At 43.7% G+C, this 143,127-nt stretch overlaps 10 protein-coding genes, 1 long non-coding RNA gene and 1 pseudogene across 15 annotated transcripts in view; 8 read left to right on the top strand and 4 right to left on the bottom strand.

Annotated features, from left to right (window-relative positions):
* The window catches only part of trmt1l (tRNA methyltransferase 1-like), an 11,768-nt gene extending 7,398 nt beyond the window's left edge, over window positions 1–4,370 (bottom strand). Inside the window, exons 1-7 of one of the 2 annotated variants that reach the window (XM_061077841.1) lie at window positions 4,310–4,370; window positions 2,773–2,856; window positions 2,628–2,690; window positions 1,371–1,484; window positions 888–967; window positions 471–627; window positions 164–284 (exon numbers count right to left, since the gene is read on the bottom strand). In XM_061077841.1, coding sequence (XP_060933824.1) covers window positions 164–284; window positions 471–627; window positions 888–967; window positions 1,371–1,484; window positions 2,628–2,690; window positions 2,773–2,856; window positions 4,310–4,370 — 680 coding nt within the window. The remainder of the gene's footprint in view (window positions 1–163; window positions 285–470; window positions 628–887; window positions 968–1,370; window positions 1,485–2,627; window positions 2,691–2,772; window positions 2,857–4,309) is intronic. The other variant, XM_061077842.1, reaches the window with a different exon arrangement.
* A 2,462-nt stretch (window positions 4,371–6,832) lies between these two features.
* Window positions 6,833–17,534, top strand: LOC133010906 (interferon-induced protein with tetratricopeptide repeats 5-like). Its single transcript, XM_061078564.1, has 3 exons — window positions 6,833–6,869; window positions 9,592–10,845; window positions 17,261–17,534. The coding sequence occupies exons 1-3, from the start codon at window positions 6,865–6,867 to the stop codon at window positions 17,502–17,504; spliced, it is 1,503 nt and encodes a 500-aa protein (XP_060934547.1). The 5' UTR covers window positions 6,833–6,864; the 3' UTR covers window positions 17,505–17,534.
* A 17,142-nt stretch (window positions 17,535–34,676) lies between these two features.
* On the top strand, window positions 34,677–42,064 carry LOC133010481 (uncharacterized). The gene is made up of 8 exons (XM_061078070.1): window positions 34,677–34,728; window positions 35,043–35,144; window positions 35,243–35,410; window positions 35,532–35,648; window positions 37,593–37,783; window positions 38,373–38,392; window positions 38,478–38,707; window positions 41,748–42,064. The coding sequence occupies exons 1-8, from the start codon at window positions 34,677–34,679 to the stop codon at window positions 42,062–42,064; spliced, it is 1,197 nt and encodes a 398-aa protein (XP_060934053.1).
* A 4,645-nt stretch (window positions 42,065–46,709) lies between these two features.
* Window positions 46,710–52,298, top strand: LOC133010480 (interferon-induced protein with tetratricopeptide repeats 1-like). The gene is made up of 2 exons (XM_061078069.1): window positions 46,710–46,714; window positions 50,434–52,298. The coding sequence occupies exons 1-2, from the start codon at window positions 46,710–46,712 to the stop codon at window positions 51,719–51,721; spliced, it is 1,293 nt and encodes a 430-aa protein (XP_060934052.1). The 3' UTR covers window positions 51,722–52,298.
* Window positions 52,299–53,268: 970 nt separating this feature from the next.
* LOC133010901 (uncharacterized) lies at window positions 53,269–53,811 on the bottom strand. The gene is made up of 2 exons (XR_009680701.1): window positions 53,664–53,811; window positions 53,269–53,546 (listed from the first exon to the last, which is right to left on the bottom strand). It is a non-coding gene; the product is annotated as an uncharacterized LOC133010901 (long non-coding RNA).
* A 3,283-nt stretch (window positions 53,812–57,094) lies between these two features.
* Window positions 57,095–59,030, top strand: LOC133010478 (interferon-induced protein with tetratricopeptide repeats 1-like). Its single transcript, XM_061078067.1, is given in 3 exon segments — window positions 57,095–57,099; window positions 57,754–58,890; window positions 58,892–59,030. Coding segments are annotated over 3 exon segments (1,281 nt in total).
* A 1,870-nt stretch (window positions 59,031–60,900) lies between these two features.
* On the top strand, window positions 60,901–62,618 carry LOC133010477 (interferon-induced protein with tetratricopeptide repeats 1-like; annotated as a pseudogene).
* Window positions 62,619–64,492: 1,874 nt separating this feature from the next.
* Window positions 64,493–68,982, top strand: LOC133010476 (uncharacterized). The gene is made up of 3 exons (XM_061078066.1): window positions 64,493–64,508; window positions 64,988–65,025; window positions 68,092–68,982. Exons 1-3 carry the CDS (start codon window positions 64,493–64,495, stop codon window positions 68,980–68,982), a joined length of 945 nt encoding a protein of 314 aa, XP_060934049.1.
* Window positions 68,983–70,066: 1,084 nt separating this feature from the next.
* Window positions 70,067–74,504, bottom strand: prpf38a (pre-mRNA processing factor 38A). 3 transcript variants are annotated; one of them, XM_061077961.1, is made up of 10 exons: window positions 74,323–74,504; window positions 73,177–73,336; window positions 72,085–72,206; window positions 71,886–71,971; window positions 71,678–71,788; window positions 71,392–71,504; window positions 71,259–71,285; window positions 71,042–71,166; window positions 70,842–70,890; window positions 70,067–70,724 (listed from the first exon to the last, which is right to left on the bottom strand). In XM_061077961.1, exons 1-10 carry the CDS (start codon window positions 74,450–74,452, stop codon window positions 70,682–70,684), a joined length of 966 nt encoding a protein of 321 aa, XP_060933944.1. In that variant the 5' UTR covers window positions 74,453–74,504; the 3' UTR covers window positions 70,067–70,681. The 3 variants fall into 3 exon arrangements, with proteins under 3 accessions (XP_060933944.1, XP_060933947.1, XP_060933946.1); XM_061077964.1 differs by having other exon boundaries at window positions 71,072–71,166; XM_061077963.1 differs by having other exon boundaries at window positions 71,392–71,501.
* Window positions 74,505–76,892: 2,388 nt separating this feature from the next.
* On the top strand, window positions 76,893–90,870 carry orc1 (origin recognition complex, subunit 1). Its single transcript, XM_061078549.1, has 18 exons — window positions 76,893–76,987; window positions 77,666–77,793; window positions 79,927–80,099; window positions 80,978–81,428; window positions 81,625–81,904; window positions 82,395–82,502; window positions 83,037–83,099; window positions 83,432–83,539; window positions 83,901–84,168; window positions 85,000–85,106; window positions 85,587–85,688; window positions 85,778–85,949; window positions 86,092–86,199; window positions 86,818–86,967; window positions 89,736–89,855; window positions 89,941–90,098; window positions 90,188–90,275; window positions 90,605–90,870. The coding sequence occupies exons 1-18, from the start codon at window positions 76,893–76,895 to the stop codon at window positions 90,797–90,799; spliced, it is 2,874 nt and encodes a 957-aa protein (XP_060934532.1). The 3' UTR covers window positions 90,800–90,870.
* A 30,192-nt stretch (window positions 90,871–121,062) lies between these two features.
* LOC133010353 (nardilysin-like) lies at window positions 121,063–141,949 on the top strand. 2 transcript variants are annotated; one of them, XM_061077900.1, is made up of 34 exons: window positions 121,063–121,287; window positions 122,693–122,811; window positions 122,994–123,118; window positions 125,106–125,209; window positions 130,609–130,655; window positions 130,825–131,083; window positions 131,374–131,455; window positions 131,888–132,041; window positions 132,434–132,507; window positions 132,668–132,763; window positions 133,279–133,401; window positions 133,538–133,595; window positions 133,820–133,893; window positions 134,387–134,456; window positions 134,616–134,693; window positions 134,813–134,933; window positions 135,404–135,462; window positions 135,689–135,743; window positions 136,049–136,153; window positions 136,308–136,431; window positions 136,549–136,635; window positions 136,784–136,903; window positions 137,086–137,137; window positions 137,233–137,383; window positions 137,748–137,875; window positions 138,216–138,378; window positions 138,522–138,553; window positions 138,825–138,963; window positions 139,404–139,451; window positions 139,813–139,865; window positions 139,955–140,038; window positions 140,124–140,331; window positions 140,464–140,553; window positions 140,743–141,949. In XM_061077900.1, exons 1-34 carry the CDS (start codon window positions 121,063–121,065, stop codon window positions 140,962–140,964), a joined length of 3,729 nt encoding a protein of 1,242 aa, XP_060933883.1. In that variant the 3' UTR covers window positions 140,965–141,949. The 2 variants fall into 2 exon arrangements, with proteins under 2 accessions (XP_060933883.1, XP_060933884.1); XM_061077901.1 differs by lacking the exons at window positions 121,063–121,287; window positions 122,693–122,811; window positions 122,994–123,118; window positions 125,106–125,209 and adding an exon at window positions 128,714–128,753 and having other exon boundaries at window positions 130,442–130,655.
* A 115-nt stretch (window positions 141,950–142,064) lies between these two features.
* frem1b (Fras1 related extracellular matrix 1b) overlaps window positions 142,065–143,127 on the bottom strand; it is a 39,493-nt gene continuing 38,430 nt past the window's right edge. Inside the window, 2 exon segments of the mRNA XM_061078064.1 lie at window positions 142,065–142,305; window positions 142,381–142,466. Of these exon segments, the coding sequence (XP_060934047.1) occupies window positions 142,109–142,305; window positions 142,381–142,466 (283 nt within the window). The 3' untranslated portion in view covers window positions 142,065–142,108.

The raw sequence follows: 143,127 nt of genomic DNA, 5'->3' as shown, positions 1-143,127 counted from the left end.
TTGAGTGTCTGTGTCTTGATGTTGTTGAGTGTCTGTGTGTTGATGATGTTGAGTGTCTGTGTGTTGTGTGTCTGTGTCTTGATGTTGTTGAGTGTCTGTGTGTTGATGATGTTGAGTGTCTGTGTGTTGTGTGTCTGTGTCTTGATGTTGTTGAGTATCTCACCTGTTGGCCTTCATCTTGCGGTTGAAGTAGGTGTCGCTCTTCTGGGGGGTGGTGTGGTTTGGGAGGAGCTGCACGTTTGTTCCAAGTTCTTTCATGATCTCAAAGGGCTGACCAGAGGGAGCTGCGGACACACACACACACACACACACACACAGACACACACACACACACACACACACACACACACACACACACACACACACACACACACACACACACACACACACACACCACTTTACATACAGTCACTGATCATCTCTATAAACAGTGTTTTATAAACGGTCTCGATTTCATTCCTGTGATTTACCGGGCTCTTCGAGCGGCGGGTCGGAGCTGCCGCTGTAGCTGGCCTCCGTCTCTCCCTTGTTGACGTGGCGCTTCAGGTGACTGACCATGTCGGTCTTGCGGGCGATGGTGACGGAGCAGACCACACAGTGATAGTGAGCCACGTGTCGTCCTGACGCCTGGAGGCAGAACACAGGAACTCAAACCAACACCAAATGAACATTCATGTGTTTAAAAGGCTCTTTGGCTGTTTTTACTTTTTGGATTTGTATTTTCTGCTTCGTGCAGACTTGAATTAATCACTGGGTTCTTTCTAAATGTGCAGCTCCAGAATCTCTGTTTTCATGAAAAATCTCTGAATGTTAAGCAGAATAAAAGAAGAAATGAAATGAAGCGTTCACTACAGAACAGAGAGGAAGTCCGATCCTGCAGCTCTAACCTGATCTCCTCTCACCTGGTCTCCAGCGAGGCCGGGCTTCAGGTTCCTGCAGGGCAGGTGGCAGATACACATCCTCTGGCCTGAGGAACAGGTCAGAGGTCAACCATCACACTGACACCCAGAGAGCAACGTGTTATTTTGACTGTTCTGTTTGAGCTTATTATTCTTTCTCTGATGTTCCAGAACTGTTCTGACAAGTCAGCGTTTACTGTCAAATCTATGAAAACAAGAAAAAGGCTAAAAGATCAGACTATCTCATATTAAAACAATTTAAAGCAGAAACTGCTCACACATTTTAAAGCATTTAACAATAAACATTTCCACAGGAACATGTGGGAACCTCCAGGTCCAGAGACACAGACTCAGACATTTGTTCTCACAAACAGAACCTCCAGAAAAAATCCAGACTTCGATGCATGTCTGAAGCGCCTTAGGTTTTGCTTCTGGTCCCATCAGCAGCTTCAGGGTGCTTCTGCTTCCTACCTTCAAACTCAGCGTAGACCTTCCAGTGGAGGTTCTGCAGGTGTCGACGCAGCTTGTGGCTGTAACAAGCTTTAAACTTCTCCTCCGGACACAGAGGACAAGACTTGCGTCCCGCTGACGAGGGAAAACACAAAATCATTCCTGTTTCAGTCGCAGATTATTTTCTGGATTGATCAGAGAGAAGAAGAGTTCCTCACGTTGACTCTTCTCTCTGGAGTCAAACTTTGTAGACGTCATATTTGTCTTTAGGGAACTTCCCTATCTGTACCTGACTAACAATATCGTCAGTTGAATCCCAATCCTCTGTGCAATAAGAAGATTGGAACATGGTTCTTTTTTTAAATAACCCAGTTGCTGACCTCATCTACTATGGAGGACCATACATGACTTAAGTATAAATAAATAAATAAATGTGGAAGACATTTATTTAGACATTTATGTTGTTATTAACGTATTCATTTATTTATGTATTAATTTATTTATTTCCTTTTTTATTTATTTATTTATTTCTGTATTTATTTCTACATTTATTTATTTATTTATTTATACTAATGTCATGTATGGTCCTCCATAGTCTACCAGGCTGGGGCCCAGTCACAGGCCTGGTAGACTATGGAGGACCATACATGACTTAAGTATAAATAAATAAATAAATGTGGAAGACATTTATTTAGACATTTATGTTGTTATTAACGTATTCATTTATTTATGTATTAATTTATTTATTTCCTTTTTTATTTATTTATTTATTTCTGTATTTATTTCTACATTTATTTATTTATACTAATGTCATGTATGGTCCTCCTTAGTCTACCAGGCTGGGGCCCAGTCACAGGCCTGAACTGGTTGAGCTGCAGACCTGGACTCAGGATGAAACTTTATTTCACTTTACTCTCTGTCTTAATGTCACTGTTGCACATGTATGATTTGTTGTTGATGCATGCTAGTTGCATTAGTTCAGAGGCACAACTCAGGTTGTTGACTTTATAACACGACCCTGTGATAACAAGGAACATTTCATTGAATAGTGCTGTTGAACACACAAAACACCGAACTCATCTGCCGAAGGTCTTCGTTCGGTATAAACCTACAACTGCTGTGGTTTCCTTTACATTTGACATATTAAATGTCTTTTTTTGTATAATCAGCTAAACAAAGCTCAGAGATCCTTTGTGGTGTTCGACACTGCGAGCAGCTGATCCTTCAAGCTGCCTGGTCCTGGTTTCGTGCTGACGAGCCCTGAGGGGGCGGACTCACCTCCGTTGAGGTCCACCAGCATCTCCAGGCCGTCCAGCTGGCTCTGGATGGAGACGTGTCTCTCTGTCAGATGAAAGCATGATGTTTACCTGAGCGCTTACAAAACTGTGAACTGATCATCAAACAGCAGCTTGTGATAAATCACCCGAGGTGGTGGTGGAGGGTTTGGCATCGTGGTCTGCAGCCGCCTGGTCCTCGCTGGCCGAAGCTGCGTCTGCACCGTCGCCACCTACAGGCAGAAAAAACACTTTCACTATTCATCAAGTCAAAACCAAAGCAGTGTCTCAACCTGGATCCTTTGAGGAAGTCGTGGATCTTTGGTTTGATTCACACGTCAAATCAAAGACTGTCAGTAAATCACAGATAACAACCAGTCCTGTGGTGCAGCTCCACCATGAGACCACGTGTAGATCACCCATAACAACAAGACACAGTGTGGTCCTGTGGTGCAGCTCCACCATGAGGCCACGTGTAGATCACCCATAACAACAAGACACAGTGTGGTCCTGTGATGCAGCTCCACCATGAGACCACATAGAGAAACCTATAACAACCGGACACAGTGTGGTCCTGTGATGCAGCTCCACCATGAGGCCACCTAGAGAAACCGATAACAACCGGACACTGTGTGGTCCTGTGGTGCAGCTCCACCATGAGACCAAATATAAATCACCCATAACAACCAGGCATAGTGTGGTCCTGTGGTGCAGCTCCACCATGAGACCACGTGTAGATCACCCATAACAACAAGACACAGTGTGGTCCTGTGATGCAGCTCCACCATGAGACCACGTGTAGATCACCCATAACAACAAGACATAGTGTGGTCCTGTGGTGCAGCTCCACCATGAGGCCACATAGAGAAACCGATAACAACCGGACACTGTGTGGTCCTGTGATGCAGCTCCACCATGAGACCAAATATAAATCAACCATAACAACCAGGCATAGTGTGGTCCTGTGGTGCAGCTCCACCATGAGACCACATAGAGAAACCTATAACAACCGGACACGGTGTGGTCCTGTGGTGCAGCTCCACCATGAGGCCACCTAGAGAAACCGATAACAACCGGACACTGTGTGGTCCTGTGGTGCAGCTCCACCATGAGGCCACATAGAGAAACCTATAACAACCGGACACGGTGTGGTCCTGTGATGCAGCTCCACCATGAGACCACATATAATAACTAACAATAACCGGACACTGTGTGGTCCTGTGGTGCAGCTCCACCATGAGACCAAATATAAATCACCCATAACAACCAGGCATAGTGTGGTCCTGTGGTGCAGCTCCACCATGAGGCCACATAGAGAAACCGATAACAACCGGACACTGTGTGGTCCTGTGGTGCAGCTCCACCATGAGACCACACATAATAACTAACAATAACCGGACACTGTAAGGTCCTGTGGTGCAGCTCCACCATGAGACATCAAAGTAGGCGACGCTGCGGACAAACGTCAACATCTGCGGGGAATCGAACCTGTGACTGGTCACCACGACCCGGTGGCTGCTGAGTGTTTGGGCCCTGTGGCGGAGCTCCGTGCTGAGGCCCTGTTTCCTTTCAGCCGTTACAAACTGAAATCCTTCGTGGATTCGAATTCGCCGCAGACGAAGAATAAATAACGAAGGAATCTGCAGCTCCCGCTCCGATGTGGAAGTTCGTGCGCAGTTTGCTTACGTTTGATTTCTGCGTCCTCCTGGTAACGCGGAGCAGCTTCCGCCTCCTTCAACTCCGCCATTACGATCTGCGGTAACGCCCGCCCCCTCCCGCCTGTGATTGGCTCTCTGTAGAAGAAGAAGAGCTGTGATTGATCAGAACAATAATCAAATGCTAAGAAGGGGCGGGACTTTGCCCAACTCGGGTGGGAAAACAAATATAATTTAATTGTTGATTAGAAATTAATCACAATAATTATAATAATAAAAATAATACTTAAAAATAATGTGTAAAAAATATTACAAATAATAAGAATAAATAATAATGGTAAAAATAGTCATCATCATCATCATCATCTATCAATCTACACCAGTAGGTGGCAGGTGGCATATTTTCCCCAATATATAATGTTATGTTATATTTTTAGTGTGTCTTAAAGTTTCTCTGTGTGTTTACGTATGCGTGTGTGTGTGTATGTGTGTTTGTGTGTGTGTGTGTGTGTGTGAGTTTGTGCATGTGTGTGCGTGTGTTTGTGTGTGTGTGAGTCAGTTTCTTTTACAGACAAATGAAAGTTAGTGAGGACCATACTTGACTTAAGTATAAATAAATAAATGTATAAATAAATACAAAAATAAATAAATAAATAAAAAGGAAGTTAATTAATAATAAATAAATAAATAAATAAATATGTTAATAACAACAGAAATGTCTAAATAAATGTCTTCCACGTTTATTTATTTATTTTATTCCCTCATTTCTGTTGCTTATGCTAATGAGAAAGGCGGGCCTAACCGCAGTCTCATGCAGGATTGGTCACAGGAGTGTAATGATCCAGTCCTTCTACTTCTGCCTTTCAATGCTGACTGGTGTCCAGTAGCTGTTTGCAGTGTTGAGCCAGTTCACACTTAAAATGAACTAGTTCAAGTTCAGAGGGTTAGTTCAGGTTCTTTTTTATTGGGATGATTAAGGTGTCAGTAATCCTGACTGTGAGCGTCACGTCTCGTGTTCTCCTGAGCACAAGGAGCGAGCAGAGAGGAGGAGGAAGCAGAAACTCCAGCTCGGTACAAACCAGCTGCAGCTTCTGCTCTGCACATGAAGCAGCTGATCTCTGAGCAGATGTGACCAGAGAAACTCGCTGTTTTCACTGTTTCTACTGTTCTACAAAGTCACTCAGCAACATTCAATGAAATGTAAAATATATAAATGTTGAAATAAATAAATGTGGAAATAGGTAAAGAAATAAATGAATACATGTGGACATAAATACAGAAGTAAATTAATCAATGTGTTAAACTTATTCCCACATTTATTCCAACTTTTATTTATTTCAACATTTAATTGTCCATATTAAGATTAAGATTAAGATACATTTATTTGTCCCAAACACAATGTAAATGAGGTAGGCGGTCCCAAACTCAGTCTCGAGCAGGATTGGCTGTGGACTAGTGGCAGAAACTTGGACTATGGGCAGAAAAGGTCTCTGGTTCGTCTCTGGTTCGACTCTACGGAGAAACAACAAAAAGACGAACCTGGATTGATCTGTCCAAAAATCCAAGAGGATTCTCCCTACCCTGTCTAGTGCCCCTGAGCAAGGCACCTTACTCCCCCAACATCTGCTCCCCGGGCGCCGTACATGGCTGCTCACTGCTCTGTGTGTCCTGCACCAGATGGGTTAAAAGCAGAGGTTAAAATTCCCTACAATTGCATGAGTGTGCTTGTGCATGTCTGTGCATGTGTTTGGGACAAATAAATGTATCTTAATGTTAATCTTAAGGATTGGTCAACTGAGCACACACACTCACTCACACAGGCCCCGCGCAACACACTCGCTGAGAGACAGAAGCAGTGACTTAGAATTGAGCTCGTGAAGCAGCCGCTCAGTGACTTTGTAGAAACAGTGAAAACAGCGAGTTTCTCTGGTCACATTTGCTCAGAGATCAGCTGCTTCATGTGCAGAGCAGAAGCTGCAGCTGGTTTGTACCGAGCTGGAGTTTCTGTTTCCTCCTCCTCTCTGCTCGCTCCTTGTGCTCAGGAGAACACGAGACGTGACGCTCACAGTCAGGATTACTGACACCTTAATCATCCCAATAAAAAATAACCTGAACTAACCCTCTGAACTTGAACTAGTTCATTTTAAGTGTGAACTGGCTCAACACTGCAAACAGCTACTGGACACCAGTCAGCATTGAAAGGCAGAAGTAGAAGGACTGGATCATTACACTCCTGTGACCAATCCGGCATGAGACTGCGGTTAGGCCCGCCTTTCTCATAAGCATAAGCAACAGAAATGAGGGAATGAAATAAATAAATAAATGTGGAAGACAATTATTTATTTATTTCTGTTGTTATTAACTTATTTGTTTATTTATCGCTGTATTAATTAATTAATTTCCTTTTTTATTTATTTATGTATTTATTTATATATTTATTTATAGTCAAGTCATGTATGGTCCTCCATATTCTCTGAACATGAAAGTGAAAGTTCGCCTCAGTTCGCTGGGCGTCGCCTCGTCAGCTCCATATAACGCCGCTCAGCAGTCAGACGTTCACACAGCTGCAGAGTCAGAGGAGACGAGATGAGGTGAGTTCATTTCATTCATGATTCTTCATGAACATTAATGATCCTTTAAGTCAGGGACAGTGTTTGTTTCATCACATCATCTTGTGTATGGACGTTAATAATAAGAATAATGTGAATTAAAGCAGCACTGACATAGTTTAAAAGACAATTCGTTAAGATAATTATAATTGAAGTAAATCAGGAACTTGAGTCGTTGTTATTTTACTGTTGAATAAATTCTTTTGTCAGAACATTTTGTTGGGGTAGAGTCCTGACTTAGAACAAAGAGTCGTAAAACCTTAGGCCAGGCTCGGGAAACCCCTTACATTTAAAAATCCAGCATGGGCCCTTATCTCCATGTGGCAGCAGGTCACTTCCTGGGTCCTCCACGGAAAGCCTGCCCCTGGGGGCCAAATCCTGACCTTTCCATTGGCCGCAGGCCACACTGACCCCTGACCCCTCCTCCAAGGAGGCTGGCCTCCTCCCAGGGATACAAAACCCCTGGAATCAGAGAAATAACTCTCTTCACTCAGATGCCCAAGCGACAACAGGACCCCTAGGGGTCTTAATAGTTAACTCGGTATTTTTAAGAGACTCTCTTTGTCCTCTTCTTTTTCACTCCAGCACTGACGTTCCAGTTAGGCCTCCTCCGGTCTGACCCAAGGTTCCAGTCGCTAAAGGAGGCGACTAACACTCTCTTTGTCCTCAGATGCTCAGGTCGTATCCAGACCCTCCAGGGGCCTAAACACACGACTCAGTAACTAAGGAGGCGATTAGACGTTTGTTTAAGACATTTATTTGAATTCATTTCATTTTTATTCTTTCATCTTAGTCGACGTTTTATTTTGGAAAGGACTTTTCCTGTTTTAACTTGAAAAGACAAAACAGGAATCTCACTCGGGACGAGTGAGACACGGACTTTTATTCTTTTTCCACACGATCTTCAACCGGCTCCACGCAGCCGCACATCCCTGCAGAAGAAGACGAAGCTTCATCCCGTCACGGAGCATGACTGATCCGCTTCGGTCCGGCCCAGCTGCGGTGCTCACGGGAGCTCGCCTGAGAGGCCAAGACATTGTTCACTGGACTTCCGGGGATTCGCGCCAAGTCGCATGCAACCCACGAAATCACGGTCACAGTAAGAGGCTTATGTTGTCTGGGCAGATGTTAGTTTTAATATGTAGCGTGTTGATTTAATACTTGAGTGTATTTTGTTGATGGAACTTCCGTGTTCCATTGTTTTAGCCGGCCACTACTCCGAGCCGCTACTTCTGGTTTCCGGTTGGATCGCAATGTTTTGTGTTGCAGTAAATAGGGCCGCGAGAAGCGCCTCCGCCCGCACTGTTAACGTCTGTGTGAGTCTGCAGTGATTTCACCGATCAGAACCTCGGCCCACAACGCTCGCTTGAGGGCTGAGGGGTGAATCACTGTTAACTCATCTCAGGCGTACTTTTAAGAGCTTCTTTGAACTCTCCTTACATCTCTCTCTCTCTCTCTCTCTCTCTCTCCTTCTAAACCGACCTATACACACTTCTGACCTGTATTTATAATACAGGTCATGTCACATAGTTAAATCTATGCTTAGAGAGGCTGAACACATCTGGAAACCATTCGGCCCCAAAGCCAAGCAGAGATAAGAATTCTCTTTGCCTAAAATTTCCTTTGTGTAATTCATGTGACGACCACCAGTGTGCGCTCCGGCCACATGGTGTCATTAACATATTCTCCATTTTGGATAACGTTAAGTTAAACCCACCATTTTGAGTCTATTATTGCCACGCCTCCGCTCTCTCTCTCCTCCCATCCTGGCTCTAAATTCATAACGGCTCCGCCATCTTGTTTTGTAGTCAATCCGCCATTTTGAGAGTTTTTAGGCCTTGATTCCACGAATCATGATCGGCCTCCATCTTAGATGTGATGTCACTACGCGTCATCGCCACCCCCCTTCTTTTTCTCTCTCTCTCGCACACACACACACACACACACACACACACACACACATTGATAGACACAGACAGACACACACACACACACAGAGACACATAGATGGACCAGAGGTTACATGCGTGTTCTAAATTGTGATAAGCTGCTGTTGTTATCTTTGAAATATGGGAGTTTGTTAAAATGATAAATCATTGAATAACATTATAACTTTATTTCCCCTTTTTAATAAATACTTTTGTAATTAAAGTATCTGTAGTCGGTGATTATTTGTGCATATGTATGTGATTGCAGCTGGATTATGATTGCCTGTGCTCGAACTTAGAAGCCTTCACTGTTTATTAAGTAATCGTTAATATTAAAATATTGACATTATTAATTTGACATTTATCATTATGAGACTGATAATTATAGCTTGACATCGTTGGCCCCTGGGAAACCAGGGTGGTGCCCCCCTTTCTCAATTATTAATATAGATAGTATTATTCTTAAATTGATAATTTTATTGTGTTGGACTAATTATTTTCATTATTCTTGGTTGATAACCTTATCATTGTTAATTGATAGCTTGTACTTTCTAATTGATAATTCCTATTTTCTCATTAGTGGTTTTATTGTTATTTGATTACTGATCATCTTCAATTAATAATTTAATTATTTTTGATAGATAATTTTTATTATTTTAATAATCATATTTCATGATTATTATTAATTAGCCAACGTCAAGTCTACTCCTATTGCACAACAATTTTATATCAACCCACTGATGATGTGTTTAATGTTTATAATTAATCTCCATCAGTGCTGCTCAGAGTGAAATACCCCTGGAGGGCCAGCTGGGGGCGCTGCAGTGCCACTTCACCTGGGATCTGGAGCCCGGCAGAAACAAACTTTTGAGAATCAAGGACAAGCTGCAGGACATCGGCACAGAGGGAGAACGCAAGTGGCTGGGACACATCTACAACCTGCAGGGGTACGTCCACTTCCAGCTGGGGTCCATTGAAGAAGCCAGGAGCTTCTTCAGCAGAGCCGAGGAGGTCTTCAGGCAGATGAGAGGAGCAGAGGAGGGTCCCTGGCTGGTGGTGACCTACGGGAACCAGGCCTGGCTGCACCATCATCAGGGAGAAGAAGCAGAGAGTCGGGCTTGTCTGTCAAAGATCGACGTCCTGATGACTGAGGATCCATCGCAGGACGAGTTGCACCCGGAGATCTGCGCTGAAAAAGCCTGGACTCTGATGAAGTTCAGAGGAGAACAGAAGCTTCTGGCAGATGATTACTTCCAGAGAGCCATCCGGATGCAGCCGGATGTGGTGGAGTGGCAGACCAGCCACTTGTTATTGTTAGTTAAGATGTCCAAACACAGCAGACCAGGGGTTGAGGAAGACATCATGGAGAAGCTGAGAAAAGCCAAGGAACAGGATCCAGAGAACCTGTACCTCGCTGCCGTTTACCTCCTGCAACTCGCTGAGAAAGAACAACCAGACCAAAGTGGAGCACGAGAGTTAGCCACAAAGATTCTGAGAAACCCTGTCAGCAGCTACAGTGGAATCAAACCTTTGCTGTGGTTTTACAGAACCTTCATCTCCTTGGACGAGGCTGTGGCTTTGGCAGAAGAGGCTCTGAAGCTACATCCGGATGAACGTTATCTGAAAAGATGGGTCGCACTCAGCTACAAATGGAAGATCTGGGAGAAGGACGGTCGCTCAAGTCCGAGCCTGATAGAGAAAGGGATCCGTGTCCATGAGGATTTGCTTTCTCTTTATCCTGATTCCTCATTTATGAAGAGAATAGACCTCGCAAATATTTACGCAAAGTCAGAGAACACCAAGGCAAAATCTGAGGAGATCTTCCAGCAGCTGCTTGTAGAAGATCTGCAACCTGATGAACAACAAATCTTCTTCAACATCTACGGAAAACATCTGTACTTCACTCAACAGCAGCTTAACATGTCAATCCTGTATCACATGAAGGCGGTGGAGATACCAATCAAGTCCGACTTTCAGGAGAACAGCTTCAAGATTCTGGAGAAGCTCAGATACAACCAAGATGTAGACAGGTTTCTGTCCAGGCTGAAAGAGTCTCAGAATCAGAATTCTTTTTATTGCCACGTATATTTGCATATATTGGAAATTGCCACGGTGTGGTTGGTGCACTGTACATAAAAACAAAATAACAATATATACAATAAGACAATATATACAGTAAGGGGAGGGGGGCAGAGGTCAGTGTGGTGCAGGGGGCTTGTTTGTGGGCCCCACTGCCACGGGGCTGGGGGGGGGGAACTGTTCAGGTGGCGTGAGGTTTTAGTCCTGATGGCCTGGAACCTTTTTGGGCTGGGCTCCTCCTGAAGTCTGCCACCATCTCTACAGTCTTCAAAGCGTTTAGCTCCAGGTGGTAGAGGGGAGAGCACACAGCACAACAGTGTATCTATATTTTAATTGTTGATTCGAAATAATAATAATGATAATAATAATAATAATAAGGTGAGGGGCCAGACTAAGAATGGTTCAAAAACCCTCAATGAATATCGTTACAAGAGGAGATGGGACCCAGCCCGGAGGAAGCCCGGGGCCCCCGTCTGGAGCTAGGCCCAGACGGATGGCTCGATGGCGAGCGCCTGGTGGCCGGGTTTGCCACGGAGCCCGGTCGGGCACAGCCCGAACAAACTACGTGGCACCCCCCCTCTCTTCATCTCATGGGCCCACCACCTGTGGGAAGACCCGTTGGGGTCGGGTGCGCAGCCACATGGGTGGCAGCGAAGGTCAGGGGTCTCGACGGACCAGACCCGGGCGGCAGAAGCTGGCTCTGGGGACGTGGAACGTCACCTCGCTGTGGGGAAAGGAGCCGGAGCTTGTGAGGGAGGTGGAGCGCTACCAGTTAGATCTGGTGGGGCTTACCTCCACGCACAGTCTCGGCTCTGGTACCGTACTTCTGGATAAGGGTTGGACTCTATTCTTCTCCGGAGTTGCCAAGGGCGTGAGGCGCCGGGCGGGTGTGGGGATACTGATAAATCCCCGGCTGAGCGCCGCGGTGTTGGAGTTTACCCCGGTAGACGAGAGGGTCGCCTCCCTGCGCCTAAGGGTTGTAGGGGGGAAAACTCTGACTGTTGTTTGTGCGTATGCACCAAACAGCAGCTCAGAGTACTCGGCCTTCTTGGAGACCCTGAATGGAGTCCTGCATGGGGCTCCAGTAGGGGACTCCGTAGTTCTGCTGGGTGACTTCAACGCCCACGTGGGCAACGATGGAGATACCTGGAGAGGCGTGGTGGGGAGGAACGGCCTCCCTGATCTGAACCCGAGCGGCCGTTTGTTATTGGACTTCTGTGCTAGTCATGGATTATCCATAACAAACACCATGTTCGAACATAAGGGTGCTCATAAGTGTACCTGGTACCAGAGTACCCTAGGCCGAAGATCAATGATCGATTTTGTGATCGTGTCATCTGATCTGAGGCCGCATGTTTTGGACACTCGGGTAAAGAGAGGGGCGGAACTGTCAACCGACCACCATCTGGTTGTGAGTTGGATCAGGGAATGGGGGAAATTTCCGGATAGACCTGGTAAGCCCAAACGAGTAGTGCGGGTGAACTGGGAACGTCTGGAGGAGGCCCCCGTCCTAGGTATCTTCAACTCACACCTCCGGCGGAGTTTTTCTGGCATTCCTGTGGAGGTTGGGGACATTGAGCCGGAGTGGGCGGTGTTCAAAGCCTCCATTGCTGAAGCTGCGGCGGCTAGCTGTGGCCTCAGGGTCTTAGGTTCCTCAAGGGGCGGTAACCCTCGGACACCGTGGTGGACACCGGTGGTCAGGGAAGCCGTCCGATTGAAGAAGGAGGCCTTCCGGGATATGATATCCTGGAGGACTCCTGACTCGGTTGCAGGGTACCGACAGGCCCGAAGGGCTGCAGCTGCTGCCGTGTCGGAGGCTAAGCAGCGGGTGTGGGAGAAGTTCGGAGAGGTCATGGAGAAGGACTTTCGGTCGGCACCAAAGTGTTTCTGGAAGACTATCCGGCACCTCAGGAGGGGGAAACGGGGAACCATCCAAGCTGTGTACAGTAAGGATGGGACTCTGTTGACCTCAACTGAGGAGGTCGTCGGACGTTGGAAGGAGCACTTTGAGGAACTCCTGAATCCGAAAAACACGCCCTCTATGTTGGAGGCAGAGCTCGAGGTTGATGGTGTTTCGTCGTCAATTTCCCTGGTGGAGGTCACTGAGGTAGTCAAACATCTCCGCAGTGGCAAAGCCCCAGGGATTGATGAGATCCAGCCAGAAATGCTAAAGGCTCTGGGTGTTGAGGGGCTGTCATGGTTGACACGCCTATTCAACATCGCGTGGGAGTCGGGTACAGTGCCAAAGGAGTGGCAAACCGGGGTGGTGGTTCCCCTGTTCAAAAAGGGGGACCAGAGAGTGTGTACCAATTATCGGGGTATCACACTTCTCAGCCTCCCTGGTAAAGTCTACTCCAAGGTGCTGGAAAGGAGGGTTCGGCCGATCGTCAAACCTCAGATTGAAGAGGAACAATGCGGTTTTCGCCCCGGACGTGGAACTACGGACCAGCTCTTCACTCTCGCAAGGATCCTGGAGGGGGCCTGGGAGTATGCCCATCCGGTCCACTTGTGTTTTGTGGATCTGGAGAAGGCGTATGACCGGGTCCCCCGGGAGAAACTGTGGGAGGTGCTGCGGGAGTATGGGGTAAGGGGGTCTCTCCTCAGGGCCATCCAATCCCTGTACTCCCAAAGCGAGAGCTGTGTTCGGGTCCTCGGCAGCCAGTCAGTTTCGTTCTCAGTGGGTGCTGGTCTCCGCCAGGGCTGCGCCTTGTCACCAATCCTGTTTGTGATATACATGGACAGGATATCGAGGCGTAGTCGTGGTGGGGAGGGGTTGCAGTTCGGTGGTCTGAGGATCTCGTCACTGCTTTTTGCGGATGATGTGGTCCTCATTGGATCATCGGCTTGTGACCTTCAGCACTCACTGGATCGGCTGGCGGCCGAGTGTGAAGCGGCTGGGATGAGGATCAGCACCGCTAAATCTGAGGCCATGACTCTTAGCAGGAAACCGATGGATTGCTTACTCCGGGTAGGAAATGAGTCCTTAGCCCAAGTGAAGGAGTTCAAGTACCTCGGGGTCTTGTTCGCGAGTGAGGGTACTATGGAGCGTGAGATTGGCCGGAGAATCGGAGCAGCGGGGGCGGTATTGCGTTCGCTTTACCGCACCGTTGTAACGAAAAGAGAGCTGAGCCGCAAGGCAAAGCTCTCGATCTACCGGTCGATCTTCGTTCCTATCCTCACCTATGGTCATGAGGGCTGGGTGATGACCGAAAGGACGAGATCGCGGGTACAAGCGGCCGAGATGAGTTTTCTCAGAAGGGTGGCTGGCATCTCCCTTAGAGATAGGGTGAGAAGCTCAGTCATCCGTGAGGGACTCGGATTAGAGCCGCTGCTCCTTTACTTAGAAAGGAGTCAGCTGAGGTGGTTCGGGCATCTGGTAAGGATGCCCACTGGGCGCCTCCCTTGGGAGGTGTTTCAGGCACGTCCAGTGGTGAGGAGACCTCGGGGAAGACCCAGGACTAGGTGGAGAGATTATATCTCAACATTGGCCTGGGAACGCCTCGGGATCCCCCCGTCAGAGCTGGTCAATGTGGCCCGGGAAAGGGAAGTCTGGGGCCCCCTGCTTGAGCTGCTCCCCCCGCGACCCGACCCCGGATAAGCGGATGAAGATGAGATGAGATGAATAATAATAATAATAATAATAATAATAATAATAATAATAATAATAATAATAATGATAATAATAATAATAAATAGAATAAATTCTAAGAATAAATAATAATGGTAAAAATAGTAATCATCATCATCATCATCATCATCATCATCATCATCATCATCATCATCATCATCATCATCATCATCATCTATCAATCTTCACCATTAGGTGGCATATTTTCCTTAATATATAATGTTATGTTATACACTGCTCAAAAAAATTAAAGGAACACTTTTTTATCAGGGTATGGCATGAATTCAATTGCACTTTTTTGATAATTATCTGGTCAGTTAAGTAGCAGAGGGGATTGTTAATCAGTTTCAGCTGCATTGGTGTTGATGGAATTAACAACAGGTGCACTAGAGGGGCAACAATGAGACGACCCCCAAAATAGGAGTGGTTTTGCATGTGGAGGCCATTTCAAGTTTCTCCCTCTTGATCACTTTGACTGGTTTTCCATTAGTGTTGGCTTTAGCTAGAGTCATTATCTCTACTGGGAGCATGAGGCGATTTCTTAACCCTACAGGAGTCGCACAGATTGTCCAACTCCTCCAGGATGGCACATCCATGCGTTGCGTTGCAAGGAGATCTGATGTGTCTCCCAGCATCATCTCCAGAACATGGAGGAGATTCCAGGAGACAGGCAGTTACTCTAGGAGAGCTGGACAGGGCCGTAGAAGGTCCTCAACCCATCAGCAGGTCCGATATCTGCTGCTTGTGCAAGGAGGAACAGGTTGAGCACTGCTCGAGCCCTACAGAATGACCTCCAGCCCTACAGAATGACCTCCAGCCCTACAGAATGACCTCCAGCAGGCCACTGGTGTGAATGTCTCTGCCCAAACAGTCAGAAACAGACTTCATGAGGGTGGCCTCAGGGCGCGACCTCCTGTAGTGTGCCCTGTGCTCACTGCCCAGCACTGTGAAGCTCCATTGGCATTTGCTATAGAACACCAGAATTGGCATGTCCGCCACTGGCGCCCTGTGCTTTTCACAGATGAGAGCAGGTTCACCCTGAGCACCTGTGATAGACGTGAAAGGGTCTGGAGAAGCCAAGGAGAACGCTCTGCTGCCTGCAACATCGTTCAGCATGACCGGTTCGGTGGTGGGTCAGTGATGGTCTGGGGAGGCAGATCCATGGAGGGACGCACAGACCTCTAAAGGCTAGAGAACGGCATCTTACTGCCATTAGGTATCGGGATGAAATCCTTGAACCCATGGTCAGACCCTACGCTGGTGCAGTAGGTCCTGGGTTCCTCCTGATGCTCGTAATGCCCGGCCTCATGTGGCAAGGGTATGCAGGCAGTACCTGGAGGATGAAGAAATTGATGCAATTGAATGTCCCTCACGATCACCTGACCTACACCCGATAGAACACCTCTGGGACATTATGTTTCGGTCCATCAGACCAGGTTGCTCCTCAGACTTTACAGGAGCTCACTGATGCCCTCAGACAGATCTGGGAGGACATCCCACAAGACACCTTCCGTTGTCTCATTAGGAGCATGGCGTGATGTTGTCAAGCATGCATACAAGCACGTGGGGGCCACACAAGATATTGACAAGCATTTTGAGTTGCAGAAATTTAATTTTGGCAAAATGGACCAGCCTGCCACATCACTTTTTCACTATGATTTTCAGGGTGTCTATAAAATTGAGCCCTCTGTAGGCTGAAAACTTTTATTTCCATCAAAGATGTGGCATCCTTTTGTTCCTAAGACATTAAACTCTCCATATCAGTATAAATATCCAACATAATTTTTTTTCACAATGAGATCTGATGTGTTTTCAAAGTGTTCCTTTAATTTTTTTGAGCAGTGTATTTTTAGTGTGCCGGCGCATGCTTCTGCAACTGCGTCTGCGGCTTTTCACGCAGCTGTGTCGAAGGACTCGTTTTAATTTATGCTTCCCCAGGGGTTGCGCGCGTTGCAAAGCAATTCACCGCCAGACCAGGGACTAGGGGGAGTAATGTTTTTTTTTTCAAAGACGACCTAAGAGACGCCTTCTTTGTGTGTGGCAGTAGCATAGACTGTATATGGACAGTAGTCGTCTACTGTTTATTTACATCGTCACTGCTGCTCCTCAGAGCCTTTTTCTGGCGGAGAAATTTGTCCCATATCTTCCGTTATACAAGTGGTCATACTTTCGGATCTCTTCTGCCGAACACATTTCTATTTGGTCCATATTCGTTCTTCTAAATCTTCAGTGGTTTCTGCCGGTATTATGGGGCATGAAACCGGAAATGTGACTCCGGACGGGATGTAGTTAGCAGACCAATCACAGCCTTGCGGGCTGCCTGAGGCTTGCGGAGCTTTGCCGTCTAGTTTGAAAAATTGGGCGACGCACGTAAGCGCGTAAGGGGCCCGGAAAGGCTGTTGCGCTTGCGGGCCCCTGAAAACGCAGAGGAGAACGATGGTGTGATGTCACTGCATTGGTTAAAGAATGTATCATGTGATGATTAATCAGCCTCTTGTGGCGCCCTCTCAGCATTTTGCGCCCTAGGCAACCGCCTATGCCAGGAGCCGGCCCTCATCTTCAGGAATGTGCTGTTGCAGTAATGTTGGCAGAGAGGGAGAGTTGACTGTCAGGTGTCACACCCAGGTTCCTACCAGGTTGATCTGTCTTTCTTTTACAGACAAATGAAAGTTAAGTGTCTGTGTCTGTGTGTGTGTGTGTATGTGTGTGTGTATGTGTGTGTGTGTGTGTGTGTGCAGGAGAGGAGGCTCTGCAGCTGATCTTCACGGACAAGATGTTGGACAGACACTTCACTCTCTGAATATGGAATCCAGCATCTGTCCCTGGTCCAGACGGCGTGGAAGGTTCCTGGAGGACGGACGGACAGACAGGGACAATGTCCTCACATACCTCCGCTGTGTGCTTCACCAAGCTACTTCCTGTTTACAAAAGTCCAACCTTTATTTCAATAAACCTTTAAGCGATGTTCCCAAGTTGCCTTGAAATATGTTTGAAAAGTTGCTGTTGCACGAAATAAAACCGTGTTCTCTCTAAAGTCTCATGTTTGATCAGTGTGTGGGAATCAGGAGGTTAAAGCCTCAAGACTCGTTAACAGGGCGTCAAATACTGGTCAAAAAATAAATATTTTTTAACAATAACTTTACTTTACTCCATCTTAAAGGAACAGGAAGTTTGACTGAAGGCTCGAACATGGATCCTGCAAAGCCTCGATCGACCTCCATCAACAAAACGATAAAAGCGTCAGCTAAATGTAATGTAATGTAATGGACTATGGCCCACTGTATTGGACTTCTCAATTTAGACACCAGGTGGCGCCAAACTCACCCCTGACTTGCCAGCTGTCCTTCAGAGCGCCGCCACGAACCTGTGCTGTTACACACATCAGGGTTTGGTTATTTCCTGGAGTTGGAATTCCCCAGGTGGCGTTTGCAATACCTAATTTGTCCCGCTCCATCACTCTACACTGACAGTACCGGTTCTGTCTTAGCAATCGTACCCGGACCAGTGTGAAGATGTGGGTGAACCACCTGCGTACCTGGCCGTTCACTTTGATCTGAGAATGGAGCTCTGCGTTTTTTTTTGCCAGATTTCAGTTGATGATGAGGGATCACCAGGCCCTTGTTGTTAGAACAACTAATCTATTGATATCAGACCAGTAGCATCTTGAGTATCTTTTAAATCTCTTCTCGAAACACTTTCTATCCTAAAGCGTTGATGAATGTTTCTTACATTGATGAATGCCATGTCTTCATAAGTTGAAAGCTCAGTGTCTGTCTTTCCCAATCAGCATAGGTCACTGCCCACGTCAAGGGCATGAGACTGCAGTGCACACACAGAAAACTGAAAAGAACATTTAAGTCATAGAACCGAAATCTAAAAACAGCGCCGCACAGGACTTCTTCTATTTTGAACATTAAATACCCCAAAGAATGCTCGACGGAATACAATTCTACGTTTAGGAGACGATCGCATAGGTGAAGTTAAAACAATAGTGTGATGTCAGATTTTACCATCAGCTGAGCATCTGTGGATCCTCGACCTGAGCGTGACGGCACATATCGGCCGAGCCAAGTTCAGATGAATAATATTCGGGTTCAGGTCCCGCTTGGTTTCAGAGTCAATAGGCTACACCTGGCTAGAACATTTGAACTAAAAGCTGCAGCAGTAAAACTATGGAACATGTGACACATTTAATGTTTTTCTGCTGAGTAACAGACAAACAAACCAAAAAAACTAATGCTGACAAAAACATGAGCAACTTGTTGGAAGTGATAAAGTATGAAATGCATCATTGCTTTGACCTGTAATTACACTCCATGACGTGTTCCGACACAGAAATAGTGTGACCAAGGCAAAAACAACACACATGTCACCCGTGTGTGTGTTTGTGTGCACACACGCCCATAACCACATCATATTAATAGCATACTTCTGACTTTCAAAAGTCTAATAATGAAGTAAAAATAGAGAGAAGCTGCGAAGTCAATTAGACAGTAGGTGTGGCAGTGTAACAGGGAGCGTCAACAATACAGCCCTGTCTGAATACCAACCCTATGATGACTGACTTTGAATAAAATCCCTCAATGACACGACTATGGAATAACCTTCCACTGGGAATCAGACCAGCCACCATCTTGTTTAAATACAAATTTGTATAATATGGCTTTTACCTACATTTCTTTTGGCTACATGTGATTTTGTTATGTTTTTGAAACACTTTGTAAATTAGTTTTTGAAAAGAGCTATATAAATTATGTTTTATTATTATTTTTAATATAATAAACTCATTAATCTGGAAACCTTTACGCGTAAAAAATTTTTTTGCGCAAATTAATCACATCAACAAGTCTGACCACAATTTCTTGCCGTAGTCCTCCAGTGCGGATGTTTACCTGCCTGCGGACGAAGAAGTAGCAAAGTGATGAGTGAGGAGACGGACCCCGATGTGCTTAACGGCTAATTTAGATTTAAAAAGCTTCGGAATGGGAGTTTAGATAAAACCAAAGTTGTTTGTACATACTGCAGTGATGGACTTTCTTCCCACCGTAGTACAACGAGTCTGAAGTACCATCTTCGTGCAAAGCACAGCTAACACAGACGCTAACACCGAGACCAGATCAAGCCATGCTCGTCAAGCTACACTGGCGGAGTGCTGCAGAGCCGGCTCTGTCAACAAAACGACAACAACTAAGCTAACTAATGCTATCGCTAAATGGGTCGCAATAGACTGCAGACCCATCAACATCGTTGAAGACAAGGGGCTTCGAGACATTATCCAGATCGCCTCAGGGGACTCATCCTACAAAACGCCTTTGAGGGGAACTATTGTCACAAGAATCCATGAACTCTATGGAAGTGAAAAGGCAACGAAAGTGGAGCAGCTGGCGGGAGCTTCATTTATTGCACTGACAGGAGACCACTGGACATCAGTAAGCAACCATAACTACCTCGGCATAACAGCTCATCTAATAGATGATAATTGGCAGCTGCACTCGTTTGCGTTAGGTGTAGTGCAAACAGAGGAGAGGCATTACGCTGAAGCATGCGCTCGCCAGTTTCTTGACGTTGCTTAAGAGTGGGGGATAACGGACAGGGTCATCTCTATAGGAACAGATAGTGCTCGTAATATGGTAGCAGCAGCCAGGATTCTACCATTCGAGCATAGGCCTTGTGTAGCGCACATTATACAGCGGACGATCACAGTGTCTCTCCATGACAGCGGGTTTGATGGTGCATTAGCCAAGTGCCGTAAAATAGTCGGACATTTCAAACACAGTCCTGCAAACACAGCAGAGCTGAAAGTTCAGCCAGCTTCCCATGGACAGACAGAGGAGTGACTCATCCAGGATGTAGCCACACGCTGGAATTCAACACTGGAGATAATAAACGTATCCAGCACAACAAAGAGCCACTGAAGGCAACACTTGCCCAGCAGAAGCACAACTTGGCCACGCTAACCTCAGCTGAATATGACAGGCTAGCAAATTTGGAAACACTGCTGGAGCCATGCAGGTAAAGTGATTTTCCTAGTCTCTCAACTCATTTATTTTCTCCAATATATTTTCTTTTAGAAATAATTGTAGGCCTGTCCACTATATGGGTGTTATGAATGAAAAAAGTAGTCTATAATTCTGTCTTGTTTGTGAGTTTGAAGGCACGTTACTGAGCTCTTGGGGGGGTGACAAATGTGTCCTTCTCTGTGGTCCTGCCTGCACTCTGCCACCTTCTGCATACAATGGAGATTTCAGATGTTGACCCTGCCTACATAGTGTGCTTCAAGGCTGTATTCAAAGGGGACCTCAACGCACGAAAGGAGAACACAAACCTGTCATGGTTAAAGCTAGCAACAGCTCTAGATCCCAGATTCAAGGACCTCAGGTGCGTGCCCAAAGCAGAGAGGGAAGAGGCGTGGCAAAAGCTGAGTCAGATGCTGAAGGACAGAGAAACTGAATCACAGCCCTGCAGCGATGAAATGGAACCAGAGCCACCAAAGAAGAAAGTGTCTCTCCTACTGTTGGGGTCAGAGTCTGATGAGGAGGCACTTTTTAATGACAAAACTCTGGACAGATATAGGGCAGAGCCCAGTGTCAGCATAGACACATGTCCTCTTCAGTGGTGGTCAGCACACACTGGTGCCCATGGTAGGCTGGCACATCTTGCACAAAGTACTCAGCCACACCTGCCTCAACAGTGCCATGTGAGAGACTGTTTTCTTTGGCAGGCCACATTGTACAGAAGAAGAGGTCAGCTTTGTCATCTGAAAATGTCAACAAGCTGGTTTGCCTGAGTAACTGGTTAAAAGAAAAGTAGACGATGAATTGTTTGACTGAAGTCATGTCACACAACACGTTTACACAGTTATTGTTATTGAATTAAGTGTGTGAAAAGGACTGTTCACTTTGTTTCTTTTAAGACACTTATGACATTCAGTTTATAATTCAGCTTTCAGACCACTCAATGTAATGTTGACTTTATTTGGGTGAAATGTTCCCTCACAGTTTACAGACAAGCTGTTTATATTTACTTTATTGCAAATGTTAACAGTTTCTCATATGCTTGTCTTCTATTTTAGTTGGCAGTTCATTATGGATGTTCTGGGCAATGCCAAGCACTTTGTATTTAGTCTACTGTATTGGGCTTCTCAGTTTAGACACCAGGTGGCGCCAAACTCACCCCTGACTTGCCAGCTGTCCTTCAGAGCGCCGCCACGAACCTGTGCTGTTGCACACATCAGGGTTTGGTTATTTCCTGGAGTTGGAATTCCCCAGGTGGCGTTTGAAATACCTAATTTGTCCCGCTCCATCACTCTACACTGACAGTACCGGTTCTGTCTTAGCAATCGTACCCGGACCAGTGTGAAGATGTGGGTGAACCACCTGCGTACCTGGCCGTTCACTTTGATCTGAGAATGGAGCTCTGCGGTTTTTTGCCAGATTTCAGTTGATGATGATGGATGACCAGGCCCTTGTTGTTAGAACAACTAATCTATTGATATCAGACCAGTAGCATCTTGAGTATCTTTTAAATCTCTTCTCGAAACACTTTCTATCCCAAAGCGTTGATGAATGTTTCTTACATTGATGAATGCCATGTCTTCATAAGTTGAAAGCTCAGTGTCTGTCTTTCCCAATCAGCATAGGTCACTGCCCACGTCAAGGGCATGAGACTGCAATGCACACACAGAAAACTGAAAAGAACATTTAAGTCATAGAACCGAAATCTAAAAACAGCGCCACACAGGACTTCTTCTATTTTGAACATTAAATACCCCAAAGAATGCTTGACGGAATACAGTTCTACGTTTAGGAGACGATCGCATAGGTGAAGTAAAAACAATAGTGTGATGTCAGATTTTACCATCAGCTGAGAATCTGTGGATCCTCGACCTGAGCGTGACGGCACATATCGGCCGAGCCAAGTTCAGATGAATAATATTCGGGTTCAGGTCCCGCTTGGTTTCAGAGTCAATAGGCTACACCTGGCTAGAACATTTGAACTAAAAGCTGCAGCAGTAAAACTATGGAACATGTGACACATTTAATGTTTTTCTGCTGAGTAACAGACAAACAAACCAAAAAAACTATTGCTGACAAAAACATGAGCACCTTGTTGGAAGTGATAAAGTATGAAATGCATCATTGCTTTGACCTTTAATTACACTCCATGACGTGTTCTGACACAGAAATAGTGTGACCAAGGCAAAAACAACACACATGTCACCCGTGTGTGTGTTTGTGTGCACACACGCCCATAACCACATCATATTAATAGCATACTTCTGACTTTCAAAAGTCTAATAATGAAGTAAAAATAGAGAGAAGCTGCGAAGTCAATTAGACAGTAGGTGTGGCAGTGTAACAGGGAGCGTCAACAATACAGCCCTGTCTGAATACCAACCCTATGATGACTGACTTTGAATAAAATTCCTCAATGACACGACTATGGAATAACCTTCCACTGGGAATCAGACCAGCCACCATCTTGTTTAAATACAAATTTGTATAATATGGCTTTTACCTACATTTCTTTTGGCTACATGTGATTTTGTTATGTTTTTGAAACACTTTGTAAATTAGTTTTTGAAAAGAGCTATATAAATTATGTTTTATTATTATTTTTAATATAATAAACTCATTAATCTGGAAACCTTTACGCGTAAATTTTTTTTTAGCGCAAATTAATCACATCAACAAGTCTGACCACAATTTCTTGCCGTAGTCCTCCAGCGCGGATGTTTACCTGCCTGCAGGTGAAGAAGTAGCGAAGTGATGAGTGAGGAGACGGACCCGATGTGCTTAACGGCAAATTTAGATTTTAAAAGCTTCCGAATGGGAGCTTAGATAAAACCAAAGTTGTTTGTACATACTGCAGTGATGAACTTTCTTTCCACCGTAGTACAACGAGTCTGAAGTACCATCTTCGTGCAAAGCACAGCTAACACAGACGCTAACACCGAGACCAGATCAAGCCGTGCTCGTCAAGCTACACTGACGGAGTGCAGCAGAGCCGGCTCTGTCAACAAAACGACAACAACTAAGCTAACTAATGCTATCGCTAAATGGGTCGCAATAGACTGCAGACCCATCAACATAGTTTTAGACAAGGGGCTTCGAGACATTATCCAGATCGCCTCAGGGGACTCATCCTACAAAACGCCTTTGAGGGGAACTATTGTCACAAGAATCCATGAACTCTATGGAAGTGAAAAGGCAACGAAAGTGGAGCAGCTGGCACGAGCTTCATTTATTGCACTGACAGGAGACCACTGGACATCAGTAAGCAACCATAACTACCTCGGCATAACAGCTCATCTAATAGATGATAATTGGCAGCTGCACTCGTTTGCGTTAGGTGTAGTGCAAACAGAGGAGAGGCATTACGCTGAAGCATGTGCTCGCCAGTTTCTTGACGTTGCTAAAGAGTGGGGGATAACGAACAGGGTCATCTCTATAGGAACAGATAGTGCTCGTAATATGGTAGCAGCAGCCAGGAGTCTACCATTCGAGCATAGGCCTTGTGTAGCGCACATTATACAGCGGACGATCACAGTGTCTCTCCATGACAGCGGGTTTGATGGTGCATTAGCCAAGTGCCGTAAAATAGTCGGACATTTCAAACACAGTCCTGCAAACACAGCAGAGCTGAAAGTTCAGCCAGCTTCCCAGGGACAGACAGAAAAGTCACTCATCCAGGATGTAGCCACACGCTGGAATTCAACACTGGAGATGATAAAGCATATCCAGCACAACAAAGAGCCACTGAAGGCAACACTTGCCCAGCAGAAGCACAACTTGGCCACGCTAACCTCAGCTGAATATGACAGGCTAGCAAATTTGGAAACACTGCTGGAGCCATGCAGGTAAAGTGATTTTCCTAGTCTCTCAACTCATTTATTTTCTCCAATATATTTTCTTTTAGAAATAATTGTAGGCCTGTCCACTATATGGGTGTAATGAATGAAAAAAGTAGTCTATAATTCTGTCTTGTTTGTATGTTTGAAGGCACGTTACTGAGCTCTTGGGGGGGTGACAAATGTGTCCTTCTCTGTGGTCCTGCCTGCACTCTGCCACCTTCTGCATACAATGGAGATTTCAGATGTTGACCCTGCCTACATAGTGTGCTTCAAGGCTGTATTCAAAGGGGACCTCAACGCACGAAAGGAGAACACAAACCTGTCATGGTTAAAGCTAGCAACAGCTCTAGATCCCAGATTCAAGGACCTCAGGTGCGTGCCCAAAGCAGAGAGGGAAGAGGCGTGGCAAAAGCTGAGTCAGATGCTGAAGGACAGAGAAACTGAATCACAGCCCTGCAGCGATGAAATGGAACCAGAGCCACCAAAGAAGAAAGTGTCTCTCCTACTGTTGGGGTCAGAGTCTGATGAGGAGGCACTTTTTAATGACAAAACTCTGGACAGATATAGGGCAGAGCCCAGTGTCAGCATAGACACATGTCCTCTTCAGTGGTGGTCAGCACACACTGGTGCCCATGGTAGGCTGGCACATCTTGCACAAAGTACTCAGCCACACCTGCCTCAACAGTGCCATGTAAGAGACTGTTTTCTTTGGCAGGCCACATTGTACAGAAGAAGAGGTCAGCTTTGTCATCTGAAAATGTCAACAAGCTGGTTTGCCTGAGTAACTGGTTAAAAGAAAAGTAGACGATGAATTGTTTGACTGAAGTCATGTCACACAACACGTTTACACACAGTTATTGTCATTGAATTAAGTGTGTGAAAAGGACTGTTCACTTTGTTTCTTTTAAGACACTTATGACATTCAGTTTATAATTCAGCTTTCAGACCACTCAATGTAATGTTGACTTCATTTGGGTGAAATGTTCCCTCACAGTTTACAGACAAGCTGTTTATATTTACTTTATTGCAAATGTTAACAGTTTCTCATATGCTTGTCTTCTATTTTAGTTGGCAGTTCATTATGGATGTTCTGGGCAATGCCAAGCACTTTGTATTTAGTCTACTGTATTGGACTTCTCAGTTTAGACACCAGGTGGCGCCAAACTCACCCCTGACTTGCCAGCTGTCCTTCAGAGCGCCGCCACGAACCTGTGCTGTTGCACACATCAGGGTTTGGTTATTTCCTGGAGTTGGAATTCCTCAGGTGGCGTTTGCAATACCTAATTTGTCCCGCTCCATCACTCTACACTGACAGTACCGGTTCTGTCTTAGCAATCGTACCCGGACCAGTGTGAAGATGTGGGTGAACCACCTGCGTACCTGGCCGTTCACTTTGATCTGAGAATGGAGCTCTGCGGTTTTTTGCCAGATTTCAGTTAATGATGAGGGATCACCAGGCCCTTGTTGTTAGAACAACTAATCTATTGCTATCAGACCAGTAGCATCTTGAGTATCTATTAAATCTCTTCTCGAAACACTTTCTATCCCAAAGCGTTGATGAATGTTTCTTACATTGATGAATTCCATGTCTTCATAAGTTGAAAGCTCAGTGTCTGTCTTTCCCAATCAGCATAGGTCACTGCCCACGTCAAGGGCATGAGACTGCAGTGCACACACAGAAAACTGAAAAGAACATTTAAGTCATAGAACCGAAATCTAAAAACAGCGCCACACCGGACTCAAACTCGGAAAAAAATACATTCTATTTTGAACATAAAATACCCCAAAGAATGCTAGACGGAATATAGTTCTACGTTTAGGAGACGATCGCATAGGGTGAAGTAAAAACAATAGTGTGATGTCAGATTTTACCATCAGCTGAGCATCTGTGGATCCTCGACCTGAGCGTGACGGTTCAGATGAATAATATTCGGGTTCAGGTCCCGCTTGGTTTCAGAGTCAATAGGCTACACCTGGCTAGAACATTTGAACTAAAAGCTGCAGCAGTAAAACTATGGAACATGTGACACATTTAATGATTTTCTGCTGAGTAACAGACAAACAAACCAAAAAAACTAATGCTGACAAAAACATGAGCAACTTGTTGGAAGTGATAAAGTATGAAATGCATCATTGCTTTGACCTGTAATTACACTCCATGACGTGTTCCGACACAGAAATAATGTGCAAAAACAACACACACCTCATCCATGTTTGTGTGCACACACGCCCATAACCACATCATATTAATAGCATACTTCTGACTTTCAAAAGTCTAATAATGAATTAAAAATAGAGAGAAGCTGTGAAGTCAATTAGACAGTAGGTGTGGCAGTGTAACAGGGAGCGTCAACAATACAGCCCTGTCTGAATACCAACCCTATGATGACTGACTTTGAATAAAATCCCTCAATGACACGACTATGGAATAACCTTCCACTGGGAATCAGACCAGCCACCATCTTATTTAAATACAAATTTGTATAATATGGCTTTTACCTACATTTCTTTTGGCTACATGTGATTTTGTTATGTTTTTGAAACACTTTGTAAATTAGTTTTTGAAAAGAGCTATATAAATTATGTTTTATTATTATTTTTAATATAATAAACTCATTAATCTGGAAACCTTTACGCGTAAAAAATTTTTTTGCGCAAATTAATCACATCAACAAGTCTGACCACAATTTCTTGCCGTAGTCCTCCAGTGCGGATGTTTACCTGCCTGCGGACGAAGAAGTAGCAAAGTGATGAGTGAGGAGACGGGCCCGGTGTGCTTAACGGCTAATTTAGATTTAAAAAGCTTCGGAATGGGAGTTTAGATAAAACCAAAGTTGTTTGTACATACTGCAGTGATGGACTTTCTTCCCACAGTAGTACAACGAGTCTGAAGTACCATCTTCGTGCAAAGCACAGCTAACACAGACGCTAACACCGAGACCAGATCAAGCCGTGCTCGTCAAGCTACACTGGCGGAGTGCAGCAGAGCCGGCTCTGTCAACAAAACGACAACAACTAAGCTAACTAATGCTATCGCTAAATGGGTCGCAATAGACTGCAGACCCATCAACATCGTTGAAGACAAGGGGCTTCGAGACATTATCCAGATCGCCTCAGGGGACTCATCCTACAAAATGCCTTTGAGGGGAACTATTGTCACAAGAATCCATGAACTCTATGGAAGTGAAAAGGCAACGAAAGTCGAGCAGCTGGCACGAGCTTCATTTATTGCACTGACAGGAGACCACTGGACATCAGTAAGCAACCATAACTACCTCGGCATAACAGCTCATCTAATAGCTGATAATTGGCAGCTGCACTCGTTTGCGTTAGGTGTAGTGCAAACAGAGGAGAGGCATTACGCTGAAGCATGCGCTCGCCAGTTTCTTGACGTTGCTTAAGAGTGGGGGATAATGGACAGGGTCATCTCTATAGGAACAGATAGTGCTCGTAATATGGTAGCAGCAGCCAGGATTCTACCATTCGAGCATAGGCCTTGTGTAGCGCACATTATACAGCGGACGATCCCAGTGTCTCTCCATGACAGCGGGTTTGATGATGCATTAGCCAAGTGCCGTAAAATAGTCGGACATTTCAAACACAGTCCTGCAAACACAGCAGAGCTGAAAGTTCAGCCAGCTTCCCATGGACAGACAGAGGAGTGACTCATCCAGGATGTAGCCACACGCTGGAATTCAACACTGGAGATAATAAACGTATCCAGCACAACAAAGAGCCACTGAAGGCAACACTTGCCCAGCAGAAGCACAACTTGGCCACGCTAACCTCAGCTGAATATGACAGGCTAGCAAATTTGGAAACACTGCTGGAGCCATGCAGGTAAAGTGATTTTCCTAGTCTCTCAACTCATTTATTTTCTCCAATATATTTTCTTTTAGAAATAATTGTTAGCCTGTCCACTATATGGGTGTTATGAATGAAAAAAGTAGTCTATAATTCTGTCTTGTTTGTGAGTTTGAAGGTACGTTACTGAGCTCTTGGGGGGTGACATACATACAATATGTGTCCTGCTCTGTGGTCCTGCCTGCACTCTGCCACCTTCTGCGTACAATGGAGATTTCAGATGTTGACCCTGCCTACATAGTGCGCTTCAGGGCTGCATTCAAAGGGGACCTGAACACACGAAAGGAGAACACAAACCTGTCATGGTTAAAGGTAGCAACAGCTCTAGATCCCAGATTCAAGGACCTCAGGTGCGTGCCCAAAGCAGAGAGGGAAGAGGTGTGGCAAAAGCTGAGTCAGATGCTGAAGGACAGAGACACTGAATCACAGCCCTGCAGCGATGAAATGGAACCAGAGCCACCAAAGAAGAAAGTATCTCTCCTACTGTTGGGGTCAGAGTCTGATGAGGAGGCACTTTTTAATAACAAAACTCTGGACAGATATAGGGCAGAGCCCAGTGTCAGCATAGACACATGTCCTCTTCAGTGGTGGTCAGCACACACTGGTGCCCATGGTAGGCTGGCACATCTTGCACAAAGTACTCAGCCACACCTGCCTCAACAGTGCCATGTGAGAGACTATTTTCTTTGGCAGGCCACATTGTACAGAAGAAGAGGCCAGCTTTGTCATCTGAAAATGTCAACAAGCTGGTTTGCCTGAGTAACTGGTTAAAAGAAAAGTAGACGATGAACTGGTTGACTGAAGTCATGTCACACAACACGTTTACACAGTTATTGTTATTGAATTAAGTGTGTGAAAAGGACTGTTCACTTTGTTTCTTTTAAGACACTTAGGACATTCAGTTTATAATTCAGCTTTCAGACCACTCAATGTAATGTTGACTTTATTTGGGTGAAATGTTCCCTCACAGTTTACAGACAAGCTGTTTATATTTACTTTATTGCAAATGTTAACAGTTTCTCATATGCTTGTCTTCTATTTTAGTTGGCAGTTCATTATGGATGTTCTGGGCAATGCCAAGCACTTTGTATTTAGTCTACTGTATTGGGCTTCTCAGTTTAGACACCAGGTGGCGCCAAACTCACCCCTGACTTGCCAGCTGTCCTTCAGAGCGCCGCCACGAACCTGTGCTGTTGCACACATCAGGGTTTGGTTATTTCCTGGAGTTGGAATTCCCCAGGTGGCGTTTGCAATACCTAATTTGTCCCGCTCCATCACTCTACACTGACAGTACCGGTTCTGTCTTAGCAATCGTACCCGGACCAGTGTGAAGATGTGGGTGAACCACCTGCGTACCTGGCCGTTCACTTTGATCTGAGAATGGAGCTCTGCGGTTTTTTGCCAGATTTCAGTTGATGATGATGGATGACCAGGCCCTTGTTGTTAGAACAACTAATCTATTGATATCAGACCAGTAGCATCTTGAGTATCTTTTAAATCTCTTCTCGAAACACTTTCTATCCCAAAGCGTTGATGAATGTTTCTTACATTGATGAATGCCATGTCTTCATAAGTTGAAAGCTCAGTGTCTGTCTTTCCCAATCAGCATAGGTCACTGCCCACGTCAAGGGCATGAGACTGCAATGCACACACAGAAAACTGAAAAGAACATTTAAGTCATAGAACCGAAATCTAAAAACAGCGCCACACCGGACTCAAACTCGGAAAAAAATACATTCTATTTTGAACATAAAATACCCCAAAGAATGCTAGACGGAATATAGTTCTACGTTTAGGAGACGATCGCATAGGGTGAAGTAAAAACAATAGTGTGATGTCAGATTTTACCATCAGCTGAGCATCTGTGGATCCTCGACCTGAGCGTAACGGCACACATCGGCCGAGCCAAGTTCAGATGAATAATATTCGGGTTCAGGTCCCGCTTGGTTTCAGAGTCAATAGGCTACACCTGGCTAGAACATTTGAACTAAAAGCTGCAGCAGTAAAACTATGGAACATGTGACACATTTAATGTTTTTCTGCTGAGTAACAGACAAACAAACCAAAAAAACTAATGCTGACAAAAACATGAGCAACTTGTTGGAAGTGATAAAGTATGAAATGCATCATTGCTTTGACCTGTAATTACACTCCATGACGTGTTCCGACACAGAAATAATGTGCAAAAACAACACACACCTCATCCATGTTTGTGTGCACACACGCCCATAACCACATCATATTAATAGCATACTTCTGACTTTCAAAAGTCTAATAATGAATTAAAAATAGAGAGAAGCTGTGAAGTCAATTAGACAGTAGGTGTGGTAGTGTAACAGGGAGCGTCAACAATACAGCCCTGTCTGAATACCAACCCTATGATGACTGACTTTGAATAAAATTCCTCAATGACACGACTATGAAATAACCTTCCACTGGGAATCAGACCAGCCACCATCTTGTTTAAATACAAATTTGTATAATATGGCTTTTACCTACATTTCTTTTGGCTTCATGTGATTTTGTTATGTTTTTGAAACACTTTGTAAATTAGTTTTTGAAAAGAGCTATATAAATTATATTTTATTATTATTATTATTAACAATAAACTCAACCATCATTCAGAACAACGATAAAATCAGTCACATTGTGAACTGGTCATCATACTTGAAAACAGAGAGTGACATTAAAACTGGAAAAATAATTATACACTATTGTAAAAACACGAGACAGTTTGGAAGGTACCATAAAATATTGTATCCTATCCATCTATTATCTCCACAGCTTATCCTTTGGGAGGTGGGGCTTGCATATATATAATTATATATTAAGGCTGTCAACGTTAACGCGTGCGATCAATTTGGAAACCTTAACGTGTAAAAAAAATTTTGCGCAAATTAATCACATCAACAAGTCTGACCACAATTTCTTGCCGTAGTCCTCCAGCGCGGATGTTTACCTGCCTGCAGGTGAAGAAGTAGCAAAGTGATGAGTGAGGAGACGGACCCGGTGTGCTTAACGGCTAATTTAGATTTTAAAAGCCTCCGAATGGGAGTTTAGATAAAACCAAAGTTGTGTGTACATACTGCAGTGTCTGAAGTACCATCTTCATGCAAAGCACAGCTAACACAGACGCTAACACCGAGACCAGATCAAGCCGTGCTCGTCAAGCTACACTGGCGGAGTGCAGCAGAGCCGGCTCTTTTAACAAAACGACAACAACTAAGATAACTATCGCTAAATGGGTCGCAATATACTGCAGACCCATCAACATAGTTTTAGACAAGGGGCTTCGAGACATTATCCAGATCGCTTCAGGGGACTCATCCTACAAAACGCCTTCGAGGGGAACTATTGTCACAAGAATCCATGAACTCTATGAAAAGGCAACGAAAGTGGAGCAGCTGGCACGAGCTTCATTTATTGCACTGACAGGAGACAACTGGACATCAGTAAGCATTAAATGGACTCTTACCTTTGTTGCATTTTTACACTTTTTGTGGATAAGGTTAAATTGGTATTAATAAGGTAATGACACTCTAAAATGCAAGACAGACCCACCAGGAGTAAAAACAAACAATTATTTCACTCTCATAATATTTAGTGAAAACTTCAACCAATAAAATTCTTCGGACCGAAGGACCTTATTGGCCGACAGACTTGTCTGTTTGCTGCATGGACATGCAGGTTTTCCGTCTGCTTCTTGTGGCGCATTAGGGCCTGCGTCATCAACTTACCGGTGCTTCTGAATCCGAATCCATTGCTTTGGTAAACAAAAACTCACGTGCGTGCGCGGAGGCAGTAGGTTGAAAGTCTGCTTGTAAATAAAGTTTCTTCAAAAAAACACCGCGGATGGGAACAAGGGGGTTGGGCATTGGAGGAAGGCGGGATGATTTGAATGTGCTGTAATTCTCAAATGCAACAAAGGTAAGAGTCCCTTTAAGCAACCATAACTACCTTGGCATAACAGCTCATCTAATAGATGATAATTGGCAGCTGCACTCGTTTGCGTTGAATGAAAAAAGTAGTCTATAATTCTGTCTTGTTTGTATGTGTGAAGGCACGTTACTGAGCTCTTGGGGGGTGACAAATATGTGTCCTGCTCTGTGGTCCTGCCTGCACTCCCCCTTCTGCGTACAATGGAGATTTCAGATGTTGACCCTGCCTACATAGTGCGCTTCAAGGCTGCATTCAAAGGGGACCTCAACGCACGAAAGGAGAACACAAACCTGTCATGGTTAAAGGTAGCAACAGCTCTAGATCCCAGATTCAAGGACCTCAGGTGTGTGCCCAAAGCAGAGAGGGAAGAGGCGTGGCCAAAGCTAAGTCAGATGCTGAAGGACAGAGAAACTGAATCACAGCCCTGCAGCGATGAAATGGAACCAGAGCCACCAAAGAAGAAAGTGTCTCTCCTACTGTTGGGGTCAGAGTCTGATGAGGAGGCACTTTTTAATAACAAAACTCTGGACAGATATAGGGCAGAGCCCAGTGTCAGCATAGACACATGTCCACTTCAGTGGTGGTCAGCACACACTGGTGCCCATGGTAGGCTGGCACATCTTGCACAAAGTACTCAGCCACACCTGCCTCAACAGTGCCATGTGAGAGACTGTTTTCTTTGGCAGGCCACATTGTACAGAAGAAGAGGTCAACAAGCTGGTTTGTCTGAGTAACTGGTTAAAAGAAAAGTAGACGATGAACTGGTTGACTGAAGTCATGTCACACAACACGTTTACACACAGTTATTGTCATTGAATTAAGTGTGTCTTGGAAGACAGTTATGACATTCAGTTTATAAATTAAGCTTTCAGCCCACTCAATGTAATGTTGACTTTATTTTGGTGAAATGTTCCCTCACAGTTACAGACAAGCTGTTTATATTTACTTTGTAGCAGAAGTTAACAGTTTCTCATATACGTGTCTTCTATTTTAGTTAGCAGTTCATTATGGATGTTTTGGGCAATGCCAAGCACTCTATGAGACTTTGTATTCATTTTAATGATGAGGCACTTTAATCAGTTAAACCTCTGTGCAGTCATAGAGTAGAGCCCAATCTCAGAGGTGTGTTTACTACAGTGGCACACAGGTGGCCGTGATGAGCAGGTTAAAAGAAAAGCAAGACTTCATGACTGGAGTCATTTGACACAAGTATCAAGTAATGTTATTCAATGTAGAGTTTGAAAAGGGACTGTTTACTTTGTCTCTTCAAAGACACCATGGCATTTATTTTCTTTTTAAACCTTAAGCCTACTCAATGTAAAATTCATGTGGGTAAAATGTCATTTTACAAATTATTTACAGGCAAGCAGTTATTTTTGTACTTGATCTGGTTGTCTGCTAATTAAGTTTGCATTTTATGGGTGTTGTTGCTCCGTGAATTAAGAAATTATAATTTGCTGAGATGTAAAATATAGTTAAACGAAGCCCTAACCAGTTTGTCATACATTTCTTTATTCAAACACTGTACTTGTAAAAAGTAGTATTTTACTTGTGTGATAAATCATGATTAATCACAGCCTATTGACGTGATTAGCTTGATTAATTTTTTTAATCGATTAACAGCACTAATATATATATATGTTTAGTTTCTCTATAATAATTTAAGGTGTCAACCTTACTTTGTAAAGTGCTGTGTGATAATATAGCTAATGAATTGGCGCAATGAAAAACAAGAAACACATGTGACGTGTGATAATTGTAAGAACCTGTTTTTAAGGTCTGACTGACAGGAGAGCTTCTCCCAGCCAAATCTTATGCACAACATGGTTATTTAATTGAATTTTGAAGAAATTTTTTAATAATGAAATTAAACAACAAAACTGTAATGTAACAATATGATGCTCACTTATGTCCAGATACTTAAATGATCCTGAGGGAAATGTAGGTCTATGTTTTATGCTTTTTGTTTTTGGTGCACAATCCTGAACAGGTAAACACTGACGAAGTTAAAATGGGTGTGTTGACGTGTGTTGACGTGTGTTGACCTGTTGTCCTCTGTGACAAAAGAGAGACTGACAAAAGACAACGGACAAAACATAACCACATACAATATGAGGAAGGGAAGAAGTATGATTTTCATCATTGCTTCCCCTGTAATAACACTCCATGAGGTGATCTGACACACACAAAAATTGTGTGATCAAGGCAAAAACAATTTCATATATGTGAACAGTGTTTGTATGTTAACAGTGACGAAGTTTAAATGGGTGTGTTAAGGTGTGTTGTCGTGTGTTGTCGTGCGTTGACATGTTTTCCTCTGTGACAAAAGAGAGACTGACAGTTTGAATGCTCATGCTGTAAAAATGTAAACACGCCCAATCCCTGAGATATTCAGACATGTATCTGTCATACAGGCGTTCATCACCTGTAGAGTATATAAAGTGCCTCCGTGTTGATGAGAGGTCGTATAAGGAATCTGCTGAACTTACCTGATCATCATGATGAAGCTGCTTCTTTCTCTGACTCTCATCTGGGCGTTCTCCAGCACAGGTAACTAATTACTATTTTTAATAATATATTATTATTTATCATATTGTATTATTAATATCCTTGAACATTTATGGAGGCTCTATTGATCCTCAGAGGAGAAATTCATAAGTTACAGTACAGCAGTACAAGAAACAGACTAAACAGGTAGGAAGCAGATAAATAATTTAGAGTAATGTATGAAGTGTCTATTTATATTTAAATTTGAACCCATATGTCTGAAACTCCTTTTGAACAGTAAGAAGATTTTTGAGCCTTTATGAACCACAATTTAGATCAGATCAACATATCACTGACTATTTTTCTCCACATTGCAGGTGAAGCACTTGTGTGTCAAACTTGCACAAATGCTGCCTGTTCAACCACAGCAGCAGTTCCATGTCCCACAGGCACGATGTGTATCACAGCTTCCATTCAAGGTAAACTTCTCTACAAGTTACTTTCCAGTGAAATACATGTTCTGCAAAGTGACGTGTGCTTTCCATCACCATTAACAAACTGCACTTTGACTCTGCAGCCGTTTCATCTGGGACTCCTGGACAGCAAATCTACAAGGCCTGTGCCCCCCCCTCCCTGTGTCCATCCACAGGCTCTCAGACATTTTCAGTTAACTTGGGTGTTTCGAGTGCACTTGCAAGTGCTACATGCTGCAGCACAGACAACTGCAACTCCAACACTCTGCCTTGTAAGTAGATGTAGATGACTCTTATTAATCTGCATCCTTCTTCTGACATGTTGTTTTTAATCCATAACACTTCCATCTTTCTCTTCCTCTAATAAACAGTATAATTTTTTGTCTGTTTCAGTCCCTGTGGTTCCAGCAGGTAACAGTCTACTGTGTCACGTTTGTAACCCCATCACCTCTGACTGCAGCTCTTTAGTACCATGTTGGGGAACAGAGGATCGCTGCTTTCAAGCCAGTGGTAAGTCTTCTTCTTATATACTGCATTTAAACAAAGTTTCCTTCAAACCTATTTTACTACCTTGAAGTATTTTTCACATATTCATACTAAAGAGTGAAGAGTTAAGATATATTTACTCATGTACTAAACTTTTAAAGCACTGTAATTAAATATGTATTAATGATCCATAACATTAGGGATTAAAAACTTACTTTTTACTGCCTTATATCTTTTTATGAAGTATTTACTCTCTCATCTTAAGATCATTGTAGTGTTTTAGATTTAAAGAGCACACAGGAGATAAAGTAATTAAAATTAGTTTCAACTTGACCAGTTGACAAACTTGTGATTATTTCTCAGTTAATCTGTTTGTTATTCAAAATCAAGATTTCCTGGAACTCAACTTGATTATAAAAGTACGGAAGCGTATTACATTCACTTAAAAAAAAAGAAGCCCTACTTTTCTCAGATAATTATCTTGGAAATTCCAGGATAACATTTTTTTTTAAATAAAAATGAAAAACAGGATCTGTTTTTCTTAGTTAATTGTAATCTAGTATTTTGATGAAGTTACATTTTGCATGGACGTTTCGCATCTTTTATTTGGCACGATTTCTTGTATTAGCGCCATGACGTACGGCGTCGCCTAAAACTGTCAGACTCACCTTCTGTATAAATAACAGTGACCTACAAAAGAATAACAAACTAAATATTTGAATTAAGGACAAAAATTCAAAATATCCTTTATCTATCTGTAGCATATCCCCCGAAAGATGGTAGAGACTTTCAACTGATGTTTTCAAGTTTATTTGAAACTTCCCAAAACGACACCATAGAGCTTGTGCCTCTTTGGAGGGTCGCTAAAACATAAAACTTTTCCTTTGTGAAGTTACAGATTCATAACAGTAAGTCCGCGTCTATACAGGAACTAAATTTCAAGTGAAAGAATTACGCTTCTGTATAAAAGTCTCTTGCTTTGTCCACAAACATTTTTTTTTGCTCATTTTGAGAGTTTCTTTGATTCCAAAATGACTTAAATTAACAATTCTTTGTATTAATAATCATTGAACTAAGAAATAGTTAGAAACAGCTTTGAAATAAATACTGCACAACAATAAACATTGAACAAACTCATTAATTATACTATAGTGGCATCCGATCTTGATGGTGGATCATGATCTTGCTGGCTGCGGACCATTGCAGCAAGACTGCCAGACATATAGTATTGAAGTTATCTTTCAAAATGTTTACCCTCATCATTGCTGCTAAAACCTTTATCCTGATGATGTTTTCCTACAATTGACATCTATTGCACTTCTGTCCGTCCTGGGAGACGGATCCTCACATGTGGCTCTCTGAGGTTTCTATGTATTTTTACCTGTTAAAAGGGTTTTTAGTAGCTTGTCCTGACTCTTGCTGAGGGTTAAGGACAGAAGATGTCTCACCATGTTAAAGCCCTATGAGACAAATTGTGATTTGTGCATATGGGCTATACAAATACATTTTTATTGATTGATTAATTGAGTTCGATTTAGATCAGCATTTTGACTGACGTGAACGTATTTGTGGACTTGCTTCTTTCACTGAGACAAGTAACTTAACATCAGACTGAAACACAGTGTTCTGCTGCCCTCTGCTGGTTGAAAGCTTCAGGCCTGTATCACCTCTGAAAACAACCAGTGTAGTTGAAGGGTGTGGTTGGATTGGATCCCAAATATTCTCTGTTGCACACGTGAGAACATAAAACAGTAAAATCAGTGATGTCACTAGGTCCTGAAGTACACGTGTCCATGTCAGTAATAAGGTGCGATGTTAAAATACTGCACGACTGTAACCATGGCAACAACTAATGTTAAACTACTCTCATCAAAATACATTTCCTCATGAATTCAACTTTCTCTTAAAGTGAAGAATTCTCTCTGAAATTATCCAACTAACAAACCTACGATTGTGTTTCATCTTTAGTGACAAATTTGGCAGGCACTTCTCCAGCTTTTGGCTGTGCATCTACAAATATGTGTGCAGCTGCTGCCAGCCTGAAGTCACTGCCTTTCATGCAAGATGTTGGTACCATTACCAGTGGACCAGCCTGTTGTGGGACTAGTTTGTGTAACACTCTCACTGCACCAACTACTACAACCACTTCCCCAACTACAGCAACCACTGCCCCAACTACAGCAACCACTGCCCCAACTACAGCAACCACTGCCCCAACTACAGCAACCACCGCCCCAACTACAGCAACCACTGCCCCAACTACAGCAACCACTGCCCCAACTACAGCAACCACTGCCCCAACTACAGCAACCACCGCCCCTACTACTGCAACCACCGCCCCAACTACAGCAACCACTGCCCCAACTACAGCAACCACTGCCCCAACTACAGCAACCACTGCCCCAACTACAGCAACCATTGCCCCAACTACAGCAACCACTGCCCCAACTACAGCAACCACTGCCCCAACTACAGCAACCACTGCCCCTACTACAGCAACCACTTCCCCTACTACAGCAACCACTGCCCCAACTACAGCAACCACTTCCCCTACTACAGCAACCACTGCCCCTACTACAGCAACCACTGCCCTAACTACAGCAACCACTTCCCCAACTACAGCAACCAACGCCCCAACTACAGCAACAACTGCCCCTACTACAGCAACCACTGCCCCTACTACAGCAACCACTTCCCCTACTACAGCCACCACTTCCCCAACTACAGTAACCACTGCCCCTACTACAGCAACCACCGCCCCAACTACAGTAACCACTGCCCCAACTACAGCAACCACTGCCCCTACTACAGCAACCACCGCCCCTACTACAGCAACCACTGCCCCTACTACAGCAACCACTGCCCCTACTACAGCAACCACCGCTCCAACTACAGTAACCACTGCCCCTACTACAGCAACCACCGCCCCTACTACAGCAACCACTGCCCCAACTACAGCAACCACTGCCCCTACTACAGCAACCACCGCTCCAACTACAGTAACCACTGCCCCTACTACTGCAACCACCGCCCCTACTACAGCAACCACTGCCCCTACAACTGCAACCACTGCCCCAACTACAGCAACCACTGCCCCTATTACAGCAACCACTGCCCCAACTACAGTAACCACTTCCCCTACTACTGCAACCACTGCTCCAACTACAGCAACCACTGCCCCTACTACAGCAACCACCGCCCCAACTACAGTAACCACTGCCCCTACTACAGCAACCACTGCCCAAACTACAGCAACCACTACCCCAACTACAGCAACCACTTCCCCAACTACAGCAACCACTTCCCCAACTACAGCAACCACTCCCCCAGCTACAGCAACCACTTCCCCAACTACAGCAACCACTTCCCCAACTACAGCAACCACTGCCCCAACTACAGCAACCACCGCCCAAACTACAGCAACCTCTTCCCCAACTACAGCAACCACTACCCCAAATACAGCAACCACTGCCCCATCTACAGCAACCACTGCCCCAACTACAGCAACCACTGCCCCAACTACAGCAACCACTGCCCCAACACCAGCAACCACTGCCCCAACTACAGCAACCACTGCCCCTACTACAGCAACCACCGCTCCAACTACAGCAACCACTCCCCCTACTACAGCAACCACCGCCCCAACTACAGCAACCACTGCCCCTACTACTGCAACCACTGCCCCAACTACAGCAACCACTGCCCCTATTACAGCAACCACTTCCCCAACTACAGTAACCACTTCCCCTACTACTGCAACCACTGCCCCAACTACAGCAACCACTGCCCCTACTACAGCAACCACCGCCCCAACTACAGTAACCACTGCCCCTACTACAGCAACCACTTCCCAAACTACAGCAACCACTACCCCAACTACAGCAACCACTTCCCCAACTACAGCAACCACTTCCCCAACTACAGCAACCACTCCCCCAGCTACAGCAACCACTTCCCCAACTACAGCAACCACTTCCCCAACTACAGCAACCACTGCCCCAACTACAGCAACCACCGCCCAAACTACAGCAACCTCTTCCCCAACTACAGCAACCACTACCCCAAATACAGCAACCACTGCCCCATCTACAGCAACCACTGCCCCAACTACAGCAACCACTGCCCCAACTACAGCAACCACTGCCCCAACACCAGCAACCACTGCCCCAACTACAGCAACCACTGCCCCTACTACAGCAACCACCGCTCCAACTACAGCAACCACTCCCCCTACTACAGCAACCACCGCCCCAACTACAGTAACCACTGCCCCTACTACAGCAACCACCGCCCCAACTACAGTAACCACTGCCCCAACTACAGCAACCACTGCCCCTACTACAGCAACCACCGCCCCAACTACAGTAACCACTGCCCCTACTACAGCAACCACTGCCCAAACTACAGCAACCACTACCCCAACTACAGCAACCACTTCCCCAACTACAGCAACCACTTCCCCAACTACAGCAACCACTGCCCCAGCTACAGCAACCACTTCCCCAACTACAGCAACCACTTCCCCAACTACAGCAACCACTTCCCCAACTACAGCAACCACCGCCCAAACTACAACAACCTCTTCCCCAACTACAGCAACCACTACCCCAAATACAGCAACCACTGCCCCAACTACAGCAACCACTGCCCCAACTACAGCAACCACTTCCCCAACTACAGCAACCACTGCCCCAACACCAGCAACCACTTCCCCAACTACAGCAACCACTGCCCCTACTACAGCAACCACCGCTCCAACTACAGTAACCACTGCCCCTACTACAGCAACCACTTCCCCTACTACTGCAACCACTTCCCCAACTACAGCAACCACTGCCCCTACTACAGCAACCACTGCCCCAACTACAGCAACCACTGCCCCTACTACAGCAACCACCGCCCCAACTACAGTAACCACTTCCCCTACTACAGCAACCACTGCCCAAACTACAGCAACCACTACCCCAACTACAGCAACCACTGCCCAAACTACAGCAACCACTTCCCCAACTACAGCAACCACTGCCCCAGCTACAGCAACCACTTCCCCAACTACAGCAACCACTTCCCCAACTACAGCAACCACTTCCCCAACTACAGCAACCACCGCCCAAACTACAGCAACCTCTTCCCCAACTACAGCAACCACTACCCCAAATACAGCAACCACTTCCCCAACTACAGCAACCACTGCCCCAACTACAGCAACCACTGCCCCAACTACAGCAACCACTGCCCCAACACCAGCAACCACTGCCCCAACTACAGCAACCACTGCCCCTACCACAGCAGCAACTGCCCAAAGTACAGCCACTTCTGCCACCACAGCTGCAACAACCTCGACACAAGCAGCTACAACTTCAACAACCACTGCCAGTGATGCCAGTTGTGTCCGAATGGGAATGCTGCATCTGCTGATTGGACTCCTCATTTTCATTCTGTTTTAGATTTCAGAACAAAAGTGGATGAACCTTTGAATCCACTGGAAGGACTCTGAGAGAACCTTTAGAAGTCTGGTCTTTGGTTTACTTGCTGTCATCTTTGATTGGTAGTCACACAGATTATAAAATACCTATTAAGTCAAAAGGGTAATTATTTAAAAGATTAAAGATTTATTTTAATGTTTCTTCATTTCCATTATTTAATATTATTTTAAACTCATATATTGATCTCAATGTGACTCAGTACAGGTGCGAGATTCTATTCAACTCATATACCATTTTTTCTTGTAATTCTCTCAATAGTTTATTTATGTATTGCTTTTCTTCAGACTATAATCATATTGAAAATGTAGAAAAATACTTGTTGTGGTTATTCTTTTGTATATGACACAAATTGGGCTTTTCAAAATATTGCTGCGCTACATGTTGTAATGATTCATTAAAACAACAACAAAACAACATTATTTCTGCTGTAAATCTCCTTTCTGATAAAATCATATCGGGACCAGCTTCATCTTCTGGGGGGCCAGTTAGACCCCCAGGGAGGGCGCTGGGGTGCTGTACTGTGGGGTCAGTCAGACTCACACCTCATTCCAATTGTAATCTAGAGGGGTATATAGAGAAGCTGGTGTCCCACTCACCGTGTGCCACCCTCCCTGACCATGCCACGATATCACGTCAGGCGCAGATTCACTATTGGAGCAGCTATTCTCCCAGGATCCCTCCTCTGAGCCCGAAGAGGACGCAAAAGAGGCAGACCGAGAAGCGGATGGACAACCAGATGGAGGAGCAGACTGGGAAGAAGACAGAGATGACTTTGAGGACGACGTGGAGGACAACTTGGAGGATGAGGTAGAAGATAACGGAGACGACAAGGACTACGACCTAGTGGGTGACGCTTCTGCAGATTCGTCATCCTTGGAGGAAGAAGAAGAGGGACAAGACCATGGCTGCACCACCACCCCCACCGGACTCGTGGAAGGAGAGACCTTCCAGTGAAGAAACGGGGAAATTACATGGTCATTGAGGGCGTGCCTCCGAGGTTGCTGCGGCTCAAGATGTACGCGAAGTCTCACACCGGTGACATAGCATCGACGTTCGGCCTGTTCATCACGCCGACGGTAGAGAACATCATCCTGGAGATGACAAACCCGGAGGGTCGTCGAAAATACGGTGACGAATGGAAAGGGATGGATGAGACTGACCTGCGCGCCTATGAAGGGCTGCTGATCTCAGTGGGCGTGTTCAGGTCCCAGGGCGAGGCCGCCGCCAGCCTGTGGGACTCCGAGAGCGGCCGGGCGATATTTCGTGCCCCTAAAACTCTTCCACTTGTATTCCAGACTGCTGTGCTTTGACGACCGCAAGACGAGACGGTGGAGACGAACCACGGACAAGTTGGCGGCCATGCGAGGTTGTTTCTTTTCTAGGAGTGAAATCAACGAACCTGTGCTGTCGTACACAATAGGGTTTAGTTATTTCCTGGAGGTGGAATTCCCCAGGTGGCGTTGCAGTACCTAATTTTCCCCGCTTTCTTCACGCTACATTAGGGCGTTGTTGGCAGGATTTCACATTTAAATGGGCAGAGATGTGTTTCAGTTCTTTTGCAAAAGGGCATGAGATTCAGCAGCTAAGGGAGCTTGTGTTACAGATTAAAGCAGATAACAAACAACTTCGGCAGGTGCATGCTGCATCTCTGTTGGACCCCAGTGGGATGGTCCATTCATTCCCTCTGCTGCAACTAGTCAGGCCTTGACTGCAAGTGAAGCCCCTGCTGTGCAGAGTGACTGGTTGTTATTCCCAGAGACCATAAATGTCCCATGTTTAATGGCAGGACGGGCATAGGAAAAGCTGAATGGAGATACAGGCAAGTGTGCGTGCTCACCATCGTTTGGCTGTTGACCAGGCCCTTTTCATTTTTAATGAATAATTTAAATTATTCATTAAAAAAAATTAAAATTGATAAAGCTATCAATTGAGAATAATACAATTATTGATTAAAAATTATACGGTTATCAATTAAGAATAATGAAATAATTAATGAAAAACAATAAAATTATCAATTAAGAATAATACAATCTGTAATTATAATTTATCAAAGACGGGGGATCACCCTGGTAACAGGGACCAACAGACAATTTGTAAGGATCAGTCTCAGTTTATAAAAGTTCAATTAATAATCTCAATATTAAATATTAATGATTATATAATGAAAAATGAAGCGTTTAAGTTCGAGCCCAGGCTATCATAATCCAGCTGCATTCACATACATATGGACAAATAATCACGAAATACCGGTACTTTTAATAAACTCGAATTTATTTAAAGATAACATTAATGTAAATCAATGATTACTATTCTAACAAAACTCCACTTTATCACAGATAACAACAACAGCAGCACTTATCACGATTTATAACTCAAATGTAATACCGATGGTATATCTATACGTGTGTGTGTGTGTGTGTGTGTGTGTGTTTGTCTGTCTGTCTGTCTGTCTGTCTCTCTATGTGTGTGTTTGAGGGAGAAAGGGGGAGTGGAAATGTCACGTGGTGAAGAAGTCTGGCCAAATCCAAGATGGTGGTAACCCACGTGACTTGAAACTCAAAATGGTTGTGGGAGATTACGTTAATGACGCCATGTGGCCGAAGTCAAAATGGCGGTAGGCCAAATGTGTTGAACAAAGGGAATTTTAGGAAATAGGGGATTCTGATCTACCTCGTGGTTTGAAGCTAGAACCACTTGTTTAGAAACAAGCACTGATACGACCACGCTATTTTAAGTATCAGAAGATCTATGTATGTATAAGTGAAATGTGTGGATGCAGGTCAGAACATGTGTGTAGGCAGGTTTAGGAAAAGAGAGAGAGAGAGAGAAACATGCAAGGAATGATCAGAAAATTTTACGGTGACTTTACCACTCGGTACCCAAGTGGACGTTACATGAGAGGTGCCTGCCCCCTTCCGGAGGGGGCCATGTGGTTCTGTTGGCTCTCAGCCAATGGAATGTCAGAGTTCACACTCAAGGAGCGGCTAGAAAAACGCACGCTTCCTTTTCTCTGCGCCAGCTCGAAGGGGAGACGTTACAAGCTCTCATGGCACGGGTTAAGCAGTGTGCACCTGATGGGATGCCTAATGCAGATGTTCTCCTCTGGGATCAGTTGATGGAGCATGTTCTTGACAGCTCTCTTCGCCAGGAACTCAAGCAACTAGTCAGACACCAGCCCAGTGTCACCTTGTTGGAGCTTCCTGGTGAGGCTAATAGGGGGGAAAGGGAAGGTCCTCCACGCAAAGACGATACAAAATACAAACAGTGCGACATTCTAAGAAAAGAAGTGCAGGCATAAATATTAAACGGTATGTGCATTACGGTTTTACAGTGAGGGTGAAATAAATAAACATAATTAACTATAATTATAATATATATTATATATAATATAATATAATTTCGGGAGTAACTGTACAGTGGTTATTATAAAGATCCAGGGTTATTGCACAGTGACACAGTGGGTTGGCTATTCAGAAGTTACCGGCGAGTGGTAAGAAACTCTTTTTGTGCCTGGAGGTTTTGGTAAACAGAGATCTGTAGCGCCTCCCAGAGGGGAGGAGATGAAACAGGTTGTGGCCCGGGTGTGAATGGTCTGCAATGATCTTTCCTGCCCGTTTCCTGACTCTGGAGGTGTACAGGTCCTGGATGGTGGGCAGGTTGGCACCGATGATCTTTCCTGCAGACCTGACTGTCCGTTGGAGTCTGTTCTTATCCAATTCGGTGGCCGATCCGAACCAGACAGTTAGTGATGTGCAGAGAACAGACTCGATGACAGCTGTGTAAAACAGGATCAGCAGCTCCTGAGGCAGATTGAGCTTCCTAAGCTGGCGCAGGAAGTACAACCTCTGCTGGGCCTTCTTGATGATTTTATTTATGTTGGGTTCTCACTTCAGGTTCCAGGAGATTGTGGATCCCAGAAACCTGAACGATTCCACAGCCAATACAGTACTGTTGAGTATGGTGAGGGGGTGCAGTGCTGGGGGGGATCCTCCTGAAGTCCACTGTCATCTCCACGGTTTTAAGCGTGTTCAGCTCCAGATTGTTTCGACCGCACCACAGGACCAGCTGTTCGACTTCCTGCCTGTATGCAGACTCATCATTATTCTTGACTGAAGTGTCGTCTGCAAATTTAAGGATTTCAAAAGATGGGTCTCCTGAGGTGCAGTCGTTTGTGTAGAGAGAGAAGAGCAGTGGGGAGAGCACGCATCCCTGAGGTGCACCGGTGCTAACTGACCGGGTGCTGGATGTTGTTTCACCCAGCCTCACCTGCTGCTTCCTGTCTGTCAGGAAGTTTTTGATCCACTGACGGGTGGAGACAGGCACAGTGAGCTGGAAAGTCGTGGAGTTAGTTTTTCATCCTGAGGAAATGTTAGAGTTTAACGACATGTAGCTTGAGAACGTTCTGGTGGTGGTGATAATATATACGTATAAAAAAGTCTTCAATATAATTTCTATATCTGTAGAATACCTGTTCAATTGTTTTCAGAGTGGTTGTAATATTGACGTTAATAATAGTGATGCATATGTAACAGCAGGTTTCAGGTATGAAAGATTCATACATTATTATTAGAGGAAGACAACATTGAAACATATTCTTTAAAAAAATATTCAGTGGAAACTGGCTGCAGTCATGTGTTGCTGATGTGGAGGAAATGTTTGCTCGCTCCTTTAAGAAACAGCTTCTTTGTAAAGTTTATTAAACAGAACAGACTCTGTATGAAATTTACTAATGTTGTGGGTGATAAAAATTGAACTATGTAAAGTGTATTTGTTAAATTGAATGTTAATTGTTAATTTGTAGTATAACCTGAATATATGAACAGGTTTGCATGCACAGAGTATTTCAGCTGTACTAATGCTATTGAACACTTTGTTTTTAATTGTGTCTCGTGTTTCCCTGAAAGAAATCTGTGATAAAACCACAAATTCTAAAAGCTGCTGCTGTCAATATTAAATATGAGAACTTCATGTGTCCAAAGGTTAAAAAGTGCTGGTTTACACTTTCTCTCACATCCAGGATTTCAGATTCATTTGCTGTAAATCACTTTCTGCAAGTAGAAAAGGCCGAGCTGCTGAAGCTGAAGAACCTGAGCAGGAGCTGAATCAGCAGGAAATCTGAATGTGTAATTTGTCAGTGAATCTGTGACGAACACAAATTCATCTGCAGAATGAAACACAGCTTCGTTAGTGTGAAGTGAACGAGTGGAGAGCGACGAGAGAAGAAACATTCCTCTAACAGCAGATGAGAGTTCATACACAGACAAGATACTAATCAAAAACATTTGAAACGGCTGAAATTTAAGAGATTTTCTCCATTTATTTGAATGAGCAATTAAAATACAGTAAAAGTTGAATATTTTAAAAAGAAGTAAAGACAAACAGCAGCAGAAATGTCCTGAACGTTCTGATGTTTGAACTCAAAAGCATAAAGGAGGAGTTCACAATCAGGAGGCGTGGCTTAGAAACGCCAACCTGAGCAGTGTCAGAACCTCCAAGTGTTCATAGTTGACCTCAGCTCGCGTCGCGTCACGCCGTCAGCTCCATATAACGCCGCTCCGCAGTCAGACGTTCACACAGCTGCAGAGTCAGAGGAGACGAGATGAGGTGAGTTCATTTCATTCGTGATTCTTCATGAACATTAATGATCCTTTAAGTCAGTGACATTGTTTGTTTCATCACATCATCTTGTGTATGGACCTTATTAATAAGAATGTGAATTAAAGCAGCACTGACATTAACAGACGTATCTTTGTCTGTGATTATGTTGATATGAAAACTTTTATTACAGAAAAGATTTGAAAGTTCTTTCCATTCGTTTGCATTTGTGTTTTCCTTTCATTTATAATTCTTTATAATAAAGTTGATGGTTAAACTTTGTCAAAATGGTTTGATAACATCATCATAAGAATCATTTTTAAATGTATACATCAGCTGTAATTGATAATTTGATATTATAAATGTATTACTCCCTGATACTGATATCAGCCCAGGGTGTGATATTTATCAAAGGTTGAGTAGTTGTTGGGTGTGCTGCCTGGCCGGTCAACATTGTGTGTGGCGCAGATAACGCATGCCTGACAGTATTTTTGAGCAAAGTTGGAGAAACCTTTCGTAAACAAACATTCAATACTCACAGATAACATGCCCACTTTAGATGTGTGATCTTGACCATGAGTTAACTTTAGCATAATGAGGAAAGAAATGTTTTGGCAAACAGGGTTTGTTGTCAGGGCTACACCACACACCAGCTCCGAACATAACACCAGAGGTCTTTTATAGGGAGATCTCAGGAGGAGTAACAGTGGACTGTACTGCAGAGAGAGAGGAGAACATCTCAGAAGTGATACATACTGTCTGTGTATGAAAAAGAGGAAGTGACATGTCAGATGTGAGTGTGACAGCCTGTTGTTTGAAAGAAGAAATGTATTAATTGCCAAAGGGCATCCCAATCATGAGTTACACTGAATGCATGTCGGGAGTCAGTGCAGACTGTGGGTGTTTTACATGTAGCCAGTTTGCATACTTCTGTGCTGCCTGTGCCGAGAGGTGATGAGGAAGAGAACTCGAGGAGAACATCTTTATCTGAACAAACAGAAAAACCAACACAGTTAGTACCAGAGACAAGGTCACGTGAAGAGGACCCATCGACATACAGAGTCAAGTCAGAGTTAGAAAGACGTTCGTGAGAGAGGTCAGGTCGTGGTGAACACTGAACAACACAGTTGTGTTCTTCCCCGTTGCTGACACAGTCTGCATCGTGGTTACCACAAGAAGATAAAAAGAAAGGTTTTCATACAATGTGATGAACAGGAAACAAAACAGAGAGCAGACAGGACCGTCTGGCATCACTGTTACAAAAGGAGAGCACAGAAAACAGTCAAAAACAATAGTAGGACATGGATCAGTGGAAATTTACATTACAATGTGTTTTAATTAGGGCCGTCAATAGATTAAAAAAAATTAACTTATTAATCTCACATTTTGAAATTCATTAATCTAGATTAATCGCGATTAAAAGTTTGTCTTTCTTCTAAAGACTAAATCTTATAAATGAACGAGTAATCACTTCAGACAGCCTGTATTTTACACAATGTTGTGTTTTCAAAGAGGCTCAGGCCTATAACACCTACCTATAGAGTGGCAGCCAGGTCGTTAAATATCATGTATGATAAATTGTGTAAAAAAAAAAAAAAAAAAACACAGCTGAAAATATTCCCAATGTCCTTGGAAACAATAACACTGCTTCTTTCTTCAGTGAAACATCCAGATTAGTAAAAGGTAAAAAAAGGTGTATTTGAGACACCATTGGTGGTACTGTCATCTTTAACATTGAACAACACTCACAACAGCATAACAAGTGGCCTTGGTAAACTGAACTGACATTCAAATCTGTCATGTTAAAGTGCAAAAACTTGAAGTTGTCAGGCCTGGACTGGAATGAGGACTCCGAAGCAGAGAATATCACGTACCAGCACACTTTATTGATTTCAGAACCTCAATGCAGAGTGACAAACAAGAAGGCTATGAAAATCTCACTAACTATATCTATATAATAATATAATACTTGGCAAGCAATAACTGGGAAAAAAGAACTTCCTAATAAATACAAAACATACACTAGAAAAAGAAAAAGCTTTTAAACAAACCACTCCCGAAGGAGGACAAACAAATGGCAAGAGCAAGAAATCAAAAGCGCTCCCGAAGGAGGAAAACCAAACTACTAATAAATGGGGCAAAAGAAAAGGCTCACCTAAACAGGAGGCTCAACAAACTAACTAAATCCCTCTTAACATAAATCGCTCAAAAAGGGAGGAAGAAAAACAGTTTACAAACAACACAAAACAAAGCTAAACTGGAAAACTTTAACAAACAAAAAAATCACTCTCAAGGAGGAAACAGAAAACAACTTACGTGGCGTAGCAAGAAACTCTTTGGCAAAAACGACAATGACTGTGGGTAAGGCTTAGGTGCACGAACAAGAACTAAACACTTCGGCACAAGACAAAGGGGAGATGCAGACTATAAGCACATGAGGGTGAAGGGAACAGGTGGAAACAATCAGAGACAATCAGACCGGTGACACATGAGGAAGGGCAAGTGACCTGAAACGAGAGGAGAGTTAGGATTTCAAAATAAAACAGGAAGTTACGAGACAAAAACCCCAAGACAAGACAAACCTCACCGCGGTGTGACAGAAGTGCAAACAAACATGGAAAACAGGAAGATCTCTGCTACTTTAAAGGTCCCATCGTATGCCCATTTTACCACAGTTGATATGGTTCCTTGAGGTGTTAATGAAATGTCTGTAACATATTTTGGTCAAAATACCACAAGGATCATTTAAAACAGCACCTTTTTACCCCGTCTAAAACAGCCCTCCTCAGATTGACCTGTTTTGAGTGCTGGAGACGAAGATACAATCTTGCAACCATATCGTTTTGAACCAGAGTCAGGTGGGCCGAAGCCTGGCTGCTAGAGCCCCAGCTCCCCAGTGCAGACCCGCAGTGGGAGCAGTGGGGGCTAGAGCAGTTAGCTCCAGCTCCCACTGCCCATAGCCCACTGCCCATAGCTCCGGTTAGCAGCCCGGTTAGCTCCGGGGGCTAGCGCCGTGCAGCGCAGAGTAGGACTACACACACGAACATGCGCACAAACACACACCCACACACACAGTTCGAAGAAGATAAAAAAATGCACATGAGAGGACGGAAAGAGTGGAGTTGCCTGCCTGGTTCAAGTAGCTTCTCCAACTTCTCCAGTTTAGCCAGCTCCGGTGCAATCAACATAGCGGTTGGTCTAGTGCTGAGGGTCCGCTCGCTGCCAGGGTGGCAGCAAGCGGACCCTTGTTTCGCTGGATCCGTTTGATAACCTCCAAGGCAGAATTCCCCCGGGTGCAACATCTTGAACTAGCGACTCTTCCTGCTGTCCTTGTTTGCTGTGCTTTCCTTCAGACGGGACTTATCTTTTGACGGGCTGTGTTTGAAGTGCGTCGAGGAGTTCTCCGCTGTATATCGCGCCTCTGTTTTTTTTTTTTTTACTTCCAATGCAAAATATCTAAATTTTCATACATTGTCAATAAAATGAGCTGTGACACCCAGGTGATTGTCATTGCTGAGTGCTGACTGACATCCAGTGGTCACCGGTGAGGGCGACGCTGGCAGCTTGCTTGAAGAGCTGAATTTTCTTCTGCACACCGCAAGGAAACAAAGTTGCGTTAACTGCGTTAAAATATTTTATCGCCTTAATCTCGGGCACAATAATCTCATAGATTAACGCGTTAACTTTGACAGCCCTAGTTTTAATGTTCATAATTAATCTCCCATCAGTGCTGCTCAGAGTGAAATGACCCTGGAGGGCCAGCTGGGGGCGCTGCAGTGCCACTTCACCTGGGATCTGGAGCCCGGCAGGAACAAACTTTTGAGAATCAAGGACATGCTGCAGGACATCGGCACAGAGGGAGGACGCAAGTGGCTGGGACACATCTACAACCTGCAGGGGTACGTCCACTTCCAGCTGGGGTCCATTGAAGAAGCCAGGAGTTTCTTCAGCAGAGCCGAGGAGGCCTTCAGGCAGATGAGAGGAGCAGAGGAGGGTCCCTGGTTGGTGGTGACCTACGGGAACCAGGCCTGGCTGCACCATCATCAGGGAGAAGAAGCAGAGAGTCGGGCTTGTTTGTCAAAGATCGACGTCCTGATGACTGAGGATCCATCGCAGGACGAGCTGCACCCGGAGATCTGCGCTGAAAAAGCCTGGACTCTGATGAAGTTCAGCAAAGAACAGATGCGTTTGGCAGATGATTACTTCCAGAGAGCCATCCGGATGAAGCCGGATGTGGTGGAGTGGCAGACCAGCCACGTGTTATTGTTAGTTAACATGTCCAAACACAGTGAAACAGGGGTCGAGGAAGACATCATGGAGAAGCTGAGAAAAGCCAAGGAACAGGATCCAGAGAACCTGTACCTCGCTGCCGTTTACCTCCTGCAACTTGCTGAGAAAGGACAACCAGACCAAAGTGGAGCACGAGAGTTAGCCACAAAGATTCTGACAAACCCTTTCAGCAGCTACAGTGGAATCAAACCTTTGCTGTGGTTTTACAAAACCTTCACCTCCTTGGACGAGACTGTGGCTTTGGCAGAAGAGGCTCTAAAGCTACATCCAGATGAACGTTATCTGAAAAGATGTGTCGCACTCAGCTACAAATGGAAGATCTGGGAGAAGGACAGTCGCTCAAGTCCGAGCCTGATAGAGAAAGGGATCCGTGCCCATGAGGAGTTGCTTTCTCTTTATCCTGATTCCTCATTTATGAATAGAATGGACCTCGCAAATATTTCCGCAAAGTCAGAGAACACCAAGGCCAAAGCTGAGGAGATCCTCCAGCAGCTGCTCGCAGAGGATCTGGAACCTGCTGAACAACAAGTCTTCTTCAACTTCTACGGAAAACATCTGTACTTCATGCAACAGAAGCTTAACATGGCAATCCAGTATCACATGAAGGTGGTGGAGATTCCAATCAAGTCCTACGTTCAGAAGAGCAGCATCCAGTTTCTGGAGAAGATCAGATACAACCAAGAAGTAGACAGGTTTCTGTCCAGGCTGAAAGAGTCTCTGAAATAAATCCACCAGATATCATCCACACACAATCTGAATCTATTTGCATTCATCTAATTCAGGGGAGTGTAAATCCACGTAGATTTATAGATTCAGCTGTTGTGAACAGCGATGATCACATTTTAATTCAGCTTGTATTCGTACGGAGTCGGATCACAACACAGTGACTGACAGGGGAAAGTCGAGGAGTTGGTTTTTCATCCTGAGGAAATGTTTGAGTTTAACCACATGTAGCTTGAGAATGTTCTGGTGGTGGTGATAATATATACGTATTAAAAAGTCTTCAATATAATTTCTATATCTGTAGAATACCTGTTCTATTGTTTTCAGAGTGGTTGAAATATTTACGTTAATAATAGTGATGCATATGTAACAGCAGGTTTCAGGTATGAAAGATTCATACATTATTATTAGAGGAAGACAACATTGAAACATATTCTTAAAAACTATATTCAGTGGAAACTGGCTGCAGTCATCATGTGTTGCTGATGTGGAGGAAATGTTTGCTTGCTCCTTTAAGAAACAGCTTCTTTGTCAAGTTTATTAAACAGAACAGACTCTGTATGAAATTTACTAATGTTTTGGGTGATGAAAATTGAACTCTGTAAAGTGTATTTGTTAAATTGAATGTTAATTGTTAATTTGTAGTTTAACCTGAATATATGAACAGGTTTGAATGCACAGAGTATTTCAGCTGTACTAATGCTATAAACACTTTGTCTTTAATTGTGTCTCGTGTTTCCCTGAAAGAAATCTGTGATAAAACCACAACTTCTAAAAGCTGCTGCTGTCAATATTAAATATGAGAACTTCATGTGTCCAAAGGTTAAAACGTGCTGGTTAACACTTTATCTCTCACATCCACGATTTCAGAATCATTTGCTGTAAATCACTTTCTGCAAGTAGAAAAGGCCGAGCTGCTGAAGCTGAAGAACCTGAGCAGGAGCTGAATCAGCAGGAAACATGGATGTGTAATTTGTCAGTGAATCAGTGACGAACACAAATTCATCTGCAGAATGAAACACAGCTTCGTTAGTGTGAAGTGAACGAGTGGAGAGCGACGAGAGAAGAAGAAACATTCCTCTAACAGCAGATGAGAGTTCATACACAGACACGATACTAATCAAAAACATTTGAAACGGCTGAAGTTTTTTAAGAGATTTTCTCCATTTATTTAACTGTGGGATTAAAATACAGCAAAAGTTGAATATTTTTAAAAAGAAGTAAAGACAAACAGCAGCAGAAATGTCCTGAACGTTCTGATGTTTGAAGTCAAAAGCATAAAGGAGGAGTTCACCATCAGGAGGCGTGGCTTAGAAACGCCAACCTGAGCAGTGTCAGAACCTCCAAGTGTTTATATTCCATTCATAAAATGATGTCACCGTGACCTCTGATCAGTTTATCTTTGAGTCATGAGGCGTTTCTTCAGATAACACGTTTACAAGGGAAGAATTAGTTTCATTTGAGACCTTTGACCTCCAAGTGAACATTAATGAGACGTAATGAAAATCCCTCTGGTCGGACTCGGGAATCAAAACTTCCTCAGACTCAGGACCAATCGATCAGAATCTTTATAAACTCAATCAACAGAAAACGTTTGCAACAAAACCATTTCCTACACTTACAGATGTTTTCATTGACGGCCACAGTTTATCTGTGTTTGGGGTTTTTCAGAATGAAGCTGAAAAGCTTCACACAGACTCAGAACGACACGACCATAAAAACAGAAGTCACGTTTCATACGAGGCTCCGAGGGAAAAAGAAAAAGATATTAAATAAAAAACGAGGTCACTCGTTTCTCCGGCTCTTCTTGTGACTCTTTTTTGAACTCCTGTGAGGAGAAACACACAAAATCTTGTTTAGTGCAAATATTTAAAAGAGTGATTCACACTTTATCAGCGATAATGAACCAGACTGGAGGAGATCCTGATGATCTGAAGCCTCTCACCTCTCTGGAGACTTGGAGTGGCTGCGATGTCGGTGGCTTCTGTGGTGACCTGGTTCACAACCAAGAAAACAACCATGATCACATGTTATCATGTCGACTCAGCGTCTTTATTACAAGATGGTTTCCTCTGTGTTAAAGTCCATGAACAAACAACATTGAATCCACATTACATCACAAATCAAAGTTCTCGTCAGCTCCATATAACGCCGCTCCGCAGTCAGACGTTCACACAGCTGCAGAGTCAGAGGAGACGAGATGAGGTGAGTTAATTTCATTCGTGATTCTTCATGAACATTAATGATCCTTTAAGTCAGTGACAGTGTTTGTTTCATCACATCATCTTGTGTATGGACCTTATTAATAAGAATAATGTGAATTAAAGCAGCACTGACATTCACAGACATATCTGTATCTGCGATTATGTTGATATGAAAACTTTAATTTCAGAAAAGATTTGAAAGTTCTTTCCATTCGGTTGAATTTGTGTTTTCCTTTATTTTCTATTTCTTTAAAATAAAGTTGATGGTTAAACTTTGTCAAAATGGTTTGATAACATCATCTTAAGAATCATTTTTAAATGTATACTTCGGCTGTAATTGATCATTTTACATGATAAATGTATTACTCCCTGATACTGGCATCAGCCCAGGCTCTGATATTTATCATTATTATTTATAGAGAACTTTTCAAAAGCAAGATTACAGAAGTCACACAAGGCAGCACTAAAAACAAATGAGATATGAAATAGTTTAAAAGACAATTCCTTAAAACAATTATAATTGAGGTAAATCAGGATCTTGAGTCATTGTTATTTTGCTGTTGAATGAATCATTTGGTCAGAACATTTTATATCAACTCAATGATGATGTGTTTGAATGTTTATAATTAATCTCCCAACAGTGCTGCTAAGAGTGAAATACCCCTGGAGGGCCGCCTGGGGGCGCTGCAGTGCCACTTCACCTGGGATCTGGAGCCCGGCAGGAACAAACTTTTGAGAATCAAGGACATGCTGCAGGACAAATAGTCATCATCATCATCATCATCATCTATCAATCTACACCAGTAGGTGGCAGCAGGTGGCATATTTTCCTTACAGTTTTTTTTTCGATTGCATAAACACTAAAATCAAAAGTATTACACAATTATCAAAACCTTACACTCAAGGAGCAAAACATGGGCACAGATCTGCATAAGCACAATGTCAGTTTCAGACTTTTTGCAAAACAATACACACAGTGATCTGCAAAACACTAAACACACTTGTATACATTAAACACAGAAGTATATGAAGATGTCACTTCCTTGCAACCCCCCCGCCCCCCTATGAGCCAATAGGTTAAACACAGCCATCAGGTGTGCAAACACATGACTGCTTAATTGTAGACACACCAATCAGGTTTAAACACTAAACAAAAGCAGCAGCTGAGTTCACCTGACTTCAACCTAAAAGGAGCTTGTGCTCAAAAAAGAAGAAGAGTGAGGGTGAGAGGGGGAATCCATGGAGGAGGAGAAGACTGCAGCATGAGTATGTTGAGGGATGTATTGTTCTCTTTAGCAATGTGATGTTGCATACTGCACACGTAGCCTTTATCATGTAAATGTACTGTATACCAGACCTATGCTGAACTACACAATCTTGTCTTTCACTGTATTTCGGAGAGTTTTACAGATGGATGCTGAGGAAATCCTGCATGAATTCATATACACATGAGGCAGGGTTCATCCTGACAAAAGCTAGAAGGAGAGGCAGAAGTATCATTGGCCATGGGGCTATAATCAATGTCCCAGGGCAACGTTGGGGTAACATCACCCTTTGCGCTGCCATTACACAGAATGGGGTCCTCCTCCGTCATGCCAGTAGGGGCTCTTACAACACACCTCACATTCTCACATGTTTGGAGCGATTGCACAACCTCGTCACAGCAGTAAACCACAGGCTCCAGATGCAATACACTGTCATCTGGGACAATGTGTCATTCCACCGCTCTGCTCTGGTCCAGAACTGGTTTCAACACCATCCACAGTTTACAGAACTATACCTTCCACCATACTCTCCCTTTCTAAACCCAATCAAAGAGCTTTTCTCTGCATGGCGGTGGGGGGTTTACGATCTCCGGCCCCAGGCTCAGGTACCCCTCAATGAAACCTGAACTGGACACAGAATTTTCTGCTAGTCTGATATTTGCTGAGCTTACCGTGTTATGCACACTCTTATAGTAGCATGAAAACTGGGATGTGTTTTGTTGTGATTCTCCATGTTGACATGTTGACTGATTTGGGAATATGGAGAGAAATAAATGATATTTTCATGAGACTGCAGCATTGGTCTTGTGTAGAGTTTGGTGAGTTTATTGTCTATTTGCACTTTCTCTGTGTACTTCACTTACAGTACTCTAACCCGAGGAGTAGAATTGCTAAAAGTGTTTCAGGTTAGCAACAACAGTGTGTAACTGGCTCAAACAGAATTAAGTCATATGAAGCGTGTGTGTTTCATATGGTAAAAAAATATGGTTTTGATAAATTAGTGTATAGTTTTTACAAGAGTGTTTCATTTTGCAAATGGATGCATGGGTGCGGAAAGGAGGCGCACAGCTTTTCGAGGCGCTTTGCGGTGCTTCTGCCTCCGTTGTGACCCCGGGGTTAGAGGACGATGGTGTGACGTCACTGCATTGGTTAAAATATGTATCATGTCATGATTAATCAGCCTCTTGTGGCGCCCTCTCGGCTTTTTTCGCCTAGGCAACCGCCTTAGTCGCCTATGCCAGGAGCCGGCCCTCATCTTCAGGAATGTGTTGTTACAGTAATGTTGGCAGTGAGAGAGAGTTGACTGTCAGGTGTCACACCCAGGTTCCTACCAGGTTGATCTGCCTTTCTTTTACAGACAAATGAAAGACAAATGTCTGTTTTTATGTGTGTGTTTGTGTGTGTGTGTGTTTGTGAATGTGTGTGTGTGTGTTTGTGTTTGTATGTGTGTTTGTGTGTGTGAAAGTTTACATTTACATTACATTTCATTGAGCTGACGCTTTTATCCAAAGCGACTCACAATAAGCATCAACCATGAGGAACAAAACAGAACAACAAGAATCAAGAAAGAAACATTTCTTCAAGAAACCCAAACTACAAAGTGCAACGTGTAAGTGCTACTAACTGGTTAGTTTAGACTTTATTCAAGGTGTAGTCTGATTGACCTGGAAGATTTGTGGACTTTGTGTCCTGATGTGGATCTAATATAATGTTTGCAGTGAGGGAGAGTCGACTGTCGAGAGACACACCCAGGTTCCCAGAGGTCTAGTTGATCAATATTTCTTTTACAGACAAATGAAAATTAACTGTCTGTGAAAGTGAAGGTGACAGTTCGCCTCAATTTGTATCGCGTCGCCTCGTCAGCTCCTTATAACGCTGCTCCGCAGTCAGACGTTTACACAGACGAGATGAGGTGAGTTCATTTCATTCATGATTCTTCATGAACATTAATGATCCTTTAAATCAGTGACAGTGTTTGTTTCATCACATCATCTTGTGTATGGACCTTATTAATAAGAATAATGTGAATTAAAGCAGCACTGACATTCACAGACATATCTGTGTCTGTGATTATGTTGATATGAAAACTTTTATTTCTCACGATAAACGGTGCAGAAAGGATTTGAAAGTTCTTCCCATTCGGTTGCATTTGTGTTTTCCTTTTATTTATAATTCTTTATAATAAAGTTGAAGGTTAAACTTTGTCAAAATGGTTGGATAACATCATCTTAGGAATCATTTTTAAATGTATACTTTGGCTGTAAATGATAATTTTATATTATAAATGTAATAGTCCCTAATACTGACATCAGCCCAGGGTCTGATATTTATCTTTATTATTTATAGACAACTTTTCAAAAGCAAGATTACAGAAGTCACACAAGGCAGCACTAAAAACAAATGAGATATGAAATAGTTTAAAAGACAATTCGTTAAGATAATTATAATTGAAGTAAATCAGGATCTTTAGTCATTGTTATTTTGCTGTTGTTGAATCCTTTTGTCAGAACATTTTATATCAACCCACTGATGATGTGTTTTAATGTTTATAATTAATCTCCATCAGTGCTGCTCAGAGTGAAATACCCCTGGAGGGCCAGCTGGGGGCGCTGCAGTGCCACTTCACCTGGGATCTGGAGCCCAGCAGGAACAAACTTTTGAGAATCAAGGACATGCTGCAGGACATCGGCACAGAGGACGGACGCAAGTGGCTGGGACACATCTACAACCTTCAGGGGTACGTCCACTTCCAGCTGGGGTCCATTGAAGAAGCCAGGAGTTTCTTCAGCAGAGCCGAGGAGGCCTTCAGGCAGATGAGAGGAGCAGAGGAGGGTCCCTGGCTGGTGGTGACCTACGGGAACCAGGCCTGGCTGCACCATCATCAGGGACAACAAGCAGAGAGTCGGGCTTGTCTGTCAAAGATCGACGTCCTGATGACTGAGGATCCATCGCAGGACGAGCTGCACCCGGAGATCTGCGCTGAAAAAGCCTGGACTCTGATGAAGTTCAGCGCAGAACAGAAGCTTCTGGCAGATGATTACTTCCAGAGAGCCATCCGGATGCAGCCGGAGGTGGTGGAGTGGCAGACCAGCCACGTGTTATTGTTAGCTTACATGTCCGAACACAGAGAAACAGGGGTTGAGGAAGACATCATGGAGAAGCTGAGAAAAGCCAAGGAACAGGATCCAGAGAACCTGTACCTCGCTGCCATTTACCTCCTGCAACTCGCTAAGAAAGGACAACCAGACCAAAGTGGAGCACGAGAGTTAGCCACAAAGATTCTGAGAAACCCTGTCAGCAGCAACAGTGGAATCAAACCTTTGCTGTGGTTTTACAGAACCTTCACCTCCATGGACGAGGCTGTGGCTTTGGCAGAAGAGGCTCTGAAGCTACATCCGGACAAACGTTATCTGAATAGATGTGTCGCACTCAGCTACAAATGGAAGATCTGGGAGAAGGACAGTCGCCCAAGTCCGAGCCTGATAGAGAAAGGGATCCGTGCCAATGAGGAGTTGATTTCTCTTTATCCTGATTCCTCATTTATGAAGAGAATAGAGCTCGCAGGTATTTACGAAAGGTCAGAGAACACCAAGGCCAAATCTGAGGAGATCTTCCAGCAGCTGCTCGTAGAAGATCTGGAACCTGATGAACAACAAATCTTCTTCAACTTCTACGCAAAACATCTGTACTTCACTCAACGGCAACATGTCAATCCAGTATCACATGAAGGCGGTGGAGATTCCAATCAAGTCCGTCCACCAGAAGAGCAGCATCTGGCATCTGGAGAAGCTCAGACACAGGATGGAGAACCAGTAAGTCGACAGGTTTCTGTCCAGGCTGTAAGAGTCTCAGAAATAAATCCACCAGATATCATCCACACACAATCTGAATCTATTTGCATTCATCTAATTCAGGGGAAAGTAAATCCACGGAGATTTATAGATTCAGCTGTTGTGATTATGATCACATTTTAATTCAGCTTGTATTCGTACGGAGTCGGATCACAACACAGTGACTGACAGGGGAAAGTCGTGGAGTTGGTTTTTCAACCTGAGGAAATGTTTGAGTTTAACGACATGTAGCTTGAGAATGTTCTGGTGGTGGTGATAATATATACGTATTAAGAAGTCTTCAATATAATTTCTATATCTGTAGAATACCTGTTCAATTTTTTTTCAGAGTGGTTGAAATATTGACGTTAATAATAGTGATGCATATGTAACAGCAGGTTTCAGGTATGAAAGATTCATACATTATTATGTGTTTCACTTTTTCTGAAACTCTGTGGGTAGGCAAGTCGTCTTCACTCCGCCCGCTTCCTCCTCACTTCCTGTATTTCAGTCTGCAATGAAAGTTCCCACCCCCCCATGTCTGCGACCGCGCCCCTCTCTTCCTTGTACAGTGAAGTTGTTGGCTTTGCTTTCGGCTCCATCTTGACTACGGGCCCCACCGGTGCTGACACAGTCTGCATCGTGGTTAGCTCTGCTTTCTGGAGCTGTTGATCTTTTTGCCCTTAGTGGAGGAAGCAGACGATTCAGGAAGGCCTGTTTCAGGTGTGTTTCATAAGCACCCGGTTGGTCAACCAGTTGCGGTGCCGCTGTGCTGGTCAAACAGGACAGTCAGACGAGTCAGATAGTCAGCGACCGACTCTCCGTTGCTTGGTAGAGTCTGGTCTTGTCACCGCATCATATCGAGGAGGGTTTTGTCGTTGAGGAGAGGACCGCCACACCCTGTAAATGGAGGATACAGAGATCTATGTAATTTATTTTCACCCTTCTCAGTTCCTTTAATCTCTTTTATTTTATTTATTTATTTCAGTTTTCTGTCCCTACATTCTATTTGTTTTTCCAACATTTCAAGACATTTGTTATTATCTTCTGTCTTTCCACATTGTGACCTTTTTATGGGTTTTTCCTCTTAGGAGTTTAATTTTGTCGACACTGAATGACCCATTATGAGGAACAGCAAAGTCTCTGGACCATATTGGTAGAAATGTCAGACTTTCCCGTCCCCACTCTTGCAATCACAGGGTCCGAAAGTCCTTCACTTCCCTGATTTCCCATCCTTATTAATTAAGAGTATGAAATCATGCACATCTACAATTTCCCTTGAACACTCAATTTAAGACGCGGACGTCTCCACGAATCTTTGTTTCTTTCTCCGGCAAAACAAGAAAAATGCCTTCAACTAGGATGGCTGCCATGAGGACGGGTCAGATAAACATCACTAACAACTAAACACCTAGAGACAAGGACTAATACATCCAATCCAAATAAAACCATAAACGTTATTTCCTACGTCTGTTGGATTTTCTATTTGAGAAATCCTCTTAGCAGTCATAAAAAATCTGAATTTCCACATCTCACCAGATATAAGATGACAAAGAGAGGTCTTTGGATCCCTGTGAAGAAGGTCCGGAGCCCCCGTCACTTTGGTCCTCTCGTCTCTTAAAGGTCAGAGGGAGAGGCAGAAGGTTTTTCTTTCTCCCGGGTGGCCAACCACCGAAGACCTCTAGGGTCCAGACGATCTTTAACGGGATCCTGTTCGTGACGCCAAGTTTGTCGTGGAAATTTATCATGAGATTTGAAATAATGAGTTTGTCAGACCGGAGTTGTCTTTGAGGTTTAATCATTAGCTCTACAGAGGGTTGCACAGCAACATAGCTCAGAGTGCAACCACGACAAGATAAAAATAAAGGTTTTTATACAATGTGATGAACAGGAAACAAAACAGAGAGCTGGGGTCCATTGAAGAAGCCAGGAGTTTCTTCAGCAGAGCCGAGGAGGCCTTCAGGCAGATGAGAGGAGCAGAGGAGGGTCCCTGGCTGGTGGTGACCTACGGGAACCAGGCCTGGCTGCACCATCATCAGGGAGAAGAAGCAGAGAGTCGGGCTTGTCTGTCAAAGATCGACGTCCTGATGACTGAGGATCCATCGAAGGACGAGCTGCACCCGGAGATCTGCGCTGAAAAAGCCTGGACTCTGATGAAGTTCAGAGGAGAACAGAAGCTTCTGGCAGATGATTACTTCCAGAGAGCCATCCGGATGCAGCCGGATGTGGTGGAGTGGCAGACCAGCCACGTGTTATTGTTAGTTAAGATGTCCCAACACATTGAAACAGGGGTCGAGGAAGACATCATGGAGAAGCTGAGAAAAGCCAAGGAACAGGATCCAGAGAACCTGTATCTCGCTGCCATTTACTTCCTGCAACTCGCTAACAAAGGACAACCAGACCAAAGTGGAGCTCGAGAGTTAGCCACAAAGATTCTGAGAAACCCTGTCAGCAGCTACAGTGGAATCAAACCTTTGCTGAGGTTTTACAAAACCTTCACCTCCTTGGACGAGGCTGTGGCTTTGGCAGAAGAGGCTCTGAAGCTACATCCAGATGAACGTTATCTGAAAAGATGGGTCGCACTCAGCTACAAATGGAAGATCTGGAAGGACAGTCGCCCAAGTCCGAGCCTGATAGAGAAAGGGATCCGTGCCCATGAGGAGTTGCTTTCTCTTTATCCTGATTCCTCATTTATGAGGAGAATGGACCTGGCAAATATTTATGCAAAGTAAGAGAACACCAAGGCCAAATCTGAGGAGATCTTCCACCAGCTGCTCGTAGAAGATCTGGAACCTGCTGAACAACAAATCTTCTTCAACTTCTACGCAAAACATCTGTTCTACACTCAACAGCAGTATAACATGTCAATCAAGTATCACATGAAGGCGGTGGAGATACCAATCAAGTCCTACTTTCAGAAGAACAGCATCCAGGTTCTGGAGAAGATCAGATACGACCAAGATGTAGACAGGTTTCTGTCCAGGCTGAAAGAGTCTCAGAAATAAATCCACCAGATATCATCCACACACAATCTGAATCTATTTGCATTCATTTAATTCAGGGGAAAGTAAATCCACGTAGATTTATAGATTCAGCTGTTGTGATTATGATCACATTTTAATTCAGCTTGTATTCGTACGGAGTCGGATCACAACACAGTGACTGACAGGGGAAAGTCGTGGAGTTGGTTTTTCAACCTGAGGAAATGTTTGAGTTTAACGACATGTAGCTTGAGAATGTTCTGGTGGTGGTGATAATATATACGTATTAAAAAGTCTTCAATATAATTTCTATATCTGTAGAATACCTTTTCAATTGTTTTCAGAGTGGTTGAAATATTGATGTTAATAATAGCGATGCATATGTAACCGCAGGTTTCAGGTATGAAAGATTCATACATTATTATTAGAGGAAGACAACATTGAAACATATTCTTCAAAAAACATATTAAGTGGAAACTGGCTGCAGTCATCATGTGTTGCTGATGTGGAGGAAATGTTTGCTCGCTCCTTTAAGAAACAGCTTTTTTGTAAAGTTTATTAAACAGAACAGACTCTCTATGAAATTTACTAATGTTTTGGGTGAGGAAAATTGAACTATGTAAAGTGTATTTGTTGTATAATCTGAATATATGAACAGGTTTGCATGCACAGAGTATTTCAGCTGTACTAATGCTATTAAACATTTATCTTTAATTGTGTCTCGTGTTTCCCTGAAAGAAATCTGTGATAAAACCACAACTTCTAAAAGCTGCTGCTGTCAATATTAAATATGAGAACTTCATGTGTCCAAAGGTTAAAAACATGCTGGTTAACACTTTATCTCTCACATCCACGATTTCAGAATCATTTGCTGTAAATCACTTTCTGCAAGTAGAAAAGGCCGAGCTGCTGAAGCTGAAGAACCTGAGCAGGAGCTGAATCAGCTGGATGTGTAATTTGTCAGTGAATCAGTGAACGAACACAAATTCATCTGCAGAATGAAACACAGCTTCGTTAGCGTGAAGTGAACGAGTGGAGAGCGACGAGAGAAGAAGAAACATTCCTCTCACAGCAGATGAGAGTTCATACACAGACACGATACTAATAAAAACCATTTGAAACGGCTGAAGTTTTTTAAGAGATGAACATTTTCTCCATTTATTAGAATGAGCGATTAAAATACATTAAAAGTTGAATAGTTCTAAAAAGAAGTAAAGACAAACAGCAGCAGAAATGTCCTGAACGTTCTGATGTTTGAACTCAAAAGCATAAAGGAGGAGTTCACCATCAGGAGGTGTGGCTTAGAAACGCCAACCTGAGCAGTGTCAGAAACTCCAAGTGTTCATAGTTGACCTCAGCTCACGTCGCGTCTCCTCGTCAGCTCCATATAACGCCGCTCCGCAGTCAGACGTTCACACAGCTGCAGAGTCAGAGGAGACGAGATGAGGTGAGTCGATTTCATTCATGATTCTTCATGAACATTAATGATCCTTTAAGTCAGTGACAGTGTTTGTTTCATCACATCATCTTGCGTATTGACCTTATTAATAAGAATAATGTGAATTAAAGCAGCACTGACATTCACAGACATATCTGTGTCTGTGATTATGTTGATATGAAAACTTTTATTACACACGATAAACGGTGCAGAGAAGATTTGAATGTTCTTTCCATTCGGTTGCATTTGTGTTTTCGTTTTATTTATAATTCTTTATAATAAAGTTGATGGTTAAACTTTGTCAAAATGGTTTGATAACATCATCTTAAGAATCATTTTTAGCCCAGGATGTGATATTGATCAAAGGTTGAGTGGGGAAGGGGGGGGGGGTGGTGCTGCCTGGCCGGTAAACAGTGTGTGGCGCAGGTTACGGATGCCTGACAGTATTTTTGACCAAAGTTGGAGAAACCTTTCTTAGACCAATGTTCCGTGATCGGAGGTAACATGCCCACTTTAGATGTGTGATCTTGACCATGAGTTAACTTTAGCATCATGAGGAAAGAAATGTTTTGGTAAACAGGGTTTGTTGTCAGGGCTACACCACACACCAGCTCGGAACATAGCATGTCAGATGTGAGTGTGAGAGCCTGTTGTTTGAAAGAGGAAGTTTCTATTTTGCCAAAGGTCATCAAAACATGAGTTACACCGAATGCAAATCGTGAGTCAGTGAAGACTGTGAGTGTTTTACATGTAGCCCGTTTGCATACTTTCGTGCTGCCTGTGCTGAGAGGTGATGAGAAAGAGAACTCGCGAGGAAAACATCTTTATCTGAACAAACAGAAAAACCAACACAGTTATTACCAGAGACAAGGTCACGTGAAGAGGACCCATCGACATACAGAGTCAAGTAAGAAAAGTTTGTTCCGTGTGGAAATCAAAGGCAGGAGGCGTCGTTCTCAAGTTAAAATTAAGCAAGTTTATTCAGAGGTCACAGGTCCGGAAACTGCGGTGTCTAGCAAATGAGCATGCATGGGCCATCAGTCCTGCTCAGGAAAAATGGCGCTGAGACAAAGTACGCACATAGCTTTTATATGGATACTGGGCGTGACAGAGGTTCTTGAACGCGCGGCAGTGCCTCGTTGGCTGGTTCACAAAGCAGTCCCGCCCTCCTGGCGTCACTGGGTCTTCTTCCTGGCGTTGCGTGATGACGTGCACGCTGAGTCGCGGTTACTAGAGTTCATGAGCATATTGCCTCGGTGTGTGTGCTCATTTTATGTGTGTGTACTGATGTGTGGGATGTACCATGCACAGGAGAGAGGATGTCTCAGAACTAATATAATGAAGTGATTCATGAAGCAAGAGGTTTGAAAACCTGTTATCTGTCCGCTATGGCAGACTCCCTTTTTGATAGGAGCTGAGGTTGAGAAGCAGGAGAAGAACTATGTGTTATGTGTGTGTTTACGCTATGTGTATCAGACTACACGTTAAAGTGTGTGTATGTGTGTGAACAGTGGTGTATTGTCAATAAATCCCCCTTTCCACACCTGATAGGTGTGGACAATTACGGGGAAGGCAAAGGGCAGAAAAGGGTAGAAAAACAAACCCAACGTAATACTCAGTAAAACCCAAAATCAAAAACGTCAAAACATAGCTGTGATTAAAAGAATCACAGCCAGCAAAACAAAAATCTCAAAACAAACCTGACGTGGAAGAAACAGCTCCTGGAACTCTGTATGATGTCTAATGTAGCTAAGGAAATTATGCTTTAATACGGAACGAGAAATGAGAACAGGTGAAATATTAATTATTAACACTAAGCAGCAACAGTTATCGAAATCATTTGTATGAAGTATTATGTCTAGCTAAAACTGTTCCTATCTTTATTGCTTAAGAGTTCAATCATACACAGACTATAGTTAAAAGTTTGGAATGCCTCCAGACCCTCTTTTAATCCCCCTTTTGGGTGTGACCACTTACTGGGAAGTTCATGTACCCCTAACCCTCATCCCTTCCAGTGCAAACTCGTCCCCCTCCTCATCATCATCGTCGCGTCGTCATCTCTATCGTCTTCAGCTTCCTCAGCTTCAGCTTCACAGCATCAGCTTCCTCATCCCCAGTTCAGCATCCACAGAACAGCTAGGGATTCGGTACGTTTTCCTTCATCAGAGCTGCGGCGATCTATTCGGCAATTTCAGAGTCTACAGCCATGTTATGCCAGAGGTGGGGAGGGCTCCAGCCACTCAGCCAACAGGGGGGGTTTGGAAAAAATGTCTTTCAATCACTTCCTAACATAGTACAGCCGTGGCCAAAAGTTTTGAGAATGGCACAAATATTCATTTTCACAAAGTCTGCTGCCTCAGTTTTTAGGAAGGCAATTTGCATATACTCCAGAATGTTATGAAGAGTGATCAGATGAATTGCAATTAATTGCAAAGTCCCTCTTTGCCACGAAAATGAACTTAATACCCCAAAAACCATTTCCACTGCATTTCAGCCCTGCCACAGAAGGACCAGCTGACATCATGTCAGTGATTCTCTTGTTCACACGGGTGAGAGTGTCGACTAGGACAAGTCTGGAGATCACTCTGTCATGCTGATTCCGACAAAATAGCATACTGGAAGCTTTAAAAGGAGAGGGGGGCTTGAAATCATTGTTCTTCCTCTGTTAACCATGGTTACCTGCAAGGAAACACGTGCAGTAATCATTGTTTTGCACAAAAAGGGATTCAGAGGCCAGGACATTGCTGCCAGTAAGATTGCACCCAAATGTACCATTTATCTGATCATCAAGAAGTTCAAGGAGAGAGGTGCAATTGTTGCAAGAAGGCTTCAGGGCACCCAATAAAATCCGGCAAGCGACAGGAACGTCTTCTAAAGTTGATCCAGCTGCAGGATCGGGGCACCACTAGTGCAGAGGTTGGTCAGGAATGGCATCTGCACGCACAGTGAGGCGAAGACTTTTGGATGATGGCCTGGTGTCAAGAAGCAAAGAATCCATTTATCTCCAGAAAAAACATCAGGGACAGACTGATATTCTGTCAAAGGAACAGGGATTGGACTGCTGAGGACTGGGGTAAAGTCATTTTCTCTGATGAATCCCCTTTCCGATTGTTTAGGGCATCTGGAAAAAAGCTTGTCTGGAGAAGAAAAGGTGAGCGCTACCATCAGTCCTGTGTTGTGCCAACAGTAAAGCATCCTGAGAACATTAATGTGTGGGGTTGCTTCTCAGCCAAGGGAATGGGCTCACTAACAATTTTGCCAAAGAACACGTATATATCCATGAATTAAGAATGGTACCAAAACATCCTCCGAGAGCCACTTCTCCCAACCATCCAAGAACAGTTTGGTGACGAACAGTGCCTTTTCCAGCATGATGGAGCACCTTGCCATCAGGCAAAAGTGATAACCATGTGGCTAGGGGAACAAAACATCAAAATTTTGGGTCCATGACCAGGAAATTCCCCAGACCTTAATCCCAAAAGTTTCAATAAGCAGCAGATATGAAAGTATTTGAGTATTTGTGTTCAAACCATTTTCCAAAATGTATTGACTGCTCCACAACACGATAATTCAGAAGCTTTGACTTCAAACTGTCCTGTGATAAAACAGGTATCACATACAAAATACAAATGTGTGAGAGATGAGATTCAATCAAACTTTTCAGAGTTGACAGCTGAAACAGTTCAAAACAATTTAAAAGTTATTCTGCCACAATTTCCTTCATGATAAAATAAAAACAATAAGAGCTTAACATCACCTTTCAAATTAAGAGCATTGGATGTTAAGATAACTGGTGAAACAGAACAAAAAAATAAAAACCTGTCTTATGAATTTAGAAGTTAAAGGGTCAAAAGAAATTAAACATAATTATTGAATTGGCATTCAATAAACTGTGTAAACCGAGGGGCTTGTATTCTGGTTTCTGCATTTCATTTAAGATGAAACAGGCTATGAGTTAAAGTGTATTTGACCTGAATCAAACTCCTAGTTTAAATTCCATCTGTAAATAGATTTAACATGTCTTGACTATTGAATTCTAAATGGATGATTTGAATATGGAATTAAAGCAACTACAGGTGAAAACAAAGAAATATCTAATTCTATGCAGCACAAAATTTAGTTTAAAGTTAAGTTTGAATTTCTCATCCTGATATTATTGATTCAGATCATATAGAAAGCTAAAAAAAAACTAAAAAAACATTGTTATCATCATTGTCACAAAGCCACAGTTGCGAATGAAACTTTTGTAAGAATCAAAATAAAATAAAAAAAAAACAGAGAAAGTAAAGGAAGAAACATTGCATATTAACTGTACTTAGATGGGCTTTAAAAAGAGACCTTAATGTGATTTTTTTAATCACTCATCCTTGATTTATATTACGAATCAAATTAATAACTTGTGAAGTATTAAACTGGTGTCTACTATTATCCCTGCTGTGTCAGTTAAAAAAAAAAAATAAGATCTCAAATGATTGGGTTTTTTATAGAACTTTGGAGGTCAAAACCTTTCTCCTTTCCTCTAATACATTAGATGTATTGGAAATATCTGAAACAACAAATTTGTGCCAAAAAGTGTAATTTTAACAATTCCTTCTGGAATACTTTACTTCTGAATGAAGCATTATTAAAAACAAAAAAACAAACAAACAACATAGAAACCACAACCAAGCCTCTTTGTGATCTTAACGCCTACTCTGATGGAGTTCAGAGGAGAAAAGATGCGTTTGGCAGATGATTACTTCCAGAGAGCCATCCGGATGCAGCCGGATGTGGTGGAGTGGCAGACCAGCCACGTGTTATTGTTAGTTAACATGGCCAAACACAGTGAAACAGGAGTCGAGGAAGACCTCATGGAGAAGCTGAGAAGAGCCAAGGAACAGGATCCAGAGAACCTGTACCTCGCTGCCATTTACCTCCTGCAACTCGCTAAGAAAGGAAAACCAGACCAAAGTGGAGCACGAGAGTTAGCCACAAAGATTCTGAGAAACCCTGTCAGCAGCTACAGTGGAATCAAACCTTTGCTGTGGTTTTACATAACCTTCACCTCCTTGGACGAGGCTGTGGCTTTGGCAGAAGAGGCTCTAAAGCTACATCCGGATGAACGTTATCTGAAAAGATGTGTCGCACTCAGCTACAAATGGAAGATCTGGGAGAAGAACAGTCGCTCAAGTCCGAGCCTGATAGAGAAAGGGATCCGTGCCCATGAGGAGTTGATTTCTCTTTATTCTGATTCCTCATTTATGAAGAGAATTGACCTCGTAAATATTTACGCAAAGTCAGAGAACACCAAGGCCAAAGCTGAGGAGATCTTCCAGCAGCTGCTCGTAGAAGATCTGCAAACTGATGAAAAACAAATCTTGTTCAACAACTACGCAAAATATCTGTACTACAATAAACAGCAGTGTAACTTGTCAAACAAGTATCACATGAAGGCGGTGGATATACAAATCAAGTCCGTCCATCAGAGGAACAGCATCAAGCTTCTGGAGAAGATCAGACACAACGAGGGGAACCAAAATGTAGACAGGTTTCTGTCCAGTCTGTAAGAGTCTCAGAAATAAATCCACCAGATATCATCCACACACAATCTGAATCTATTTGCATTCATCTAATTCAGGGTAGAGTAAATCCACGTAGATTTATAGATTCAGAAATCATCGAAAATGTTTGAGTTTAACGACATTTAGCTTGAGAATGTTCTGGTGGTGGTGATAATATATATACGTATTAAGAAGTCTTCAATATAATTTCTATATCTGTAGAATACCTGTTCAATTGTTTTCAGAGTGGTTGAAATATTGACGTTAATAATAGTGATGCATATGTAACAGCAGGTTTCAGGTATGAAAGATTCAATCATTATTATTAGAGGAAGACAACATTGAAATATATTCTTAAAAATCATATTAAGTGGAAACTGGCTGCAGTCATCATGTGTTGCTGATGTGGAGGAAATGTTTGCTCGCTCCTTTAAGAAACAGCTTCTTTGTAAAGTTTATTAAACAGAACAGACTCTGTATGAAATTTACTGATGTTTTGGGTGATGAAAATTGAACTATGTAAAGTGTATTTGTTAAATTGAATGTTAATTGTTAATTTTTAGTATAACCTGAATATATTAACAGGTTTGTATGCACAGAGTATTTCAGCTGTACTTATGCTATTAAACACTTTGTCTTTAATTGTGTCTCGTGTTTCCCTGAAAGAAATCTGTGATAAAACCACAACTTCTAAAAGCTGCTGCTGTCAATATTAAATATGAGAACTTCATGTGTCCAAAGGTTTAAAAGTGCTGGTTAACACTTTATCTCTCACATCCACGATTTCAGATTCATTTGCTGTAAATCACTTTCTGCAAGTAGAAAAGGCCGAGCTGCTGAAGCTGAAGAACCTGAGCAGGAGCTGAATCAGCAGGAAACCTGGATGTGTAATTTGTCAGTGAATCAGTGAACGAACACAAATTCATCTGCAGAATGAAACACAGCTTCGTTAGTGTGAAGTGAACGAGTGGAGAGCGACGAGAGAAGAAGAAACATTCCTCTAACAGCAGATGAGAGTTCATACACAGACACGATACTAATCAAAAACATTTGAAACGGCTGAAGTTTTTTAAGAGATTTTCTCCATTTATTTGAATGAGCGATTAAAATACAGTAAAAGTTTAATATTTTTAAAAAGAAGTAAAGACAACCAGCAGCAGAAATGTCCTGAACGTTCTGATGTTTGAACTCAAAAGCATAAAGGAGGAGTTCGACGTCAGGAGGCGTGGCTTAGAAACGCCAACCTGAGCAGTGTCAGAACCTCCAAGTGTTTATATTCCATTCATAAAATGATGTCACCGTGACCTCTGATCAGTTTATCTTTGAGTCATGAGGCGTTTCTTCAGATAACACGTTTACAAGGGAAGAATTAGCTTCATCTGAGACCTTTGACCTCCAAGTGAACATTCATGAGAGGTAATGAAAATCCCTCTGGTCGGACTCGGGAATCAAAACTTCCTCAGACTCAGGACCAATCGATCAGAATCTTTAATAACTCAATCAACAGAAGATATTTGCAACAAAACCATTTCCTACACTTACAGATGTTTTCATTGACGGCCACAGTTTATCTGTGTTTGGGGTTTTTCAGAATGAAGCTGAAAAGCTTCACACAGACTCAGAACGACACGACCATAAAAACAGAAGTCACGTTTCATACGAGGCTCCGAGGGAAAAAGAAAAAGATATAAAGTAAAAAACGAGGTCACTCGTTTCTCCGACTCTTCTTGTGACTCTTTTTTGAACTCCTGTGAAGAGAAACACACGGAATCTTGTTTAGTGCAAATATTTCAAAGAGTGATTCACACTTTATCAGCGGTAATGAACCAGACTGGAGGAGATCCTGATGATCTGAAGCCTCTCACCTCTCTGGAGACTTGGAGTGGCTGCGATGTCGGTGGCTTCTGTGGTGACCTGGTTCACAACCAAGAAAACAACCATGATCACACGTTATCATGACGACTCAGCGTCTTTATTACAAGATGGTTTCCTCTGTGTTAAAGTCCATGAACAAACAACATTGAATCCACATTACATCACAAATGAAAAGATATTTCCTACAGACCGGCAGTGGGGCCCAGGCGTGTTTTCTGACCTGGGGACTTGGAGCGATGGCGTCGGTCCCGGGACCGGCTGCGGTGTCTGCGGGGGGGGCTCTTGCTGCGATGGCGCTCTCTCCGCGGTGACGGGCTGACAACACACAGCAGAGTCACACAAAGAGCCGGACGCACCAAAATACTCTTTAAAATGTGACAACGAGTTTCATCCAAAAGCAAACATACCTCCTCCTCTTCGGAGATCTGCTCCTTCTGAGGAAGAAAAAGAAATTTTGAATTGATTTTATTTATTTCTTCTTTGCAGAAAAATGGAAGTGATAGAACCCTCAGTAAATTGAGCAACAATCTAGAAACCCACCGTCTGGGGGAGCGGCTGCGTCTGTAGCGAGGGGACGGCGAGCGACGAGGCCGGTCGTTGTCACGGTAACTACGTCTGTGTGGTTCAGGGGTCTGGAGTCTCTCCTGCTGCTGCTGGTGGGAAACCAGTTTTAGAATGTGGGCCACGATAACCAAACACACAGATCCTCTTCCTGAACATGTCAACCACTAGAACACTCGGAAACAGATGAATCCCTGCGTGTGGCTGCAGGGGGCGCTGCTGCTCAGTTAAAGAGACTTTGTGTTGCTTAATAAACTTTATTCACCTTGTCTTCTTCCTCATCTTCTTCGTCACTGGTTTCCACTTCATCCAGGTCTTCCTCCAGAGCGCTGATGCGTGGGTCCAGCATCTCCGCCTCCTCGAGGACTTGTCTCCTCTGTTACACACACACACACACACGCAGACACACACACACACACATTAGCGGTGTGGTCCTAGGAAACAAGCTGAGCCTATAAACGTGACGTACGCACCTGAAGCCGAGGCAGGATGATGTCACACATCCTCTCTGCGTGAAGAAGCTCGTCGATAAACTCGTCAACGTGCATCAACTCGAACTCTGAAAACAAGACCATGAAACGATGCTGGAATTATTTCCACTTATATGAAATAGATCAGAGACACAATGAGATGTTTCCCAGAGAGGAGACGCTCACCACGTTCACGACTCACCTCCGTTTCTGTTCTGACTCTTGATCTTTCTGTAGTCGTTGTACAAAGGCTCCAGGTATTTGTAACAATCCGCTGCCGTGCCCGTCAGCCTCATGTACATGGCTCCGAGGAGACGCACATACCTGGTCAAACACAGGGAGAGGAGGAGGAGTTACATCCAGGAGACAGAATGAGGAGGCTGACGGCGAGTAGGATTAAATATAGAATATATGGCAAGAGTCTTTGAGAATCATGAAAACCAAATTTGTAGTTGTGACAAACAGCCGCTCGTTTGTGACTCAAGAACTCAGGAGTGCACGTGAGCCTGGACCAAACACCACTCCATTCACCCAACTTGTGTTTGTGACATCAAGTCATCTGCTGAAATACGGTTCCTCCAAGTCAGCCACAGGAGTCCATGTGACTCTACTGAAGCTACTGGACACTTTGGCCCTGATGGTAACATCGACTGACCAGGACCCGAGTGATCCCACAGAAGTAGCTGACACAAGGAGAAGTTAAAACACACCTCCTCAGGTTTTCACTTTAAGATGAGAGATAAACTGATGACAGGGTTCCTACAGGTTTTAACAAGATACATTTAAGACTTTTTAAGACCCTTTTAAGACCACTTTGAATAGAATTTAAGACCTATTTCACGACCATACTGGCAAGAAGTATGAAGGAAAATTACTATGAAAGAAGAAATAAGTCACAGAATTACTTACAAAGTAAATTTATACCCGTTCAACATAAGAACAATAACAATACACAAGTCAAACAAGCTTCAAACATGCATTAAACATGCAGAAATAAAAGGATGTTCCATAAAACATGTCCAGAGAAGGAAATTAAACATCCCATCGAACACTACAAAATCTCTAACTTCTCAGCTCTGGCCGAATCAAATTTAAGACCTTTTTAAGACTTTTTAAGGCCTTAAATTTCGATTATTAAATTTAAGACCTTTTAAGACTTTTTAAGACCCCGCGGGAACCCTGGATGAACCTTTCTGAAAGTTAAGAGTTTGAATGTGAGCACGTTCGTCCAGGTTCTGTTCGGCTGACTCACAAATTCCATACGACAGCAGCTCTCGGCTCTTAAGCAACTTACTTGAAATCCTCGTTTTTTATGAACTCCACGATGATGTCCTTCTCCGGCTGAATCTGCAGCATCTTCAGCGCCAGGCACAGGAAGGGGGTGGGCTTGATGTTCCCGCCGTAAACTCCTCCGACGAACTTCAGCTCCATGGCTTTGTCTACGACCAGCTCGGCTGCGGATGTGAGGACACGAGCACGTTCAGGTTCAAACCGTTCACACAGGAGAGAGCTGCTGCACATCACAGTTTACTGTTCAAACTGACCCAGGATCACAACACAACTCTCCCAGGACCACAACAACACAACTCTCCCAGGATCACAACACACACAACTCTCCCAGGATCACAACACACACACAACTCTCCCAGGATCACAACAACACAACTCTCCCAGGACCACAACAACACAACTCTCCCAGGATCACAACAACACAACTCTCCCAGGACCACAACACACACACAACTCTCCCAGGATCACAACAACACAAGTGGAGGCTGGGGGTCAATGTAGTTTTATTACTTCCTAGATCTTTATCTGGTAGAACAAAGAATAAATCATATCTACACGCGCCAAAGAAGAATTATAGTTTAAGACATGGAAGAACTGAAATGAAAATTTAACTTTACTAATTAAGTTTGTTATCGTGCTGCTTTTATTTGTTTTATAATCAACATCTAACATGTCATCAACGGGTTATTTAAGTACAAATGAATCATTAGTTATAGATTCTTTGCTTCTGTTAGTTTCATCAAATATTAAAGGTAATATTTGTTAATTTTAATATGTGATAGTATAAACAAAGCAGGTATAATATCTCACTTCGAGCACCGAGGAACCAAAATGTTCACTCATAAAGTTTTCTTCTCTTTTACAGAACAAATATCAAATGAATTAAAAATGACTAACTAACTGTGACACGTGACCTGAGGTTTTCATGGTTAAATTCACATTTTAGTATTTTAACATCAGTGACGTGTCGCTAGTTGAGTTGAGCTTCGGTTTATTCCTTCACTAAACTATTGTTAACTTAACGTTCTTCAGTTAATTGAGTGATTTTAAATGAGGAAGAGAAAAGTGAAATCCTCTGGTAATCAACGTTAGCCGCCGCTAGCATGTTAGCTCCCAGGCTAACATGCTAACATGCTAGCATGCTACTGACCGGTGAGGCCGAAGCACTCCTCCTTCCAGTACTTGGACTCGTAGATCCGGGTCCGGATGATCTTCTCCACCAGGTACTGCGGGTTGGTCCCGTGGATGCTGTTCGCATCCTTCACGGTTCTGTTCGCCATCGGGAGAAAAGTCGCTGCTACCGCGAACACAACCGCGACATGCAAGCTAACTTCCGGCTGACAAACCAGGCAGCTTCCGGGCGATTCCCCTTCAGAATAAGAGTGCAGGGGTTGAAGTCGGTCTGTCTCCGGAAGTCACCGAGTAGCATTTGTTCATTATCATATTAAAACCTTTGGGTTTGATCAATGTAATAATACTGATAACAATTTCAATAGGGCCTCACTGTCTGTCAGTTCCTGTCAGTGCTCGCAGCACTGGGCGGGCCGAGCACATGCATTTTGAAGCATTGCATGCGATTTGCCTGAAAAAATTAAATAATGACTGAGGAAATATTGACAAAAAGAGCTGTTCAGGCTTGGACTCTGATCATGAGACAGAAGTTTGGTGGTGATAGGACAACGCACAGTGGAGTTATGACAACATCGTCTCCTTTGGCGAAGGATGAACCTTCGCCGTCTTCACGGTTTGAGGAAATGTCCCAATTCTGAGAGAGAGAGACTTCGCCTTCACAAGACATAGAAGTTCCTTTGATCTTTGACCACTGACACTGCAGGAGTGGAGTTGTTTGCTGACGGCTCCGCATCAAAGGATTCATGGTGTATGTCCACGATACAGAACATCTTGTTTTAATGGCGTGTTTTAAAAATAGATCTTTGAGTTAGTTTGTATCTCCATCTTGTTGTGATGACACTAGGGTTGCAAAATTCCAGGAATATTTAAACTTGGAAACTTTCCATGGGAATTTACGGGAATTAACAGGAATATACGGGAATATACGGGAATTAACTGGGAATTAACAGGAATAAACTGGAAATGTTGTGGGTAATTTATACTAACTGTATTTACCTTGTCATATACAGACATAAATATAAACATTTTGTTTTGTCATAGGCTGATTTGAGCCCTGAGGAAACTTTGGTCACTTGACTATATGCTTCTGCATCGTTGTGTCATTCTTAACATAGGTCTTTGCACAGTATTTGCAAATGTACACAGCCTTTCCTTCTACATTGGATGAGGTGAAATGTCTCCACACATGAGAGAGTGCACGTGGCATTGTTCTGTAGAATAAGATGAGAAAAAAGATTGTAAAAAAACACTAATGCAATGCCAGAGATATAAATAGTTAGACAAACTATTGGAATCGTCTGTAAACATATTTTACAATTGATGGATAAATGAATGGAAATAGTCTAGATGAACAGATGAACAATCCTCAATCAGCATGCTAATATATTTCCCAGTAATATCATGGAAACTTACCTGACTAGTCCTTCACTCTACAGCAGGCCTCAGTAGCCCTGCTGTAGAGTGAAGCATGCTGGGAGTTATCTGTGCATGTGATGGAAGAATGACCAGTGGAGGGTTGAAACTCAACGTTCCATACATCTTTAAAATAGAGTTTTGAATGATGTCTTTATTGCTCAGCGTTTAATTTGCTTATTTTTGTTTTTTATCAAAATTCCCCAAATTCCCGAGCTTAACTTCCCACGGAAAGTTTCCGGAAATTTACTGGAAACTTTCCGCCCCTTTGCAACCCTAGATGACACTCATCTCAATTTGAAGTTGATCTGATGTAAGACCTCATACAAGTACCTCAAAGTAAAAATGTGGAATATGGCCAAAATGGCCACTAAATGCAAAATAGCTGGCTTCCTGTTGCGTTTATCAAATTGCACCAATAGACTTTTTTGTGTGTCTGTATTGATTTTTGTGAAGATCGGTCAATGTGAACACGTTCCGGGGGTCTCGGGGGATCACCGTTGAGCCATTTAGCCACTCCCATTGAAAATTCCTCCAGTTTACGTACATTTTCACCACTTTATAACTTTCTGTACATTTCGGTAAGAATTTGAGCATGCTAAATCCCTCAAAAAGCCAATTAATTTGCCTGAAAAAATAAAAAAATAATAATCCTTACAATTTCAATAGGGCCTCACTGTCTATCAGTTCCTGTCCGTGCTCGGGCCCTAATAATAATAATTATAATGATGCTAATACTAAAACTGATAATAATACTAACACTGATTATAATACATATAAACTCAGGTAAAGGTGAGACAACTCCAGAAGCAGATTCAACACATAACTCCTGTTCTTATGAAATATTTAGATGTGTAAAAAACTCCACTTCAAACATTAAAAACACATGTTGGTAAATTAACATAAACATAAATCAACTTTCAGCTTTACAATCACTAAATCCTTCTTTAGCCTGTACATCATTAGTGTTGACGCTCCCACTCCGAGGCAGCAGGTGGCACCAGTGGGAGGAAGTCGCTGGTTACAAAGCGGAAATTACGCAATTTTGGCGCGAACTGCTGTCCGCTGCGGTGGCGAGTGAGTGTTCCGCGGAGTGTGTGTCGCTGTGTTTACTTCTGTGTGTCGAGTCGTTGTGTTTATTGCGGTGTTTCGTGTTGTTGCGTCGCCGTAAACGCGATGAAGTATTTCACCAGACTCAGAGTCCGCAGAGTTTACAGCTGGCGCGGGAAACCGCTGCGATTCAACCGGAAGCTGAAGACGTTCGAATATGGGTGAGAACCAAACTTTCCTGTTGCTTTTGAACACGTCTCCAGGTGTTTGTTCAGTAAAATAACTGAAACATAACTCAGGTCACATGTTAGTTTATTATCTCATAGTTATTGATTCATTCTGTCAACAGATAATCTGTCAGAGTTTAACAGTTTAATATAAAAGTGTTTCCAGCTTCTCCACTGAGAACATTCACTCCATCAGTAACTTTAACCAAGTATCTGCTGGTTTTCCACTTGGCTTCATATCAACACAAGCTGAAAGTTAAAGGTTCAGTGTAGTGACGTGGAGTGGTGAAGGGTCATGCCTTCTTCTTATTGGTGAGATCAGTCACATGACGGTGGGAAGCAGGAAGTGTGAGTTGTCAAAGTGATGACATGTGACAGAACATTAAACTGCTGCTCGGAACGTGATCTGTCTCCATCCTGCTCCTTCACAATAAGAGGGATCCCACTGCTCCACGTTACACACGTATCACAATCACATCACAGTCGTTGTGGGTAAAACACGACAATTCCATTCTTGTCGTCACGTATGAAGTTGTTTTCCAGTCGAGGTTTGAACAAATCAAACCTTGAGACTTGTGTGACCAATGAGAAGCTTCCAGAGGACGTCCGGTCAGCAGCGGTGAGAACGAGTGAAGGACCCGGTGTGATGTTTGTGTCCCCGTGTTGTCTCAGCTCGTTGTCCATCAGTGTGGACGGCCTCCCGAGGACCACCGTCATCAACGCCGGCCAGCACATCCTCATCGAGGGCGAGGACGAGGACAACCCGTACGTGGCCAAAGTCGTCCGGCTCTTCAGTGACGGTGAGTCCGACGAGACGCTCGAGTCTGAATCCATAACACGGTTTATGTGTTGTTAGCTCAGAAAAAGCAAACGATCGACGACCACGTGTGTCTGGATGCTCGTTGGGAATCACGGATTGGATTGGCTGAGTGGGGTCACTTGAGATTATTTATAATACATGTAATTCAAAACCAAGTCAGAAGAAGACATCAGTTAAAAATCCGAGCAGTAGACTGAAATGATAAATTAAGAGAAGTGTATGTGACTGTTAGGGTTGCAAAATTCCGGGAATATTCAAAGTTGGAAACTTTCCATGGGAATTAACGGGAATATACGGGAATAAACTGGAAATGTTGTGGGTAATTTATACTAACTGTATTTACCTTGTCATATACAGACATAAATATAAACATTTTGTTGTGTCATAGGCTGATTTGAGCCCTGAGGAAACTTTGGGCACTTGACTATATGCTTCTGCATCGTTGTGTCATTCTTAACATAGGTCTTTGCACAGTATTTGCAAATGTACACAGCCTTTCCTTCTACATTGGATGGGGTGAAATGTCTCCACACATGAGAGAGTGCACGTGGCATTGTTCTGTAGAATAAGATGAGAAAAAAGTTTGTGAAAAAACACTAATGCAATGCCAGAGATATAAATAGTTAGCCAAACAATTGGAATCGTCTGTAAACATATTTTACAATTGATGGATAAATGAATGGAAATAGTCTAGATGAACAGATGAACAATCCTCAATCAGCATGCTAATATATTTTCCCAGTAATATCATGGAAACTTACCTGACTAGTCCTGCACTCTACAGCAGGCCTCAGTAGCCCTGCTGTAGAGTGAAGCATGCTGGGAGTTATCTGTGCATGTGATGGAAGAATGACCAGTGGAGGGTTGAACCTCAACGTTCCATACATCTTTAAAATAGAGTTTTGAATGATGTTTTTATTGCTCAGCGTTTAATTTGCGTATTTATTTATTTTTTTCAAAATTCCCGAGCTTAACTTCCCATGGAATGTTTCCGGAACGTTTCTGGAAATTTACCGGAAACTTTCTGCCCCTTTGCAACCCTAGTGAGTGTTAAAGAAAGGGAACGCTGTTAGAGGGCAGATCAATACTGATAGATCAAAGGATCCAGTACATTGAAGTAATACAGACAAATGTACAGCAGCAAGTAGCAGCAGCTGCATAAATACTGTAGCGTATGAATTAATGTACAGATTATGAACAGATGAGGTTAATACTGATAATGAAGAATATATGTACATGATCGGTACATGTATGTAAGAGCTCGGAGGGATTCCTGGTCTGCTGCACCAGGGACATGAAGGCTAGAAAAGCTGCGCCAGTAAAAATTGAACCTCTGTGTTAAAACTTGATAGATCTCGATGATTCATTAGATAAATGCGTCTGGCTCCGGACCGTGGTTCACCGGGTCGTGACCTCGGACGACCTGAGCGACCTCTGCAGGCTCCGGAACACCTGGGACTCTTATGTGAAAACCAATTCCTTAAATGAACGTGACAGGAAGCTGGCGATGGTCACATTGTTCTTCCAGTTTTAATAAGACTCGGGTCAGAAACGTACGGCTACGATAACTCTGATGTGAACTAGGGAAAAATCGATTCAGTTACAAATCGCGATTCTTGTGAATGACGATTTTAAATCGCCAAAAGTTTATATTTTAAGTAAACTTTTATTCATTCTATTTAATTTACCTTTTATCTATTGTTTACAAGTAGCCTAAGTGGCATACATGTCTTCATCTGTCAGTTTGTGTGCAGTTGACAGGGGCTATACAATAATAGGGCACATTTTTATTTATTTTCTCTATTGGCTGCCCGGCAGTCATTAAGTTAATGTTAATATTTGAAATATAACTGGTAAAGCTCTAAGTGAATTTGACTGTGTTGTATTTGAAGGAATGATTCAACTTTTTTCCATGGTCCAGTATTTAAAAAAAAAAAAAATAACCAAAAGAAATCCCAGGAAATCGTAATATCGAATCGCAATACTTACAAAATTGCAATACATATCGTATCGCCACCTAAGTATCGTGATAGTATCGTAATGGGGAGGTCCCTGCAGATTCCCGTCCCTAATGTGAACCCAGCGTGAAGACCCAGTGTGTGGTGTGTTCCAGAGAGCGGGAAGCAGAAGAAGGCGGTGGTGCAGTGGTTTGCTCGCGTGTCCGAAGTGCCTCTGAGCAAACTGAAGCTGCTGGGCAGGGAGCCGCACCCTCAGGAGATCTTCTACTACCAGGGTCGCAGCTGTGACGACGAGGTCAACGCCGAGTCCATCCTCCGACCTGTGCAGGTAACGGAGGGATTCCAACTGGTTGTTAACTTCTCCTTTATTTGAACAGTGTGAATGAAAGCAACATCCTCTCTAATCTGCTCACATTAGCTTTAAATTAGCCTTCTCCTGATTGGACGGCACTAACGTGAAGCAGGGACAGCCTGTGTACTGCTAAAAGGCCACTCCAAAAATAAGCCCAAAAAAATTCTGCCAATGGAACAAGTCAAAATTCGCTTGGTAAGATTTCTTGAACTAAGACTTTATATTTAAGCCTTACAAGATAAGAGTGATCTTGAAATTAGCTGGGGAAACTCATTTTTTGCTATATTTTACTAGTGTTGTGAGGTTTTTGTGTCTCAAAAATAGTATTTTCCCCTCAAAAGTAGCATCTTTTTTTTGTCATCCTGTTTGTTTCAAGCGTATTTAACTAATCTTTCAGTTTTATAATTGTGACACTGTTCTAGATTTAAGTTCACCACCTACCTGAAATAAGATTAGAAACTGGCATTTTGAGACAAAGTGTCTTGAAGTTAGTATTCCTGACTCGTATTGGCACTTTTATTTTACCATAATGAGCCGTAATTTACCATCCTGTCATCATCTCAAGTGGTATTTAACTTAATGTAAGCTCTACAAAATCCATAATGTTCTAGATTCAAGACATTAACTACTTCTTATAAGACAGAAAAAATGAAAACTGGTCTTGCATTTAACCAACTTTCTTTGTATTTAAACAGCAAAAAAAGTGAGATCTGTAGCAAAGAGTCGGGTCCGATGTGAACCTGTGAGGACGACTCCAGCTGAGTCTCATTCAGCCTCACAGCACAGATCTCATGGACCGGTTCTAAGTGTTTGCTCTGTGTGAGCTGACCCTGTGACCTCCTTGTCCCTCGCAGGTGAAGCACCTGGACGGCCCGGCGCCGTTTCCCGACTCGCAGGACAAGGACACTCTGTACGTGAAGATGTCCTGGGACTCCAAGACCTTCAAGCTGGTGGAGTCTGCTGTGGTGGAGTCTGCGTCTGAACCCACGCCGGCATCCTCTCCCCCCCGCTGTCCCAAACCCTCCTTGCCCCCCTCGCCCCCCCGGTCCCCGCCCGCGGCAGCTCCAGCGTCTCGAGGCCCCCCCCGACGCGCCCTGCCCACACCGGACCCTTCCATCATGCACAGAGCCTCCTCGGGGGACGTGAGGTACCGAAGGGCGACCATGAGCGCCGGCAAGGCCAGCGCCGCGGAGGCCGAGTCGCTGCACTCCACCTCCAAACTGTCCGCCTCCAAATGTCTGAGCGCCAAGAGGAGGAGCTACTCCGCCTCGACGCCAGGAGTCCGCAAGAAGCTGCAGCTCAACAGTGAGTGTTGTCACATGAGAGTCACTTCTGGGAATATCAACTGGTTTGTTTCTGCAGACCAGTAAAACAAAACTGTAAAACAGAGACGACAACGTGAGCTTGGAAACGCGTCTTTGGCCCCGGTTTGATTGATCCAGTCGCTCGCCGCTCTCGACTCCTCCTCCTTTCTCTCTGACTGTTCCCTTGTCGTTGTCAGGTCCGGAGAAGATGACGCGAGAAGACCTGGTTGACCATCTGCTGGACGGGGAGCTGGAGTCTGTGATGTTTGCGCAGAGGCTCTCGTCCTCTCCTCCTCAGGCCCACAGCCTCACGCCGCTCAGCAAGACCCCCAGAGCCCCCAGCACCCCCCACGCCCACCGACTCGTCCCCCGACTCACCCCCTTCAGGAAGACCCTCGGAGAGCCGGCCGGCGAGGACGCAGCCCACCCGAAGCCTTCTGACAGCCCACCACCGTCTAGGAGAGAAGACTCCACCAGGTCAGGACACACACACACACACACACATGCACAAGCACACACGCACAAGCACACAACTGAAGGAGGATTGTACTTTATACTCAGTTTGTGTTGCTCTTCAACTGCTGTGTTTCTAATATGTTGTTCACCCACATTATTATATTCATATAACATCTCATCCTTATTCTTAAGACTTAAAAGATCAGACTTTGTGGATTATTTCAAGTTCAAGAGAAGCTGGTTTTAAGTGATGCAATCCAAAGAAACTGGTTGAAACTGGTTTTAAAATAATACCAACTGGATTATTTTGGCTTTAAAATTGTGTAAACCTCAGCTTACTAGTTCAATTCATAGAAAATGTACTTAAATTGGTTTATAGTTGTTTAAAAAGAGAGACCTAAATTAACTGTGAATAGAAAATGGTTTCAACCAGAGAAACAGGTTTCCACTGGTTTAAACCAGAGATAATAATTGACAGTAAATAAACCACAGACACGTTGGTGCCTCTCAGTCCTCAGCAGCGTGATGTGATGGACGCAGAGTTTCTCTCCGGCTCGGTCAAAACACCACGAAGAAGAAATGCCACTCCGAGGAGAGACGTGTCCACCAGGGGGCAGAAGTGAGTCCGACCCGGCTGGACTGGTGGCTGCAGCACAACTGTTGTGTGTTTCAGTTTATTCTGGTTAAAGCCCTGAATTCACCATTTATATAATAATTATATATTTAATATATATATTCACATGCAGGTGTAGTGGGAGCACAGATGCTTAAACTCAGGCTCCGCCCCCACTGATGCGTTTTAACACCCTGTTAGCGACGCTTTGTGTTCACCGCTGGTAGTCGAGTCATGTGACTGATGAGAACCAATCAGGAGGAGAACTTCTGTGTCATCGTTTATTAAAGTCTCAGTTTGTCTCCGTCCAGATTAAAACACAAACCCAAGAGTTTTCAAATTAAAACCAAAACGTGTCGGTGTGGACGGGGTCTTAAATGAAAGTGTCGGCACCTCCGATGCTCAACAAAGTGGTGTTTCAGGATAAAGGATGAACATAGTAGACGTGTTGGTTTGGATCAGTCTCAGTTCCAGGAAGTCGTCACTTCAGGTGAATCGACTCTGATCCGATTGTTTGTTAATGACGTGTTTCGTCCTCAGAGCTGCGACGCCATCTCGAAGGAAGGAAGCGAAAACCCCGAGGGAACCTGCCCTCGCTGCTCTGTGAGTGTGATGTCATCATGTTTACTTCCAGAAATGGGAAATTAATATATTAACATTATCTGTTTCAGAAGCCGTTCACACTTTAAAACCTCCGTTCATCCAGAATCTTAAAATGTTCATGTCTATAAAATCAAACTCAGCTCAAATATTATGAAAGTCAATCGAATATGATAGATGATTAAAGCACTGAAAATCTATCATAAATACACAATCAATAAAAACATTGTTTCTTAACTCTCCATCAGTTTTTTGAACTTTGACCTCTCCCACCAGTCTCTTCAGATGTTTCATTTGTCCACCTTGACTCTGTGTCTCCTGTGTGATGTCCCCAGGGCCGAGGTGGACAACGAGAACTCTCCCGCGCTGCCGGCCGCCGTCACGCCGCGGAGCTCCAAGAGGAAGTCGGCCCAGCTGGTGTCGTCTCGCATCAGGAAGCAGCTGTGAGTGCCCGACCCGTCCTCCAGGTCGGGGGGGCAGGGTTCTGACTGGAGGACGTTGATCCACTCTCACTTTTTAGTTCAGTTGAAATGGAAACCTGCTGAAGTCCAATCATCTGTCCTCTGGCAAATTAATATCAGAACAACGTCAAGGATTCACTTAATAATACCAAAATCTTTCTTGTCTCAGAGGATTTACCTTTGCTGAGTTTTATATTATTGTACGTTTGAGCTGGGAATGAGGGCAACGGGTCTTTTTTTCACTCTGTTGATTCTTTGCCATCAAATCAGATTTCACACCATTGTTCACATTTAATCTGGAAAACCTCAGTTGTTAAATTTCATTTGTTTCCTGTTTGTTCAGGAATCTCATGGACAACCATCAGTTCTCGAACTCAGACGGCGAAGAGGAGGACGAGTTTGTTCCATCGAAGAAGGAGCTGCAGAGCAGCAGTGAGGAAGAGGAAGAGGAGGAGGAAGAGGAGGAGGAGGAGGAGGAGGAAGGCCTGGATAGTGATGAGGAAACTGTAGCGAAGAGGAGCCGACGCAGTGCAGCCGCTTCTCACACTCCTCGTTCAAAGAGGAAAACTCGTGTCTCTACCAGGACGCCGCGTAAGACTCCCAACAAGAAGGTACGAGTCCGGACTGATGAATCGCTTCTGTTATGCTTATGTTAGTGTTTTCTTTTATACTATATATATATTATCTCATCCACGTTCTTGAAATACATTAAATTGAACCTTCATATATCGTATTGGTCCGTTCTTGCCAATAGACAGTCCAGCGTCCACTTGTCCTCTGAGGGTCGCTGGGAGTGAGAGACGGGTTCACCCGGGACAGTTCGCTGTCCATCGGCGCCTTCGGCCCAAAATAGAGTTTGAAACACTGAGTTTGCCCACAGGAGGTTTTGTTCGTGTCACATGATGCAGATGATTGGCTCGTTGGGGAGGAGGGGCTCGTTGGGGAGGAGGGGCTCGTTGGGGAGGAGGGACTCGTTGGGGAGGAGGGACTCGTTGGGGAGGAGGGGCTCGTTGGGGAGGATGGGCTCGTTGGGGAGGAGGGGCTCGTTGGGGAGGAGGGGCTCGTTGGGGAGGAGGGGCTCGTTGGGGAGGAGGGGCCGGACATGTGTCGTGCAAACGCCGTCTCTGGTGTCTCTGGACATTTCCAAGTCAAACATTATTTATTTACAAGAGAATTAAAACATATTTCTTCTCAAACTTCATTGTTTCAAACACTTTCTCGTTGATTGGTTGATTCTTGATGATAATTGGTTGATTGTTTTAAAATAAAATGCAATAGAGTGATAAACAATAACTGAATGTGTGTTAAAACTGAGCCTGAAGAAATCAGAAATAATTTACATCTTTAAAGAGACGAGCTCCTTCCCGTGCGGTTCAGCCGAACCCGAGGACTGGAATCCGTTTTAGAAATGTCTCTTGATGTTTTTACGTCTGCCTCAACAGATCACACCCGGCACGCCACGCACCCCCCGTCACGCCACCCCCAGCATCCCCAGCAGGTCACTGCCCGCCCGACGTCCTGGTAATGTCCTGGAGGAGGCCCGAGCCAGGTGAGAGGAGAGTCCAACACAACAACCTCTGACAGCTTCTGCTTCAGCCACGCACACTTTGGAAGTCTAAGCTTCGTACAAATTTTAAGAATGTTTTATGTATTTATGGTTATTCACGGACAACAAAGACAATCGGTGACGAGATGGATGATACGTCTCCACCTCCTTCTGTTGTATTCAATTCCACTCAGATATCTCGGATGCAAACGGCTCCATCTTGTGCTTTTGAAATCATTTGTCAGTACTGATTCTGAAGTGGAGCCAATTGTATCGAGGTCCCGCCCACACACACGCTCAACCAATCACGAGTCACGTTTATATATCATCAAAAAACTAGTTTAAATCAAACTAATCAGAAACATGAACCTCAGTTTGATGGGAGCTGCAGCCGGCCACCAGGGGGCAGAAAGCCTCGTTGTCTCTGTGTGTGTTTGTGTTACACTGAACGTGTGTTACCTGTTGATGTGTGTTGGTCTCCAGGCTGCACGTGTCCTCGGTGCCGGAGTCTCTTCCCTGCCGGGAGCAGGAGTTTCAGGACATCTACAGCTTCGTGGAGAGCAAGATCTCCGACGGGACCGGAGGGTGAGACCAGGCCCGACCCGCGTGACCTCTCGCAGCGAGGCAGTCCTCCCGCTGGTCGTCCCGCTGACCTGTTGTGCGTTGTGTTGCAGGTGCATGTATATCTCCGGCGTGCCGGGCACAGGGAAGACGGCCACGGTGCACGAGGTGATGCGCTGTCTGCAGCACGCCGCCGAGGTGGACGAGATCCCTCCGTTCCACTTCATCGAGATCAACGGGATGAAGATGACCGATCCTCATCAGGCCTACGTCCAGATCCTGCAGGTGAGGACCAGTTGGAAGAGTAGGACATTCAGTTGAATGTGAACTGGAGATCTTAAGTTGTATGTTGCTCTTAATCGTGTCAGTTAACTGAATCCCACAGAACAGACACTGACCGACTCTCTCTCTCTCTCTCTCTCTCCAGAAACTGACGGGTCAGAAGGCGACGGCCGACCACGCTGCCGCCCTGCTGGAGAGGAGGTTCAGCAACCCGGCGCCCAGGAAGGAAACCACAGTGCTGCTGGTGGACGAGGTCACAACCTTTCAATAGAGTTACACAAGTCCTGTGACAACTCTTCATTCTCATTGTTACATGCGCCTTCCTCACCAGGAACACACACACACACACACACACATACTTGTTTATTTAGACTCACACACTCTGTCCTGCTGCCACTTTCACACTCAACAACCCAGTGGATCCATCCCAACAAATGAACTGCTCCCGTTTGTCCCATTTGTTTGATCCAGTTGAAACCAGTGAACTCTTAACAATCAATCAATCAATTTTCAATCAAGTCTACCAACAAATCGCACAAAGTGGAAGGATGTGGTGAAACCGATCGATCACTGTTCACACACTTGTCTGATCCTGTTGTTATTTAAACGATCAACATAAACTATTGTGTTGGGTTTTGTCTTGTGCGTCAGTCAAAGTTGTATCTGTGTGCGTCAGACTGACCTGGTGTGTGTGTGTGTGTGTGTGTGTGTGTGTGTGTGTGTGTGTGTGTGTGTGTGTGTGTGTGTGTGTGTGTGTGTGTGTGTGTGTGTGTGTGTGTGTGTGTGTGTGTGTGTGTGTGTGTGTGTGTGTGTGTGTGTGTGTGTGTGTGTGTGTGTGTGTGTGTGTGTGTGTGTGTGTGTCCTCCTGTAGTTGGACCTGTTGTGGACGCGGAAGCAGAACGTGATGTACAACCTGTTCGACTGGCCCACGCGGCGCCACGCCCGCCTGGTGGTGCTGACCATCGCCAACACCATGGACCTGCCGGAGAGGATCATGATCAACAGGGTGGCCAGCAGACTGGTGAGGGGGACGCACCTTCGGGGTCCGGGGGGACGAGACGTGTCCGGGGGGACGAGACTCTGGATCAGTCTTTATAACGTGTCCCACTTGTTTCACCAAGAACCATAAATATCTCAAAACCCTTTAACTCTACGTACAGCAGTACTCGTGCGTCTCAGGCTCCTCCCACATGGGGTTTAGAGCATCCCTGTTGCTATGGTTACACCTGATGTCCACATGACTCTGAATCAGAGACTGTAAATGCTGCTGATTTCATTTCAGTTTGAAGGTGAGACTTTAGTAAATGATGACGCAGACGTTTCTCTTCCTGGTTGGTTCTCATCAGTCACCTGACTCGACCACCAGCAGGGGTGGACTGGCCATCGGGCATACCGGGCATAATCCCGGTGGGCCGTTGACCCAATGTGGGACGGTCTGGTCCACTATGTTGTTGTTTTGTTTTTTTTCTCTTCTTCCTCTTTAAATTCCCTCCAATTGGGCCGGCCAATTGTCTACAGAGGGCTAGCAGTGTGTTGCCAGCATCGACACATATTATTGGTCTATTGTTTGTCATTGTCAATCAATCATGGGCTGACAGGCTCAGAGAGCCCTGACAGTGCTGTCAATCACAACACAAACCGGGGGCGGGGGGGGCGGGACCTCATGGCATTGGCGGGGGGAGTCGCGGGACTGGCTGCTGCTGAGACAGAAACTTAACTTAATGGATAATAAGAGTAAAAAAACGCCCGGGTGGCGCTGAGTAGCATCGGGAAAAAGCAGAAGTCTCTGGAGGTGGAGGCTGCTAAATGTGCCAAACTGACGGACCTATGTGGTGCCGGGTTCACCAGCCCAGCAGCAGCAGGTGCGCCGGGAGACGAGCGAGGAGGACTCGACAATGATGAGCGAGTGGAGGCAGACATGTGAGCGCGCATTTTCAATTTTCAATACATTCTCCAAACTGGCTCGTTACTTGAGCAGCGGAGGTTGGCGTCGCACGCCTCTACCCACGGCGCCCCCCCCCCCCTCTCTCTCTCTCTCTCTCTCTCTCTCTCTCTCTCTCTCTCTCTCTCTCTCTCTCTCTCTCTCTCTCTCTCTCTCTCTCTCTCTCTCTCTCTCTCTCTCTCTCTCTCTCTCTCTCTCTCTCTCTCTCTCTCTCTCTCTCTCTCTCTCTCTCTCTCTCTCTCTCTCTCTCTCTCTCTCTCTCTCTCCCCCTCTCCCCCTCCTGAGATGTGCAGGTCCGGTGGCGTGTTTGCCGTCGGGGGGTGGGGGGCGAGAGGTTGGTCTATCCCTCCGCAGACTTTTACTTCCTCTAGAATAGTGATAGTGTCTTATTTTGTGTGCCTATAGTATAGTGGTTATACTGTGGTTTATTAATGTTCTTGGGCAGACACAAGAGGCACTTGTTTATAGTTAATTAGAAGTTCAGATGCACTGGTCCATTACTATTTTAACCTCAGCATCTAGGGTTCAAAATTGGTAAAATTATACATTATATGCATATTGTTGTTGTAATTTTTCAGTCAGTTGAGATAAATCTTGAGGAGAAACATTTTGGGTTGTTTTGTGTCTGTATAGACCTACTATAAAAAGCACTTTGCATTTTTAATTTTAGTTCTTGTACTTTTGATACTTAAGTACATTTCAACACCAGATACTTTTGATACTTAAGTACTTTTAATATGAGCTACTTTAAGACATTTAGAAGACATAAGTTACGTCAATTTAATGGCAGATGTGCTCGGCTAATTATGTGGGCCGGTCTGAGCCAAAAAATGCCCGGGCCGTTTTGTTCTCCCAGTCCAGCCCTGACCACCAGCGAACACAAATTGCGCTAAGACTTCCTGTCAGTAGGACTTCCTGTCAGTAGGACTTCCTGTCAGAGACTTCCTGTCAGAGACTGTAGAACTCCCCTCCCCCCACCTGACTTTTCACCATCACTGCTCCTCCTTTATAGTCCAGGCAAAGTTACCCATTTTGGAGCCAGAAATAGAAGTAATTGTAAAATAATTTTTTTCAGCACAGATAATTTCTATGAGGTGTCCAGAACAACATACTAAAAGTCCTAAGAAATCCTAGTTGAGGAAATATGCCCATATACACCCAGCTCATGTGCTTGTCAAATTCATTTCAAAAGAAACTTGTAATACAAAAAAAGTTACTTTTCATAAATACTTTCATTGTGTAAAGTTTTATTTTGATAGGAGTAAAGGAAAAAAACAGCCCCTTTGGGGTGTATTGTTGCCTTATTGAAACACATTGATGAGAATTAAACATATTTCCTCAACTAGGATTTCTTAGGACTTTTAGTATGTTGTTCTGGACACCTCATAGAAATGATCTACGCTGAAAAAAATTCTTTTACAATTAGTCGGTCATAAAACGCTGCTTTGCCTGGACTATTATGGGAGTTTCCGTTGTTAAGCAGCCAGCTGCAGAGGAGACATCTACTTCCTGTTTCCATGAAATGACCGGTGCAGGTGAAAGGTCATGTGATGTTGGGTGTGTTAGTCTGGATCCAGATGATTTCTGATACTGAGCTGAAATGCTTGTTTGTCATTGTTGACGCAGCCTCAGATGGCGTTGCTATGGAGATGAGTCCAGTTTGAGGTTTGGAATCAGAGCATAGCAACCACTTCTGTGTCGAGTTGTTTCAGATTACAGACGGATTTGACGCCGTAGCTCTTGTCTCACCATGATTCACTTTTATGTACATTTGTGTCTTTATTTGGGACGTTGGTGAAGTTTGATCTGATGGACATTGGGACCTGGTCCCGTGTGTGTGTCTCCAGGGACTGACGCGGATGTCCTTCCAGCCGTACAGCTTCAAGCAGCTGCAGCAGATCATCATGTCCAGGCTGAACAAGGTGAAGGCCTTCGAGGAGGACGCTCTGCAGCTCGTGTCCAGGAAGGTACGTGAAGCGCCCGGGGGTCCGCTCGCCTGACCCCGGCTCCTCCTCAGGTCCGTCCACTCACAGCCTTCCTCTCCTCTGACAGGTGGCCGCGCTGTCGGGCGACGCACGCCGCTGCCTGGACATCTGCCGCCGGGCCACGGAGATCTGCGAGCTCTCGGCTGCCACGGGCCTGGTGGGAATGAGCCATGTGATGGAGGCGCTAAATGAGATGTTCTCCTCCGCCTACATCACCGCCATCAAGTAGGATTCTCACCCCGGTCACATGACTGAGATGTAAAAGTGCACCCGAGGAGCTTTAGTGACAGGAAGTGACAGATGTGTGTTTCCAGGTGTGCGTCCGTGCAGGAGCAGCTCTTCCTCCGGGCCGTCATCACCGAGTTCCGTCGCCTCGGACTGGAGGAGGCCACGTTCCAACAGGTCAGATCAAACACGTGAAGAAGAGTCTGAAGATACCAGCCGTCAGGTCACATGTTCCAGAATGTCTGGGGACGAAGGAAAGGGAAAACTTCAGAGTCTTTATTTACCTGCAGAAGGAAACGTTCTGATTTCTACTCTGTCGGATAAAAAACTGTTTATTCGACTGATTTATTAGTTGGACGATAAAAAAATCAGCTGATTTTGTTTAGTGGGAATTTAAAGTGGTTAAAGTGACTTCAGCTGGTGTAGATGTTAAACTGGTTTCCAGTGTTGGTATGTGAAACCTCCCGGGTGGCGAGCTGATCCTGGCGACTTGTGCGCTCCCTCAGGTGTTTGTGCAGCACCAGGCTCTGTGCCGGGTGGAGGGTCTGCAGCCCGTGGGCGTGTCCGAGGGTCTGGCCGTGTGCCAGCGCCTGGGGGCCTGCAGGCTGCTGCTGCTGGAGCCCAGCCGCCTGGGGGTCCTGCAGAGGGTCCGCCTCAACGTCAGCCAGGACGACGTGCTCTACGCCCTGAAGGCCGACTGAAGGACGCCCCCGGTCAGGAGACGTGTGGGAAGGATCTCACTGATATGAATAATGATAAAGGTGAGGGTGGCTGATCCTGATCCTGATCCAGATCCAGATCCTGATCCTGATCCAGATCCAGATCCAGATCCAGATCCTGATCCTGATCCTGATCCTGATCCTGATCCTGATCCTGATCCAGCCTGAACTGAGACCAACTGAAATAAGTTGTTTTTATCATTTGAATCTGACCCAGAGTCACAGTCTGGTGTTTGAAGTGTTCCCAGGACTCCACCACCGACTCCTGTTGTTCTAAGTGAATCTGACTTTTTACTTCATCTTTTTTTAGATGGGAGAGTTTGTGATGTCCCCGCTTTCAATCTTATTTAAACTGTGAGATTTGGTTGTTTTTTTTAATATTAAGTGATTATTTGTTTGTGTTTCCATACTTGAATATGTAATAAAAGTTCATCTTTAATGTGAAGCTCTTTTTTATTTATTGTGTGTGTGTGTGGGTAACATCCCAGGAGATAAGACACAGACTCATGCTGAAGCCTCTTCCAGCTCTTAGTGGTGGGAGACACTCTAATGTCATCTTAACAGTTTCATGAGCAGAATTAGTATGCATAAGCAGAGATAATATTAAGAGTGGTATAATGGTCAAATGTTCCATTACAGCCCTTAAAGGGTATTGACACAGAACAGGTTGTTGACATTTCCTCTTTGATAAAACTCATAAAATAATGACACAAAACATCAAATAAAATGAGGTGAAGCAGGAAATGATATTTTTCCTTTGTTAAAATGTTTTTATATCCTTATAAATAGCTATTTGAAGTCGATGTTGTGCTATAGGAGTAGACTTGACGTTGGCTAATTATTAATAATAATGAAATATGATTAAAATAATAAAATTATTTTATTAAAAATAATAAGGCTATCACTTAAGAATAGTAAAATAATTAATTAGAAATGATAAGGTTATCCATTAAGAATAGTTAAATAATTAATGAAAACAATAAAATTATCAATTAAGAATGATACAATCTATAATTATTACTTATCGTAGCGGGGCACCACCCTGGTTACAGGGACCAACGAATCAATCTATAAATATCAGTATCATATGATAAATGTTAAATTAATAATCTCAATAGTTAATATTAATGATTATTTAATACACAATGAAGGGTTTTAAGTTCAAGCACAGGCTATCATAATCCAGCTGTATTCACACACATATGCACCAATAATCACAGACTACAGATACTTTAATTACAAAATCATTTATTAAAAGGGGAAATAAAATTAATGTTATTTAATTATTCATCATTTTAACAAACTCCAATATTACAAAGATAACAGCAGCAGCACTTATCACAACTCAGACCATACATGTAAAACCTGTGGTCTATGTACGTCTGTCTGTGTGTGTGTGTGTGTGTGTGTGTGTGTCTGTGTCAATGTGTCTCTGTGTGTGTGTGTGTGTGTGAGTGAAATAATAAATAATAAAATTTAATGATTCATCATTTTAACAAACTCCAATATTTCAAAGATAACAACAGCAGCAGCACTTATCACAATTTAGAAACACATGTAACCTATGGTCCATCTATGTGTATCTGTGTGTGTGTGTCTGTGTATGTGTCTATCAATGTGTCTCTGTGTATGTGTGTGTGTGTCTGTGTGTGTGTGTGTGAGAGAGAGAGAGAGAAAGGGGGAGTGACGATGACGTATGACGCAGTCACGTGGTGACGTAGTCGGGTCACATCCAAGATGGCGGCCGATAATGATTCACCGAAAAACTCTCGAAATGGTGGTGACTACAAACAAAATGGCGGAGCCGCTTTGGAATTTAGAGCATTTTGAAGCTTTGTCTTCTTCTGCAGGGAACGGCTGTGCGTGCCGTCTGTAGATCGTGTGAAAAAAATAGTCCGTGTGGGAAAATGTCTGAGCTCGCCCGCGAGTGAATTTCCTGTTTGGTCTTTCAAGTTAAAATAACAAAAGGTTCCTATCAAAATAAAATCTGACTGAAGGTAAAATAAAGGAAATGAAATGAATTAAAATAAAATGAATTAAACAAACGTCTAATCGCCCCCAATAGCAGCTGGAACATCTGGAAAGACCCGGGGGTCAGGTTCAATAGTCTTTAAGCAGGGAATGGCAAAGTTTTCTGTGAGCTCAGCAGTTTTGTTCTACTGAGAGGAGGCCAGCCTCCTTGAGAAGGGGGGTCATGGGTCAGCTGGCTATCAGCCAATCGAAGGTCAGAAGTCAAATCTCAGGGAGTGGCTGAACGACGGGGTCCTTAACGGACCCAGGAAGTGATTTGCTCTAGGCTGGTCTCAGCCTCGCGTGTAGGCCTCCTTTATGGCTCTTTGTTTAAAAGTCAGATCATTGGGGCCTCCCCAACATCGATAACATTTGTCGGTTCAATATGGACGTCGGTCATCAGATGATTCTTAATTGAAGTTCGATCTTGACCGTTTCACTAGGAGCAGAATATAAAACTGTCTCTGCCGTTCTCTCACATCTCAGTTTATAGATGCACAGACACACAACGACAGCAACAGCAACGATGACAGCGAAGACAACGCCAGCGGAGACACTGAGTCCAACCGTCACACTTCGGTCGATACTGAAGTCGGGGTTCACTGAAACGAGGAGAAGACGAGATCAGAAGAAAGTATTTAATTTTGGATCTGGACAAAGAAGTTGGAAATTCATGACCTCGATGAACATATTGTGACATTCAGAGGACTGATATTTATGAAGGTGTGAATTATGCTCTTCATTATCTCTCAATCACACGTGGTGTCGTTCTACCGTAACCATGGTTTCATAACGTTGTTTCACAACCATAACAGCTGTTAACTCTCTACTCACCACTTGGTATTTCTGGGCTCTGCTCCAAGAGATGAGTACAGTTCACTGTCAAACAGAGAAATCTGATTAAATCAGTTCATATGTTGAAGATAAGACTGTTTATAAACTGTTCCTGTATGTCTCACCTGAGCAGTTGATCATCACCTGGACCTGAAGAGAAGGGAAAGTGTAAAGTTAAAGAGAATCATGTCTCATGGAGAAGAGACGTGACAGAGGACAAAGGTCGTCATGGAAACCCAGTGGCAGTGTAATGGTGTTTGATTAGTAATGATGAAGCTCCTTTGCAAAAGGTCCAGGAGCAGGAAGTGCACAACACGTGTGAACATGGCTCAGGGGGGAGAGCGGGTGGCCCACTAAATCCAGGTGTGGCAGGACTGACCCCAGGCTGAGTGACTGACACACAACACACAACGCACTCAGGTAGACCAGAGGAGAACAAGTAGAGCGCTGGTGAGCTGCTCCAGTCGCACACTGTGGATCCTCCTCATGGTTCTGCTCTAACACACTTTGAATCGACTTGCTCCTACAACCCGTCCTGGATCTGGAGAATGTGTTTCTGAATATTAAAGCTGTTCTTTACCCCTGAGCACTCTACTCTGTAGAGCAGGAAGTCATAGCAGGTCTTCGTGGTGATGGACTGGTTGTTCACAGCCTGCACCACAGTCTCATTTCTACTAGAGTTGCGGGCGATGACTTTGTTCTGAAAAACACAAACATAGACCAATCAACAGAGTTGCAGAACCGTTGAATCCCTTTTGTTTTTAGCTGTGTTCCAAACAAACTGAGTGAAGGACACACAAAGACTGTCACTGATGTGCAGGACTTACATGGTCGTCCTCCCAGCTGCTAATACAGCTGGAGGCCTGAGGCTGAGACAGCTTGTACATGACGGAACCATCCGGCTGCTGTGTGACGTTACAGTTTGGATCTGAGGAAACCAGAGGAAGCTGAGACACCCACAGAGCAGCAACACCTGAAAACCAATCACAAGGTCAAAGACACTTCAGTCAGTGACACAGCTTCACAAGGACGTGATGTAAACCAGCTACAAGGTATGAAACAGACGAAGAAGACATGAGCCCTGGAGACAGCTCAGGAGAAGTTCAGTCACATAAGTAGAGGAGGATTATTAGTGTCTTTGACCTTCAGATTCTCATCGTCCAAGAATGTTTGTTCCTGATGTATCGATGAGGTCAACCTTCGACTCTTGACCACCATATTCTACTCCGGTCCTGAGTCCAAGGGAACCCCGAGAGCACTTTAAACAAACTAAAGTTATGATTTAATATTAATATTTTAAATATTAATATTTTATATTTTATTTTGATAACCAAATTTATTGATTGCCTAAAGGCTCACCATCTTATGGTATCACTCCTAACCATTATTGCACAACACTAACAAATATAATAAGGCATGTATAATTCAATAGTATTTCCATAATGTTTATTATTAATTGTCACACTGAACTGAAGGGTACACTAATAATAAAATAAATATAATTTTCTCGTTTCAAGTAAAATAATGTTTACCTAAAAAATAAGGAGCTTTTAAAAAAGTCATCTTAAAATATAGTGCTTAAATTCACCAGCGTTCACCACAAAGCTGTTTAATGTTCTAGTTCCAGTGACAGACTGTAACAGTCTGGCCATCTAGGTAGTAATTGTCAGGCCAAAAGTGTTTTCTGTTTCAGTTAATCTATGTTGTGTGTGTTCTAGTTGTTTTCATGTTTGCATAGCACTGCCCTCATGTGTTTCACCTGTGTTCAATTGTCCCTCCCTTCCCTGTGTATTTAAGCCTCTGTCGGATTGTCTTTGATCCTGCGGTGTTTGTTCATCTACCCTCCTGTCATCTCCTGAGCTTTGTATCCCCGCGTAAGCCTTCTGTTCTGTTTGTTACCTGTTAGTGTTAATGTTTTGTTTTGTTACAGGATTTTATTTAGTTAAATTACCTTTTAGTTTATAATCTCTGCATTTGGGTCCATCTCCTTCATCCAAACCGTAACACAGACGTCGGCCTCCCAGTGAGGAAACCGGTTGAACCTCTTTCCTGAGCTCAGACCTGGCTCCTCCTCTTCAGCTCAGCTCAATGACTCAACACAGTCTTATTGTTTCCTTCAATTATCTGAATGTGTAACAGCAACAGAAATGCAGCTCAGCCCAACCAGCAATCAAAACTTATTTTAATAGCTCATTTTCGCAAATAACCGTTTGCCCTTTTATGACCTCCTCTGTTCTGCACCCTCACAGAGAAAGAGGAAAGAGGAAGCTGCAGGTTCCAGCCACTTCACCTCAATCCGTATCACATCTTTAACAAATACTTACAAATGAATAATAACAATAAAACATGCACTGAATGATGCTGCTACATGTTCCTCACCCAGCCAGACAAATAATGATATGTACAACATTGATGAGAACGTGTGTGTAAGTATGATCCTCAATGTTTAAAGAGTATGTGACAGTTGTGGGATCAGTGAAAGTTCATGTGTGCAGCACCTGAGTGTCAGTGAACGTACCGAGAAGGATCCATCCAGCACCAAGCATCTCTCTACTGGACTCTTCAGGTCTGGAACTCTTCAGGTCTGGATCTCTTCAGGTCTGGAACTCTTCAGGTCTAGAACTCTTTAGGTCTGGAACTCTTCAAGTCTAGAACTCTTTAGGTCTGGAACTCTTTAGGTCTAGAACTCTTACAAGAGAATGTCCCTATGTGAGGCTTATAGCTATAACCCTAACCCTAACCGACCCCGCCCCCCGGACTGCCTTCTACCTTCAGTTGCTCTGATTGGTCCAGTCCCATCACGTCATTCAGAACGCGGCAAATCAAAATTTGCCGCGTTCTGAATGACTTGAAGGGACATCAGGCTCATTCTGTTCCTATGAGTCAGTATGATGCCTCTGAGCTCTGAGCCTTACTCTCACCTCCTAGGGTGAGGCTCTGTAACCTTAGACCTCACGTCTCTCACAAAGAATAGAGACAATATGAAATATGAAATGTACGATTCTGCAGCAAAGGAGGAACGGATCTCACTGGTTTATAATCGAATGCACTGATTTCACCTGAACTCTCCCAGTATGCCTCACGTATCCTTAACAGACACAATGGTTCTCACTGGAGCTTTAATCGGGCCCTGGGAATGTTGGAGAGAACTCAGATTGGACAGGGGACAAACTCAGAAAGAGTAAATCAAATAAAGTTTGTGTCTTTACCTCCATGAAGGAGTTTGTGTTCTCAGCCCAGTCAGTGTGTGTGTTTGTGAGTCAGCAGGATTAGTGTTCATTATTATTGCAATGTAATGATTAGACAAAATCCACTGCACAGATTGTCACAGACACACACACACAGACACACACGTGAGGCTACAGCTCCCTCTGCTGGTCACAGTGAGGAGGAGCAGAAGGAGCTGGTTGGTGGATGTGATGCCTGAGGCCAGAGGTTCATCTCAGGAGTCAGTTATACATTTTAAATTCTTTGGATGCTTCGATGTGAGTCTATATAATCATTGTATATAACACTGTGGGTGGGTGTGGTCATCACTCAACACTGCCACCTACTGTGAACTGAGAGTCACTGATGTTTAGACCCCTCTGTAAATTGTGGCCCCTAATGTAGAAAAATTAAGCTCCCACTCTGTTTGTCACATTGGAAATGATGCAAAAATAAAACCTATTTTAAATTATAAAGAGGAAAATACAGTTTCTGAACATTTTGATAACTGCAGCAGTTTTTATTGTATCAGTAATCTGATCTGTAATAGATTACTTTATACAATTCTCCTAGTCTTTTTACCGACTCCTGTTGTTTACATGTGATGGTTTTTTTCTAAGTGAATCTGACTTTTTACTTTTTTAGATGGGAGAGTTTGTGATGTCCCCGCTTTCAATCTTATTTAAACTGTGAGATTTGGTTGTTTTTTTTAATATTAAGTGATAATTTGTTCGTGTTTCCATACTTGAATATGTAATAAAAGTTCATCTTTAATGTGAAGCTCTTTTTTATTTATTTTGTGTGTGTGTGTAACATCCCAGGAGATAAGACACAGACTCGTGCTGAAGCCTCTTCCAGCTCTTGGTGGTGGGAGACACTCTAATGTCATCTTAACAGTTTCATGAGCAGAAATAGTATGCATAAGCAGAGATAATATTAAGAGTGGTATAATGGTCAAATGTTCCATTACAGCCCTTAAAGGGTATTGACACAGAACAGGTTGTTGACATTTCCTCTTTGATAAAACTCGTAAAATAATGACAAAAAACGTCAAATAAGCAGGAAAAGATATTTTTCATTTGTTAAAATGTTTTAATATCCTTATAAATAGCTATTTGAAGTCGATAACATTTATCGGTTCAATTTAGACGTTGGTCATCAGATGATTCTTCATTGAGGTTCGATCTTGACCATTGCACTAGGAGCAGAATATAAAACTGTCTCTGCCATTCTCACACATCTTGGTTTATAGATGCACAGACACACAACAACAGCAACAGCAACGATGACAGCGAAGACAGCGGAGAAACATAGTCCAAACGTCATGTGGGTCACACACCAGTCGACACTGAAGCAGATCAAGTCGGGGTTCACTGAAACGAGGAGAAGACGAGATCAGAAGAAAGTATTTTGTTTTGGATCTGGACAAAGAAGTTGGAAATTCATGACCTCGATGAACATATTGTGACATTCAGAGGACTGATATTTATGAAGGTGTGAATTATCCTCTTCATTATCTCTCAATAACACGTGGTGTCGTTCTACCGTAACCATGGTTTCAAAACGTTGTTTCACAACAATAACAGCTGTTAACTCTCTACTCACCACTTGGTATTTCTGGGCTCTGCTCCAAGAGATGAGTACAGTTCACTGTCAAACAGAGAAATCTGATTAAATCAGTTCATATGTTAAAGATAAGACTGTTTATAAACTGTTCCTGTATGTCTCACCTGAGCAGTTGATCATCACCTGGACCTGAAGAGAAGGGAAAGTGTAAAGTTAAAGAGAATCATGTCTCATGGAGAAGAGACGTGACGGAGGACAAAGGTCGTCATGGAAACCCAGTGGCAGTGTAATGGTGTTTGATTAGTAATGATGAAGCTCCTTTTCAAAAGGTCCAGGAGCAGGAAGTGCACAACACGTGTGAACATGGCTCAGGGGGGAGAGCGGGTGGCCCACTAAATCCAGGTGTGGCAGGACTGACCCCAGGCTGAGTGACTGACACACAACACACAACACACTCAGGTAGACCAGAGGAGAACAAGTAGAGCGCTGGTGAGCTGCTCCAGTCGCACACTGTGGATCCTCCTCATGGTTCTGCTCTAACACACTTTGAATCGACTTGCTCCTACAACCCGTCCTGGATCTGGAGAATGTGTTTCTGAATATTAAAGCTGTTCTTTACCTCTGAGCACTCTACTCTGTAGAGCAGGAAGTCGTAGCAGGTCTTCATGGTGATGGACTGGTTGTTCAGAGCCTGAACCACAGTCTCATTTCTATTAGAGTCGCGGGCGATGACTTTGTTCTGAAAAACACAAACATAGACCAATCAACAGAGTTTCAGAAACGTTGAATCCCTTTTGTTTTTAGCTGTGTTCCAAACAAACTGAGTGAAGGACACACAAAGACTGTCACTGATGTGCAGGACTTACATGGTCGTCCTCCCAGCTGCTCTCACAGCTGGAGGCCTGAGGCTGAGACAGCGCGTACATGACGGAACCATCCGGCTGCTGTGTGACGCTGCAGTTTGGATCTGAGGAAACCAGAGGAAGCTGAGACACCCACAGAGCAGCAACACCTGAAAACCAATCACAAGGTCAAAGACACTTCAGTCAGTGACACAGCTTCACAAGGACGTGATGTAAACCAGCTACAAGGTATGAAACAGACATGAAGACATGAGCCCTGGAGACAGCTCAGGAGAAGTTCAGTCATATAAGTAGAGGATGATTATTAGTGTCTTTGACCTTCAGATTCTCATCGTCCAAGAATGTTTGTTCCTGATGTATCGATGAGGTCAACCTTCGAATCTTGACCACCATATTCTACTCCGGTCCTGAGTCCAAGGGAACATTTGTCTCACGTCTGATTCCCTGGAGGTGTTCCTCACAGCGACCTCCACCTTTGACCACCGTTATCTAATCAGCTCATCACTGAGTCAAGCTAAATGTTTGTACCAAATATGTTTCCATAAATAGCTGAAGTATCAAGCTCAAAAATCTATGGATCAATAAAAAACACCTTTACTGATCAATACCTGAATAAAACAAGCCTCAACCAGGAACCTGGAAGAGCAGAGCCACATGATATATATATATATCAATCTACATTAAGCTGTCCAACAACACAACAAATGAAAACCAATGTAAAATAAAGTCAATTTCTGGAGGAACATCAAAACACTGTAAATTTAAGTTTAGCAGTCAAATACTGACAAACTAACAAATATAATAAGGTATGTTTAATTCAATAATATTTAATAACGATTATTATTAATGTTCACACTGAACTGAAGTGTACTCTAATAATAAAATAAATATAATGTTTGCCTAAAAAATAAAGAGCTTTTAAAAAAGTCATCTTAAACTAAAGTGCTTAAATTCACCAGCGTTCACCACAAAGCTGTTTAATGTTCCAGTGACAGACGTCGGCCTCCCAGGGAGGAAACCTTGAACCTGCTTCCTGTGAACCTGTTTGTCCTTTTGTGACCTCCTCTGTTCTTCACCCTCTCAGAGAAACAGGAAGCTGCAGGTTCCAGTCACATCTTTAACAAATACTTCAAAATGTGGCTGAGGGGTAGAGCGGTCGTCCTCCAACCTGAAGGTCGGCGGTTTGACCCCCAGTCTGACCCATCTGCATGCCGAAGTGTCCTTGGGCAAGATGCTTAACCCTGAACTGCCCCCCCCCCCCCCCATAGAATAACAAAGTGCTGCGATGAGATGCACTGTATGAATGTGTGTGTGAATGTAAAACTGTACTGTACAGAGCTTTGAGTGGTCATCAACACTAGAAAACCGCTGTATAAATACAAAACCATTTACATCTTTACCAAATGCTTCAAAGTGACGAAATGCTTTAGCATTACAGTCATTACGGTAATGCTTACCGTAATGACATAACGTGTACATAAAACACTGTCATGTGGTTCATGTCTGGACATGTCCTCCCAAAAGTTCTTAAATGTTGTGTTGACTTGTTTAATGTTTAATGTTTGACATGTTTAATGTCATTGCACTTTAAACATGCTCTTTATTTGTAAAGATTCTCTTTTAATTAAAAATAACTGTGTAATGTGACAGTTGTGCGATCAGTGAAAGTGTCAGTGAACGTACCGAGAAGGATCCATCCAGCACCAAGCATCTCTCTACTGGACTCCTCAGGTCTGGACTCTTGAAGAAAAGTCCCGAAGTGAACTTCAGTAAAGTTGTCCACACATTCACAGATTGGGACTTCCCGGATCAATAAGTCTGAAGCGAAACGTTAAAGCTCAAACGCTGCATAATTCCCACCGTAGTAATGTGGACAACGGGCTACAGGCGAGTTTTCATTAATATGACTCCATCCTCCGTGATGGATTCATAACATGGCTGTCTATGTGCAGCCTGCTGAGGAACGAGTGCAGCAGGTACCGCCTACAAGTGACGCCCCCCCCAAGTCACGCCACTTGAAACGCAACAATTGTGTCTGTTTTCCATGCTTCAAAGTTGCGTCATTTTACCAAGCAGCCATGTTATCAACGAGCCCATACGCCCACTCATAGTAAGCAGATGACTTTTGCTCTGTCCGTGAGCAGGATATAGATATAGCAGTTTTTCAGGATGTCGGGTGGTGGGCACACGGGCGCAGCGGTGCCCAGGTGTGTGAAGTATGAATTTCCGGGAAATTGTGACTGTCACAAGTTAACCTGGGCGTGTTGCATGAAACAATAACTGATGCTGAGATGTGCACAGGCTTCACAGCCAGCAGGACATAGAGGTGACTCTGGAAATCACCCGATCAGCGGCGCTAGGAGCCGAATATGAAACTGTCCCCGTTCCCGTTGCCATGGTAGAGGGTGAGTCATAATAAATACCACACAGCAGAGGACACACAACGTAACGACACACACAAGAGAACACGTAGACTTCACGTCTCTCACAAAGAATCACCAACAACTGCGTCTGACAAACAAAAAGAGATTATTTCCCGCGACTGCAGCCGGAGCAGAACCGGAAGGGAATCCCCGGGAAAGCCCTCTCCAAAACCTCGTGACGTCACCTCACACATGTCAACACTGTCACGTGTCCCGTTCCCCGGTTGAACACAAGGTGAACGAACTATACAAAAACACGGAAGTTACGATCTTTACAGCTACAAGGTATGAAACAGACGAAGAAGACATGAGCCCTGGAGACCGTTCAGGAGAAGTTCAGTCACATAAGTAGAAGATGATTATTAGTGTCATGAAGTCATGGAACCTACGACCAACAGAAATTATAAACGTGACACGTAAATGTATGTTCAAAAAGCAAATAATGAAACACTTGGGTACAACATACTTGTGACACTAGATGGTGAAGTACTGTACATACATGTGTAGTATTCTATTACATGGTTTGCAGTTTTCGCTTCTATGGAATTGGATATATCAGTGTTTTAGATAGATAGATAGAAAGATATAGATAGATAGATAGATAGATAGATAGATAGATAGATAGATAGATAGATAGATAGATAGATAGATAGATAGATAGATAGATAGATAGATAGATAGATAGATAGATAGATAGATAGATAGATAGAAAGATATAGATAGATAGATTACTTTATTCATCCCCGAAGGGAAATTAAGTCGTCATAGCAGCCGGTATATTTGAATACAATAAAATACAATACAATAGAATAAAATAAAAAATATTGAGGTAGAAAGAATAAAAAACAGAAGCACAAGATAATATAAAGAGATACCAATATAAAAGCAGTATATAGTAATAATGGCAGCAACAGTATATATAATAATAATAATAGTAATAGTGATATAATAATAGTAATTCTAACATGTACACATGTATAAATATGTGTATAAAGACTTATGTATACAAAGAATATATCTATATATATCATGACAAAGGTAAAATTGCATAACCACTAAATTAATTTTTGATATCTGTAAATATAAAATTGTATGATCATTATTTTAATGTATTTTAACTTTTGATATTTGTAATTTAATGTATGTTTTAAATGTTTGATATTGGTATTGTAATATATGTTTTAAATGTTGGATATCTGTATGTATGTCTTAAATGTGGACCCCACTAAAAGTAGCTCTGTCTTAGGGCGGAGCTAATGGGGATCCTTCTAAATAAACAAATAAACAAATAAACAAGTGTCGTTCTGCAGTCTTATGAGTAATCAGCAGACCACTTGGGTCTCAGGGCAGAGGTCAAGTGGGTCAAAGAAGAGGTCAAGAAAGAGTAAATGCAAATAAAGTTTGTGTCTTGACCTCCATGAAGGAGTTTGTGTTTTCAGCCCAGTCAATGTGTGTTTGTGAGTCAGCAGCATTAGTGTTCATTATTATTGCAATGTAATGACTAGACAAAATCCACTGCACAGATGGTCACAGACACACACACACAGACACACACGTGAGGCTCCAGCTCCCCCTGCTGGTCACAGTGAGGAGGAGCAGAAGGAGCTGGTTGGTGGATGTGATGCCTGAGGCCAGAGGTTCATCTCAGGAGTGAGTTATACATTTTAAATTCTTTGGATGCTTCGATGTGAGTCTATATAATCATTGTATATAACACTGTGGGTGGGTGTGGTCATCACTCAACACTGCCACCTACTGTTAACTGAGAGTCACTGATGTTTAGACCCCTCTGTAAATTGTGGCCCCTAATGTAGAAAAACACAGCTCCCACTCTGTTTGTCACATTGGAAATGATGCAAAAATAAAACCTATTTTAAATTATAAAGAGGAAAATACAGTTTCTGAACATTTTGATAACTGCAGCAGTTTTTATTGTATCAGTAATCCGATCTGTAATACATTACTTTATACAATTCTCCTAGTCTTTTTACAAGTCTTTACTATATTAACTAGATTACATATATGTGTGTTTGTTGGTGTGAATATGTGTGTTACTGTGTGTCTGTGTGTGTTAGTGTGTGTCTGTGTGTTGCAGCATGATGATGATGTCTCTCTCTCAGAACTAATCACTCGCTTCCTCAGTTGTGAGTCATAGGGAGCAGATGTGTATGTGACTCCACCACCGACTCCTGTTGTTTACATGTGATGTTTTTTTTCTTAGTGAATCTGACTTTTTACTTCATCCTTTTTTAGATGGGAGAGTTTGTGATGTCCCCGCTTTCAATCTTATTTAAACTGTGAGAGTTTAACACTGTGAGCTGTTTTTTTAATATTAAGTGATAATTTGTTCGTGTTTTGTGGGAGCCCGGCCTTGCAAGAGGAGAACAGTGGGTATGCAAACTGGAAACAGCAGTCAGACACGGGGGTGTGTGGTAAATCGAAATTAGGCGTTTATTTACAACTGATAGGGAAAAGGGAGGAGGGCGCATAAAGATAAATCAAATAGTTTTGCCGGTCTGGCAGTTGGGGTCTGGGGCTCCAGCGGGCTCTTCCTGATGGCAACGAGAGAGAAAGACAGCAGTTAATCCTCTTCATCTGACAAACAGGCAGGCCGTTGGCCTCTTACCCTGAGACTCCTTTTGAAAGCGTCTGGTTCCTACTCCCTCAGTGGCTCAAGAGACTCTGGTCCCATTTCCTCTGGTTTTTAAAGGGCTCCTGATTGCCTCTTGACTCAGTCCACCTGTGAGAGACAACAAGAGACACCTGGGAGGGGAGGAGCTCTCCAGGAGGATCCCCTGGGGTAGTACCGCCCCTCCAACACCACGCCTCTGGATTGCCTCTGCCTGGCTGTCCTCAGCCATGTGTGGCACGGCTGACAGGCTGGGCCATCACAGTTTCCATACTTGAATATGTAATAAAAGTCGTTGTGTGTGTGTGTGTGGTGGGTAACATCCCAGGAGATAAGACACAGACTCATGCTGAAGCCTCTTCCAGCTCTTGGTGGTGGGAAACACTCTAGTGTCATCTTAACAGTTTCACGTGCAGAAATAGTATGCATAAGCAGAGATAATATTAAGAGTGGTATAATGGTCAAATGTTCCATTACAGCCCTTAAAGGGTATTGACACAGAACAGGTTGTTGACATTTCCTCTTTGATAAAACTCGTGAAATAATGACACAAAACGTCAAATAAGCAGGAAAAGATATTTTTCATTTGTTAAAATGTTTTAATATCCTTAAAAATTGCAATTTGAAGTCGATAACATTTATCGGTTCAATTTGGACGTCGGTCATCAGATTCTTCATTGAAGTTTTATCTTGGCCGTTGCACTAAAAGCATAATATGAAACTCTCCCTGCCATTCTCACACATCTTGGTTTATAGATGCACAGACACACAACGACAGCAACAGCAACGATGACAGCGAAGACAGCGGAGAAACATAGTCCAAACGTCACGTGGGTCACACACCAGTCGACACTGAAGCAGATCAAGTCGGAGTTCACTGAAACGAGGAGAAGACAAGATCAGAAGAAAGTATTTTGTTTTGGATCTGTACAAAGAAGTTGGAAATTCATGACCTCGATGAAAATATTCTGACATTCAGAGGACTGATATTTATGAAGGTGTGAATTATGCTCTTCATTATCTCTCAATCACACGTGGTGTCGTTCTACCGTAACCATGGTTTCATAACGTTGTTTCACAACCATAACAGCTGTTAACTCTCAACTCACAGCTTGGTATTTCTGGGCTCTGCTCCAAGAGATGAGTACAGTTCACTGTCAAACAGAGAAATCTGATGAAATCAGTTCATATGTTGAAGATAAGACTGTTTATAAACTGTTCCTGTATGTCTCACCTGAGCAGTTGATTGGCCTCTCGACCTGAAGAGAAGGGAAAGTGTAAAGTTAAAGAGAATCATGTCTCATGGAGAAGAGACGTGACAGAGGACAAAGGTCTCCATGGAAACCCAGTGGCAGTGTAATGGTGTTTGATTAGTAATGATGAAGCTCCTTTGCAAAAGGTCCAGGAGCAGGAAGTGCACAGCACGTGTGAACATGGCTCAGGGGGTAGAGCGGGTGGCCCACTAAATCCAGGTGTGGCAGGACTGACCCCAGGCTGAGGGACTGACACACAACACACAACACACTCAGGTAGACCAGAGGAGAACAAGTAGAGCGCTGGTGAGCTGCTCCAGTCGCACACTGTGGATCCTCCTCATGGTTCTGCTCTAACACACTTTGAATCGACTTGCTCCTACAACCCGTCCTGGATCTGGAGAATGTGTTTCTGAATATTAAAGCTGTTCTTTACCTCTGAGCACTCTACTCTGTAGAGCAGGAAGTCGTAGCAGGTCTTCGTGGTGATGGACTGGTTGTTCAGAGCCTGAACCACAGTCTTATTTCTATTAGAGTTGAGGGCAATGACTTTGTTCTGAAAAACACAAATGTAGACCAATCAACAGAGTTTCAGAACCGTTGAATCCCTTTTGTTTTTAGCTGTGTTCCAAACAAACTGAGTGAAGGACACACAAAGACTGTCACTGATGTGCAGGACTTACATGGTCGTCCTTCCAGCGGCTAACACAGCTGGAGTCGTGAGGCTGAGACAGCTCGTACATGATGGAACCATCCGGCTGCTGTGTGACGCTGCAGTTTGGATCTGAGGAAACCAGAGGAAGCTGAGACACCCACAGAGCAGCAACACCTGAAAACCAATCACAAGGTCAAAGACACTTCAGTCAGTGACACAGCTTCACAAGGACGTGATGTAAACCAGCTACAAGGTATGAAACAGACGAGGAAGACATGAGCCCTGGAGACAGCTCAGGAGAAGTTCAGTCATATAAGTAGAGGATGATTATTAGTGTCTTTGACCTTCAGATTCTCATCGTCCAAGAATGTTTGTTCCTGATGTATCGATGAGGTCAACCTTCGAATCTTGACCACCATATTCTACTCCGGTCCTGAGTCCAAGGGAACATTTGTCTCACGTCTGATTCCCTGGAGGTGTTCCTCACAGCGACCTCCACCTTTGACCACCGTTATCTAATCAGCTCATCACTGAGTCAAGCTAAATGTTTGTACCAAATATGTTTCCATAAATAGCTGAAGTATCAAGCTCAAAAATCTATGGATCAATAAAAAACACCTTTACTGATCAATACCTGAATAAAACAAGCCTCAACCAGGAACCTGGAAGAGCAGAGCCACATGATATATATATATATCAATCTACATTAAGCTGTCCAACAACAAAACAAATGAAAACCAATGTAAAATAAAGTCAATTTCTGGAGGAACATCAAAACACTGTAAATTTAAGTTTAGCAGTCAAATACTGACAAACTAACAAATATAATAAGGTATGTTTAATTCAATAATATTTAATAACGATTATTATTAATGTTCACACTGAACTGAAGTGTACTCTAATAATAAAATAAATATAATGTTTGCCTAAAAAATAAAGAGCTTTTAAAAAAGTCATCTTAAACTAAAGTGCTTAAATTCACCAGCGTTCACCACAAAGCTGTTTAATGTTCCAGTGACAGACGTCGGCCTCCCAGGGAGGAAACCTTGAACCTGCTTCCTGTGAACCTGTTTGTCCTTTTGTGACCTCCTCTGTTCTTCACCCTCTCAGAGAAACAGGAAGCTGCAGGTTCCAGTCACATCTTTAACAAATACTTCAAAATGTGGCTGAGGGGTAGAGCGGTCGTCCTCCAACCTGAAGGTCGGCGGTTTGACCCCCAGTCTGACCCATCTGCATGCCGAAGTGTCCTTGGGCAAGATGCTGAACCCTGAACTGCCCCCCCCCCCCCCCCATAGAATAACAAAGTGCTGCGATGAGATGCACTGTATGAATGTGTGTGTGAATGTAAAACTGTACTGTACAGAGCTTTGAGTGGTCATCAACACTAGAAAACCGCTGTATAAATACAAAACCATTTACATCTTTACCAAATGCTTCAAAGTGACGAAATGCTTTAGCATTACCGTCATTACGGTAATGCTTACCGTAATGACATAACGTGTACATAAAACACTGTCATGTGGTTCATGTCTGGACATGTCCTCCCAAAAGTTCTTAAATGTTGTGTTGACTTGTTTAATGTTTAATGTTTGACATGTTTAATGTCATTGCACTTTAAACATGCTCTTTATTTGTAAAGATTCTCTTTTAATTAAAAATAACTGTGTAATGTGACAGTTGTGCGATCAGTGAAAGTGTCAGTGAACGTACCGAGAAGGATCCATCCAGCACCAAGCATCTCTCTACTGGACTCCTCAGGTCTGGACTCTTGAAGAAAAGTCCCGAAGTGAACTTCAGTAAAGTTGTCCACACATTCACAGATTGGGACTTCCCGGATCAATAAGTCTGAAGCGAAACGTTAAAGCTCAAACGCTGCATAATTCCCACCGTAGTAATGTGGACAACGGGCTACAGGCGAGTTATCATCAATATGACTCCATCCTCCGTGATGGATTCATAACATGGCTGTCTATGTGCAGCCTGCTGAGGAACGAGTGCAGCAGGTACCGCCTACAAGTGACGCCCCCCCCCCAAGTCACGCCACTTGAAACGCAACAATTGTGTCTGTTTTCCATGCTTCAAAGTTGCGTCATTTTACCAAGCAGCCATGTTATCAACGAGCCCATACGCCCACTCATAGTAAGCAGATGACTTTTGCTCTGTCCGTGAGCAGGATATAGATATAGCAGTTTTTCAGGATGTCGGGTGGTGGGCACACGGGCGCAGCGGTGTCCAGGTGTGTGAAGTATGAATTTCCGGGAAATTGTGACTGTCACAAGTTAACCTGGGCGTGTTGCATGAAACAATAACTGATGCTGAGATGTGCACAGGCTTCACAGCCAGCAGGACATAGAGGTGACTCTGGAAATCACCCGATCAGCGGCGCTAGGAGCCGAATATGAAACTGTCCCCGTTCCCGTTGCCATGGTAGAGGGTGAGTCATAATAAATACCACACAGCAGAGGACACACAACGTAACGACACACACAAGAGAACACGTAGACTTCACGTCTCTCACAAAGAATCACCAACAACTGCGTCTGACAAACAAAAAGAGATTATTTCCCGCGACTGCAGCCGGAGCAGCACCGGAAGGGAATCCCCGGGAAAGCCCTCTCCAAAACCTCGTGACGTCACCTCACACATGTCAACACTGTCACGTGTCCCGTTCCCCGGTTGAACACAAGGTGAACGAACTATACAAAAACACGGAAGTTACGATCTTTACAGCTACAAGGTATGAAACAGACGAAGAAGACTTGAGCCCTGGAGACCGTTCAGGAGAAGTTCAGTCACATAAGTAGAAGATGATTATTAGTGTCATGAAGTCATGGAACCTACGACCAACAGAAATTATAAACGTGACACGTACATGTGTGTTCAAAAAGCAAATAATGAAACACTTGGGTACAGCAGACTTGTGACACTAGATGGTGAAGTACTGTACATACATGTGTAGTATTCTATTACATGGTTTGCAGTTTTCGCTTCTATGGAATTGGATATATCAGTGTTTTAGATAGATAGATAGATAGATAGATAGATAGATAGATAGATAGATAGATAGATAGATAGATAGATAGATAGATAGATAGATAGATAGATAGATAGATAGAGATAGATAGATAGATAGATAGATAGATAGATAGATAGATAGATAGATAGATAGATAGATAGATAGATAGATAGATAGATAGATAGATAGATAGATAGATAGATAGAAAGATATAGATAGATAGATAGATAGATAGATAGATAGATAGATAGATAGATAGATAGATAGATAGATAGATAGATAGATAGATAGATAGATAGATAGATAGATAGATAGATAGATAGATAGATAGATAGAAAGATATAGATAGATAGATAGATAGATAGATAGATAGATAGATAGATAGATAGATAGATAGATAGATAGATAGATAGATAGATAGATAGATAGATAGATAGATAGATAGAAAGATATAGATAGATAGATAGATAGATAGATAGATAGATAAATAGATAGATAGATAGATAGATAGATAGATAGATAGATAGATAGATAGATAGATAGATAGATAGATAGATAGATAGATAGATAGATAGATAGATAGATAGATAGATAGATAGAAAGATATAGATAGATAGATAGAAAGATAGATAGATAGATAGATAGATAGATAGATAGATAGATAGATAGATAGATAGATAGATAGATAGATAGATAGATAGATAGATAGATAGATAGAAAGATATAGATAGATAGATAGAAAGATAGATAGATAGATAGATAGATAGATAGATAGATAGATAGATAGATAGATAGAAAGATATAGATAGATAGATAGATAGATAGATAGATAGATAGATAGATAGATAGATAGATAGATAGATAGATAGATAGATAGATAGATAGATAGATAGATAGATAGAGAGAGAGAGAGAGAGAGAGAGAGAGAGAGAGAGAGAGAGAGAGATAGATAGATAGATAGATAGATAGATAGATAGATAGATAGATAGATAGATAGATAGATAGATAGATAGATAGATAGATAGATAGATTACTTTATTCATCCCCGAAGGGAAATTAAGTCGTCATAGCAGCCGGTATATTTGAATACAATAAAATACAATACAATAGAATAAAATAAAAAATATTGAGGTAGAAAGAATAAAAAACAGAAGCACAAGATAATATAAAGAGATACCAATATAAAAGCAGTATATAGTAATAATGGCAGCAACAGTATATATAATAATAATAGTAATAGTGATATAATAATAGTAATTATAACATGTACACATGTATAAATATGTGTATATAGACTTATGTATACAAAGAATATATCTATATATATCATGACAAAGGTAAAATTGCATAACCACTAAATTAATTTTTGATATCTGTAAATATAAAATTGTATGATCATTATTTTAATGTTTTTTAACTTTTGATATTTGTAATTTAATGTATGTTTAAATGTTTGATATTGGTATTGTAATATATGTTTTAAATGTTTGATATCTGTATGTGTCTTAAATGTGGACCCCACTAAAAGTAGCTCTGTCTTAGGGCGGAGCTAATGGGGATCCTTCTAAATAAACAAATAAACAAATAAACAAGTGTCGTTCTGCAGTCTTATGAGTAATCAGCAGACCACTTGGGTCTCGGGGCAGAGGTCAAGTGGGTCAAAGAAGAGGTCAAGAAAGAGTAAATGCAAATAAAGTTTGTGTCTTTACCTCCATGAAGGAGTTTGTGTTCTCAGCCCAGTCAATGTGTGTTTGTGAGTCACCAGGATTAGTGTTCATTATTATTGCAATGTAATGATTAGACAAAATCCACTGCACAGATTGTCACAGACACACACACACACGCTTGCAGACATGCTTACTCGTTTACCCGTGAGGCTCCAGCTCCCTCTGCTGGTCACAGTGAGGAGGAGCAGAAGGAGCTGGTGGGTGGATGTGATGCCTGAGGCCAGAGGTTCATCTCAGGAGTGAGTTATACATTTTAAATTCTTTGGATGCTTCGATGTGAGTCTATATAATCATTGTATATAATACTGTGGGTGGGTGTGGTCATCACTCAACACTGCCACCTACTGTTAACTGAGAGTCACTGATGTTTAGACCCCTCAGTAAATTGTGGCCCCTAATGTAGAAAATCACAGCTCCCACTCTGTTTGTCACATTGGAAATGATGCAAAATTAAAACCTATTTTAAATTATAAAGAGGAAAATACAGTTTCTGAACATTTTGATAACTGCAGCAGTTTTTATTGAATCAGTAATCTGATCTGTAATACATTACTTTATACAATTCTCCTAGTCTTTATACAAGTCTTTACTATATTAACTAGATTACATATATGTGTGTGTTTGTTGGTGTGAATATGTGTGTTACTGTGTGTCTGTGTGTGTTAGTGTGTGTCTGTGTGTTGCAGCATGATGATGATGTCTCTCTCTCTCAGAACTAATCACTCGCTTCCTCAGTTGTGAGTCATAGGGAGCAGATGTGTATGTGACTCCACCACCGACTCCTGTTGTTTACATGTGATGGTTTTTTTCTTAGTGAATCTGACTTTTTACTTCATCCTTTTTTAGATGGGAGAGTTTGTGATGTCCCCGCTTTCAATCTTATTTAAACTGTGAGATTTTTTTTTTTTTAATATTAAGTGATAATTTGTTCGTGTTTTGTGGGAGCCCGGCCTTGCAAGAGGAGAACAGTGGGTATGCAAACTGGAAACAGAGCAGTCAGACACGGGGGTGTGTGGTAAATCGAAATTAGGCGTTTATTTACAACTGATAGGGAAAAGGGAGGAGGGCGCATAAAGATAAATCAAATAGCTTTGCCGGTCTGGCAGTTGGGGTCTGGGGCTCCAGCGGGCTCTTCCTGATGGCCACGAGAGAGAAAGACAGCAGTTAATCCTCTTCATCTGACAAACAGGCAGGCCGTTGGCCTCTTACCCTGAGACTCCTTTTGAAAGCGTCTGGTTCCTACTCCCTCAGTGGCTCAAGAGACTCTGGTCCCATTTCCTCTGGTTTTTAAAGGGCTCCTGATTGCCTCTTGACTCAGTCCACCTGTGAGAGACAACAAGAGACACCTGGGAGGGGAGGAGCTCTCCAGGAGGATCCCCTGGGGTAGTACCGCCCCTCCAACACCACGCCTCTGGATTGCCTCTGCCTGGCTGTCCTCAGCCATGTGTGGCACGGCTGACAGGCTGGGCCATCACAGTTTCCATACTTGAATATGTAATAAAAGTCGTTGTGTGTGTGTGTGTGGTGGGTAACATCCCAGGAGATAAGACACAGACTCATGCTGAAGCCTCTTCCAGCTCTTGGTGGTGGGAGACACTCTAGTGTCATCTTAACAGTTTCACGTGCAGAAATAGTATGCATAAGCAGAGATAATATTAAGAGTGGTATAATGGTCAAATGTTCCATTACAGCCCTTAAAGGGTATTGACACAGAACAGGTTGTTGACATTTCCTCTTTGATAAAACTCGTGAAATAATGACACAAAACGTCAAATAAGCAGGAAAAGATATTTTTCATTTGTTAAAATGTTTTAATATCCTTATAAATAGCTATTTGAAGTTGATAACATTTATCGATTTGGACATCAGTCATAGATGATTATTGATTCAAGTTGACCATTTCACTAGGAGCCGAATATGAAACTGTCTCTGCCGTTCTCACACGTCTCCGTTTATAGATGCACAGACACACAACGACAGCAACAGCAACGATGACAGCGAAGACAACGCCAGCGGAGACACTGAGTCCAACCGTCACACTTCGGTCGATACTGAAGTCGGGGTTCACTGAAACGAGGAGAAGACGAGATCAGAAGAAAGTATTTTGTTTTGGATCTGGACAAAGAAGTTGGAAATTCATGACCTCGATGAAAATATTCTGACATTCAGAGGACTGATATTTCTGAAGGTGTGAATTATCCTCTTCATTATCTCTCAATAACACGTGGTGTCGTTCTACCGTAACCATGGTTTCATAACGTTGTTTCACAACCATAACAGTTGTTAACTCTCTACTCACCGCTTGGTATTTCTGGGCTCTGCTCCAAGAGATGAGTACAGTTCACTGTCAAACAGAGAAATCTGATGAAATCAGTTCATATGTTAAAGATAAGACTGTTTATAAACTGTTCCTGTATGTCTCACCTGAGCAGTTGATCATCACCTGGACCTGAAGAGAAGAGAAAGTGTAAAGTTAAAGAGAATCATGTCTCATGGAGAAGAGACGTGACAGAGGACAAAGGTCGTCATGGAAACCCAGTGGCAGTGTAATGGTGTTTGATTAGTAATGATGAAGCTCCTTTGCAAAAGGTCCAGGAGCAGGAAGTGCACAACACGTGTGAACATGGCTCAGGGGGGAGAGCGGGTGGCCCACTAAATCCAGGTGTGGCAGGACTGACCCCAGGCTGAGTGACTGACACACAACACACAACACACTCAGGTAGACCAGAGGAGAACAAGTAGAGCGCTGGTGAGCTGCTCCAGTCGCACACTGTGGATCCTCCTCATGGTTCTGCTCTAACACACTTTGAATCGACTTGCTCCTACAACCCGTCCTGGATCTGGAGAATGTGTTTCTGAATATTAAAGCTGTTCTTTACCCCTGAGCACTCTACTCTGTAGAGCAGGAAGTCGTAGCAGGTCTTCATGGTGATGGACTGGTTGTTCAGAGCCTGCACCACAGTCTCATTTCTACTAGAGTTGCGGGCGATGACTTTGTTCTGAAAAACACAAACATAGACCAATCAACAGAGTTTCAGAACCGTTGAATCCCTTTTGTTTTTAGCTGTGTTCCAAACAAACTGAGTGAAGGACACACAAAGACTGTCACTGATGTGCAGGACTTACATGGTCGTCCTCCCAGCTGCTAATACAGCTGGAGGCCTGAGGCTGAGACAGCTTGTACATGACGGAACCATCCGGCTGCTGTGTGACGCTGCAGTTTGGATCTGAGGAAACCAGAGGAAGCTGAGACACCGACAGAGCAGCAACACCTGAAAACCAATCACAAGGTCAAAGACACTTCAGTCAGTGACACAGCTTCACAAGGACGTGATGTAAACCAGCTACAAGGTATGAAACAGACGAAGAAGACATGAGCCCTGGAGACAGCTCAGGAGAAGTTCAGTCATATAAGTAGAGGAGGATTATTAGTGTCTTTGACCTTCAGATTCTCATCGTCCAAGAATGTTTGTTCCTGATGTATCGATGAGGTCAACCTTCGACTCTTGACCACCATATTCTACTCCGGTCCTGAGTCCAAGGGAACCCCGAGAGCACTTTAAACAAACTAAAGTTATGATTTAATATTAATATTTTAATTATTAATATTTTATATTTTATTTTGATAACCAAATTTATTGATTGCCTAAAGGCTCACCATCTTATGGTATCACTCCTAACCATTATTGCACAACACTAACAAATATAATAAGGCATGTATAATTCAATAGTATTTCCATAATGTTTATTATTAATTGTCACACTGAACTGAAGTGTACACTAATAATAAAATAAATATAATTTTCTCGTTTCAAGTAAAATAATGTTTACCTAAAAAATAAGGAGCTTTTAAAAAAGTCATCTTAAAATATAGTGCTTAAATTCACCAGCGTTCACCACAAAGCTGTTTAATGTTCTAGTTCCAGTGACAGACTGTAACAGTCTGGCCATCTAGGTAGTAATGGTCAGGCCAAAAGTGTTTTCTGTTTCAGTTAATCTATGTTGTGTGTGTTCTAGTTGTTTTCATGTTTGCATAGCACTGCCCTCATGTGTTTCACCTGTGTTCAATTGTCCCTCCCTTCCCTGTGTATTTAAGCCTCTGTCGGATTGTCTTTGATCCTGCGGTGTTTGTTCATCTACCCTCCTGTCATCTCCTGAGCTTTGTATCCCCGCGTAAGCCTTCTGTTCTGTTTGTTACCTGTTAGTGTTAATGTTTTGTTTTGTTACAGGATTTTATTTAATTAAATTACCTTTTAGTTTATAATCTCTACATTTGGGTCCATCTCCTTCATCCAAACCGTAACACAGACGTCGGCCTCCCAGTGAGGAAACCGGTTGAACCTCATTCCTGAGCTCAGACCTGGCTCCTCCTCTTCAGCTCAGCTCAATGACTCAACACAGTCACATATTGTTTCCTTCAATTATCTGAATGTGTAACAGCAACAGAAATGCAGCTCAGCCCAACCGGCAATCAAAACTTATTTTAATAGCTCATTTTCGCAAATAACCGTTTGCCCTTTTATGACCTCCTCTGTTCTGCACCCTCACAGAGAAAGAGGAAAGAGGAAGCTGCAGGTTCCAGCCACTTCACCTCAATCCGTATCACATCTTTAACAAATACTTACAAATGAATAATAACAATAAAACATCCACTGAATGATGCTGCTACATGTTCCTCACCCAGCCAGACAAATAATGATATGTACAACATTGATGAGAACGTGTGTGTAAGTATGATCCTCAATGTTTAAAGAGTATGTGACAGTTGTGGGATCAGTGAAAGTTCATGTGTGCAGCACCTGAGTGTCAGTGAACGTACCGAGAAGGATCCATCCAGCACCAAGCATCTCTCTACTGGACTCTTCAGGTCTAGAACTCTTCAGGTCTGGAACTCTTCAGGTCTGGATCTCTTCAGGTCTGGAACTCTTCAGGTCTGGAACTCTTCAGGTCTGGAACTCTTAAAAGAGAATGAGGCTTTTAGCCATGTGCCCGCACTGACCCCGCCTTCTGCCCTGGCAGTGCGGTTGCTCTGATTGGTCCCATCAGGCATTCAGAGCGCGGCAAATTTTGATTTGCTAGGTTATGAATGACGTGATATGGTACGAGCCGTCATACTGCATGCTGCCTCTGAATTCTGGCTTCACCCTCGGCTCTGAGAGTGTACAGGTAGACACATCTCTCACAAAGAATGAAGACAAGTGACAGTGTAAAGCAAACAATAACATGGTGGCGTAGCCTCACACATCAACACTGTCACAGGTCCCGTTCCCCAGTTAAACACAAGGTGAACGAACTAGACACAAACAATGAAGTTACGATCTTTACAGCCTCACGTGACGCTACAGTTTGGATCTGAGGAAACCAGAGGAAGCTGAGACACCCACAGAGCAGCAACACCTGAAAACCAATCACAAGGTCAAAGACACTTCAGTCAGTGACACAGCTTCACAAGGACGTGATGTAAACCAGCTACAAGGTATGAAACATACGAAGAAGACATGAGTCCTGGAGACAGCTCAGGAGAAGTTCAGTCACATAAGTAGAGGATGATTATTAGTGTCGTTCTGCAGTCTTATGAGTAATCAGCAGACCACTTGGGTCTGGGGTCAGAGGTCAAGTCCACAGGGTTAAGACATGGAGACAGACTGACATGGACAGGTTAGGAGACGAGAGACAAGGACAGGGATATGAAGGAGTTTGTGTTCTCAGCCCAGTCAATGTGTGTGTTTGTGAGTCAGCAGGATTAGTGTTAACTATTATTGCAATGTAATGATTAGACAAAATCCACTGCACAGATTGTCACAGACACACACACACAGACACACACGTGAGGCTACAGCTCCCCCTGCTGGTCACAGTGAGGAGGAGCAGAAGGAGCTGGTTGGTGGATGTGATGCCTGAGGCCAGAGGTTCATCTCAGGAGTGAGTTATACATTTTAAATTCTTTGGATGCTTCGATGTGAGTCTATATAATCATTGAATATAACACTGTGGGTGGGTGTGGTCATCACTCAACACTGCCACCTACTGTAAACTGAGAGTCACTGATGTTTAGACCCCTCTGTAAATTGTGGCCCCTAATGTAGAAAATCACAGCTCCCACTCTGTTTGTCACATTGGAAATGATGCAAAAATAAAACCTATTTTAAATTATAAAGAGGAACATAGACACGATCTGTGTCTGGCTCTCAGTGAGTTCAATGGATCCTAACTGGTGCCAGTGGACAATGACTGTGGACTATAGTGGATCTGGTCCTGATGCTGGATCGTGATCTTGCTGCTGACCAGAGACTATGATGCAGCAGGACTGCTTCACATATAGTATTGAAAAAATGTTTTCCCTCATCGATGCTGCTAAAAACTTTAATCCTGATGATGTTTTCTTACACTTGACATCTGTTGCACTTGTGTCCGTCCTGGGAGACGGATCCTCACATGTGTCTCTCTGAGGTTTCTACGTATTTTTACCTGTTAAAATGGTTTTTAGTAGTTTGTCCTGAATCTTGCTGAGAGTTAAGGACAGAGGATGTCTCACCATGTTAAAGCCCAATGAGACGAATTGTTATTTGTGAATGTGGGCTATACAACTAAAATTTGATTAATTGATTGATTGAAATACAGTTTCTGAACATTTTGATAACTGCAACTGATAATTGTTTTTATTGTATCAGTAATCTAATCTGTAATAGATTACTTTAAACAATTCTACTAATATGTGTGTTACTGTGTGTCTGTGTGTGTTAGTGTGTGTCTGTGTGTTGCAGCATGATGATGATGTCTCTCTCTCTCTGAACTAATCACTCGCTTCCTCAGTTGTGAGTCATAGGGAGCAGATGTGTATGTGCGACTCTGTGTGTGTCTCCGTGTTAGTGTGTGAGCAGATGTGTGTGTGTTTGTGTTAGTGTGTGTGACCGGGCGGAGGAGCAGCTCATTCACAGGGACGCAGCTGTGTGTTATTTTAGGAGCAGGAGGAGCTGACGGTTCTCAGACTTGTGTTCTCCTCATGCGTGAAGCTGCGTGAAGCTGCGTGAAGCTGCGTGAAGCTGCGTGAAGCTGCGTGAAGCTGCGTGAAGCTGCGTCGGAGCTGAGACGTTTCCAGCCGCTTCACCTCAACCCGCCCTGCGCAAACAGCCGCTGATCGTCAGTGGAGGAGATCGATGCTGGGAATACATCTGTTTTATTATCATCATTAGGATCAAATCTGCTGGAAGCGACGAGACCGAGCTGTGTTCATCCGGAGAGAGAGAGAGAGAGAGAGAGAGAGAGAGAGAGAGAGAGAGAGAGAGAGAGAGAGAGAGAGAGAGCTTCAGATCCAGCAGAGGTAAGACACTGAGCACCGTCATCACATGAATCCATCACATCTCAGTCATTCATCACATATCACATCACCACCTGCCTGAAACTCTATAGAAACATTAATATTGATATATGAATATCTGTGTGTATGTGAGGAGAGCGTCATGACACCGTGCAGGTGCATCGAGCCTCCTCTGGGCTCCGGACTCAGCTGCTGAGCTTCCTCTGCAGGAATGTGTGTGTGCTCCACAGGGAGCCCTGATGAAATGTAATGAGACATAATAAATATCATATCATCACTGAGTTCGAACTGTTGCATTTCAGGGTCTTTGTATACAGCTGTCATGTGACACTGCTCCTGTGTGATCACTTCTATCTCGTTTATGTCTTTATTTACAGTGTGAGGCTGTGGTAAGACGTTGTGTGTCTGGCTCTCAGTGAGTTCTGCATCTGAGTTTAATGAGCTGCTTTTTATTCTTATTTGATATGATCCTCTCATCTCATCTGTCCATGTTTCTGTTACAGTGTTAAGAGCTGCGTGTTGTGGATTATCTGGAGATAATGCTCCTTATGATCTGCTATAACTGCTGATTTGATTGTCGGGCCCTGTTAGCAGCTCTGGGATGGAGCTCGTGGTTTCGATGTGGGAAGTCGTGTCCAAAAGGTGTTTTTGATGGTTTTCATGGTTAAACCGTAACATCGCTGCCAGGCAACGGGAACACGGACGCTACTACCAACGTTACTGTCTAAGAGCTACAGTGGCTAAGCTAGCAGCTAACGCTCGGATAGAAACATGGTTGAATAGCAACATCTCCCTCAGACATGGTGGAAAGCTACAAAGAAAAAGTCTCTCAGAATCAAATGACAGTATGTTGAAAAGCCAGCCAATGAAAATGAACTTCAGTGGCAGTTACAGCTGTGGAACTCTGCAGAGGTTTTAGAAAGGTCAGAGGTCAGAGCTCCTTGTTCACCTGCTGCTCTCTGCTGTCGGTCTGCTGCAGGTCCAGGACAACGAGTTTTTAGTTTGAGGGAACAACTGAGACCAGATTCACCAGACAGGTCCAAAACTAGCAGGTTAAAAAAGAGTCTGAGATCATTTCTGTGGGTTCACGTGAGGCCGGGACCTTCTCCACTGTGTCTTCACACTCAAGAATCTGAGGATTTGAGTGGACAAGCTGACGTTTTTCAGTGTTCTCCATTTTGACAGTTTCCCTTTGTGATTGTGTTGAAGGATTGAAGCCGTGGCTGAGATGTGTGCTCGGGGACTCGGGCTCCTCTGTCTCATAAACAATAGAGAACATGACAGGTCTTGAATGGGAAGCAGCAGCACTGAGGCCACAGATCTGCAGCACATGGTTTTCCGTCTGACTGCATTTAACTGAATGTTCTGAAAAGATTCTCAGTCATTCTCCACCTGATGGTGTCACAGTGATTCCGTGGATAACAGTGCACACGTCTCCTCAGCTTGAATTATAATTCAGATGTATTTTTCCTCCACTGACACGGCCATCCACGCTAGATTGAACCCAGCAGGATCCTCAGCTCTGACTCAACCCCTGACCCCACCCAGCGACCTCCACCTGTCGGCAAGGTCACGCTCCGGCTGTTCTTTGGCTTCGTTTGACCGGACAGGTGAAGTGTAATGTGAAGGTGGTTTTCTGTGTTTGGCTCGATGTGGCTCCGTCAGCTGCTTCTGCTGAATCACATCTGACTGCTGCTTCTCACCGAGCTCAGTCCGGGGGAAACTTCTGAAATGTTACGAGAGAGGAGGAACAGATTGGTGCAGTTTTCTTCAACCGGTAAATGCTTTTATTTAAAACCCACATAGAAATAGATTTATGCAGATTTACGTGCATTTTGTTTATGACACTGATACAACATGTCGTTTCACTGATCGATAGCAGAGGCAGAGATATGAGTCAAATCCAAAGACCCCGTTTGAAAACTCATCCGCTCTCAGAATCCTCCAGCGTCCGTGTTGAAGTGAGCGGGGGTCCGACTCGTTCATATGTTCAGGTCAGAGGTCAGTGGGTCAGCGACATGGAGGTGAACCACGCTGCTTTCTACACACAGGATCTGTTCCCTCTTTCAACCTGAATCCTCCGTGACCACATCCACCCTCCGAGGTGACGGCTCACCTGGATCTGAAAGGGAGAGTTCACCCAAAGAGGAGATTCCCTCTTTATCTCCTCACTGATTCTGTCCCCGGACATCAGCCCTTGTCTTTTCAGGACGAATCGTTTTCAGCCTCTTGTCGAGCTCCACCAATCAGGAGCCCAGGCGGACCTGAGAGACAGAACCCAGGGCAGAGTGAAGCATGTGTGTGCAGTTCATCAGAAGAGCTGGTTCAGACCTTCACGTCCCCCTTTAGAAAGAGCTGGGATAGCTCGGATGATCCTTGGACTTTACATCTAGCGCCCCCTGCAGGTCAACACTTGAATTTGTCCAATATGGAAAACCTGTAGATTTCCGTACCTGAGAGTGAGGTGGAGCTTTTGAAATGAACGTTTCCGCCTCAACTGTAAATAATCTAAGAAGACGTAAAATAAATGTTTGTCAAAGATGGTTTCTGTCATTTCAGGTCGTTCTTATCTCACCGATGTTTGTTCAAGTGTTTCCGATCAGTTTGGTTTTAATATCATGGTGACCTCATCAGCACAAGATGGCCGAGATGTTTGGGCTTCATGTGTCGACAGTGAGAGGAAACTGGTTTAGATGGATCATCACATGACTCCCTGTGTTTCCCTCGTATAACCCGACCCTCAGATGGCGAAGGCAGATCAGCGTTTCGGCCAGCGGGACGGCTCCGACCAGAACTTTGATTACATGTTCAAGCTGCTGATCATTGGCAACAGCAGCGTTGGGAAGACGTCCTTCCTGTTCCGCTACGCCGACGACTCCTTCAGCAACTCCTTCGTCAGCACCGTGGGCATCGACTTCAAGGTGAAGACGGTGTATCGCAACGACAAGAGGATCAAGCTGCAGATCTGGGTGAGGATGGATGTTATGTTGTGTTGCTATATATTGAACTGTGATACATTGTGTTACAGTATATTATATATTATAACATAGTGTAACACTGTAGAAGACATGAGAGTGAAGCAGTTTAACATGATGTTCTGCTCTCAATCAACAACGAGCTGCGGAGGAAAGAGAAGTCTTGTACAGCTTGTATCATCACTGGTGATGTTGTTGCCATGGCAGCAGCTCTTCACGCTCACTCAGTCTCTCGCTGACACACACACACACGCACACACATACACACACACACACACACACAGAGAGACACACACCCTCCCCCTCCAGGCTTCTCTGTCCCCCGCCTGGTTCAACCTCTTCGCCCCAAGAGGTCTCTTTAATTGCCATTGAAGACAGTACTGTGTGTGTGTGTGTGTGTGTGTGTGTGTGTGTGTGTGTGTGTGTGTGTGTGTGTGTGTGTGTGTGTGTTTGTGTGTGTGTGTGTTCAAGCTGATCAGAGCCGATTGATTCAAAGCACAGTGATGAGTATAAACAGAAACACACACACATCAACAATGACACAAACATATGAACGAGCTGAATTGCACAGCCTCCATGTTTGCTACGCTAACACTGATAGCTCATCCAGTCAAAGTGCGATCCAGGTTTACTTTGTTTATCTTTATTTTTGTATCTTATCGGATAAGATAAGATTCTTTTTCACTCTTGGGCCTTGGCGGAGTTATGAGCTTGACTGTTTTTTTCTAGTTTTGCTTCTACATTAATGTCTTGAACATAAATCGAGTGACGAACTGTGCTCTTTGTTTTCAGAGAGAAACTGGTCACATGGTTTCAACCTGAGCTTCTAGTTTCCCTACAGAACTCAAGAGTGTCCGCCAAATCAAACAGTGTGAACGGTGCATTATTAGCGTAGCTTAGCATGTCGGCCTCAGGGCTTATCCACACTCACTGTCTACACACCACAGTGTCCAGCGGTTTGAACACGTCTGTCCATAGAAACATCACCTGACAGATACTGTAGATGTCCGTGGTCCCCAGAGGACGAAGCCTAATGATTGTGATGATCTGTCCAGGTTGTGCGTCGGGTTTCAGATGTGATGTAGACAACACTAACTGATAGGAAGCATAGACACACAAGTATCAACAGGCTGGTCTGTCTGTGGTGTGTGTGGTGTGTGTGTGTGGTGTGTGTGTGTGTGTGTGTGGTGTGTGTGTGTGTGTGTGTCCGTCTCACAAGCGTGATGTGTTGAAGTTGTTGGTGTCAGAATGAAACACGTGTTCAACACGTTAACACCAATCACAGGATGGGATGACTGCAGGATGAATGATCTGGAGCCTGGACCAATCAGCTTGGAGTTCTTCCTTGTTACTGAAAGTGCAGTATTTATAATATCTAAATATACGTTTCTGTCTCCAGGACACGGCCGGCCAGGAGAGATACCGCACCATCACCACGGCGTACTACCGCGGCGCCATGGGCTTCATCCTCATGTATGACATCACCAACGAAGACTCGTTCAACGCCGTCCAGGACTGGTCTGTGATTGGACAGGAGCTCAGATTCAAATAAAGACGGGAAACTCAAGTCCGATCAATCTGATGATTAATGTTGCTGTGTGTGTGTGTGTGTGTGTGTGTGTGTGTGTGTGTGTGTGTGTGTGTGTGTGTGTGTGAATGTGTGTGTGTGCGTGTGTGTGTGTGTGTGTGTGTGTCTCCAGGGCCACTCAGATCAAGACGTACTCCTGGGATAACGCCCAGGTGATCATGGTGGGCAACAAGTGTGACATGGACGAGGAGCGGGTCGTGCCCCCGGAGAAAGGAAGACATCTCTCCGAACAGTTGGGTGAGGAGCAAACTCGTGTTTCTACCAGAACTCTGACCCCTGACCTGAACTCTGACCCCTGACCTGAACTCTGACCCCTGACCTGAAGCCGCGGTTCAGAGGCGTCAGGGCCCAGGAGCTTGATTCATGTTCACTTTGTAGTTTAATGAGGCTCAGACATAATATTTATTTCCTCTTGTGTTTCTGAGAAATCCGTCTTTTTATTTTTCTAAACACTACAATACTCATGTTAGAACCAGAAATACTACATCAAACTTCCAAACTCTGGTTACCATGAACAACAACCTTTGCACTGACATTGTAATGTAACCTTAGTTACTGTTGACATAGTTTTAAATTACTAGTTTATACTTATTATTGTGTTATTATATTTATTATGTTGCATATTCTGTCCATCTTAGAATTAAGCTTATTATATAAATAGATATTATTGTTTTATAAATTGTTATAACAAAGCTTTTCCTTCTAAAGCTCATTATCTTATATTATATTATTTAATACTATACATAGATAATACTTTAGTTAAATATCAAAATGTGTTTTATTATTATGTGTACGTGGGTTTCTTGTTTACATAGCCATCGCTTTCTGTCTCTAGCAAGTTGACGGGTGAGAAGTTAAAAGTGAAACAGGTTCCACTTGGTGTGAAGCTGTTGCTCCGTGTTGTTGATAGTTAACGAGACTCGAGAGAAAGAAGAAGCACGTGTGACACTCACAACCCGTCAGAAGTCAGAGCTCCAGAGAGAGCTGTGGGATGTTCAACTGGATTCTGACAAAAAAGGAGGTCACCTCAGGATGTGTTTACAGAGAAACACCACGAGACAACTCATACAAGTTCCCTGTGTCCCAGGGACAAGGAGTTTTAATCACAAACTGGTTTCAGCCGTTTTCTCACTTCTCCAGAGAGATGCACACGCCTCCGGCTGCTCACAGCCAGAGAGCTGGAGTCTGGATCTGCTCAAAGTCCTTCAGGGATTTAGATATTTGTAAAGTGGGAAGAAAACCCTGAAGACAGCAAACACACCCGGTGACACCACACCCAGCTCGTCTTCACAAGCCTCGTCCAGGTGAATGGATCTGATCCATAAGCTCTGCTAAAGAAAACTACTTGAATTTTCCCTTTGAGTCACAGAAAAGTAAATCAACAAGGTAGCAGTGGTGTATAAAGTACTTGAAAGCCATACTTGAGTAAAAGTACAGATATCTTACCTGAAAGTGACTTCGGTAAAAGTAGAAGTCACCTGTCAGAAAATGACTTGAGTAAAAGTCGTAAAGTCGCTCATATTAAAAGTACTTAAGTATCAAAGTATCTGGTGTTGAAATGTATTTAAGTATCAAAAGTAAAAGTACAAGTACCAAAATTAAAAAGTGCTTTTTATAGTAGATCTATACAGACACAAAACAACCCAACATGTTTCTCCTCAAGATTTATCTCAACTGACTGAAAAATTATAACAACAATATGAATAAAATGTATATAATGTATAATTTTACAAATTTCGAACCCTAGATGAGAGAGAGAGAGAGAGAGAGAGAGAGAGAGAGAGAGAGAGAGAGAGAGAGAGCCAACCAACCAACCTCCGCTGCTCAAGTAACGAGCCAGTTAGAATGTAAGAAGTAGAAAGTACAGATATTTTTTGTTCAAATGTAATGAGTAAAAGTAAAAAGTCGTCAGGAAAATAAATACTCAAATAAAGTACAGATATGTGAAAAATCTACTTAAGTACAGTAACGAAGTATTTCTACTTCGTTACTTAACGAAGTATTTCTACTTCGTTACTTCCCACCACTGCAAGTAAGAAAACACGATCTCTGTTTGACACCGAAGGTAAAACTGTTAGAAACCTTCCTGCTGCCACTCCTCCTCTCATCATGAGCTGGACCCTCAAGTGGATACTGATGGAAGCGTTCACATGGCCGAGGGAGGGGCTTCTGGTTCGAAAGGTTGGTTTCAGAGCGAACACTGACTTCCTGTTTCCTCCCGCAGGCTTCGAGTACTTCGAGACGAGTGCGAAGGAGAACATCAACGTGCGGCAGGTGTTCGAGCGCCTGGTGGACATCATCTGCGTGAAGATGTCGGAGCGCGTGGACGTGGAGGTGCCGACGGCCGCCGGCGCCAAGACCACCAGACTGACCGACAAGCCGGCCCAGCTGCCTCAGAAGTGCTGCTGATCGTCCGTCGCCTGGCGCCTCCCACTCTGCCCCCCCCCCTTGAGTAAAAAAAAAATATACATATACAGCTCAACTGTCGTAACATTCCTCAGAACACTCTCTGCTTCGGTCCATGTTTGTGAGCAGTCAATTATCCCCACTGCAGTTTCTGCTAGCGTTTATATCGGCTCGCCAGTTTCCCTCGCCGCCCCCCCCCCCCGCCCCCGTCCCTGAGAATCTGAGGTTGGTCCTCACACAGAACAAAACCTGATCTGGTGTGTTTGAAAAGTTTAAAGAACCACTTTTGATTATGACTATTAATGCAGTTTGGACTGAAGGTGCTGGTCATGGTGTTCGATGGCTTCAGGTCACAGGAAACCAGGCGGAATCCTCCCGTTGCTATTCGCTGGTTCATCCACCGCTAACACTCTAACACGCTAACACTCTAACACGCTAACACTCGTCCTCATGGAAGAGGTCGTGCAGAAAAACCAAGCGTCATCCTCACGTCGGGTCCACACTTTTGATCACGCCAAATTCAGATTCTGTCGCGGCGCCGGCTCCACAGGTCAGCACGTCACTGCCTCTCCTCCCCCCCCCCCGCAGCTGCTCACGGCCACAAGTTTACAGGTCGCAGTCGTTCCCCCGAGTCATCCGCTGCTTCTCAGATTCACTCTAACTCGACATGCCTCTCACTGTCACTGGCCTTGTGCTGTCTGGGCTTGAAGACGCTTCAGAGCTACACAACCAACACACAACTCTCCGGCGTGAGGGGGGGGAGGGGGGGTCGAGTCCCAGTCCGACCCTGGTCCAGTCTGAGATGCTCCTGCTCGGTGGCTTTGCACCAACACTTGAGATGATAGTGCCTATTGTGATGTTTTAACAGTGTTCCTGCAGATTGTTGTCAGGTAGACAGATGAGACAAATCCATATCCTACAGTCTTTGCACTGGAACCATATTAACAGCATTTGTGTTGCATTATTGGTGAAGAAGCATGAAATGTACGAGGGAAACAGCCGACCTCAGTTAAATGAAAACAGAATTACATAAACAAACCACATATAAATGAAATGAAGCACAATGAATTCACCAAAGACCAAATGGGAGACTTTTCCTTGTAACTATGGAAACAGTCATATCTCTGACAAGATTCAAATCATTTAATCATAAACTTAGTAATTAGTCATAAGTCGTGAATACAACTAATCTATGAGTATCACTCACAGTCTCTTACATCCGGACATTTACCAAATGTTTGAGTCGTGAACTTCTCTTCCCTGTGTACGGCTGGTGTTACTGGAGGACACCTGCAGGGGGCACCAGAGAGCCCAGACTTTCAGTGAACTACCAGATCTGCATAAACATCAGAAAAAACTGAGCATATTATTTTGTCTAGATTGTTCTGAGAGGAGCAGTGATGAGCAAACTCCGTCGACAGCTCATTAGATACAAAATTTAGTTTGTCTTCAAATCTTTCCAACGTGCACGACGGCCTGAAGGCCCCAGACGCCGGGGGTCTGGACACCGGGGGTCAGGGCACCGGGGGTCTGGACGCCGGGGGTCTGGACACCGGGGGTCCTGAGTCACGTCCTTTAGTTTACAGCTCGTTGTAAGTGTGCACTTTAAAAACCACGGATTCATCAGTCTCCATTGGTTGTGGAAATGTGATCAGGTTGTAAGTTCTGTTCAATCTGTGACTCTAGTTTTAAAAACCTGCAACACATTCCTCATTCGGGCCCAAGTGTTTGTTCAAATAACCACAAACATAAAAATGACCAGTCCCAGTAATTGATGGTCAATCTGCGGTGGCCGGCAGCAGTTTCTCAAACCTTGAGGCTAAAAGGTCTTTTGCTGTCTCTGGCTCTTGTGGTTTTGTGAATTGATAAACTTCTATGTCAAGTTTTCTGGTGTTTTTCCCGAGAATCAATAAAACAACTTTTCAAGACTCAGGAACCAAACTGAGCCAAAACAAAAGAGGAGAAGAAGCTCCAGAGATCTGGTCCCAGGTGGAACCCTCTGGACTTGGCCGGGACTCGAGCGCTGCAGCCCGGCTTCACCGTGGCTCACCGCCCCCCCCCACCCCCCCCCCGATGCCTAATGAGCTGTTTGATACTCACACATGCAACATGTGAGCTGATGAGTGAAGAGCACATCTCTCCTTCCCGTTAGCAGGTGTTGTCACGTAGCCGTCGTGTGTGCAGTGTTTCCTACATGAACGTAGTGTGTGTGTGTGTGTGTGTGTGTGATGTGTGTGTGTGTGATATTAGAGCCAACGTTCTATTGTGGCATATGGTTAAGATATTTATTGCGTGTTCAGTTGTAAAGGTTTTTGTGTTTGTGTACAGTAGCTTTGACGGAAGTGTGATATTTTGATAACGTCATGTCAGCTGAGAAACCGTGTGTGTGCACATGAACGAGATTGTGGAGGAAAAAAATGTGCATTTATTATTAGATATTAAAAAACAATATCCTGCCAAATTGTTTAATAGCTACCACAGCGCACGCTTCTGTGTGTGACTCCCAAACATGTGTCTTCATATTGATAAAAACATACAATAATATTGACATTGTCTTCATATGATTATTTTTAAGTGAATTTGTAAATGATAGAATAGAAACTATAATGGTGTTGTATGAATTTATGAATTTATTTTTATGATGTGTATACCATGAAAAAATTATATATAGAGTTTATGTAAACTTGTTGTCTTACAGTTCACTCCTCTACGGGGAGAAGCACAAAGTGATTGTACAAAATATTGTGAATGTTTGTATATTATAGATGCAATTTAGTATAATAAAAGTCACAATCTTAAAAATGTGTCTGGTCTTTATGTCTCGGTGCCAGAGACACCCAGTGGCCGGAGACGTTTTGACTTCAGGTTGATCATCCGTCCCACGGTTGAATGCCTTTAGGGAATTTCTTCAAATTTGGAGCAAATGTTCAGTTTGACTCAGAGATGATTAGAATTTAGAGGTCAAAGGCCAAGGTCACTGTGACCTCACAAACCCTCTTTTTGCCTCGTGAATGTGTTACTTTTCTTCAAATTGAGCTCAAATGTTTACTTGAACTCAAAGATGAACTGATTAGATTTTAGTGGTCAAGGGTCAAAGGTCACGGTGACCTCTGTGCTGTAGATATTGAGTCTCAGCTCTCAATCATAATAAATAATAACAAAAAACTATTTTATAGCACTAAGAAACAGAAGAATTCCAGGTGAATATATGATATATTATTAAAATGAGTCTGATTTGAAAGAGGGTGAGGTTACGCTACAACACCACAGCAGCAGGGGGCGGTAACGCTCCGTCTGGTTGCAATGAAAAACAAAGAAGAAGATGTGGACCAATCAGAAGCGACGTCGGTGAGTGATTGACGGACCCTCAGCCAATCACAGGCTTTGTTTTGGCTAACGGTGTAATGCTAGGCTGCCGCTGCGGATGTGACTCTTCAAACTGCAGCAGCGCGGAGCTCGGTCACAGGTGAGAGGCTTTGATCCGGATCCACAGGAACCAGTTCACACTGACCCGGTTCACACTGATCCGGTCCCCGGGTCTGAGGCCGCGGGCCCCGAGGAGCCACGGACCCGGTTCCACCAGCCGCAGCGCAGCCGCTGGGATGAGACTCAGAACCACAGGATTAGCCACAGCTAATGTCCGGCTAACCAGGTCAACTACCAGGTCAACTACCAGGTTAACTACCGGGTTAACTACCAGGTCAACTACCAGGTTAACTCCCGGGTTAACTACCGGGTTAACTACCGGGTTAACTACCAGGTTAACTACCAGGTTAACTACCAGGTTAACTCCCGGGTAACTCCCTATTAAACCGTCTAACTCAGGCACTGTTACACTTCGGAGTACTCGACGTTAACGGGACAGTTTTAAACCAGGTGTTTACTTCCGGCCGGACAGTTTTAAACCAGGTGTTTACTTCCGGGCGGACAGTTTTAAACCAGGTGTTTACTTCCGGCCGGACAGTTTTAAACCAGGTGTTTACTTCCGGCCGGACGGTTCACACTGTGACACCAGGCTTCATCTCGATCCCACCGCATCACGTGTCAGGTCGGTTCCGAAGCAGCAGAGGACCGGAAGTGGACCGGAAGCTCTGCTGGCTCCGGTCACTGGACAGGCTTCCTGTTGTACACAGTGTACAGAAGTTTAATTACATTAATATTCATTATATTACTCACACGTTAGTAGTATTACTTACTGAAGTCGTTTTGACTCTTGCTGCTGTAATACTGCACATTTCATCATTGTGGGAGCAAAAAAGGATTATCTTAACTTAACTTATCTTATCTTACCTTTATTATCTTATCTTACTTTTCTTAACTTATCTTATTTTCTAAACTTATTTTATCTTATCTGACTTTTCTTAACTTATCTTATCTTACTTTTCTTCTTAATTTATCCTACTTTTCTTGAATTATCTTTACTTATCTTATCTTTATTATCTTATCTTACTTTTCTTAACTTATCTTATTTTCTTAACTTATTTTCTCTTATCTGACTTTTCTTAACTTATCTTATTTTATCTTAACTTATCTTACTTTTCTTAACTTATCTAACTTTTCTTAACTTAACTTATCTTAACTTATCTTATCTTACTTTTCTTAACAGTTAAGAAAAGAAAAGTAAAATAAGTTTAACTTATCTTACTTTTCTTTACTTATCTTGACTTATCTTACTTTTCTTAAGTTATCTTATCTTACTTTTCCTATCTTATCTTACCTTACCTTATCTTATCTTAACTAATCTTATCTGAACGTTAATGGACAAACCTGATGATGGTGACTTATTAAATGTTTTGCTGCTCTATCACTGAGACAGTGAATCTACGATCAAAGTGATTTCCTGTCAATCAGCTGATAGATTATCGACTTGTCTGTTTGGGTTTGGACATTTGTCTCCAGCTGAGTGGACTCTGCTTGATAAGATGTGTCTCATAGTCGGTGGGGGGGGGCGGGGGGGGGGGGGCTGGCAAAGAGACGGACGCTCACCTCAGAGTCCGACACGATGTCTGAAGAGCTCTGTCCACACACTTCTGACCACAAACCGTTCCTGAAACACACATTGTTGGACACGTTTTCTGCAGAGTTCAGTCGTGGCTGCGTGATCTGAGATTTGTTTACTCATGAACATTCATGTTGTTCTTCATGTCGCTCCAGACGATTTTGAGAAAATGCCTCAGACCAACAAGTCGCAGAGTGGGGGCTGTGTGCCAGGACAGGCGTCGGCCCCGGACCAGGGCGAGCCGCCCCCGGCCCCAGCCGACGCCAGGGCCCCGGTGGCTGCTGGGGAAGGAGCCGGTGCAGGAGCCGAGGGAGGAGCCGAGGGAGATGCAGACATCATCAAATCACCCAGTGACCCAAAGAAATACAGGTGGGAGAAGGAGGAGTCTGGTGGGAGAAGGAGGAGTCTGGTGGGAGAAGGAGGAGTCTGGTGGGAGAAGGAGGAGTCTGGTGTGAGAAGGAGGAGTCTGCTGTGAGTGTCAGCAGACGGCTGCACATGAGAGACTCCACTGATCAGTGCTGGTTGATCTTCTCTGCAGGTACATCCAGCTGACCAACGGCCTCCGAGCTCTCCTCATCTCAGACTTCAGTGGCTCCGACTCGAAGGGCTGTGGTGACAACGGAGAGGACAAGGCTGAAACTGAGGCCCGGGGCGAGGAGGAAGAGGAAGATGAAGGGGATTCCGGTGAGGGGTCAGAGGAGGACGAGGAGGAGGACGAAGAGGCGGAGCAGGACAGCGACTTCGAGGAGCTGGACGAGGAGAACCCAGGGAAGAAGAGAGGGAGCTCTGAGAAACAGGTAGTGACTAACAAACCAGTCGAGGCAGAGCTGGACCTTCAACCCGTCTTCTGTGGGATAGAATCCCTGTTGTCAGTGGAGTCTTGTGGCTTTCAACAGGTTTTTCTGGTGAACTAAGAAGAATCCGACTCATTAACAAAGCTTTGTCTCTGTTAATCATGTTGTCATTGCACTTGAATGGTCATGTTAAAAACACTCCATCATCTCCATGGCAGAGTTGTGGTTCATACCCCTCAGTGGTCTGGTGGATGCTGAGCTAGTGCGTGTTGTGTTGTTGTGTGTGCCTCCAGGCTGCAGCTGCTCTGTGCATCGGTGTGGGGAGCTTCAGCGACCCGGAGGACCTGCCCGGCCTCGCCCACTTCCTGGAACACAGTGAGTTCAGAAAACACACTGTGGCTCAGTCCGGGACGAGGAAGTCAAGTGTGAGATCAGCGAAAAAAACGCAGCAGAGAAAGAGGGAAACTTAAAAAACAAATACAGCCTCCATGATGGTGACTTTTGAAGTTTTGAAGTAGGAGCGATCCTTTTCCTCAGTGAGTTCTGTATTAAGACACCAGGAGGCGCAGTTGTACCACTAAAGCTCCGGTTATACACCCACAAGCTGTGTTGACATCCAGTCAACTTGTGTTCACTGGATGTCAAGTTTCCTTGAACAGCTGAGAATCTCATGATCCTGAAAGACTTTAAAGTTATTTAACGTTTTGTGAGAAATAACTGTAACTTTTCCTGAGAACATCTTGTTTTCTATCTGTGTCCTTTACTGAATCTTTCTCTGATTGTCTCTTCTTTCTCCCTGATGTCCAGTGGTGTTTATGGGCAGTGAGAAGTATCCAGCAGAGAACGGCTTCGACGCCTTCTTGAAGAAGCACGGCGGAAGTGACAACGCCTCCACCGACTGTGAGAGAACCATCTTCCAGTTCGATGTGCAGAGGAAGTATTTCAGAGAGGCGCTGGACCGGTGAGGCAGAAACTACAACCTCTGTTCCCTCCTTTCCTTATCTCTCCGCTGGTTCACTTTAAACTCCCAGTTTTAAGGTTTTCAGTTGTTTTTTACCTTTTATATTGTTCAAAGTCTTTAATCACTTCTCTGCCTTTTTTCAAGAAAATCAATCCTCACTTCGCAATGTGCAAAATGAGGATATGAGATATTGAGTTTTCAGTTTTTTAATGTATGGTTGAAACTAAATGTTCTTCGTAAATCAGTGACTTGATAAGTTTGAAGATCATCAGTTTACTCCGATGAGGTTCAGGAACATTACAAGAAAAAAGACTTCACTAATCAGTTTTCGAAATAGATTAATTATGTGTTGATGACTGTTTGAGCCAAGCTGTGTGTTGTGTGTGTTGCAGGTGGGCTCAGTTCTTCATCTGTCCTCTGATGATCGAGGACGCCATCGACAGAGAGGTGGAGGCTGTGGACAGTGGTAAGGCTCCCACACAGGAACTCATGAGTCCAGAGGTTTCTTTCACATATGAAGACTGAAGGAGATTGTCCGGCTCAGACTTGTTCAGTAGTTTTTGTGTCATCCTGATAAACAAATGGGAGGGGCCTGAACTTGTCTTTTCATTTACCTGCGTGGTCAGAGTACCAGCTGGCGAGGCCGTCAGACTCACATCGGAAGGAGATGCTGTTCGGGAGCCTCGCTAAACCTGGACACCCTATGAGCAAGTTCTGCTGGGGTGAGAACAAACACACACACACACACACACACACACACACACACACACACACACACACAGCCGAACACAAGCACTGCTGTGGTCAGTGATCATTTCACATTATTTTGGAAGCATCTTCTGTGTGATATCGTAGACGATGATGTAGATATGAGTTTCCGTTGTTTAAAACTAGATTCTGGATTTGAACTCGAACTGTTGTTTTCTTGCTCTGTGACTCATTGTTCACCGCAGCTCAGAGGAAACTATCACAGCTGGAAGAAGACAAAACTCAAACATGTCTTTTGTGCAGAATCTCCATAAAATGTTATAGAAACTGACTCCAGGTCCAGAAAGTGAATCCAATGTGGAAGTGCCTGAAAGCTGTATTCTCTGGAAGGACCAGCAGGGGGCTCCCCTCTTACCTGTTGTGAAATTAATTTTCCATTCTGGTTGTTCTGAATCTGAATCTGCTCAGTTCATCATCGCACAGTTTGATTATCTGTGATATTCAACAGATGTCTTGTTGTTCCCATCAGGTAACGCTCAGACATTAAAAGATGAGCCCAGAGAGAAACAGATCAACACGTACCAGCGGCTCCGAGACTTCTGGAGGAGACATTACTCTGCTCACTACATGACGCTCACCGTTCAGTCCAAAGGTACACGGCTCCTGTGAGCCCAGAGCTAATGCTTTCATGTTAACCAAGATTGGATATGTGCATTGTTATGATAATGCTAATATTCAACTTTACATATGAGCCGGACATGTTAAAAACAGGTGTTTTGATTCTGCAGAGACTCTGGACACTCTGGAGCAGTGGGTGAGGGAGATCTTCCTTAAAGTTCCCAACAAGTAAGACATGTATATATATATATACATCTTTATCTATCTACACACACACACTTTGCACCAACTCCCGTCAGTACGAAACTCTGTCTACCTCAGTGTGTGCTTTAAAACGATGTATTGTGGAATAGCTGCAGTGTTGCACCTAAACCAAAACTAATAATAACAACAACATTACAGAAGAAAATAAACTAAATCTGGTAAATGAATGAACTTTTTGTTTGTTTCAGTTGTGAACCTCGACCGGACTTCTCTCACCTGCAGCAGCCGTTTGACACACCGGCCTTCAACAAGCTCTACAGAGGTCAGACACTGCTGTTGTGAATGTTATAATTGTGGCTGTTGTGGTAGTAGAACTCATATTTAGTTTATCGTGTCAAACCAGCTCATTCAGAAACGGGTGCAGAGTTTATCCACTGGGTCAGATGAGCGTTGATCACTTTTTGAAATGTTGCTTTTGTTTGCTTGGTTGGTTCCGACCCTGTGCACTGGGCCACTTTATCTTGTTAAATGTTATAAAGTCATAGTTTTTGTAGTGTTGTAATCAACCATAATTGAAAAAATTAACTTTCTTTGTGTATTTAATGAACATTGTGTACTGGAAACCACGCAAACAACTTGATGTCCTGGAATGATTTTAGCAGCCGGAAAAATCTAGAAGCGCTCTTGCTGCAGGTTTCTCTGGGGACTGAACAAGACAGAAACAGATGCTCGACTTGAAGAATCTTTCAGAGGGCAGCCATAATACACACATTGATTATCTGTGTGTGTGTGTGTGTCTGTGTGTGTGTTTTCAGTGATCCCTGTGAGGAAGGTTCATGCTCTGACCATCAGCTGGGCCGTCCCTCCACAGGGAAAACACTACAGGTGAGACCCAGTCTGCGTGTTTGACTTTTTCTCCTCAGATCAGTTGTTCTTTCATCTGTAAAAAGAGGCTTGTTTGTGTGTGTTTGTGTGTGTTTGTGTTTCCTGTCAGAGTGAAGCCGCTGCATTACATCTCCTGTGTGTGTTTGTGTTTCCTGTCAGAGTGAAGCCGCTGCATTACATCTCCTGGCTCATCGGACATGAAGGAACCGGGAGCATCTTGTCTCTGCTCAGGAAGAAGTGAGTCCGAATAAATAATAAATGTGCAGATAAAAAGTGTGGATAAATGCAGGAGACTCACAGTACTGTGTGTGTCTGTGTGTGTCTGTGTGTCTGTGTGTGTCTGTGTGTGTGTTCAGGTGCTGGGCTCTGGCTCTGTTTGGAGGAAACAGTGAGACGGGCTTTGATCAAAACACCACCTACTCCATCTTCTCCATCTCTATCACCCTCACCGACCAGGGCTACCAGAACTTCTACCAGGTACACACACACACACACACACACACACACACACACACACACACACACACACACACACACACACACACACACCTAGCCTGAGAGAGGAGGAACTTTTGTTTTCCTCTTGCGTTTTGAGAATACTGAGAGCCGAGTGTTTCATGATGAAAGTCTGAATGATAAGAACAGAGTAGAAATTAAGATTGAGATTAAAAAGACAAAGATTTATTTATTTATTTGCATCTTGAGAATAGAAAGTGCAAATGTTGGTGCTCACAATCTTCTGTTGTGTCTCCTGAACAAAAACTGTTATAACCTAAAAGACAGAATTATTACTCAAAATGATTCTGAACAACAACATTTCAACTTAATTCTGGTGATTTTGAATGTTTCATCGTATGTGTGATGTGTTATCGAAGCAGAGGAAGATGCTGGAACGATTCGTACATGCAAACATCATAACTCTCACACATTATTATCTTCCTCTGCAGGTGGTGGATTTTGTGTTCCAGTATCTGAAGATGCTCCAGACTCTGGGCCCCCAGCAGAGGTCAGTCTTAGAAATTATTATAATAATATTCTTATTTAATGGTTTAGTTTGCTCCACTACAGGAACCATCTTCTCTTCATTCTGCTGCATGAGCAGTGTGTTAGTTTGCTGTATTGTACGTGTGTGTTTAATGTGTTTCTCTCCAGTGAAGACACCAGATGGGACGGAAGTTCTCAGTATCTGATTTCAAAGAACACATGACCACATCATGTTCTCTTTCTTAAAGGATCTATGAGGAAATTCAGAAGATAGAAGCCAATGAGTTCCACTATCAGGAGCAGGTACTGCAGTACACACACACACACACACACACACACACCACACACACACACACACAGAGTCGAAGAATTAATCGCTGAGAAATTGCTGAAAATGTCAAAAACCGTCCATCTGTCCATCATGAAGAAAGAGATACGGAAAGTACCCGAGAGTTAAAGATTCCTTTGATGAGCTGTGTCTCATTCTTTCTCCAAGTTAACTGGAAACCGGTTCTATAGTTTTTGTGTAATCCTGCTGACGACCCCCCCCCCCCCCCCGTCATGCTGTGCCCGTCGACCTCTGAGGGTTTTTCTGTGTTCATCGACAGACGGATCCCATCGAGTTTGTGGAGAACATCTGTGAGAACATGCAGCTGTTTCCCAAAGACGACTTCCTGACCGGGGACCAGCTCATGTTTGAGTTCGACCCTCAGGTAACAGCCAGCAGAGAGAATCACCATGTGGATCTGATTTACCATGTCGACCATTCAATTTGACTTCCACCATTTAAATTGAGTGTCTGACCTCTGAAACTTGTGTGTCTGTGTGTGTGTCTGTGTGTGTGTCTCTGTGTGTGTGTGTGTGTAGGTGATCAGTGCTGCTCTGTCCCTGCTGACTCCAGACAGAGCGAACCTGCTGCTGCTGTCACCAGAAAACGAAGGTCGCTGTTCACTCAGAGAGAAATGGTTTGGTACCTGCTACAGCATGGAGGGTACGACACACACACACACACACACACACACACACACACACACACACACACACACACACTGGTCCTCTCCAACACAGACCTTTTAACTCCCTTGAACGTGTTCCTCTGTCTCCTCAGAGATCCCAGAGACGTGGGCTCAGCGCTGGGCGGGAGACTTTGACCTCAACCCTGAACTCCACCTTCCTGCTGAGAACAAGTTCATCGGTCAGTCCATCACTTTGACTCGATCTCAGACACATTGTGTACGTCCATGTCATGAACGCATGAGTGAACTCGTGTGTGCAGACGTACAAACGGTCCTCAGGGAGCGACGAGGTCTTCAACAGATTCAAACTTTGATTTTTCTTTGCAGCAACGGATTTCGCCCTGAAAACGTTTGATTGTGCGGACACGGAGTTTCCCGTCAGGATCGTGAACAACGAGCGCGGCTGTCTGTGGTACAAGAAGGACAACAAGTTCAAGATCCCCAAAGGTGCGTCCGCCGTCTGATTGGTCGAGGAAACGTCCGGTGAAAAGCTGAACCATCCGATGATTGGATGTGATTTCTGATGCTTCAGTAATCTTTCATTTCCTTGATTTATCAGTTGTAACAAACTGATGAAGTCGTTTTCAGGTTCAGGTAAATTCCTGAGCCCGTCTTTTTGTGTGTTTCAGCTTATATTCGTTTCAACTTGATCTCCCCGGTGATACAGAGGAGCCCAGAGAAGTACGAGACTTTACCGTCACCACACAGCAAACACCACAAACACACCATTTCAAATCCAACCAGTGCAAACTATGTTGTTGTTGTTCGTCCTCCAGTCTTGTTCTGTTCGACATCTTCGTCAACATCCTGGCTCACAACCTGGCGGAGCCGGCGTATGAGGCGGACGTGGCGCAGCTCGAGTACAAGCTGGTGGCCAGCGAGCACGGACTGGTGATCCGGCTGAAAGGCTTCAACCACAAGCTGCCGGTGAGGAGAAGCTCGCTGCGCAGAGTGAACAGGGAGTTGATGGAGATGTTTTCCAATGTGTTCTATGCGTTTGAAGAAATATCATATGTGGATTCTTTAACCTCTAACACATCCACATCAGTTTAGTGCCTGTTCTTCAGTTTGTGCTTTGACGTCAGAATGTGGAAACAACAAAGACACTGTGACCAACGTGTGTCGTCAGAAATCTGTCTCCACTAGAGTTTAACACGTCACAGTAAAGTTCAACCTTACTCTCATTTTCTGACGGATTTTAAACGTGATGAAAAACAGTGAGTTGCTCAGAAACGTGACTTCCTGCTCAGTGAGCGCTGAGAGATTCCAACCTCTTCCCTCGTCTGTTCAGCTGCTGTTGACGCTGATCGTGGATCACCTGGCGGACTTCAGCGCCGAGCCGGGCATCTTCACCATGTTCTCAGAGCAGCTGAAGAAAACCTACTTCAACATCCTCATCAAACCGGAGCGACTCGGGAAGTACGTCACACATCCTGCTGCGGGTCGGGGGGGTGGGCAAGAGGCGGGGTTTACCTGGACAGGTCACCTGTCCATCACAGTAGTGACCCACACACACAGACGTGGTTCTGTTGGATCCAGATCCAGATCACCTGGGGCCTGAATTTGAAAACTTTGTGAACTTCTCAGTGAGAGGCTCTGGTTCCTTTGGACAGAGCCAGGCTAATAGTTTCCCTCTGTTTCAAGTCTTTATGCTAAGCTAAGCAGCGGCTGTACTCACACGTGAGAGGAACTAACCTGAACATGGAACTCTCCAGCTCGACTGTAAGAACCAACACACTGTCCCTCTGTCTCTCTGCAGAGACGTCCGTCTGATGATCCTGGAGCACTGTCGCTGGTCAGTCATTCAGAAGTATCAGGCCGTGGTCAAAGGTCTGACCGTGGACGACCTCATGGCGTTTGTCAGGGGGCTGAAGGCGGAGCTCTACACTGAGGGGCTGGTGCAGGGAAACTTCACCAGCACGGTGAGACACACACAGAACAACACGGCACAAAACAAGTCGACACAAACTACTGGACATGTCACCAGGAATCCTGGTGGAAGGATGGTCCTTCTAGTTTACATCTAGTTCTGTTTTAATCTGTCGCTCGATGTTTCCTCCAACAGGAGTCCAGGGGGTTTCTGCAGTACTTCACCCAGTGAGTATCCTGCTTTACATATTAATGAACTTTACATGTATAATTTACATTTCATTCAAAAGTGAGATTTCTGTCACCTGACAAAGTATTTACACGCCTGAATTCTCTAAACGTCATTAAATTACATTGTTGATTGTGTTTAACATTTGGATGTAAAGATGGATCCATTGAGTTTTTATTATTTATCAGAAGAAACAAACCTCATGATCAGGACAATAGATAAATTGAATTAAAAATCCCAGTCTGACTTGGTGTGTGTGTGTCCCTGCAGGAAGCTGCAGTACCAGCCTCTGTCTGCAGAGGTCCCCGTGCTGTTCCGGGTGGTGGAGCTGCCTCAGAAAAATCATCTCTGTAAAGTCAAATCTCTCAATAAGGGAGACGCAAACTCTGAGGTCACTGTCTACTACCAGGTGAGCGATGAGAAACGCTTTCCTCTTTGCTTCTGTCCTGAGGAAACGTACGTAAGGATCAGTGAAGAAATGTCGTCTGCAGCTCAAAGCACCGAAAACAATCTACAGATTCAACAACAGTTTTTAGTTTGAGAGTCACAGATAAATTCCCAGTTGCACTGAAATTCAGCAAATATGATACAAATTTTGGTAAAAGAAAGACGTTAATTTTTTATTTGAATTTTAAAGTTAAAAAATGATTAAACAGTAAAAGACAATAAGACAAAGTATATAAAAGAAGCACTAAAGAGAGAAATGAGGAACTGGATCCTATTTAAATACATAGATACATATTTAGGTGAACTGAGGTTTGTTCTTCGGCTGAGGGTCACCAGGTCACGTGTCTCCTCTCGTCCTGAACGTCCATGTTCTGTCTTAAAAGTTGAATCTGTCTGTTTCAGTCGGGGCTGAAGAACCTCAGAGAGCACGCCCTCATGGAGCTGATGGTGGTGAGTGTTTCACACAAACTCACCAACACAACCTTATGTCTCCGTCTCTGTCTTTATCGTCTCACATCTTCAGCTGATCTGTAGAGAACTTCACAATCCATAGTGTCCCTGTGTCTTTAATAAGGCGGGGTTTATATACACGTCACTGCTGATTGGACAACACCTCTGACACACCCACCGAACCAGAGGAAACGCTAGCAAAACGCTCTGAAATTGAACGACTCTCCTCACTCTCGCTGATCTGTTGTGCTGCTGCAGAAAAGTCTTATTATGTTGTTGTAACTGCACACAAGTCCAAACAGTGTCCTCGTGTCCTCGTGTCCTTGTGTCCTTGTGTCCTTGTGTCCTCGTGTCCTCTCAGATGCACATGGAGGAGCCCTGCTTCGACTTCCTCAGGACGAAGGAGACACTGGGGTGAGTGGTGTTTTAATGAAACTGAGTTGAAGTGAGGGATGATGTTTCTCGACCCGTCCCCAACGAGCCTCTGATCCCACGACCTCCAGGTACCAGGTGTACCCGACCTGCAGGAACACCTCAGGAGTGCTGGGCTTCTCCGTCACCGTGGAAACACAGGCCACCAAGTTTAGGTGAGGTGACTTTGTAACCGTGAAGCTCCAGAGAAGGTGACAGCTCAGAGCCGAGCCGTTAAAGAACGTCTTCTTCTCCTCGCAGCACCGAGTTTGTCGAGGCGAAGATCCAAGAGTTCCTGGTCAGTTTCGGGGAACGCCTGGCGAGTCTGAGCGAGGAGGCCTTCAGGACCCAGGTGACGGCTCTCATCAAGCTGAAGGAGTGCGAGGACGCTCACCTGGGGGAGGAAGTGGACCGCAACTGGTTTGAGGTGGTCACCCAGCAGTACGTCTTCGACCGGCTCAACAAGGAGGTGAGACACAAAGACATTCACACACACACGAGGACATTCCTCCCTTGTTTTCCTGTTTTAAAGGTTATAAATAAAGCTCCTGAATGCATTCAGTTTGTCTGTGGTTGTAACCTGCTGTGGTCTCTGTTGCAGATCCAGGTTCTGAAGCACTTCACTCAGGAGGAGCTGGTCTCCTGGTTCCTGGAGCACAGAAACACCAGCAGCAGGAAGCTCAGTGTACATGTGAGTTTGATCTGATGCTAAATTTAACCTGGGATCTCTTCTGTGTTTGGTTCTAAATTATTAATTCATGGAACAAACACATGATTAGAAAACGAGTCTCAGTTTGTTTCTGGATCTGTGGTATGATGATAAAAGCTCCACAAGATGTGAGGTGGTTCTTTAACTCGTGTGTTTTCTGTCTGTGGTCAGGTGGTGGGCTTCGGGGTCGAGGAGAACGACCCCACGGATCAGAGCGTCGCCTGCGGCTCAGACGGCTCTGACAACCCCCCCACCTCGTCCTACGGCGAGGTCAGCGAGCTGACCTTCCTGTCGGCCTCCTCGCCATCACTCCAGGACGCCACGCTCATCAGCGACATCAGAGCGTTCACTTCCTCCCTCCCCCTGCACCCCTACCACAAAATCCTCAGCTAGGCCACTCCCACTGCAGAGCGCCAACAAACTCCACTAAAGACTGACACAGTAACCATGGCGACGACTAGCACTCGTAATCACACTGTTCAAAGAGGTCGAGTTTAGGACACAAACCGAGAAACGTTTCAGAAATGTTAGTTATTTTCTTTATGTGATAACGCTGTGTTCATGTCCTGAAGGAAAATGTAAATCTGAGCTTCTTATTGATAAATCATCATCGGCTGTAAATAAAAATGGACGACGCTTCTCCACCCACTTCAGAAAAGAAGCGAAAATATCTCAGATGCAAACGCTGCCATCTTGTGGTGGTGACGTCATTTACAGTCAGAGTGTAATCCGACCTAATCCTCAAACAACAAATTCAATCTGTTAACATGGAGGTTTATTACCTTTACTGCAGCCAGCCACCAGGGGGCGAAAGAGATGCTTCATCATGTCGTCCATCTTTAGTTACAGTCTGTGGTTCAGACCTCAGTGTAAAAATGATTGAACTTTGACCTTAAACCCAAATTAAACCAAGTCTGTGACAAACACTTATTTTTATTATTATTATTATTTATAATAATTTGTGGAAACTTTTAATTGAAGCATACGTCACAGTTGAACAAAGATTTATGATCAAAATGATAATAAACACAGAAATCAATAAGTCTTCTCACTGAAGAAGCTGGAACCAGAGTTATTAAAATATTGAAACATTTATACGGAGGTGATTCACGGTTCCTCCTGATTGCTCTGTGAAATGAGATTTTCCCAGGTGCAGTGAACGCAGCACGATGATCCCACTGTAATATTCTGTTATTTCGATGTGTAGATCTGAACAGAAACTGATGAACAGCACGAATCTGTTGTTGAGCCGGACGACGAGTTTGACAATAAAATAATCCGACATCGTAATAACATTTTCAGTTCAATGGCATTTAAAAATAGCTTCTGATTATTAATTCTTTAAATGATAATAAAAAATCTTCAAGTGTTTGTAAAATGTTTTTAAATTATTTGTGTCACAGTTTTTAGTGATTTTGGTTTCTACAGCATCTTTATTATGATAAAAATATGAAAACTAATGTTCAGAGCAGCATCGTGACGTGATGGTAACTATGAGGAGTTCCTTCCGGTCGTCATGACGACGCTGTGAGTGTCCTCAGTGTCTCAGAGCCGGAGACGAACAGATGAATGCGTGTTGAGTTTCTGCCGAGCAGCTTGAGGAGATCCAGCTGCCGGGGTTTTCAACCAGCACACAGTCGTCCCTGGTGCGGCTCGGCAGCGCCCCCCTCAGCCTGGAGAAGGACACTGAGCTGCCGTCCGCCCACGTCCAGCCCCTCGGACCTGGAGACAGACCTGAGGACAAGCAGGGGACGGATCAGCAGCTGCTCCAGCTGGAGGCTCGAGGCCTGAACGTGCTGCGTCACTCACCGATCCAGAACGGCTGCTTCCTGGAGAACCTCCACAGCCAGGACATGTCTCTCCTGGAGCGCACGCTGGTCAAGCTGCTGTTGAACCTGGGAGACAACCGCACCTGCCCATTAACTCAATTAGTTCCCATGGCAACCGCTGGGATTTCTGACACCTTTTTGTTTCCAGATTTTCATTGAGTAAGAAACGTGAAGTGAAAAGTTCAACAACAACTTTTACTAGGGCTACGTTGCATCACTAACGGGCCCTAGACGTCGATCCTTGCCTGCTAATCGCTCATTACGGTCCACGCTATCAAATAGCACATCACACTGGGACGATTTTATGTAAATTGAACGATGGTTGTAAAACAAAGCTTACTTCCTGTTGCCAGTAACTGATAATGTTAGACTCTTGCTACACCTAATGTGGCTGAGTAAATCCCCAAATACTCCTATAGCTGCCATCTCCCTAGACGCAGAAAAGGCCTTTGATAGGGTGGAGTGGCAATTTCTGTTCTCCACCCTATCTCATTATGGTTTCAACTCCAACTTCATTAAATGGATAAAAATGCTGTATAAAGAACCCAAGGCGGCAGTGATGACAAATGGAATAATCTCTCCCTTCTTTTATCTGACCCGGGGAACTAGACAGGGATGTTTATTGAGCCCATTACTGTTTATCAAGGTACTGGCAGTCTGCCGAGGGTGAGACAGCTTGGATGAAGGTAGAAAAGGAGATGCACGCCTTTCCAACCTATAGAAGTAT

The sequence above is a fragment of the Limanda limanda genome, chromosome 9 (assembly GCF_963576545.1).
Source record: "Limanda limanda chromosome 9, fLimLim1.1, whole genome shotgun sequence".
Classification (NCBI taxonomy): domain Eukaryota; kingdom Metazoa; phylum Chordata; class Actinopteri; order Pleuronectiformes; family Pleuronectidae; genus Limanda; species Limanda limanda.
The sequence above is the reverse complement of the archived record's forward strand: the minus strand, read 5'-3'. Positions and strand labels throughout refer to the sequence as shown.

Coding starts and splice junctions, on each gene's coding strand:
- LOC133010906 (XM_061078564.1), top strand. Junction 10,846..17,260: donor TACAACCAAGATGTAGACAG/GTTTCTGTCCAG, acceptor GTGTGTGTGCAG/GAGAGGAGGCTCTGCAGCTG.
- LOC133010481 (XM_061078070.1), top strand. CDS start 34,677: ATGATGAAGCTGCTTCTTTCTCTGACTCTCATCTGGGCGTTCTCCAGC. Junction 35,649..37,592: donor TCGCTGCTTTCAAGCCAGTG/GTAAGTCTTCTT, acceptor TTTCATCTTTAG/TGACAAATTTGGCAGGCACT. Junction 37,784..38,372: donor CAACCACTTCCCCAACTACA/GCAACCACTGCC, acceptor CCCCTACTACAG/CAACCACCGCCCCAACTACA.
- LOC133010476 (XM_061078066.1), top strand. Junction 65,026..68,091: donor AAGGCAAAGGGCAGAAAAGG/GTAGAAAAACAA, acceptor CAAACAACATAG/AAACCACAACCAAGCCTCTT.
- prpf38a (XM_061077961.1), bottom strand. CDS start 74,452: ATGGCGAACAGAACCGTGAAGGATGCGAACAGCATCCACGGGACCAAC. Junction 73,337..74,322: donor GGAGTGCTTCGGCCTCACCG/GTCAGTAGCATG, acceptor TCACATCCGCAG/CCGAGCTGGTCGTAGACAAA. Junction 71,789..71,885: donor TCATCCTGCCTCGGCTTCAG/GTGCGTACGTCA, acceptor TGTGTGTAACAG/AGGAGACAAGTCCTCGAGGA.
- orc1 (XM_061078549.1), top strand. CDS start 76,893: ATGAAGTATTTCACCAGACTCAGAGTCCGCAGAGTTTACAGCTGGCGC. Junction 90,099..90,187: donor GCCTACATCACCGCCATCAA/GTAGGATTCTCA, acceptor GTGTGTTTCCAG/GTGTGCGTCCGTGCAGGAGC. Junction 90,276..90,604: donor AGGAGGCCACGTTCCAACAG/GTCAGATCAAAC, acceptor GCGCTCCCTCAG/GTGTTTGTGCAGCACCAGGC.
- LOC133010353 (XM_061077900.1), top strand. CDS start 121,063: ATGGCGAAGGCAGATCAGCGTTTCGGCCAGCGGGACGGCTCCGACCAG. Junction 121,288..122,692: donor GGATCAAGCTGCAGATCTGG/GTGAGGATGGAT, acceptor TTCTGTCTCCAG/GACACGGCCGGCCAGGAGAG. Junction 137,138..137,232: donor ATACAGAGGAGCCCAGAGAA/GTACGAGACTTT, acceptor TTCGTCCTCCAG/TCTTGTTCTGTTCGACATCT.